Here is a 144,179-nt window from a genome sequence, read left to right as displayed (position 1 = left end):
ATTGAAGATGCCTTAGCTCAATTCATTCATGTGTCAACTTCAAATTAGAATACCATAGAGGCATCCATGAGAAGCCTTGATGTGCATATTGGCCAGATTGCAAAGCAACTAGCAAACTAGTAGGAGACTCAAATTTCAGCCAATACTAGAATTAATCAAAAGGAACAATGTAAGTCCATCATAACTAGACCAAGCACAATGATGGGTAAGGAGATTGGTGATAATTTGAGAGAACAACCCCCTTTTGGGGAATAAAATTTCCCTTTTAGGGAACCTCCCCTTTCGGGAGAGAAAGAGAAAGAAAAATAATTCTTATAGGAAGAAGGATACTTGACCTAAAAGTAGAGAAGGTAGATACACATTATAATGGTTGGAGGCATTCATATTTATTCTTTTTCTAGTGTTGAAAATGTAAAGGAGTAGCTAACTACCTTATTCATGGGATTGGATGTAATATATTCTTAACTCTTTGTGAATTCCACTATTCAATATAATTCTTTTCCATCATTCTTGTGTGCTATTCTTGGTTTAATTGCGCGATAATTATTAATTGCATATTTGTGGGTATCTAATCATTGGACACGATATTAAAACCTAGACTAAAACTGACACCTAATTGATTGCGCATATAGACATAAAGTACATTAGCATTTTTACTATTCAAGTTTAGACTTATCGCTAAAACATAAGGGCTTGTTACATAAAGTGTGAATGCTAGAGTAGGAATTAGAAGAATATTGTTTGGTGTTTTTGCTTTGAATTAGATCATAAAACTCAATCCTAGTGAAGCGTTTATCATATATTGTTGCACACCATATGTTTAATAAAAATACAAAAAAAGTTTTATTTTTGTTTTTGTGAAATTTGTTGTCTAATTGAGTTGTGAATTACAAGAGTTGTCAAATGTTGCAAAAGTCTCTTTGGAAACGATATGTGGACTTATCCACTTTATTACTTATGCGATTTCGTACATTTGCCAATTTTGTAACAGAGGATAACTATAAACTTGTAGCTCAACCACAAAGGAAGTTGTAAGGAAGGAAGTGGTCAAATTGATTGGGTAAGCCCCATGCAAGTGGTACCTAAGAAAGGTACAACGAGTTGGAAATTGTGCATGGACTACAGAAAACTCAATCAAGCAATAACAAAGGATCATTTTCCATTTCCATTTTCGTGGATCAAATGTAGAAAGATTAACTGGTCAAGCATTTTATTGTTTCCTTGATTGATACTTTGGCTATAATCAAATAGTTCTAGATCCTCAAGATTAAGAGAAGATAACATTCACTTATCCTTTTTTATTTTGGCTTATAGGAAGATTCATTTTGGACTATGTAATGCGCCAACAACCTTCCAAAGATGTATGCTAGCCATCTTTTCAAGCCTAATTGAGAAGAGCATTGAGGTATTTATGAATGATTTTTCTGTCCATGGTGATTCTTTTGTTATGTGCCTAGAAAATCTCAATACTTAAAGAAATGTGTGATGACTAATTTAGTGCTTAATTGGGAGAAATGACATTTCATGGTGAAGGAATGTATTATGTTAGGCCACAAAATATATGAGAAGGGAATTGAAGTAGATCCAATAAAGGTGGAAGTATTTCCAAACTTCCTCAACCTACTGATGTGAAGAGGGTCAGAAGCTTTGTAGGTCACACTAGTGCAAAAATCACTTTTTATAGCAACCTTTTGTACAGGTTATAATCCACCTGGTATAAAAGTGGCTAGGTGAAATGTAAATATTATAAGACTTTTTATATCGATTCTAGTTATAACATGTATACAAAGTGGGGTAGTGACATTTTTGTAATAAAAATAAATTTCTAGCGGTTATAATTATAACCGATATAGAAAGTAGTTTCTTATTTTTTTTTTCTATTTGTAGACACACAAACAAGGGGCTCTCAAAGTGTACTCTTTAAGGGTTTTCCTTTTCTATCCTTCACCCATATGCGGGCCACCCAAACGAAACACCCATGTCCATTTCCATCGTTTGTCTTTCGTGCCAATGTCGTCACCACTATAACACCAATGGTCGAGATGGTCGTCAATGATATTGTCGGCACCGTTGGCATAAACGTTGATGGGAATCACGATGCTAACAGTGATAGCATATTTCTTCCTGGTGTTTTGCTCCACGCCTTTGTTGTAGTCAATTCTGGCGTGTGCGGTCGGGCCGTTGCTAATTTTGGATAGAGTATTGACGATGAGGTCGTGGTGGAGATGTATTGGGAGGACATGAGGGAGGCAAAACCAACGTTCGTGGTTTTAGGGTATATGGTTCTCTATGGTACAAATTTTATTATCATGCCCTTATGTGGATACTTTTCATTATTATTCTATGTCCTAGTCATTGTTTCCATGTTTTGTGCCTCATATACGACTAAGTGTATTAAGCGCGAAGATGGAGGGCAAATATAAATGATGCAGATAGGAACAAAATGAAGCAAAATGGAGAGGAGGATGAAACCTTTTTATACTGGTTGTGGGCTTAATCAGTATAAAAAGTAGCACGTTTTGTACTAGTTTTAGAACTGGTATAAAAAGTGGTTTTTTTTTATATCGTCTACACCTATACTTGTTTTGGAACTAATATGAAAAGCCTTTTTTAACCAGTATAAAAAGGCTTTTGTGCACTAGTGTCATGCATTAATGTTTGTACAAGATTTCTTAAAGATTGCAAAGCCTTTGAGCAATTTACTAGTTAAGGATGTTAAATTCATGTTTCCAACTTCCTATTCTAAAAGAAGATGTTAAGCTTCTTAAACAAAAAGAAGAAAGGTTATAAGAAAGAATGAAACTAGGACTCCCTTTAGAAGCTCGAAGACTTCTACACTTGTCAACATTATGAGGAGGATAATAGATTAGTAGAAACATTTCATCCTCAATAACACAAAAAAGTCCGATAACGTCACCCATATAATGTCTGCTGAGAAAAAGTCCCACGTTAAAAATGACTGGTGGTATTTTTGTATATTATTTGACTTTTTTAACGTCGACGTTAAAAAAGTCAAATAATTTTACATCTGACCCATGATACCCCGCCGTTATGTAAAAATTAACGTTTGAGCTCTCTACCCCCAACTTAATTTAATGTATGACCCATTCTGCCCCGACTTAATTTAACGTTTGACCCTCTCTGCACCGACGTTAAGTAACGTCTGACCATGCAGCCCTGGCGTCAATTTTTGGGTTTTCTCTGCGCGAAACGCAGAAGCCCTAATTTTTTCGTCACGCCACCAATTTTTCGCGAAGGTTCTCCGTCGGCAACCACTATTCCAAGCTTCTCTAGGTAATTTTTGAACGTTTTTCACCATCAAACTTGTTGGGATTTGATAGTGGATTGATTTTAGGCGTTTTGAACCGCATATTTTCCGTTTTCATTCCCATTTGCAGTGTTTCGGAATCCTTCCCGTCAGCAACCATTATTCCGACCTCCTCTAGGTGAATTTCGAACATTTTTCACCACCAAACTAGTTAGGATTTGATTATGGATAGATTTAGGCGTTTTCAACCGAATATTATGTGTTTTCATCCCCATTTGCATCGTTTTGAGATTATTTGCTTGTTATCTCTTTTTCATTGTATATATATAATTGCTTGTATTATTTTATTTGCAATTATAATTTTTATCTTAGACTATTTTTTTAGTTTTTTTGGCCTATTTCTTTTTTTAATTGAATTTTTATAATAATATTTGCAAAATTACGAAATAAAATTATATTTATTATTATTTGTAAAATTGGACTAATTGTATTTGATTTTTTAATGTTATTGTTGCATTAATTTTTATTTTATGTATGTAGATTTATTATGGATTCATTGTGGATTAAGGTCGATCTTTCGTCTATGAATTCATTGAACCTTAAATCATTCAACCTACGGGAAACTCACATGACCACATCAAACTTTATTTGCAAACATAGATGGTTGAGTCAAATAGAGAGATTTACTTTGTGCCATACATTGATGCCTAGGTGTTTTTGCTAGTAATATTTTATGAAGTATTATTAATTATTTCTGCTAAGTACTTGTGATTGATGGTAGGTATCATTGCAACTATGTGTCATCATTCCAAGACAATGCACGATTGTATGGTTTTATTTATGCCATGGGAAGATTCCACCTGTTTTAAAAACATGTTACAAGAGTAATTGTTACTTTTTTTCAATCCTAACCTATGTATCTACTTAGTTATAAAAACTAACATATGTTTTATGTTTCCAAAATTTCATTAAAATTGTGGGTAAGCCTAGAGGCCAATAACTTCAAGTATTATATCCAAATGTTAGAACTCATTCAGTTTAAAGTTATTAATTTCTGTATATCAACTTCTGACTTTGATATATGTTTATTTTATTTGTAATGTTTAGAGTAACAAACAAGAAGATTCATGGGAATGTGGATATTATGTCATGTCTTGGATAAGAACAATCATTCGAACTGCAATTAAATATAAATGGATAGAGGTAATAATATATATATATATATATATATATATATATATATATATATATCTTTCACATGTTATAAATCATATCAAACTTTAAAGAATGATATTCATACATAATGAAATTAAATTACTCTTTCAGCGGTACAAGAATCCATCACCTCTACCATATGACATTGTCCACACACTAAGATAGGAGTGGGCAACATATCTATTGGAAAGATGGAGTTGATATCACAAGAATTAGAACTCCTTTCAAAAACTTTGTTGTATAAAAATATCATGTTGAAACTTTTAGTTTGGTGTTATTTATATTAGTTTAGAATATATGTTGAAACTTAAGTGTTATTAGATATAACTATAACTCCATAATTGTGCTGAAATTATTATGAAACTCTTCTGGAATTTGTTGATTTTCAGGTGTGGGAATGTTGTAAAAATAGCCAAATTGTAAAAAAAAAACATAGCAGTTTGACATCTGGTGGTGCTTTGACAGACATTATTTAACGTCTGACCTTACCATGGTCGACGTTATTTAACATCTATTAGAGCCCAGCAGAAGTCAAATTGCTTTATTTTTTGGCTCCATTTAGCACGAAAATTGACGTCTACTACTTTTGGTCCCGATGTTGGATAATGTGGAACCCCTATTGCCCTGACTTTAAGTGACGTCTGCTTTGTTTTCCGATGTTATTTTGACATCACCAGTACGACGTTGGTGTTTGGGCAAACGTCAAAGGTCAAAAATATCGGAGGTTAAAAGGCTTTTTTGTGTTAGTGTCGACTAGCACAGGGAGCTTATGGATAAGCTCCAAAGACTTGATCAAAATAACATGAAAAGTTGAGGAATATAGGCAAAAGACAGAGTTATACATGACGAGATTTGGGATTAGGGAGCATGAGGATACCATAATTTTTAGGTTCCTTAGTGGTCTAAGTTAATATGAACATGTATTGTGCCTTGCTCTGGATAGTTTCTGTGTTGGCTTGCGCAAACAGTGGTGGAAATCTGATAATCTCGCCCAAGCAAGTGGATCTCGCCTAAGCAAGAGTATCAGAAAACCCACCCAGGTGTTCACGAGCTGTCGCTCAAGCTACGAGTTGCTGTTTTGAGCGAGAGCCCATCTCGCTTAGGCGAGGAAGTCTCGCCTAAGTGAGAGAACGCGACATCATCATTGTTTCCTTTTTCGAGCTCTCTCCTAGGCGAAAGGAGCTCGCCTGAGCGAGAGAACCCTCTCACCTAATTGAGAGAACCCTATCGCCTGAACGAGGTCTTTTAGCCTGAGTGAGAACTAGGCGAGAATGCACCTAGGTTCTTTTTTCCTTCTCTATTCTTGGACGTTTGTCACCTGTTTGGTTGGATGTATCATATCAAAGAATGAAATGAGTGATTTTGCATGTATTGGATGGTTTATGGACTGACATTGATAAGTATGACATGATCATGGCATGTAACATGAATGAGGTTATTGGTTATAAATGTGAACATGGAATTGGTATGAGCAATATTGTTATATTGATTAATGGGACATGATGATTGGTGTGGTCAGGGCGTAATTCCATGATAGTTTCGTGGTGGTGCCTCATTAGTCAGGACGTAATTCCATGACCCCTGTTAGTGGGAGTTTGGTGGTGGTGCCTCATTATATAATTTAGTAAGGATTCAAAGTAACTCTAAAGAGTCAGTTAGTCTAACGTAGAGTGTACTGACTCAAGTGGTGAGATTAGCAAGAGGCTTGTAACACTTTAAGGCTAACCTTGTGAGTGGTGGGATGAGACACTTTGACATTTAGCTCGGTAGAGCAGAAAAGGCCACCACAAATGCAAGCATCCGGTGAATCCGACTAATTATAAGTATCTGGATAAGTCGTGTCTTGAGTCTTAGTGTACTGTTTGTCAGTCATCACATGATTTGGTTGAGGTATGTATCTTTGATTATGGAAATGTATGAAATCGTATGGTAATGTCACTAGTGCAGATTTCACATTTTAACTCGCCTTATATGCCTCAGTTATCCAGGAACCGAAGCATATAATGGCACGATGGCATTTTTGTAATTTCACGCAACTTTTATGCCTCGGTTCAGAAAAAACACGAAGCAAAACATATTTATAGGCTTCGGTTGATAAAATACTCGATGCCAAAAGCTAGAATATACCTCGATTGCGGAGACCCAAAGCAAAAAACTTGCATATTTGGCCTCGAGTGACAAATGACTGGTGCCAAAACCACTAATATGCCTTAGTTATTAATTGAACCGAGGCCATATAGCTTATTTAGGGTTCAAAACGCAAACCTCTTTTTCTTCTCAATTGCGACCCAAACGACCTCCGCGTGAGCACCCAAGGCCACTGCCGATGATGTTGATCAACCCCGAGTCGCGCTCGAACCACCATGACGAATGGCAACCTTTCCCCAAGCTATTGCTCAATGGTTCTCTCCCATATGCGTTTCTAGGAAATTCTTGGTGGTTCACGATTGAACGCTGATGATTCAGATCTGCGATGGTGCGTGCTGCAATGGTGGAAATGTGATGGAAGTGGAACTCCCATGGCATTTGAAAGTCCCTGCATGTTCGAGAATGGTGGTGCTTCTCGTGACGTGGGTGTGGATGGTGAAGAAGTCGCATATGCAGTTTCAGATCTAGTGTTTGGATGTAGGTTGATGAAGTGTGGTGGATGATATTTGATGCAAGAATGGAGCTCGTGTTTCTATAATGGTGGAGCTCCATTTCTACAGCAAAGGAGGTTTTTGGTTGTTGTTATTGTATGACTTCGATTCAAGCTTGACCCGAGGTAGAAAAGCGCTTTATGGCTTTGGTTAACACACTCGAAACCAATCATATCCCCTTTTTACCTCGCCCCTATATGTCTCGGTTCTAAAATTGAGACAGAATAGCAAAAACAACTAGGGCCAAAAGCCCATACTGCACTTGTGTGTGTTTTTCCTACTCTAGCTTACTCTTTCTGCTTGTTGTATGTTCTCTGTGTGTGGTTTTCTCTCTTTGCGATGATCATCAATTTATTGATGGGAGCAGACGCGAGAACTCTTCGTGGTCAACAGGGTAATGGAGATTCTGCTACATAGTCTATCTGGGTTGGATTCGACTGATTTGATTTTTCTTTTAGGGCTAAGACCCATGTATTTTCTTGCCTCTAGGCTTTATTTTGAATACTATTGATCCCTTACTCTATTTTGTTACTGGCATCATGGTGTGCCTTAGTTCATTTCTAGTTTATTTTGGATAACTGTAAGGCGTAATGTCTTTACTCCATTACTTTGTTTTGTATATTATTCTGTGTAACATTTCATTTAAATCAAGGTTATTATTTAAATGAGGTTTTATAATAAAGTTCTCGTTTATCCGTTGTTGTCATTTAATATAATTACATATAGCGTTGATTCAATGTTTATTATATTTCCTAGTTATATGTAATATCTCTTTCCGATGTTAAATTTTTATGCATGTTTTAGATTAACGCTAACAAATTCATATGTGAATAATCAATTGATAGTTGTTTGGGTAAGGGTGAAAATGACACATCTCCAAATGATCAATTGTCTGTACTATCCTCATCCTATGATAAAAGATCTAATATGGGATATATATATATATATATATATATATATATATATATATATATATATATATATATATATATATATATATATATATATATATATATATATATGATGTATTTGGTGGTAAAGTCTAAGACAAAGGATTCCATGAAATGTGAAGTATGTTGATTTTTCAATGAGTGAATTCAAATACTGGATATTGGCTGGTTGATATTTCACATATGGTTGTTTGTTGTGTGCTATATTTCAGTCCCTTAACAATCAAAAGGAGTATCTGCTAACATGGTTTTATGGTATTGATTGTTAGATGATACTCACATTGATGTCATTAAATAGCGTTATTCATGTCACTTCATGTGTTGGACTTCATGTGCCGGACGCGTACTAAATATCATGGTAGCAAACTGTATATTGTGAAAAATCCAAACTTTACTGAGGATTCTACTGTAACAAAGCTATAGCAATTCCAAAGATGGAAAACCTTTTCTTTATCTTTCAAAGACAAAAATATAGAGTCCACGGAATTCTTAAGTTAGTCTTGTTAGCTATAAAAAGAAAGTCTGTATGAAAATATTTTTAATACTTTTCCTACAAAAGCATTAAATCTTGGTAAAAGTAATTTTTTCATTGAGTCTGTTGACCAATTTGTAAATAAAGAAAATGTTGGGATTGTGAATTGGGTGGAATGTGGTCGTCCAAGAAAGTAAGATGCTATAGATTTATGTTTTTTTAAGTATAATGATGTCAAGGACTTTACTGGCATAGGAGTATTAGTTATAAAAAAATATTTTTTGAATTGTGTTATAAAATATTAATAAATTATTGGCACTCAGGATAGTGGTTTAGAGTTATAAACGCTGAAACTATCACTTTGCTTAATTTTATAAACCCAATTTTATTGAAAATTAATTATTAGAGTGGATAGTGCCTTCAATTAATTATTACTGATTGTTGATTATTAAATCATCATTATCAGTGTATGGTCTATAAGATTTTCTGAGTTCTTTCTAACTAATCATGTGTGATAAGAATGCATTACCCATGCTAATTATCCTGAAATCAAATCAATCATTTGTTCACAAAGGAAGAACAATAGTACTAGTCATTTACACCTCTCACACATCACCTTACATACTTATAATATACCAACTAACGTACCTATTTAACCAAATTCATAACATGGAATACGCACCTTTAGGACTGAGTCATCTAAAATTTGATCCTTCACTGCCTCCATTCTTATCCAAATTAATTTTGTTCTAGAACAGGTATGTCCAACAGTTTAATTGGCAATCATGACTTTATAGTACACAAGTGCAGTAAAGGCTTTTTGCCCCAATCGTTTTTGTTATTCTGCCTCAGTTTTAGAATCGAGACATATTAGGACAAGGCCAAAAGGGGATGACTTTTAGCCTCGGGTGCCAACCGAAGCCATAATGCGCTTTTCTGCCTCGGTTCTACACGGATCGAAGCCATAGAGACGCTTTTCTGCCTCGAGTATTGCGTGAACTAAAGCCATAGGTTCACAAATTTTTTAATTAATTTAGAAATTTGCAGAGCATTTGGCCTCAGTTATTGTAAGAATTGAGACCATAGACCACCTTTTTGCTCCGGTTATGGTAAGAACTGAGGCCTAGTATACTTTTTTTTAAATACATTTTTTGTTTGATTATCATTCCCACATTTAAACCTGCATAATTTTTTTCAAAAACCAGCACAGACCAAAAAAAATATTTTATGAAACATCCACAATCCAAATACATTTAAAAGACAATTGGAATATCCACAATCCAAATACATATCCTAATCAATACTATTGTACATCTGAATTATAAATTTTGCACATTCTATCCTACCTAATCAATACTCTTGAATGTTTGCAAAATAAGACATTAACTTAAGTTAGTATATAGAAAGACAATATTGCAAAGTATTCGTTTTAATTCAAATATGTTACCATTTTCCAATTAGTTGGAATACGAGCATGCACAATGGTTGTCATCCATTGCATTATATAGTAACCGCACTCATATGAGTCGGTTTGTCTATTACATTACATTATATCAACAACATTACAATTAATTAAGGAAGAAAATAAAATCAAACAATTATAAATATATGGATAGAAATATCAAACTTGGAGGGAACACCATGCAAGACATTTTGCCTTAGCTGTTGATCACCCTAACAATATGTTTTGTCCAACAATTGAACTATGATAAAGGGAATAAGTTAAGATACTTTTATATAATATGTCATATTCATAAGATTAACATTGAGGTTCTTACCAATCTATCACTTGTCTAAGATGATTGGGGGAGGGCAGTGCAAAAAGCAAAACCACACAGCAAGGTTCTCCCTTAGGGAAACCACAAGTAACTGCCAATGATGCTTGAGAAGAAAATAAATTCATTGTTATGCACTAAAATGACATATTATATTCAAAAGTTAACAAAAATGACCCACCCAGCAACAAAAGGGACAAAATAAATTTCTTTTCTGCGTTGAAAGCATTTGGTCACATATGCTTGGATGTCCTCAAACTTGTTGCCTTCATGAGTGAGTTGGGGGTCTACAAACCCATATAGATCATTCAGCCCCATAGTTTCAGTGACACCAGATAGATACCTAAACATAAAATTGATTTGATATAAGTAAATAGATAAATATATCAAATAAATATATATAATGACTAAAGCACTTACATAATCCATAACTGAATAATGGTAATATTCAGTTCCTCTTGTCCACGTGCAAGCTCCAAGACATCTTGGGAATGCAAGTAAAGTGGGATCTCAAAGTCTCTCCTAAAAATGTTAGAATCCCATGGAATCTGCATCGGCTTATCATCTATGATTTCAGCAAGTTGGAGTAATGCACCAAGAGGATCGTCAAAAGAGAGAGGAATCTTCTTTGGTTGAGGTTTTTCCTATATCGATGCAATTTCAATTAAAATGGAATATAATTTAAGTTTGAATATAATAAACATTTAAACTTAAAAATTTAGTATATGGTGGGTTTGAGAGTCTGTACCGAGGGGTCAGAATCAACCAAATCTCTAGGCCAAGCGAGGAAACATTGGAATGCCTGTGCCACAATATATACCTTATTTGTTGGCACATGAACTAAAGCAAACGACACAAGAACCTCCTCTACCGTGACCTTAACCTCATCCTCTGATAACTCCATGCCATGAAAAACTATGGCTGCCTCAAATACTTTTCCACAAGCCACTAGTGTCTTCTCTGTACCATCCCAAATATATAGCTGACATGGATGAGTGTCGTCCATGGCATCCCTAGGTGAAGTTGAACAACTCCCCTTTCCACTTCTACATGTTAGAGTTAATGATTTATTAATGTTATTCAATTATTTTATTAAATATCATTTTTTCAAAACATCATATATTATTAATAAGCAATTGCAGTAGCAAGTATGTATGTCATGACGTCTAGGGTGCTCAGGCCGTCCAATTGCAGTAGCAAGTATGTCATAACGACCTTCTGGAGTGAATCCTCCTTGGGAGCTCTGCTCAACCAACGAATCCTGCAATGTAACAAAAAAAGTTATAAAACATCATATATTATAAAACACGAACGAGTTATTTATAGAAGAATTGTATCTTGCAATTTTCTCAAAGATTTCTTGTGCAGATTCAGAAGTGTAGTTGTCTGATGTGCGTAGACGGGCTAACTTCCACTTTTGATGACGTGATGGTGGTGAAGGAGGATCAATATCTTCACCCTCAGAAGGGTGGGGGCCTAGTTTTTACTTTTATGACATTTTCTTCTCTTTAAGTTTTCTATACCCACCACGAGACAATATGTGCAGGTTTTTATTTTGAGCACTTATGCTTTGAGTCTTTTTTCTCTTTTCATGTAACATATAAAACCCACTTTATGAATTAGTTAAATTGTACAGAATTATCAATTGAGCAATTGATGATTTCAAATAAACATACTTGTTATCCCTTAGATGTCCGATGCTCAAGAAACTGATGCGATGTGTCTTCATCAATCCATGTGTATTTCAACAATGGATTTTCATTCTTTTTAAATTCAAACACATACCTAGACATAAACTTGGTCTTAAAACCACAAAATTTCTCAGCCGCCGATGACAAACATTTGTGTTTAAGTGTCGCCACATTTATGTTTAAGCGTCGTCACATTTGGAATATCAAATGTTAGCTGCAATATAGAAAATGTCATCAATAATATTTAACATATTATCAACAAAATCAAACTATAAGGTTAATAACATTAATATTAGTTACTGATAAATCCTGCCATATCATGTCTCGATCAAAATCAATGACATGATCAAAAGCTGGAGTAAGGATTGATATTCTCTCTCGTGCCAACATTCCTAAATAGCTTTTGAAAACATCTGCATAACGAACTTCTAGAAATTCTAGTGTCGACGTCAATATCAACAGGTGTTTTCTGACCATTAGCTCTTCTAATTAAGAGTTGTCTCAACCTAGTGGCTCCTCTAGTGGGTCTCTTAGTGGATGCTTCATCCTCTGATGGACTATGATGTTCAACCATATATATGTGAAATGAAAACATCACAAAATATTAATAAGCAATATATAAAATCACATATAAAACATTATTTAACAAAATAACTAAATTTTAACAAGAACATGAAATTCATACACAAAGTTATTGATTGGTCATATGTATATTCCTTCATCGTGATCTTCTCGAATTGCATGTACATCATCAACTTGAGGGATTTCATCAACATTTATCGTTCTTCTAAATGGGTGGGTGACAACAATATTAAGATCACTAAGATTCTTTTCATTAGGATCAATTTGCTTTTTTCTATGAAAAGCGACAAACTAATGTTCTGACACAGGATCTTTAATATAGAAAACCTGAGATGCTTGTTGTGCCATGATAAATGGCTCATCTCGATAACCCACCTTTCGAAAATCAACTAGAGTTATTCCCGATTCATCCATTTTGACACCACTCTTATTGTTAACCCACTTACATTGAACAATGGAGTAGTAAACATGGTATAATCAACCTCCCATATTTCTTGTATTGCACCATAGTATGTCATTGATCCAAATACAAGATTTTGATATTTAAATGTAGAAAATTGTAGCAACTCAGCTTCAAGACTGACTCCACTATTTTGTATTGTGCTTTTATCATCTAAAGACTTCGTATAGGATGTGCAATTATTAATTTCATAACATGAACAACAGATGAATGTGCAATTATTATATCCAAACGAGCATTTACTCTATCTTTTGTCTTTCCCTGAATGTTAATGGAATTGGTGCTTCGTCATTCTCTTGATATCCATTGAAAGCTTTCTTTAACCTTCGATAAGGATGATTAGCTTGTAAAAACCTTCAATAACGTAGATACACGATCTTCCTTCCGTTTTTCAACTGATGAGATGAAGTGTTTTCTTCACATATAGGACATGCTTTATCACCCTTGACATTGTACCCCAACAAATTACCGTAAGTTGGAAATCATTAATGGTGCAAAATAACATTTCATGCATGATGAAAGTTTCAAAACCAACAACATCAAATACTTCAAACTCATAAACCCAAAACAACTTCAAGTCTTCAACTAATGCATTGAGATATACATCGATGTCATTTCCAAGCTTCTTTGAACCAGATATCATCATAGACAACATCATGTATCTTTTCTTCATGCACCATCTAGGAGATAAGTTGTAAATGAATAATATAACGGGCCAACAACTATGGTTTATACTAAAATTAGTTTGTTGAACGATCAAATCTCTCGTTGGGAAAAATTAGTTTTGTGAAAATTTTAGGAGCTAAATAAGTCAAGTCTTATTTGGTGAGCCATCCTATTGTTGAACAAAATTCAATCCCTGAAAGGCTAGAGCTTAGACAACATTTCTCATTGGTGAGAAAAAACTCCTTAAGCCAACCCTTAAATAGGATTTTCGGTTTTATTATTCACTAGATGAGACAATTTCTTGTTGGATGAAATTAGTTTTCTGAAAAAAAAAAAACCTATAACTCGGAATGATTGGTCATTGACGAGTCAAGTCTCGTTGGGCGAGCAACCCTATGAAACTGATTTTTTTTCTTTTAAATCTTCAATGGTCATTTGTTGGGTGAGAAAAAATTTAGTTAGGTGAATTAAAATTCACTTGTTATGATAACACCTTTGATTAACCAAGAGAAATTTTGATAGAGTAAATTTCAACATCTTAATTCTTTGAGAGAACCGGATGCTACCTATGCGAAAAAATATTTTATGAACTTTAAATAGATAAGTTTTTAAATAAAGAAACAAAAACTAAAAACATTAAATTAAGGTGACTTTCCATTCTATTATTTTATTCTTGTTTATATATATATATATATATATATATATATATATATATATATATATATATATATATATGGATTTTCCGTTATTGTAAATTAAATTATACATAAGTGTTGTCATGCTTGTATGTACTCATTTTTACACTACAAAAAAATTGTCTATTATCTGAGAAATTAACCACGAAATTTTTTTCGCAAATAATTTTGTTTTATCTATGAATAAATTTCATAGATAACATTAATGTTCGTAGATAACTGCAAAATAAAATTACATACAAAAATTTCGTAGAGAAATATAATAGGCTTTAACGAAATTTTTTCGTACGAAATATCACCTACTAAAAGGATTATAGAAAATAAATACTATAAAATATATATAAATTATTTAAAAAAAAAGGTAGATACAAAATAAAGGTTCGTAGGTAAAAACTATAATTTTTTTAATTAAATAATATGTTATTGATAGGTGACTCGTCATTCACCCAAAATGCATTACACATAGTCATCAGATTCAAGCAACTCGCCATCCTTCCATTTCGTCATTCCCAAATCACCACCAATTAGACCCATTTGATTCATCAACCACGTGTTCCTCCACTCACAAGCATCGATCCTAAAACAATCAACTGCCTAACATCCTTGAAATCAAAAACCTTTTCGCAACCTTAATCCTTGCATAACCAAACACTTCTTGTCAAAGCCAACACATTTCTCCTTAGCCGTTGCAAAACAATCTGCCATCTCCCGCACTTCACACTTCTTTCGTTCCTTCAGATCTGAAAGTATGAGGCCCTTTAGAGCCTTCCACCACGCACGCTTGCAGTTCCTTAAAGCGACTCTCACGACACATTCATGCACTACTTAACGATTTTGCGCTCAAACGACGATGACGCCACTGTCAAGGAGCTCTACGAGATGAAGAGCCGATTTAAAGAAATGGAAGAGAAAGCGGCAGCGCTTCGCGAGATGCAAGACAAGGTCGAGAAGGAAACCACTAATTTCTACTCCAGTTGCGAAGTATATATTTTATTTTATCCTTATTTCTTGCTATTAACTATTAGATAAGTGTGTGTGTGTGCTGCTTAATATTTTTTTCTTCTTGTTTGTTGCATTGTTTCTTTTTGTGTTTTATTTTATCTAAATTTGTTGATGTTGGCTCAGACTTTATTAAATTATTTCAGTGTTTTATGTTGTCTTTGTTTAGTGTTTATAGTTTTTCTTTATGTTTTCAATAAGGTGGATTCAAGAAGTTTCTTCTGGTATTAGGTAAGTGGATAAACGATTTTTTTTTCTTTCTTTCTTATTTTTCTATTATAGTCAATTGGAATTTATCCTCAAGCTTTGGTTTCTAACGTGTTTTTTTTGCCATGTTAGTTAGAGTTGTGTGATCCATGTAGTCTGAATTTATTCCATCTACTAGGATTAAACTTTTCTTTTGTTATTCAATAAGAAAATAGTCTGAAGTGAACAAACTTAACATGTTGGTCTCTAGCTTAAAAGGAAGTGCTATTTTTTGTCTTCTATGTAATTCAGAGGATATTCTTTCTAAGTTAATAATCATCTTATAGCTACTTTGGTTGTTCCATAACTTTTCTTCGATGTTTTGGTTGGATGTCTGTAATTTTTGGTTTTGGTATATGATTGGGATTTCACTTCCCTAAATATCATTTTCTATTCTTCTTGTTACTGAAAAAAATTCACTCTAGACACGAGAATACATATCTGAACTTCGTATATATTCCTTTGTTAAATTGGTGACTATCATTGTGTAATTTGTTGTTATTTTGAATAAGGGCGCAAGTTATGGGATGGCCACCAATCTGTTCTTTAAGGAAGAATTCAATGGCTTCTAAAACCTCAACCTTTTCATTATCATCAATTCAATTTAATGGCCTTATTTATGTGTAAGTTTGCATTCAACTACTCTTTTAAGTTGGATACAAAATTGTTTAATTTTAATCAATTTAAATGATAGGACTTGTGTTGGTTAATACAAACTATATTTAGTACACATTTATTAGTCAAATATTTATCTTAAGTTTAGTAAGTTGAAACAGTCTGAATGGATTGATTAGTTGGACGAAAAACTGATCTTCCAAGAAGTTAGGTCCAGCCTTTGAACTGATAACTTATATATTAGCTATTAACCCACCTAACTAAGTATGAATCTGTTAGAAGAACTGAAGGAACCATTTACATTTTGCTTATAACTGGTCTATGGTCTTTATGCATTGCTGCAAAAGAATATTAGTTTATTTGGGTACACTCATTTATTGCCATCATTTAAAAAGAAAAGCTAAAGAATAAATATATTTAAAAAAAGTAAAAACATTTATATATATATATATATATATATATATATATATATATATATATATATTTTGTTGGGAAATAACGCACTAAAAATAATAATCTCTTCAAGCGGAAGCACATCCACAAATAAGAGCAGAGAAATAAATAAAAGCACATTGGAAATTTAACGTGGTTCAACACCTCAAGGCCTACATCCAGTGGCGGAACTTGGACAAAATCTTTAGGGGTGCCAAATTAGATTTGTTATATATAATTTTTTTTAGTTAGAAAAAAAAGTTTTTCATTTTTTCTTTTTATTTTTCCTGTTTGAAACAAACACATAAAATAGTAGAATTTAAAAAAATTCACTATTATATCATGCTATTAAATCATGATATCAAATCATGAATATCATTTTAGATAAGTCATTTGTACCTTATGAATTTGATTTGGTGGGTATTGTCAAATTTGAGGACGCTTTTCCGGACCGCGTCCTAATGAATTTTTAAATTCATTATATATAACTCTACAAACTTTAGAGATTTGTTTTTCATTATCTTAAATTCTTGGTTCTCATGAAATTTCTCATGAAAAGTGTAATTAACGTATATGCATTTTTTTCATCTTTATCACAAACCTTCTTTAAAAAGAAAGAATCAATTTTTTTACTCTTTATCATAATCTTTCTAATATAAATTTATCACATCTCAACTATTTAGAAAAAGATAAAATTTATATTCACAAATCACAATTATCATAATGCAAAACATAACAAAACTCATACCACTTTAATTAAATAAGCAACACGGCATAAATTCAAAACTTAAAAAAAATTACGAATAGGCAGCGGAAAACACAAAATCCCTAAATTCATAATTAAGGGTTATAATAATTTGGAAAAAAGTATAATTACGATTCATATCAATTTCATAACAGAATCCCTAAAATTATAATTAGGTTTATACTAATTTCGAATAAACTTAATTTGGAGAAACATTCTAAAGAATTATAAATCTAACATACATAAATCATAATAAGATATCAACATTTATATGTGGGAGATCATGCGAGAAGTATACTTCAATTTCAATCTGTGTTTCCCAATCTTTGTTTTCCAATCTATCTCTTTGTATTTATTTTATTTCTCTTCACACACTTTTACGATAATTTACACGGTGAAAAAATCCTATAGCCAAAAAAAATCCTAATCTCTTTTATAAATCAATGTCTCTATTAAATTTTTTATTTTATCTTTTATTATAATTTTCATAATATAAATTTAATATAAATAATTTTAAAAATCCTAATATTTTATTATAATTTAAATATATATATATATATATATATATATATATATATATATATATATATATATAATAAATTTCAAAAAAAAAATTTGGGGGAGCCGTGGCTCCCCTCTGTCATGGCGTAGGTCCGCCACTGCCTAATCCACAAACACTTAACAAGAAGTATTATCACCCAAGTACAATTTTTCGGACAAAAATTGCAAACCTTCATACAATTTTTTATTGACCAAAACTGTAGACTCTTCATAGTGCAGTTTTTGTGATGATGAAATTAAAATATAAAATGTTGAACACCGATCGTGATGATGAAATTAGAAGCATAACAATCGAAATAAAAAAAAGTTGAATTATATGGTGCATGAGGATCTAAAATTGGATTCAACATATCCAACATATTATGAATTTGTTAGAAAGTGGCAATAATTTGATAACCATAAGAATTTTGTCTCGACAGAAATTATCTTTAATCTATTAAATCAAATACTAATGTTATACTTACAATATATGATTAAGCTATGTGAAAAATTGAATTTTATTCAAAAAGGTGTTTTAGAAAATAATATTAAAGAGTGTATTATATTAGACTTTGATGGTGAGGGTTTTTTATAAACACTGTAATATTTAGTGGCATTAAGGCTAAACTTTGATGGTGGCACTAGCCATATAAGTGGTTAGTGCAGGTTTTTATGATGGAATCAAGACTGAAGTTGAAGAAGTGTACAAACATAAAAGTGAGAAGTAGTGAGCATGAAGATTTTAAAACAAGGCAGAAACTTAAAACTGATATGATCCCATGAGAGACGGAGAAATAGATGAGAAAAATGGAGGGGGAAGTTGAAGATGAAGGAATCTCACTATTTTTAGAGTATGATGGTAAGTAGAGATGGCAAATAAACCCGTCCCCGTTTTGACGGGGAATCCCCGCATTGACTGGGTATGGGTATGGGTATGGGGAATCCCCGACTTTTTCAGTTGGGTATGGGGATGGGTATGGGGATGTACATATACCCGCCATAATACCCGTCCCCGCCATATCTCCATTCTCGTTTAAATTATTAAAATATTCACAATTAATCAAGTAACCCCTATATATATATATATATTTTTTTTTTTCTATTTTTTTTTTCTTTTAATTATTTCATTTGTCATGAAACTCATTCTCATCTCCAATATATTTTTTATCTTATCATAACCTTTATGTAATTATGTTAAAATGATGTATGTTAATTAAAAAAAATTATGCCTCACATTTGAATATTTATATTATTTTTTAATATTTTTATTTATTATAAATTTTTCTTTCACATGAGAATGTTTATACTCTCAATTTAAGATAATATAAAAAAAATTCTTTACTTATTATTATTATTAATTTTTGTTTAATTTGAAGAACTCTTTTGTTTCATTAAAATAATTTTCGTTATTTTTCAACCATTAATTATATGTTAATATTTGAAAAGTTTTCTTAATTCTCTAAGATATTTTTCGTCTTATCATACCTTAGTTATACATTTGATTTCCTTTGTGTGATTTTTTTCGATAGTCTCTCAAATTATTTCTAAAACACACATTTGTTAGTTTTTTAATATTTTTATTTATTTTTTTTATTTTCATCATGTAGAATAATATTTCGATATATTCTATCTAATTATTTTTTATTTTATAACTCATTATTAATCATAATGTAATTTTTTCACTTTAAATTCTGTTTGAAGTGGTTAAAATTTTATATATATATATATATATATATATATATATATATATATAATGATATTTAGGAATAGTATATGATAATTCACTACAAGAAAAACATGAAATGGTGACTGATTTAGTCAGTAACCCATATCAGTCACTATTTTTCGTCATTGGTGGTAGTAGTTGATTTATTGTCTGAATCAATGACTAAATTAGTGACCGATTCAATGATCGAATTTGTACTTGATTTAGTGACCAATTTAATTACTAATCTATATGTAATTTAATGACAAATTTTTTGGTCACTAATGATATTTCTATTTAATTTTAACCACTTCAAACATAATTTAATAATTAGTTCTGTAAGGTATTTTTCATTTTATCATACCTTAATTATACATTTGATTTCCTTTGTGCGATTTCTTTCGATAGTCTCTCAAATTATTTCTAAAACACACATTTGTTAGTCTTTTAATATTTTTATTTATTGTTTATTTTCATCATGTAGAATAATATTTCGATATATTCTATCTAATTATTTGTTATTTTATAACTCGCTATTAATCATATGTAATTTTTTCCACTTTAATTGTATAAATAACTTTTATTTACTACAATATAAAAATTTAATGTAATTGCTATGAATATTTTTTTGTCACTATCCAACATATATTGAAGTTCAAAAGATACAAAATCTATGTCAAAATTTTATTATTATGTTTATTATTTGTTCTTTGTGTCATTTTGATCAAGTGATGTATTATAACTTTTATTAGTGTATAAAAAAGAGATTCATTATAATTTAAAAAATTGAAGTAAACAAACATTTAAAATATATTTTAATTTGAATATTTGTTTTCCTTTTATTATTATGTTTATTATTTATTCTTTGTGTCATTTTGATCAAGTGATATATTATAACTTTTATTAGTGTATAAAAAAGATATTCATTAGAATTTAAAAAATTGAAGTAAACAAACATTTAAAATATATTTTAATTTAAATATTTGTTTTCCTTTTATATTTTTTTGAAATATTTTTTAATTTTATCAACTAAGTTCATCAATGTTGTAGTTTGCAAATTTAACAAATGTTTTGGTTCACATGAAATTTTATTTGGTATTCTAATATAAAATGTAAACAATTATAATTTATTTTAAGGTATTTGGCATCGAAGAAAATCCTCCTAATATTGAATATTTCATAATATTATGTTTTCTTTACCGTAATTTTTTTTCTTTTATAAAAATTAATATTGAAGTAGTTAGAACACGGGTACGGGTATGGGTACGAGATTATACCCGTTACCCGGTGGGGATGGGGATGGGAAAAAAGTTTGATACCCGTTGGGTTTAGGTATGGGGATGGGGATGAATTTTTTATGCGGGGATGGGTATGGGATAGCGAAACCCGTCCCCGCCCCGCCGCGTTGCCATCCCTAATGGTAAGTTGATCCATTTGGTATTGTTATGAGGTTGGGCTCTTGCACATTATTTAATGGATGTGTGGTGGTTGCTAAAGTGTGCCATAAATGCATGCATTTATTTATTGTTATTTATTCTCTGAGAGGAATTAAACCACTAAGCTTCTCTGATTTACTTGTATTTTTAGTCAAATTCTTATTTTATGTAATTTTTTGTTATACAGTTGTTGAACGAAAATTGGTTGAAGAGGAAAGCAATTAATGATCAGGTAACTATTAACTGAATTAAATTTAAAGCTTGATAATTGATAAAACTGGTTCAATATATATATTCTTGACTTTAACTTGTCTTTTTGTTGTTAATTAATTAGGATCCTGAAGAAGAGGCAAAGAAGGGCCTAAGGAGTAGAGAGGGTTGTGTTCCGTTCCTATGTCATGTATGTTGCCAGTTTTGGACAACAACTTTTGGAAGGGGTTTCCATATATGTAGTTAATTTATTGTATTGGGTTAATTAGTATAAATTAATATATTTGGTAGCACATTGAGCAATGAATTCATTGAGATTGTATAAGAAATGGAACTTTTGAGCTTATGAATATCTAGAACGTGTTTCATTTTATATATATATATATATATATATATATATATATATATATATATATATATATATATATATATAAAAGTTATTTACGAAAATGTTCATAGGTAAGTTATCTAAATATTTTCGTAAATAATGTTCGTAGATGAAATTACATACGAATACAATTCTTGTAGATAATGTTACCTACGAATCTATTACCTATGAAATAGCCTTCGTAGATAATACTGAATTACCTACGAAAATATGTCATTATCTACGAATTCTAGACATAGATAATGATCAAATTTCTTGTAATGTTAAATATTTTATTATTGTAATTTTCTAAAATCAATTAATTTGATTCATAAGCGGTAAAATAAGTCGTTGCACATGTCCAAAAATAATGAATAACTAATTAAATTATTAAAAATAAATACAATTTTTTGGAGCTCCAAAATTATGAGCACATAAAATAGAAAGTGTATGTTAAAAGTTTTAAATTAGTAAAGTAATAAAGGTATAAAAATGTGAGTTACGAAAGTATTACGAAATAAAATATAACTATTTTTTAGTAAAAATTTAATTCAAATTTGAAAGTACAATAAATAGCAAAGAATTAGAACATAAAATATAAATAATTTTTAGTAAAAATTTTAATCCAAATTTTAAAGTTGAACATTTTTTTCATAACCGCCTTCTGTCTTTTGGCTATGGATCTTACGATAGTTCCTTCACACTTAACTTTTAAACTATCATTCATCTTAGCAATTCTTGGTACTTGTTCACTGCTATTTAATTTCACTGAAGTTTAATTTCATTTTACTTATGTGAACAATAGTGAATAATGAAATTAAAAAAAAGTGATAACTTGAAAAAAAAAATACAATGAAAGTAAGAAGTATCTGTAAGTGAGCCTTGAAACCAATAAATAAATGGAAAAGAAAAATCAGTGATAGTTTTATACAATTATCTTTAACAAATAAATTAAAAATTATATTAAGGGTAAAATAAAAAAAGTAAAAATATACACCAAATTTGGTGTATACTTTTATGTATCTCTTTATATAATGACTAGTAAAAACACATTGTTATGCGCTTGAGTCTTTACCTTTCTTTATGATTTTTTATGATATTAAAAAATTTAAAACTATTATTATTACAGATATGAAATTAAATATAAATATTTTTTATAAATTTATTGTAAATATTTTTTATTTATTTTATAGATAGTTTTATAATTAAAAATAATAATAAAATTGATAAAAAAAGTTATTTCACTTTTTCAAAACTTGTATTTAGAGGATAAATTCGAAAAATAGTAAACATCAAAGAGAAGAATCCTTTATATACAGGTATAAATAAAATCGGCAACAAAACTAAAAAAAAATTAAAGTGGTTGACCCATGATTTTTTTTGTTTTTTATTTTAGAAAAATAATATAATTGATATTATATTTATTGAAATAAATTTAAAAAATATATATTTATGTATTAAAAATCTTAATAACAATATTAATAAAAATTATAAATTTTTTAAAAGATTAAAATTTTATTTAATAAAAATATTTAGTACAACGTTTTTTTTTTTAAGAAAAAACAGTTATAATAAAAAAAATATAAAAAATAATAACAACAACAATAATAAAAATAATAATTATATATTAATATTCTTAAAAATAACAACAATATCAATAATATTAATACATTATATATTAATATTTTTAATAATAATAATTATTATTTTGCAACTTTTAATAATATTAATAAATTTAATAATAACAATAACAATATTAACAAATTTTACTAATAATTCTAACGATAATTAGTAAAATTACGTGATAATAATAATAATATATTATATATTAGTTTTACTAATAATTCTAATTATAAAAATATTAATTATTTTACTAATAATAATATTACTAAATTTAATAATATATATATATATATATATATATTATATTATATAATAGTAATAATAATAGTAATATTAATAAATATTATAATAATAATATCTAATAATAATAATAATTCTAAAATTAGTTTTAATAAAAGTTATAATAATAATATTAGTAATAATTATAAATAATAATAAAAATTATAATAATATCAAATATAATAATATTACTTATAATTTATATTATAGTTGAAATCATAAATAATAAATAAAAAATAAAACAAAAATGCTAGTATCTTCTTTTCTTAATATATAATAGACTAGTGTAAACACAAAATATATATATATATATATATATATATATATATATATATATATATATATATATATATATATATATATATATATATATAGATATGATATTATATTAATAGATAATGATATTATAATATTATTGAGTTAATATGCAATGTAAATTTATATTTATTAAGAACAAAGAGAAATAAATGGAAAGAAGAGAAAATAACTGTTAATGAATGAATTAAATTGAATCAAACAATAATAAGGGATTAAAATGAACCAAACCAAAAATTAGAAGACTAAATTAGTAGTTGTACTAATAATTTTATATAAAAATATGAAAAAATAACTATTAGTTTTTAAAAATTAAATAAAGAATTATATTATGAAAGATAAATTAAAAATAAGTAATTATGGACAGAAAAGAAAGACTTCTTTTTATATATAATTATAGATATAGATATATAGGTATAGATTATGAATATTATTTTGACTTACATTAAAAAATGCATTTTTTAAGCCAAATAAACCCAAGATAAAAAGAAACGATATATTCATGCTTTTTTTTATCAATATAAAACTGAATTATGAAAAATAATAGGTTTAATAACATAAATGTGAATATTCATAATACCAACATTTACATATAATGATGAATGCGAACCAAAATCCTATATATTCTTATAATCTATATGTATTAATTCTAAATAAATAAAAAAACTAATGTTAAACCCTATTTTTTAGTTTACATGCATACATCTCTGGATATATGTGTGTTTCACAGAAAACATCTCCACAACGACATTGAAACCCTATTAACCCAATCTTCTTATTGCAACTCTTCATCTCTATCTCTCCTTCTCACTTGTTGCTTTAGAATTTGTGGCAGAAAGAGAAGTTATGTCAACAATGGTAATGGTAGAACTTTCACTCTCAGAAGTACATGATGATGATATCTCCAAATAAAAACTCTTGCTTCTCATTTCATATTCTAGACTCACAACCCTTTGATTTGGCGAGATAATCTTTATAACACTTTGAACAAAGGTTATTGCTAGCAGCATAACCATAAAAGCCAAAACCATTAGCACAAGTGATGTAACCATGTTGTTTGCTTTAAGAAAAATACTTTGAAGATATATTGATATCACCACACAAATATGAAGTCAAGAGAATGAAAAAAAGTGTGCAACAATATGGAGAAACTTGAATGGTATTTATAACTCAAGAATGGTGACAACTTTATCAATAAATCTTATATGAATCATCATATCTTAATCAAATATAACTTTTATTAAATCAAATATTTTATTAACAACTTCGTAAGATTTATTTTTTTTAATTGTTTTTAATATTTAATAAGATTCAATTTTTAATTTACTAAAAGTAGTATCTGGTATATTTAATTAAATTTAATAATTTATTATATTTAATATTTAATTCAGAAGGTTAAATATCTAATCGAAAACTGTTAATTGTTATTTTATCAACTAAGAAGTGTAGACATTTATTATGTAACTAAACATAACAAACCTTGCATAAATATAATAAAAATATTAACAATATAGAATAGATTGAAAATAAAAATTGTTCTTACACTATCGAGATAATAGTTCGTAAATGTTTTAGGACTTATAAGGAATTTCTCATTTGAAGGTAGTAGTCATCTTGTGAGTTTTCATCCTACTTAAGGTAAAAAATGAGGATGTACTTGCAAAAGATACTTCAATTTTCAAGTTAACATAGAACTTTTCTTCAATAGCCAAATCTGCATAATTAGCAATTAGTGAAAAAGTGAGTGAATTACCTTGGTCCAAATGTATTTATACTAATATTCTAATGATTATTACTTGGCATCTTGTGTGGTTTTGACTTTATCGTGGGTTTGAACCAAGTTATGGGCTTTGTGGACCTGATTCTTAAAGACCCAATTGTTAGGTGATCCTATTGAGTTTTAAACTTACTTTTACTAAGTTTTGTTAGGTTATCCTATATGAGGCCAAATACTTTTCAGTCTGTCGGTAAGTACCCTGCCACAAGATATTCTATTACCCTAGGTTTATCCTAACGGAGTAGGTATGCACTTTTTTTAGGATTTTGTATAGAACTAACTAGCAATAGACCTCGAGGGTATGTCAAAAAGACCTTCTTGTATGACTATTTTGTTGCAGTCTTGGGATTGACTTTGCTTGAAAGGGGTTGATAGATACTCAGCCTAAAGTCCTGCTAAGGGTAATCATGGATTGGATTTTTAATGATCCAATTCACATCCATTTTGGCCAAATATGGTCACATTTGAGCAAGGGCTTGATCAGTCAAATTTTGGTCAAGGTTGACTCCACTAAATTCGTCAGTCGGGACCGACTCGGCTAAATGTGAACAATTTTCGATCACAACCAACTTAGTTGAATACAATCAAATTTTGTTCGAGACTTACTCGACTGAATATGGCTAAATTTGGCCTAGGACGACTCGACCAAATTTTGGTCACGGCCAACTCGACTGAATTCGACAAAATTTAGGTCGGGATTGACTCACCTAAATAAAACCAAATTTCGGTCGCGAACGACTCTGTCAATTACGACCAAATTCAGGCTAGAACCAACTCGGCCAAATTTCAGTCGAGGCCAACACAATCGAATTTTGACCGGAGCCAACTCGACTGAATTCGGCCGAATTTCGATCGTGGACGACTCAGTTGAATATGACCAAATTTTGATCGTGATCGACTCATTTGAATACGCCAAATTTCATCCTATGCCTTCTAAGGTTAAATACGACCAAATTTGGGCAAGGGCTGACTCAGCCAATTCTCAATTATGGCCAACTCGATTGAATTCGATTGAGTTTTTATCGGAGCCAACTAGGCTAAATACTGCCAAATTTTGGTCGTGGTCGTCTCGGTCGAATACGGTCAAATTTTGTCCGGGTCGAGTCAGCCCAATGTAGTCAAATTTGGGTCGGGGTCAACTCGACCGAATACTTCCAAATTTTATCCAGAACCGGCTGGGCGAAATTTTGATCGGGACCGACTTGACTAAATTCGAACGAATTCAACCAAATTTTGTATAGGGTCACGCCAACTCAGTCAAATACGACTAAATTTGGACTAACTTGTCTCGACCTTTAGCGTAACCTAACCAAAAATATAAAATGAAAATTTGGATTGAATATTTTGGATTATCCATTTTGAAAATCTAGATTTAGAAAATGCATATCCAATCCATAAAATATATAAAATGTAGATCAGATTGAAATCTAAATCTAATAAAATAGATTTTAAATAAATTTAATTTTTAATAAAATAGATATTAAATAGATTGGATCAGAGAAAAAGTGAATTGGATCATGAAAATTGAATTTTTTGTCCACCCCTAAGTCTTGCCAAAGGCTAAGACCTAAGCGAGTACAAAAAAATAAATTAATGTTTAGAAATATATTTAAAATTAGACATAAAGTTAGTTAAATAGTATAAGTCTATATAAAATAAAGTAAATTAGAGAATACTTTAGTATTTTGATTATTTATTATATAACTTTATATGTTTTTTTATTATGATTTTCACTATATGTTTGACATATTTAATTTGTACGATTTCACATGTGAAAAGTATAATATGTTTCTTTGATATAGGTATAAAAGTAAATAAAAAACATTGAAGGTAAATTATTGATACAACATCCTTTATATGGAAAAGGAATTCTTGAACTTGTTGAATTTATATTTAATAGTTTTGAGGAAAGAAAATTACATGTCCACGGAGAAAATGTTATATTATATATACGAAAGTAGCCATATATACGAAAGCATCACCTTTGAGAAAAAAATTATATTATATATAATCTCCACGAAGAATAACAGAGGAATATAATAAAAATGATAATAGACAAACTTCTAATTATGGGATTCATAATATGTCATATAATCTTGGAGATGCTGTTAAACAAAAATAAGAAAACAAGTTATTAGTCCACAAATAAAGTAAATGAAAAATAAAAACCAAATTTTATAATCTATTGGAGGAATATATTATGGTTGTGAAAATTTCTAACTTATCATTTATTATTCAATTATTAAATATAAAATGTTTATTTAGTTTCAATGGAAAAATTCAATTCATACTTTATTAACAAAACATATGCACAAGGAAATGAAGTTCCTTGATCTTATTCTGAAACTTAATAAATTATTTGTGAACTTAAACTTGATTAAACAAAACAAATGTTTGTGTAAATGATTTGATTCTTTTCGAGGTAATTATTTGAAATCAATATTATATATAACTTATTATATATAACTTGTAATTTTTCTTGATATAAAGATCTACATAACAAGTTGTCCAAAGAAAGTTGTGTTATCTTCTTTAGCTTCAAGGTTTAAAACAATTATATGTATAATCTAATATTTCCGAAGAAATGAGGTGATACAAGTATAGGACTTTTGATGAAGATGAAAAAATGAGACATCTAGTTGATTTTACTGCCTCAAAGAATTTTGATTCGAAATATTTCACTTTTTTGTGGTAGATTCATGCAATGTTGGACTTGATCTAACAAGTGGCGATTTTAATCCATTTAGAAAAATGAGGAATTTAGGTAGTGTGTGACTAGTTGTTTTAAGTTGTTTCAACTTGTCACATTGGATGTGCATGAAAGATCCTTCATGATGTCAACATTTATTCTAGATCCTAAAGCTTTTGGAAATGTACAACCTTTGATTGATGAATTGAAAAAACTATGGGAGAACGATGTAGAAACATATGATGTGTCAATGGAAGAAACATTTATATTAAATGATCTATTTTGTGGACTATTATATGCATCTATAGGGATGGAGTACTAGAAGAAATTTTGCTTGTCCTTGGTGTAATGAGGATACATAACCCTTAAGTTTACTCATACTAGTTTGAGTAAATTTTAAGATAATTTTGACACTTATCTTGATTTGATTTTGGTAAGTTTTTCTGCAGCAGAATTAAGGCTGAGCCACAAAGAGCAAACCCCTTAGGAGAAGAAACCTCAAGATCTAAACTTGCACTTGAGACATAAAGACTCATTTTCAAAGAAGTTATCTCAAGAGCTAGGCATAAGAGGATGAGCCTAAGCCTGAGCCATTAAAGCAAACCCACACATAGAAAGGAAACCTCTACACCTGAACCACATGTGCACTATTAAGTACAACCCTAGACAGTCTATAAAAATAGAGTTGAATCTCTACTTTATAGAGACATTGGGGAGATACTTTTTAGAGAGATTTTTAGGAACACATTCTCTGTACTTCTTGAATAACTTTAGAGAGCATAAGAGAGATGGCTATTCAAAGCATTGTAATGTTTCCATCTATCATGAGGAGCTAAATCTCTCTTGTGTGGTGGTCATGATGTAACCTTTTGAAGCTCTCTTTAATTGGTATTATTGTATTTATTAAAGTATGATTTTGTTTAGATGTTTGTAGATTAGTTTATACTCATTGTTGGATGAAAAAATCACTTATCTTATTTCATCGACTTGGGATTGAGTAGGAATTGATTCCAAGTTGTGGTCCAACTAATTCTCCTCATGCTTTTATATGCTAGGAATATATCTAAGGCTCTAATTGGTTATAAAGTCCTAATCCTAATGCAAGTAACTCATTCATACAGTCACAGAGGAATATATCTAAGGCTCTAGTTGGAATGGACCTAAAGTTACATTTAAGAGTACTCCCAAGATATGAATAATTGCATCTTTATAAATAATATTGGATTGGTACAAGAGAAGGACAAGGTGGTAAAATCTAATCTCAACACGTCTTCATCGTATTAAAATCAATGCTTTTACTTAAATCTATCTCAACACATCTTTATTATATCCATGAGCAGATAGTATCCATTGGACAGATATAGATTCAATCAAAATTTGTTTCTTCAGAGTACCAAAAGAAATAAAATATGTTGTAATATAAGAGAATTTATTCTCTTTCTTTGTCGGTTTTTAATTATCTTGGACATTTCATAATGCTTACTCTAAAACTTTTTGTTTATAAGGTTGTAATCTTTTTCATTTCTGTTTCATCTTTGAATTTGATTCTCTCTTAAATGTGTTTAGGCGCAACATTTGACTAGACATCTAGGGGTAAAGCACTGTTTCAGTGTGGGCCGCAAGAGCAATACCAAATCGAGGAAAACTCTGAATACTTGATATGACCTCAAAATAACCTAATTCAATACAATAATAACAATAGGTATTCTTTTTACCAAAGGTTTTGCTACTTCGAGTCTTTTAACTGAAATGCATGAATCGTTAAAATTAGTGTTTGCTTTACAGTCCCATTGGTTAATGATACACATAAATATGGTGATATTGGGTTTAGATTGATTTCAGTAATAAAAGAAATTAGATTTTGAATTTCTATCAAAAAATTAAAAATTAGTGTCATTATAATTACTGATCAATAAAAATATCTATAAAAATCGAGGAGAAGGAAAAACTTGTATTTTTATGTTAAAAAAGTCATTTATACATGTTATTTCACAAAAAAAAAGGAATAAAAAATCGGGATGGTATTAACAATCGAAAAATGATCAAAAGAAAGAAAAATCCTTATTTGACCCGATTTGGAATTGGATTTAGAATCTAAATTTTTTGAGTATTATTAAAGGATCTATGGAGAGAAATATACAAAATTTCTTTCTAATCGACTCTTTTTCAAATACAAAAATATTAATATAAAATTTATATACAAGATAAGATTCAATTATGAATTTAGGATACTTACATTATATATTAGGATATTTACATTATATATTTAATAGATTCTAATAGAATTCTTTAAAATTATTTTATTTTGATGTTTAGATATTGAAATCACTTCTTTTTTAATACAAATCCATTTTGATGCATTTCTCACAAAATACAAACACTTTTCCAAATCTTTATGGATATGACATTTATTGTTCTACATCTACCTAGTATACTTGTTGGAAAATTGATTACCTCTAGGCATCAACAAGTTAAGAAATCTAGTGTTATAATTAGTTTGATTTCTATTTAGTGTTTGTTGCATGTTTTCATTGCTCACCACTATTTGAAGTTGTTTTGTATGCAAAGAAGAAAACAAAAATAGGTTATGTTCTTTGATCTTGTAATTGAATGGACAATAAGGAAAAATAATAGCATGGATAGGAAGCACAACCAACTCGTGAAAAAATAGTGACAATAGTAAGAAGAAGTAGTTGACTCAAACTTAGATTTGCACTTTCTTACACTAGATAAAATAGTTGTAGAAAACTATCAAATGAGGCTGCTAGGTGACTACACATAACAGAAGGGATCATGTTACTTCTCTTGTATTGTGAAACCTACTAAAGGCATGGTGATGAAGCCAACGTTGTTATCTTTATGAACTATGTGGAACTCTTGGAATTGATATTAACAATGAGAAAGCCATTTATCTTAAGTTATTCCCATTTTCACTCTTTGGGAAGGCTAAAACATAGTTACAATCTCACGTTAACCAAGGCTAATCAACTAGGAAGATTTGGAGAAGAAGTTTTTATTTAGAGTTTTCCCTCCAGCAAAATACATCAACGTGAAATCTACAATTGCAACCTTCTCATAAGGAATTGATGAACCATTCTGTGAAGCATGTGAGAGGTATAAATCTCAGCTAAGAAAATGTTGCAATCATGGATTTGATGATATATCACAATTGAACATGTTTTACAATGGATTGAGAACTCAAACCAGAATGCTATTAAATGCTTTTACAGGAGGAACTATAATTCTCAAAGATGCTAAGGAAGAAAACTATAATCATTAAATCATTGGCAATCAATACCAAACTCAACATGATAGGAGTCAACCATCTAAAACAGGAATTTTGGAGCTGGGAACTTAAGATGCTATCTTTGCTTAAAATAAAATCATTTCACAACAAATGGAAGAGTTGAAAAAGTAGATGACAAAGTTGAAACTTGAGCCACGACCTCAAAGCTTAGCTTAACATGTGGCAAAATGTGATTTCTGTTCAAGTAATCATGAAAATGGTCACTACTTTATATCCAAAACTCAAAGAGAGAGAGAAGAAGGTGAACTATATGAATAACAACAAAAGCTCAGATAATTATTCCAACACTTAGAGATAATCAACAACCAAATTGGAGACAAGAAGTTAGACCTTTAAATAGACAATATGCATAACAACCTTACAAAGGACAAGGAAATCACCAACATGACAAAGTTTATAAAATTGAAGATGCCTTAGCTCAATTCATACATGTGTCAACTTCAAACTAGGATACCATAGAGGCATCCATGAGAAGCCTTGAGGTGCATATTGGCCAAATTACAAAGCAACTAGCAAACTAGTAGGAAACTCAAATTTCAGCCAATACCAGAATTAATCAAAAGGAACAATGTAAGTCCATCATAACTAGACCAAGCACAATGATAGGTAATGGGATTGGTGATAATTTGAGACAACAACCCCCTTTTGGGGAATAAAATTTCCCTTTTAGGGAACCTCCCCTTTCGGGAGAGAAAGAGAGAGAAAAATAATTATTATAAGAAAAAGGACACTTGACCTAAAATTAGAGAAAGTAGATACACATTCTAAAGGTTGGAGGCATTCATATTTATTCTTTTTCTAGTGTTGAAAATGTTAAGGAGTAGCTAACTCCCTTATTCATGGGATTGGATGTAATGTATTCTTAACTCTTTGTGAATTCCACTATTCAATATAATTCTTTTCCATCATTTTTGTGTGCTATTCTTGGTTTAATTGCACGATAATTATTAATTGCATATTTGTGGGTATCTAATCATTGGACACGATATTAAAACCTAGACTAAAATAGAAAACTAATTGATTGTGCATATAGATATAGAGTACATTAGGGTTTTTACTATTCAAGTTTAGACTTGTCACTAGAACATTAGGGCTTGGTACATAAAGTGTGAATGTCAGAGTAGCAATTATAAGAATATTGTTTGGTGTTTTTTCTTTGAATTTGATCACGAAACTCAATCCTAGTGAAGTATTTATCATATATTGTTGCACACCATATGTTTGATAAAAATACAAAAAGAGTTTTATTTTTGTTTTTGTGAAATTTGTTGTCTAATTGAGTTGTGAATTACAAGAGTTGTCAAGTGTTGCAAAAGTATCTTTGAAAATGATATGTGGTTATCCACTTTATTACTTGTGCGATTTGGTACATTTGCCAATTTCGTAATAGAGGACAACTACAAACTTGTAGCTCAACCACAAAGGAACTTTAAGGAAGGAAGTGGTCAAATTGCTTGGGTAAGCCCCATGCAAGTGGTACCTAAGAAAGGTAGAATGATTGTGATTTGCAATGAAAATAATGAATTAATTCCTTCTAGAATTCTCACGAGTTGGAAAATGTGCATGGACTACAGAAAACTCAATCAAGCAATAAGAAAGGATCATTTTCCACTTCCATTTTCGTGGATCAAATGTAGAGAGATTAATTGGTCAATCATTTTATTGTTTCCTTGATTGATACTTTGGCTATAATCAAATAGCTTTAGATCCTCAAGATTAAGAGAAGACAACATTCAATTGTCCTTTTTTTTGGCTTATAGGAAGATTCCTTTTGGACTATGTAATGCACCAACAACCTTCCAAAGATGTATGCTAGCCATCTTCTCAAGCCTAATTGAGAAGAGCATTGAGGTATTTACGAATGATTTATCTGTCCATGGTGATTCTTTTGTTATGTGCTTAGAAAACCTCAATACTTAAAGAGATGTGTGATGACTAATTTAGTGCTTAATTGGGAGAATTGACATTTCATGGTGAAGGAATGTATTGTGTTAAGCCAAAAAATATATGAGAAGGGAATTGAAGTAGATCCAATAAAGGTGGAAGTATTTCCAAACTTCCTCAACCTACTAATGTGAAGGGGGTTATAAGCTTTTTAGGTCACACTATTGCAAAAATCGCTTTTTATAGCGACCTTTTGTACTAGTTATAATCCACCTGGTATAAAAGTGGCGCGGTGATGTGTAAATATTATAAGATTTTTTGTACCAGTTCTAGTTATAACATGTATAGAAAGTGGGGCGATGACATTTTTGTAATGAAAAAAAATTTCTATATCGGTTATAATTATAACCAATATAGAAAGTAGTTCTTACTTTTTTTTAATTTGTAAACACACAGACAAAGGGCTCTCAAAGCGTACTCTTTAAGGTTTTTCTTTTTCTATACTTCACCCATGTGCGGGCCACCTAAACGAAGCACCCATGTTCATTTCCATCGTTTGTCTTTCGTGCCAAGGTCGTCACCGCTATAACACCAATGGTCGAGACGGTTGTCAATGATATCGTCGACACCGATAACGCAAACGTTGATGGGAATCACGATGCTAACGGTGGTAGCATATTTCTTCATGGCATTCTGCTCCACGTCGTTGTTGTGGTCAATTCTGGCATGTGTAGTCGGACCGCTTCTAATTTTGGATAGAGTATTGATGATGAGGTCGTGGTGGAGATGTATTCGGAGGACATGAGGGAGGCAAAACCAATGTTCGTGGTTTTAGGGTATGTGGTTCTTTGTGGTACCAATTTTATTATCAAGCCATTATGTGGATACTTTTCATTATTATTCTATGTCCTAGTCATTGTTTTCATGTTTTGTGCCTTATATACGACTAAGTGCATTAAGCGCGAAAATGGATGGCGAACATGAATGATGTATATAGGAATGAAATTTTTTTATACTAATTGTGGGCTTAATCAATATAAAAAGTAGCACTTTTTGTACCAGTTTTAGAACTGGTATAAAAAGTGAAATTTTTTTTATATCATCTGCATCTATACTTATTTTGGAACTAGTATAAAAAGCCACTAGTATAAAAATGCTTTTGTGCACTAGTGTCATGCATTAATGTTTGTACAAGATTTCTTAAAGATTGCAAAGCCTTTGAGCAATTTACTAGTTAAGGATGTCAAATTCATGTTTCCAACTTGCTATTCTAAAATAAGAGCTTAAGCTTCTTAAAGAAAAAGAAGAAAGGTTATAAGAAAGAATGAAACTAGGACTCCCTCTAGAAGCTTCAAGACTTGTACACTTGTCAACACTATGAGGAGGATAATAGATTAGTTGAAACATTCCCTCCTACTAGCATAGGGAGCTTATGGGTAAGCTCCAAAGACTTGATCAAAATAACATGAAAAGTTGAGAATATAGGCAAAAGATGGAGTTATACATGATGAGATTTGGGATTAGGGAGCATGAGGATACCATAATTTCTAGGTTCCTTAGTGGTCTAAGTTTTGAAATAAGAGATAGAGTGGAGTTGTTGCCCTACCAAGATCTAAATAAATAGTACAAATTTGTATAAAGGTAGAGCAACAAATTTTGAGAAAAAGTTTTAAAAATAACCACTCTAGTTCTTATGAGAAGAAGGACTATAAGGGGGAGGGGAAACAAGTTAAAGAAGAATATGAACCCTCTAGGAACCTAGGCAAAGAGAAAGCAAAACCATGGGAAGAGTCATCATCACATACTCATAGTAGTGGTATTAAGTGTTTTAAATGTCTTGATAGAGGCACATTGAATCACAATGTACCATAAAAAGATCATGATCTTAAGGGGCATTGACATTTATAGTAGCCGAGATGAAAAAATTCTAGTGAGAGTGAAGAATCATTTGAGGATACCAACCCTTGTGATGGAGAACTTCTTATGACTAGAAGGATTCTCAATGATCAACCTAGTCCACAACAATTTTCCCAAAGAGAGAACATCTTTCATAGAAGTGTAAAGTTCAAGAAAACACATGTTTTCTCATTATAGAGAATGGGTCTGGTTGCAACTGTTGTAGTACTAGGTTGGTTAACAAGTTGGAATTGACTATTATACCCCATCCCAAACCTTATAAACTTCATTAGCTTAAAGAAGATATGTATATGAGAGTTAACCAACAAGTGAAGGTCAAGTTCTCCATTGGGAAAAATGAAGATATTGTGTTTTGTGATATAGTCCCATTGGAAGCTTGTCATATTTTATTGGGGAGGCCTTGGAATATTAAAAAGAAATCCATGCATTGTGTAGGATTTTCATTTGGGCCATGTTTTGGGCTTGTGCCTAACAAGGTTGTTTAGGCCTAAAAGGAGATATGCCAAGTTTTGGGTCTTGAAGAAAGGTGCCTAAAAATAAGACTTTTCTACTGTAGAATGTGCGAACTTGAAAAGCAAGGTAGCTTTAGAGCTCTCTTTATGAGCACCATGGCAAGGAACATGTGACTTGCTTAGGTGGCAAGTCACACCTTGAGCATGCTCTCTTCTAGCTCCAAAATTAAAATTTCTAGACTAGTTTGAATTGTTTTGGCCCTCCTTTTTGGAGACCATTTTGTGGGTTTCTTGGCCAATAAATTACAATTTTTACCATTGTAAAATTAAGCTTGAACTTGAGTAATGAAATTTTGCCCAATTGTGTGTACATGACTCTTGTTTGAACTCACCTTAGATTAGAAACTCTCTAGATTACTTTAGTTTCATTCCCTAAGAGTTGGCCTCACCTCTCTAAGGAAATCCTCACCAAACTCGAACCAAAACACTTCTTTTTCTTCTTCATTTCATAGCTTCCATATCACTATTCATCAATGGAGTCTCCATTCATCAAGCAAGTGTTCAAGGATCATGGAGGAAGGTCATCATAACACAATCTAAACATGAAGCCCATGCATAAAAGAGAACAAAGCTTGTTGTCCCATTTGTACGAAGTAAGGTTATTGTACAATAACAACAAGTACAAGAGATGTTGACGCTACATGCATTGGCCAATGTGAGCAATGTTCAACGTCCTCTAAAAACATTGTTGTCCAAAATTCTACCCATTATAACCCAATGTGGAGGTTTATGGTGTGATTATCTGTGCAAAACATATGAAACAACTCTAGGCTTCACATCTTGAGATAGTTTAGAGACTAGTACAAAAAATACTTTTTAAGTTGGTTATTTTGAGTTTTTTAAGTTTATTTCTAAACAAACTTAGATTTGGCATACTTAACAAACTTAAAATTGAAGTTTGTTGTTTCGCAACACAATTAAATTTCATATACTTTTTTAAAATTAATTTTGTTTTAGAACGAAACCAAAATCTTTAATATAGAAAATCTCCCAAAGTAAAATATATAATTGAAATTATTCATTTCTAGTACATAATAAATAGTTCCAAAAACAAAATAAACAATTAGATGTCTAACTTAAAATTCATAGTCTAAAACTTAAAACAAGACCTAAACAAAACTTAATCAAAACCTAATTTGCATGTTGGATGAGATAATTTGCTCATTGATGTGTTCTTTAGGCAATGTCCTCCTTTCATATAGGTGACGAATCATCAAACACCTACAACAAACAATGTTGTTATATAGTGGAGTACCTCAAACCGTAGAATTCATGCATTAGCTATAAGTGTTTACCATTGTCCAATTTTCATACGACTTTTATACAAAAGTATTAATTTAAAAATAAATATCTCACCTTAAGATATATAATTTAAACTTGTTTTTTTTTTCTAACATAAAATGTCTTTGCCACCCTCCTAGGTTCAAGGAGTCGAGTCCAAATTGGGCCAAGTTCTACAGCATTTGCAGGAATGTTATCCTTCATCCACTCCAATCGTTCTAGGTGAATTGATTCATGGCTCCTGAATTAAATTATTTTGTATAGGGGGGCTAGTGTACAAAGGAGCTGGTGTACAGAGGAACTATTACATGGGGCCTGGTGTATAGAGGAGCTGGTGTACAGAGGAGCTAGCATATAGGGGCTGGTATATAGAGGAGCTGGTGTACAGATGAGCTGGTACAGACAAGCTGGTGTATAGAGGAATTGGGAGGCTGGGAACGTGGGAGCACAGGGGCCAAGTATATCTCGGCCCAGCTAGGCAAAGGAGAAAGCCAAGTATATCTCGACCCAAGCAAGGAGGTGTGAGTGTCCCGGTGCGGGCAATGTATAGGTGTACTAGCAATGATGGTTCCAGGTTGAGTGAGAAAATGTAAAGAGGTGCTAGACACTATCGGCAGTTGTGATGCAACATTGATGAAGAGTTATTAGTGTTTATGAAAGATAATAAAGTTAGGGTTAATGACAAGTAATATAAAGTAAGGGTTTGTGTCTGCAGAAGGAGACTTCACTACATGGTTAAACAAATTTAAAGCTACCATGTTAGATGCATTGAATGCATTAACTGAATTCAGTTCTTCACAAGTAGTTTAGTTACATACTTCACTGTTTTGAAGTTGGAAAGAATTCAATTTAATTAGCATATTCTATATTTTTTAAGTAAAAATAAGCATAATTGTAATTTTAAACTTTTAAATGTAATTAAGTTTAAATCAATTTCATTCTCGTGTAAATTTTTATCTACAGATTTGTGGAGTATAAATTTGAAGAATGCCTCTAATAGCTAGTCTCAAATGTCTTTCTATATAAATTACCATTTCTACCTGATGTGCCAATGACAATAAAAATAATCCAAGTTAATTCTCACATGCCTCCATAGCTTAGTTGACCTTGCTTATGTACTTAATTATATTATGTTAGGCTATAGTCAAAGCTTTCCCCAAACCCTATTTAATTTTAAACGTTAAACTCAACATCTATATGTAAGTCATATAATAATACGTAAGTCATAACGGATCTTCACTAATTTTGAGAAGTTAAAATAATATATTTAAAATTTATATATTTTATCATTATTACTTACAAAAAATAATAATATATAATTTAGTAGAATTATAATTATAATAGAAATTTCACATATTTAGTAGATTTTTCTATGTATTCTTAAATTATTGAAGCTATCAATGAATAAGTCAAAACTAAAATTTTCAGTTATATTTTTTTTAATATAAATAATTATATTATAGGCAAAACAATTATCTTCTATTTTATTTTATAATCTTATATTTCTTAGTCAAAATTTGATATAGTTCAAAAATAATTAATAGACTTTTCAAATTTCAATAATTAAGAATATTAACTATAAAATATTGTTGTTAAAATTTTAAATTGATTTTCTATTCAGTATAATATTAACAATTTAGTAACAAAATCATTAACTAATAGTAAGTGAGTAAGTAAAATGATGATAATAAATATTATTATCTTTTATAAATTCAATAAATAATTAAATTTTATTTATAATTACATTAATTTTTTTTTAAAAACTATAAATATATTCTAATAATAATAAAGAAAATTGCATTAACATTTACCATGATATAATTTTCAAACAATTTAAATCTTAAAAGCTTTGATTAAAGTTTTAATTTAGATCATTTATTTACAATTTGTTAAAAGAATTTGCAAGAAAAGACTTTTTCCTGCTATTTTTTCTAGAATTTTAATTGGCAGGTTCGTGGGTAATTATTTCCTATAAAATTATAAAATTCACAAGTATTTTCTACAAAATTTGTTACGAAAAGTGTTTTATACAAAATATTTTGCAAAAAAAAAGGCAGCAATTTCTTGCAATTCTTTTTTCATAACAAAATTTATAAGTATTTCCTAAAAAGAAATTCAAAACAAAATTGACCGGAAATATGAATTTTTTTAGTGAAATTTAAATATTTTTAATAGAATAATTATTAAAAATTGTTTTATTATAATGTATCCATACTGCCCTCCTCGAATCACAAAATCCAACGTAGTTACATTTTCTAATCCATATTACCAATTCAAAGGTTCCATTCATAATTCTTGCTCTGTTTATTCAGGAAGGTGAATTGAGCAACATATTCTTTCACAAATGATGAAGAGAATCTAGATGGAAAATTATTAATATAATGGTATGTAAGTTTTTATGGGTTCTTAATATTCTAATAAAGATATTTCATAAATGATAATATAAAGTTCTCGTTTATCCGTTGTTGTCATTTAATATAATTACATATAGTGTTGATTCAATGTTTATTATATTTCCTGGTTATATGTAATATCTCTTTCCGATGTTAAATTTTTATGCATGTTTTAGATTAATGCTAACAAATTCATATGTGAATAATCAATTGATAGTTGTTTGGGCAAGGGTCAAAATGACACATCTCCAAATGATCAATTGATCTGTACTGTCCTCATCCTATGATACAAGATCTAATATGGGATATATATATATATATATATATATATATATATATATATATATATATATATATATATATATATATATATATGATATGATATGATGTATTTGGTGGTAAAGTTTAAGACAAAGGATTCTATGAAATGTGAAGTATGTTGATTTTTCAATGAGTGAATTCATATATTGGATATTGGTTGGTTGATATTTCACATATGATTGTTTGTTGTGTTCTATCTTTCAGTCCCTTAACAATCAAAAGGAGTATTTGCTAAAATGGTTTTATGGTATTTATTGTTAGATGATACCCACATTGTTGTCATTAAATAGCGTTATCATGATCAGTATGTGGTTTATAAGATTTCCTAAATTCTTTCTAACTAATCATGTGTGATAAGAATGCATTACCCATGCTAATTATCCTGAAATCAAATCAATCATTTACAAAGGAAGAAGAATAGTTCACAAAGGAAGAAGAATAGTACTAGTCATTTACACCTCTCACACATCACCTTATATACTTATAATATACCAACTAACGTACCTATTTAACCAAATTCATAACATGGAATATACACCTTTAGGACAGAGTCATCTAAAATTTTATCCTTCACTGCCTCATCCTTATCCAAATTAATTTTGTTCTTGAACAAGTATATCCAACATTTTAATTGGCAATGATAAAGTTTCATGTTGAACAGAAAGAATTTCGTAATCCTTATGATGTGCTATCACTAGCATTGAATATTTATATACCATTAATGCCAGCAAAATTAGACTATAGAAAACCAATAGTTTTCCTCTTTTTTAGTTGTGATAATAATAGTGATCATCAAATCCATATGTTCATATTGTATTAAATTTTTAAAATAGTTTTATATTATATCAATTGACAAAATCTTTAAAAAACATTTATGGGAACCTTTTTCTGATTGGCATTTTGATTCCTGATTTCCAGGTCCTTTTTGCACTCAACATGGCAGCTATGGGAATCTATCAATCTCGCTCTTTGGTCCTTGATTCTGCTAAATCAAAAAGTGCTGCAGCTTCTGTATTTTCTATTCTTGATCGAAAGTTGCAAATTGACCCAAGTGATGACTCTGGATTCACATGGGAAGAAGTGAAGGGAGAGATTGAATTTAAAAATGTTAGTTTCAAGTATCCTACCAGACCTGATGTTCAAATATTTAGAGATCTTTGCTGGACTATTCGTAGTGGCACGGTAACTCTCTAACTGTACATCCTGTCCTGTCTGATAGACTAGGTTGATTGTTCTTTTGAAACTATTAGCTGGATTGACTAATTGATAAAATAAACAGACAGTTGCACTGGTTGGGGAAAGTGGAAGTGGGAATCAACAGTGATCTCATTATTGCCGAGATTTTATGATCTAGACTGAGGTCACATGACACTGGATGGTAAAGAAATCCAAAGCATGCAAGTTAAATGGATAAGACAACAGATGGATCTGGTGAGCCAAGAGTCTGCGCTTAATGACACCATTCGAGCCAATATTGCACATGGCAAAGGTGAGGATGCAACAGAGGGAGAAGTTATAGATGCAGCAGAACTGGAAAATGCTAACAACTTCATCAATAGTTTGCAGGAGGTAAATTACAGTGTCCTATAAGTGCACTTCTCAAAAAGACTAATGCAACAATATGCACAAAATTTTGAATTTGTACTATTTTTTTAAGACACCATGCGGGTGTTATGAACAATGTATGAATTGGTCAGAGTAATATTTCATATTGTTAAATTATTATTTCTATGTAGTATCATTATCCTATAGGGTGTAGAGTGTAGAAAACCTCCTACTACTGTATCTAGTTCTACATCTGGGATCCTAGTGTAGTTTCTTAGTCTTCTATGTAATCTTGTATCAGTTTTTTATTATCAATAGAAGAAAGTGAGAGGGGTCATATTAGCCCTCTAATCATATATTTTTCAGTTTCAGTCTTAAGTTGGAATTAGAGTGGGTCGATCCCGTTCTGGTTTCTGTATCATCCTGTCCACCACCATTAGTCATCGTTGTGCGCAACAATCCACCACTAGTCATAGCTGCCCGTGGCTATCTAGCTTGGTTCATCACTATATGAAGTTATCCACTGTTGTTTTGAACTGTCCAACACTATCCACCACTGTTTTTTGCCAGTCCGCCACCATCCGCCATCATCCACCACCGTCCGCTGCCGCTATTTCGTCCGACGACCATTAGATCTGGATTGCCTCTCTGAGCGAGGGCAAACCCCGCCGCTTCATAGTCTGTTGTAGTCAGGTGCATGTGCTTCACGTGCCGCCTTCCTGTCGCCGAAATTTCATCATGACACCACTGCAAGGATTGTCGGAGCTTGCTCTCTCTGTTCAACCCCCTTGAAGCCTATTTGGGTGAGATCCCGAAGCCTCCCTTGTGGAAATCACCCTAGGATTTAGGGTTTCTCTTGCTGTTTTTTAAATTTGGTCACTGTACTTCGTCTCCCTGATCCGAAATGGTCACTACAATGTGAAAGATGGAAGCCACGTACCTACTGAAAAAGCTTAATAGTGGAAACAAACAGATTTCATACTATGTGCTCTACTGTGGCAGTCAGATTTCATACTCCGCAGTATACATCCAAACTTTAGTCATATCAGAGATCTTTTTTGACCTCTCCTGAGGTCCCTTCCATGGACATTTTGATCTCATACATGATTTGTGTCCCAACACCTCAACTCCGAAGACTCTTGCTCTCGTAGAACCATTTATCATGGTTGCCACCCGAGGAAGAGGAGGACGAGGCATCAAAGGTAGAGGATGTGGAGGTCGAGGGAGTTCTCAATGCACCTACTATAAAAGAATGGGTCACACTCAATGCTACTCCCTCCATGGATTTCCTACCAAAACGACCAATGTCTCTAAGGCTGAAACTGCTGAATTCAAGTTCACCGAGGACAAGTATTAAAAGTATCTACGACTCAAGTCCAACAACTTGTCACAATCATCTCAAGCTCTAAGTACATCAACAACTTGTGTCTCTCAATCCATTGAATGTCAAAATTCATGGGTAATTGATTCAGGTGCTTCTGACCACATATCTGGTAATACTTTCTTGTTTTAAACCATTTCATTTCAAGAAAAACATCATTTTATAACCCTTGCAAATGGTCTTCAAACTTCCTCAAAGGGAGTCGATTAAGTCATCATGTCTCCCTCTATAAATCTAAAATCTATCCTTTTTGTCCCTAATTGTCCACTCAATTTAATTTCCTTAAGCCAGTTAACCAAAATGTTAAATTGTTCAGTAACCTTCGTTCACAAATCTTTTGTTACGCAGGAGCGTAGTCCGGGGAGACAAATTGGAGAAGGATATGAAGCGGGTGGATTATACCATTTTGGATTTCGTCCACGAGTGTCATTTGTTGTAGCTGTAACATCCCTGTAAGAATCGGGGAAATTAATTAATTAATTAATTAATAAATGCGGGTAGTTGGTGCATTGATGTAACAATTAAAAATTAAAAATTATTTACCTGAATAACCATCACATGGTAGGATAGGATACTCAGTTTATTAATTTTCTTTTAGAAGTAACAATTGAAGGGGATGATCTTGTAGATGCATTGATGAAAAAACTATTGCTTGAGAGACATTTCTTTCTTGAATGGTTCAAGATTTCAAGATCTCATCTAAAAGGAAATTAGGTACAAATATACTTTCTAGAATAATGTCATAGCCATAATCCTTAGCCAAGCACTTCACTTTAATCAAAAAGAGAAAGAAAGACACTTGTTTTTCTAAAAGTTTAACACGAAGGCTTCTTTAAAGAAAATTACGGACACTAAGCTAGGTTCAGGAGAAAAAATATAAAACATATATGGGTCAGTCATAACGCACTTCGAGATTATATAACAAATATTAATCTTGCAGACTAACCTGGTTTCTTTAAATATAGGTTAAATTATACTTTTGGTCCTTATTTTCGTACCAAAATATCAATTTGATCCCTTTATTTTGTTTTATCTCAATTTGGTCTCTATTTTGGAAAATTTGATGCAATCAAGTCCTTTCCGTTAGTGGTGTAATGACGGTGTTAAATGGGATATCATGTGTCAGTTCCTGGATTTTTTTGATTTTTTAAATTTTTTTAAAAATTTTAAAAATTTGTCACGTGTTAAGCTTAAATTGTGCCACGTGGCAATGACAATGCCACATATGGTAACTGTATCAGCGGCCGGGGCCGGCGCTCCGCGTTCTATCTAGGTTCCGCTCTTACGTACGCCCCACCTCACATAGAAGAAGGGGAACCCCTTCCATAGAAGAACCCGTGTGGGTGAGAGGGGATTGAATCATTCATCAGATACGTCTTCTTCCGTGATCCATTTCATGTCAACTCTTATTAGTTATCAAAAGGCCTACTTTACAAACAAAGGGAAGGTCGTTTCCCGGGAACCTTGCGGTTCCCGGTAACCGGCCGCATCGGCCCGGTTACCATTATGCTAGGTGTCATTTCCCTATTATTAAGTTGGTCCTAGTATTTTAATTTTTGTCTCTCTCCAAATTGAAACCAAATTTGTGCAAATTTGTGCAATTTTGTCTCTCTCCAAATTGAAATCAAATTTAATTTCTATATAAATGTACACAAATATTTCTATCAAAATTGATATTTCAAGTAAATATTTTTAACAAGATTAAGTTTATTTTAATTTATATTTTACATTAAACTTTATTTAATTTTTTTTAAAGTTGTTAATAGAAAATAATGCTAATAACAAAAAAAAATCATAAATTATATTGATATTTTATTACCTCATACTTTAATAATTTTTTATTTGAATTTATATTTTAAATAATTGCATATTTTTAAAATATGTAAAATTCAATAATTTCTATACAAATGTTTTAGTTGATGTAAAAATAACAATTATATAAATTTTTAAAAAAATTAATTAGTTTATGTAACAATCAAAAACAAATAAATTAAAAATTGAAAAATAATTTTAAGTAAAATTGAATGTGAAACAAATTTAAATAAACTTAGTTTTGTTGAAAATATATAATAAAAATATCAATTTGAATAAAAAATCAAATTTAATAAAAATATTTGTATAACATTTATATAAAAGTTAATTTTTGTTTCAATTTGGATGGCGACGAAATTACACAATTTTAACAAAAATTAGGACTAAATTGAGAAAAAATTAAAATACAAGGACCAAATTGAGAAAGAGAAAATGACACCTGGTATAATAGTGACATGTGGCACTATCACTGCCACGTGGCACAACATCAACTTGGCACTTTGTAACGCCCCATTTAATTTAATATGGAAAATTAAAAGAAACGTCACACAGAGATAAAAATGTAGCGTAGTCTTGGGGTTCTTAACACAACCCCTACAAACCGGGCATATCACGATGCCAAAGGAAAACTAAATAAAAGTCTAACAATAGAGAGTAGATCAAGAAGGCATGAAACAATACATGGGCCATAGCCCTAAGGAATCCATGAAGAGAATAAAATCCAGCCTAGATGGCTAAGCAGCGGAATCGCCATTTCCTTGCTGACCACGAGAACCTCGCCAATCTGCTCCCATCAATCGAATTGATTATCATCGCAAGAAAGAATAGCCACATACAAGACAACATTACAACTAACAGGGTTAGCTAGAGCCAAACAACATTTGCATCACACAGTCAAAATACTATCACCATCCAACATTCGTACGATAACCAAGCATGTTATGACTCTTCAATCAATACACAACGACTCGACTCGACTCATTCGGATACGTATAACCTGGTCGGATTCAGCAGATGCTTGCACTTGTGGTGGATACCTCTGCTCACCCCCGAGCTATGTGTTACAAGTGTTTTAATGAATCGATTTCCCTCACCACAAGGTTAGCCCTTAATGAATTTCAGGCCTCCTGCTACTCTCACCACAGGGGTCAGTCCGCTCTAAGTGAGACTAACTGACTTCTTAGAGTGTCAGGATGCAATCCTTACCTTGAATCCTTACTTAGTTATACAGATGGGGCACCACCATGGACACCCACTAACAGGGACCATGGAATTACGTCCCGACCATTGAAGCGCGACCTTGAAATCCCACATAGGGATTTCCAAGGAATTACGCACTGACACGGACCAAGCATACCAGACCACACAATAGAGGTTTATTACGCATACATATACATCACACACCATCTCTTGATAGTTCATCTTTTTCATTTCTTTCTAAATGGTTCCATACCCGTCCATTTCTCTCAAACCATAGATAAAGGGTTTTAGTTCATGCCAATACCATGCAACTTTAACATCAACCATCTCATTTAGTTTGCATGTCCAATTCATACCATACCCATCATTCACCATTCATGAATCATATCACTCATACATTGCAGTTCATTATATATTTTTCATCACATCAATCATACCCAAGCAATTTCCAATTACCCAAGAGTAACCAAACACTCAAACCACTTACTATCTCGCCTAGCCCCTCGCTCAGGCGAGACAGTCTTGCTCAGGTGAGCCCCCTTCGCCTAGGCGAGGGCTTAAAAATAAAAAAAGGACCCAACGCGGGATCTCGCTTAGGCGAGACCCCTCTCGCCTGGGCGAGATGCTCGCTCGCTCAAAAATTACAATGGGTCGCTTAGGCGACCCTTTGTGGCAAAAATCTTAGGTGAGCCCCTGTTAACCTCACTTAGGCGAGTTTAACAGTTCCCGCCACTATTTGTTCCTGCAGCGGACAACATACCATACCAAACAGCAATCCAATCATTTTATTCATTCACAACAATGCTCAAAACACAATCAAATGCAAGGCTGACACCGACAACCACAAAAGAGAACAACAGGGTTGGCAAGCAGCGTAGAGCACAACAGCTCCGAACAGAGACTTAGGAGTTGGAAAATAGTGACATAGAAGTACAATAGGTTACTATGTGGGCTTCACTGAACCCATGAAAGACAGCTCGGGGGGAAAATAAGGTTCAAGACCAACTTACGTGAAATGAAAAGGACTTTTGAGCTGGTACGAGTGAGCGGGAGCTAAACCCTAGCAGAGCTAAACCTTGGCGCACGGGGAAGATGACAACTACGTTTCTGAAAGTGAGTGGAAATGTGAAATTAGGGCAACACGAAGGGCTTTTATCCTATGGGCCAGCCTTTAGGCCCACTATTGTAGGGTAGCCCTTAAAAGAGAAGCAGAATAAAAAAAATGGCCTTACATTCTCCCCAACAAGAAAATTTTCGACCTCGAAAATAAAGACTAACCAGACAAACAAATATGGATGTGATTTTCTCATGTCCTCCTCTAACTCCCAATTCGAGTCACCTGTCCTCCGGTCCCAAATGACTTTAACCAGGATAACAGCTTTTCCTCGGCGCTCCTCAACCTTGCTGTCCTCCAAGGCGATGGGGGGTACTTCCACGGTGAAGTCTTCCCTGATCTGTATATCTTCGGCTTCTAACACATGAGCTGGGTCAAACACATACTTCCTCAGCTGTGAGACATGGAACACTGGGTGAAGGTTCACCAACTGCGGGGGTAAGGCTATCTCGTAAGCCACCGGCCCAATCCTCCTCGTGATCTGATAGGAGCCAAGGAACTTGGGCGAAAGCTTCCTTGAGCGGAGAGCCCTTCCCACGCCCGTGGTTCAGGTCACCCTCAAGAATACATGATCTCCCGCTGCAAACTCTAAAGGCCTCCTCCTGCGGTTCGCTTAGGCCTTCTATCTACTCTGAAAGGCCTGCATCCTATCTCTCACCATCCTCACCTTCTTAGTGGTTTGCTCTAACCATTCTGGTCCAACCAACACCGCCTCTCCATCCTGATACCAACAAAGAGGAGTCCTACACCTCTTGCCATAAAGAGCCTTGTATGGCGCCATGCCAATGCTCGCATGAAAACTATTGTTGTAGGTGAACTCTATCAAAGATAATACCTCATCCTAAGCTCCCAGGTGGTCCAATATGTATGTCCTTAACAAATCCTCTAACGATTGGATCGTCCTCTCAGACTGCCATCGGTCTGAGGGTCATAAGCTGAACTCATAGTGAGCTTGCTACCCATCGCACCCTGTAGTGTCTGCCAAAACCGAGACGTGAACCGTGGGTCTCTATCGGAAACTATGCTCAAAGGCACCCCATGAAGCCTCACTATCTCTTTAATGTACAGTTGGGCCAACTTGGCCATTGACATTCTTAAGTTCATCGCCAAGAAGTGGGCACTCTTGGTCAACCGATCCACTATAACCCAGATGGTGTCATGTCCTCTAAAAGTCCGTGGCAAATGGGTTACAAAATCCATGGAGATGTTGTCCCATTTCCATACTGGTATTTCCAAGGGTTGTAGAATCTCACCGGGTCTCTGATGTTCCACCTTCGCTTTTTGACATGTTAAAGAAGCTGATACGAACTAGGCAACATCCCTCTTCATTCCCTGCCACCAGAAGGTCTCCTTGAGGTCTTGGTACATCTTAGTCATGCCAGGATGCAAGCTAAGACGACTTTTGTGTCCTTCCTCAAGGACCAACATCTTCACCTCTACATCATTAGATACACAGATTCTGCCCTAAAATCTCAGTATACCATCATCACCCAAGGCAAAGTCTCTAACCTCATCTGATCTAAGTTGTCCTCTGACTTTTTTAAACTGGCATCCAACAACTGCCTCTCTCTCACTGAGCCCAAGAAGTCACTAGATATAGTAAGGGTACTACACCTAATGGACTCGGACCCCAACTCAACCTGTAGTCTCATGTCTCAGAATTTCTCTAGCAGCTCCACTTCCTTAATCATAAGGTGTGCAGTATGCACTGTCTTCCTACTCAAGGCATCCGCCACTACATTCGCCTTCCCCGGATGATATAGAAGCTCAAAGTCATAATCCTTCAGGAATTCCATCCATCTTCTATGTCTCATGTTCAACTCCTTCTGGTCAAACAAATACTTGAGGCTCTTATGATCGCTGAACACGCGGAACTGAGCACCATACAAATAATGCCTCCAAATCTTCAAAGCAAACACTATCGCCGCCAACTCCAAGTCATGAGTGGGGTAGTTACGCTCATACACCTTAAGCTGTCTCGAAGCATACGCCACCGCTTTCTTTTCTTGCATCAAAACACAACCCAGTCCAAGATGAGATGCGTCACAATAGACCTCAAAAGGCTTCCCTACGTCTGGGATCACTAGTATCGGAACGCTAGTCAATCTTCTCTTAAGCTCCTGGAAACTTTCCTCACACTTATCTGTCCAAGTGAAGGGTTAGTCCTTCCGAGTAAGCAAGGTCATAGGCGCCACTATCTTGGAGAATCCCTCTATGAACCTCCTATAGTAGCCTGCTAGTCCCACGAAGCTCCTGATCTCTATGGCCGACTTAGGACTTTCCCATTGAACCACCGCCTCAACCTTCGTTGGATCCACCGCAATGCCTTGTGCAGATATCACATGACCCAAAAACTGAACCTCACTCATCCGGAACTCACACTTGGACAACTTGGCATACAACTGCTTCTCTCTCAAAACACCAAGCACCAACCTCAAGTGTTCTGTATGCTCTTCTTGAGTTCTGGAATAGATAAGGATGTCGTCTATGAAGACTACGACAAACTTATCTAGGAAAGGCTGGAAGATCCTGTTCATGTAGTCCATGAACACCGTCGGAGCGTTGGTCACACCAAACGGCATAACCACATACACATAGTGGCCATATCTGGATCTCAAGGCTGTCTTCTGCACATCATCAGCCTTCACTAAAATCTGGTGGTAACCCGACCTCAGATCTATCTTCGAGAATATCGATGACCCATGTAGCTGATCCATTAAGTCGTCAATTCTCGGAAGCGGATACTTATTCTTGATCTTCATTTTGTTCAGTTGCTTGTAGTCCACACACAAGCGTGAACTCCCATCCTTCTTCTTCACAAACAACACTGGTGCTCCCCAATGTGAAGTGCTAGGTCAGATAAATTGTTTCTCCATCAGCTATTCTATCTGTTTTTTGAGTTCCACTAATTCCGCTGGAGCCATGCGATATGGAGCCATCGATACCGGGCCCATTCCTGGAACCAGGTCAATGGAGAACTCCACCTCTCTGCTGGGAGGCAACCCTGGTACCTCATCCGGAAACACGTCCTCAAACTCATGTACCACAGGTATAACTGATGTTCCTTCTCTCTCCCCCACCTCCATACGGGCGAAGATTATGAAGCATTGCGCGCCACTCTAAATCTCCCTCGCCACCCCCTGAGGAGACACCAACTCAAACTCCTCTGAGTCAGGAAACAACAACCTCTTCTCCCGATAGTCTATTAGAATGCGATTGGCAGAGAGTCAATCCATCCCTAAGATCACCTCTAACTTCTGTAGAGGCAGGCAAATTAGATTTACTTTGTACCTTTGTCCCTCTACCTCTACTAGAAGCCTAGCACACAAGGACGACATACTGACCAGACCTGACGCCGTGGTAGATACTGCATGTTCACACTGCATCTCGCGCACTAGCAAACCCAAACACTCCACACAAGCAATTGACACAAATGAGTGTGTCGCTCCAGAATCAAACAGTACACACAAAGATTCATCCGTTATCATGCATCGACCCATAATAAGATGACCTGAGCCTACACCCTCTGCTCCGGTCATGGCATATACCCTACTTGTCGTTTGAGGCCTGTTGCCTCTATCTCTCCGCTGGTGCTGGTGAGGAGCCTGAACTGGAGGGCGTGTTGCTGTCCTGGCAAGGTTGGGACAGTCCTTCCCAAAGTGGCCTTCCTTGCCACAGTTGTTGCACTTGCGGTAACCCTCCATGCGTGGACAAGCACTCCTCAGGTGAGGACCTCCACAAATGTAGCACTGTAAACGACCCTACTAAGGGGAGAAACTCCTAGACCCCTAAGGCTGATGGTGGGGCCTATCGTATGGTCTCCTCCGCTCCTCGTGTCTGGGCTTGGACCCAGATGGTCCACCAATCCTCTGAGGCTGTTGTGGGCGCTGACCTTCCACCTCACGCTTCATTTTCTCCATCATCTTAGCCTTCTCCACCAGAGCGGCAAAATCCTTGATGGACAAAGGAGCCACCATCAAGCGAATATCACCGCGAAGACCGTTCTCGAACTTACAGCATCTCCACTCCTCATCAAGTGGTAGTGTATAGAAGTGGTTGAGGTGCTTGAACCTCTCAGCGTACTCTATCACAATCTTCCCTCACTGGGTCAACTGGAGGAACTCCACCTCCTTGGCATATTGGATGCTGTCTGGGAAGTACTTTGAGAGGAATCTCTCTCTGAAAGCCTCCCATGTCACTAGCTCATCCCTCTCCTCCAGGATGGATTTGGTGCTGATCCACCAATGCTCCGCCTCCCCCGTGAGCATGTACACAGAGAACGCCAACCGGTTCTCCGCAGGGCACATCTTCACATCATAAATGTGCTCCAGGTCCTTCAGCCATTGGTCTACGGCGTCAGGACTAGTCTTCCCATCAAACTTTGTCGGGTGGTGCTTCAGAAAATCCTCTAAGCTCCACTCCCTGACTACAGGTCGTGGTTCAGGACCAAACACAGGGGCAACCGCCCTGTTCTCCTCCAGTTGGCGAAGGGCCTCCATATGCTACCGATGAGCATCCTCAGCAGCTACTCTCGCAGCTTCCATCTGCTGCATCACCACCTACTGCTGCTCAAGCGACGCCGCCTGTAGCTACATAGATGCCTCATGTTGCTGCATCATAGCTGTACTTTGCTATGTCATGGCAGCTACCATCGCCTCGATAGCCCTGGCGATATCGGGCACGTCACCCTGGGACGATTACGAAGTCCTACGAGGAGGTGCCATAGTTCACTGGCACACAGAAAATCACCTGGTTAGGCTTGATAAAGTCAAGAATTTTAACTAAGCACTCAAAGACACACAGAGAAAGCTAAGCGGACAACCCAAGTCCAAAAACCTAAGGAATGACCACTCTGATACCATAAATGTAACACCCCATTTAATTTAATACGCAAAATTAAAAGAAACGTCACACAGAGATAAAAATGTAGCGTAGCCCGGGGTTCTTAACACAACCCCTACAAACCGGGCATACCAAGATGCCAAAGGAAAACTAAATAAAAGTCTAACAATAGAGAGTAGATCAAGAAGGCATGAAACAATACATGGGCCATAGCTCTAAGGAATCCATGAAGAGAATAAAATCCAGCCTAGATGTCTAAGCAGCGGAATCGCCATTTCCTTGCTGACCACGAGAACCTTGCCCATCTGCTTCCATCAATCGAATTGATGATCATCGCGAGAAAGAAGAGCCACACAAGATATCATTACAACAAACAGGGTAAGTTAGAGCCAAACAACATTTGCATCATACAGTCAAAATACTATCACCATCCAACATTCGTACGATAACCAAGCATGTTATGACTCTTCAATCAATACACTACGACTCGACTCGACTCATCTGGATACGTATAACCTGGTCGGATTCAGCGGATGCTTGCACTTGTGGTGAATACCTTTGCTCACCCCCGAGCTATGTGTTACAAGTGTTTCAATGAATCGATTTCCCTCACCACAAGGTTAGCCCTTAATGAATTTCAGGCCTCCTACTACTCTCACCACAGGGGTCAGTCCGCTCTAAGTGAGATTAACTGACTCCTTAGAGTGTCCGGATGCAATCCTTAACTTGAATCCTTACCTAGTTATACAGATGGGGCACCACCATGGACACCCACTAACAGGGGCCATGGATCTACGTCCCGACCACTAAAGCGCGACCCTGAATTCCCACCTAGGGATTTCCAAGGAATTACGCAGTGACATGGACCAAGCATGCCAGACCACACAATAGAGGTTTATTACGCATACATATACATCACATACCATCTCTTGATAGTTCACCTTTTTCATTTCTTTCTCAGTGGTTCTATACCCGTCCATTTCTCTCAAACCATAGATAAGGGGTTTTAGTTCATGCCAATACCATGCCACTTTAACATCAACCATCTCATTTAGTTTGCATGTCCAATTCATACCATACCCATCATTCACCATTCATGAATCATATCACTCATACATTGCAGTTCATTATATATTTTTCATCACAACAATCATACCTAAGCAATTTCCAATTTCCCAAGAGCAACCAAACACTCAAACCACGCACTGTCTCGCCCAGCCCCTCGCTCAGGTTAAAAGGGTCTCGCTCAGGCGAGACAGTCTCACTCAGACGAGCCTCCTTCGCCTTGGCGAGGGCTCAAAAATAGAAATAGGACCAACGCGGGATATCGCTTAGGCGAGACCCCTCTCGCCTGGGCGAGATGCTCGCTCGCTCAAAAATTACAGTGGGTCACCTGGGCGACCCTTCGTGGCAAAAATCTTAGGAGAGCCCCTGTTAACCTCGCCTAGGCGAGATGTGCCCGCTTAGGCGATTTTAACAGTTCCCGCCACTGTTTGTTCCTGCAGCGGACAACATAGCACACCAAACAGCAATCCAATCATTTTATTCATTCACAACAATGCTCAAAACACAATCAAACGCAAGGCCGACACCGACAACCACAAATATCTCAGACATTTTGGAGAGTTCTAGCTTCCCTTACCTGGAAGGGTCTAACACAGGGTTGGCAAGCAGCATAGAGCACAACAGCTCCGAGCAGAGACTTAGGAGCTGGAAAACAGTGACATAGAAGTACAACAGGTTACTATGTGGGCTTTACTGAACCCATGAAGGACAGCTCGGGGGGAAAACAAGGTTCAAGACCAACTTACGTGAAATGAAAAGGATCTTGAGCTGGTACGAGTGAGTGGGAGCTAAACCCTAGCAGAGCTAAACCTTGGCGCACGGGGAAGATGACGGTTACGTTTCTGAAAGTGAGTGGAAGTGTGAAATTAGGGCAACACGAAGGGCTTTTATCCTATGGGCCAACCTTTAGGCCCACTGCTGTAGGGCAGCCCTTAAAAGAGAAGAAGAATAAAAAAAAAAAGACCTTACACACTTGGCAAATTTTTAAATTTTTTTAAAAATTAAAAAAAATTAAAAAAAATAAAAATTCAATAAACAATAAATAAAAATTTTAAAAAATCTAGAAACTGACATGTGGTACACCATTTAATGTCGTTATTACACCACTAACAAAAAAGACTTGATTGTATTAAATTTCTCAAAATAAAGACTAAATTGAGATAAAAGAAAATAGAGGGACCAAAATAATATTTTGTTATAAAAATATACACCGAAGTATAATTTAACCTTAAATATAATACACAATCTATTACTTTTTCGCCAACTATTCTTTGATCTTTAAAAACATTCCGCGATATTTTCTATAAAAAAGTCTTTTGAATTGAATTCTGAAATCCAATTGATCGATAATGCACGCTGAGCTGGGTTCACGAGCAAAATTATAAAACTTATATGGGTCTGTCATAACCGACCTCGAGATTACATGTAAAAAATATTAATCTTTGCAGCAGTAACCTGGATTTTTGAATATAATATTTATTTTACATTATCCTATAAATTTTCACGTATAAACTTTTATATAATATATGTATTTCGTCTTAAAATTTCTTATGATACTCTTCGAAATGATGATAAGTCCATAAAGACTGTTTTACTCACTTCAATTATTTGATGGAGTTGGCTTCTTCATCATCTTCATCCTTCCTAAAATCGGAACCCCATTTCATATACGATGTGTTCATCAACTTTTGGGGAGAAGACATCCGGAGAAAATTCGTTTCTCATCTTCATTCTGTTCTTTTACAAGCTCAAGTCAAAACATTGATTAACGAGGAGAACCTGCAGGAGGGAATTACGCTGGAAGAGAACATGCGAGCAATAGCAGCCTCTAAGATTGCAATAATCGTTTTCTCCAAAACATACACTGAATCTACCTGTTGTCTTCGTGAGCTTGAAAAAATCATCGAATGCCGGGAAACTTTTGGCCAAATAGTTCTGCCAGTATTTTACGAGCTTTATCCATTCGATGTACGTTATCAACAAGATGACTTTGGAAAATCGTTGGAAGAAACTGGACACAAAAGCTATTCAGGAGAACAACTAGAACATGCATTATCCAGTTGGAGCCGTGCACTCAACATAGCTGCAAGTATCACTGGTTGGGATGTCAAAGATTTCAGGTTTGAGAAATGAATCCTTCGTTCTTTCATTCGTTCTTGAGATTGAATGAAGTATATGTTAAGGTTTGATTTAATTGTCGTAATACATTGACATTCATTTTGAAGGCATGATGCTGAACTTGTGGAGGAAATTGTTAGCCGCGTTCAGGCATTATTGGACTATAAAGACTTGTTTATTACCCAATTTCCTGTTGGATTAGAGTCCCATGTGGAAAAGGTGATTGGATGTATTGAAAATCATTCCACCAAAGTGTGCATGATAGGGATATGGGGAATGGGAGGATCAGGTAAAACTACCTTAGCCAAAGCCATCTACAATCAAATTTATCATCCATTTATTGGTAAGAGTTTTATTGAAAATGTTAGAGAAGTTAGGGATCAAGTAAATAGGCATGTTGATTTGCAAGAAAAATTTCTTTATGAGGTTCTTAAATCCAAGTTTGAGGTTAAAACCATTGGGATGGGAAGAAGTATCATCGAGAATGAACTTTCTAAAAAAAGGTTGCTCATTGTGCTTGATGATGCGAATGAGTTTTGCCATTTAGAAAACCTATGCGGGAATCGTGGATGGTTTGGTCAAGGAACTGTGATAATCATTACCACTAGAGATGTTCGAGTACTGAACCAACTCAAAGTTGATTTTGTTTATAAGATGGATGTGATGAACGAAAATGATTCCCTTGAGCTTTTATGTTGGCATGCCTTTAGAGATGCAAAACCAAGTGAAGACTTCAATGAACTTGCCAGAAACATAGTTACTTATTGTGGAGGACTACCACTAGCTCTTGTGGTCCTTGGTTCCCATTTATATGATAAGACATTGGAAATGTGGGAAAGTGTAACTTTAAAGCTACAAATATTTCCTGATGAACGCATTCTACGAAATTTGGAAAAAGGTTTTGAAGCTTTGTGTGATGACATGGAAAAGGATATATTTCTTGATGTATGTTGTTTCTTTATTGGTAAAGATAGAGGCTATGTCACAGAGATACTAAATGGCTGTGGACTACATGCTGATATTGGAATGACAATTCTCATAGAACGTGGTCTTATAAAAGTTGAAAGGAACAATAAACTTGAAATGCATCCTTTGTTACGGGATATGGGAAGAGATATTATTCGTCGAAGATGGCCAAAGGAACCGGGGAAAAGGAGTCGATTATGGTTTCATGAGGATGTAAAACATGTACTGCAAAATAAAACTGTAAGAACACTCTTTATATATATGATTTATAAACTTCTTTGGAAAGTGTTTTCTTTTTCAATGCAACGCATGTGTTGTTAACTTGTTAGACTCAGGACCAAGTATGATTGATCAACAAATATTGAGAGATTTCCCAATTTTACAGGGGTCAAAAGCTACTGAAGGATTGTCCCTGAAATTGCATTCAACCAACAGAGATTGCTTCAAAGCTCATGCTTTCAAGCAAATGAAGAGGTTGAGACTGCTACAACTGGATCATGTTCAACTTGTTGGAGACTATGGGTACCTTTCTAAACAACTGAGATGGATTTGTTGGCAAGGGTTTCCTTCACAATACATTCCAAACAACTTTCATATGGAAAATGTAATTGCAATTGATTTAAAGCATAGTCATCTTCAACTCGTCTGGAGACAACCCCGGGTATTTATTACATGGTTTTTTCGTTTAGAACTCATGGGTTAATCCACATAGATATAGTGTAATTGGTTCTTGTTATACATAGTGCATTTTTCTCTTTTTGTTTCTCTAATCTTTTGTCAAAAAACCATCTTTGTAGGTTTTAGAGGGGTTAAAATTCCTTAATCTTAGTCACTCCAAGTACTTGAGAGAAACACCTGATTTTTCAGGACTACCAAGTCTTGAACAACTTATTCTAAAAGATTGTACAAGTTTGTGCAAGGTACACCCATCCATTGGAGATCTCTGTAATCTACTACTGATAAATTTGAGGGACTGCACAAGTCTAACCAGTCTCCCCAAAGAGGTATATAAGTTGAAATCTTTAAAAACTTTCAACCTCTCTGGTTGTTTCAAGATTGACATATTGAAGGAAGATATAATGCAGATGGAATCCTTGATAACACTAATTTCTGAAAATACTGTTGTGAAACAAGTGCCTTGTTCAATTGTGAGCTCTAAACACATGGCATATATATCCCTGCATGGATTTGAAGGATTGTCACATAATTTTTTTTCTTCTACCATTCGGTCTTGGATGTCCCCAACAATGAATTCCCAATCTTATATCAGTCCATTGTGCCTTGATACGAACAATGATAATTGGGGAGAACTTGCGCCATTGCATAGCTGCCTCACAAATCTTCGAAGTATGTTGGTTCAATGTGACACGGAGTTTCAACTATCTATGCAACTAAACACAATTCTTGTCGAATACGGTGCAAATTTTATAGAATCAAGAATTTCAAATCATCGTTTGAGGTTTTCTTTGATAGGTGTTGGAAGTTGCAATGAATTCTTCAACACTCTCAGCGATAATGTTTCTAAGGTTCCTTCTCTACCTCTGACCTTTGTGTGCATACCTTCATCATTCATTACTTTGGAGTATCTAAAGAAACTACAGTACTCTCCTTTTAGCACTTGTGGTTTCTATAGTCTGAAAGCTTCATTTAAAAGTATCTAATTTTAATGATAGACAACCCAAACGATGATGTTGTAATTGGTTCGTTTTGTTGGATTCCCGTTGATAGTTAAGATATAAATTGAAAGACCTCTAAACAGAGATGCACAACAAAACCATTCACAATTTGGTTTTATATTTGATCTGTGTATTACATTATAAATTGAACTAAAAATGCCCATACATTACTAAGACTTTGATCTGCTGGCACAGGGATTCGCAAGGAGTAAGTGTTGTGATGTTCCTCTTCCAGGTGACAACCATCCTTATTGGCTGAGCCATATTGGTGATGGAAATTCTGTTTCTTTCACTATGCCTAAGGATTGTGACATGAAGGGAATAGCTTTGTGTGTTGCTTATTTATCAACCCCTGAAATGGTGGCAACTGAATGTTTTAGAAGTGTGTTAATTGTTAATTACACAAAGTGCACATGCCATATACACAACCATGGCACAGTAATGTCCTTTAATGATGAAGATTGGCATGGCATAATGTCAAATTTAGAGTCTGGAGACAAGGTGGAGTTTTTTGTGAGTTGTGGTCATGGATTGGTGTTCAAGAACACAGCAGTCTATTTGATATACGGTGACTAAAAATGACTTGGAAAGAGAACATTGGAGAAAAAATAAAAACAGATTCATTCATATTCATAAATAAAATTGTAATGCGAATTCTGGTAAGGCATTATCTTCTTTGGAACAGCAGGATCCCTTTAGTTATGGAATTAATCCTTGTGTCCTTGATTGCTATTTATAGTTAAGAAATTAAATGTCTATATTGCTCTGTCTCTCACTTTTTATATTATATCTTGTTGGGGGTGGTTGAGTTTTTTATTGTAATTCCATTGTAGTTGCTCATTCTCTTATTTTAATGTGTAATAATGTTAATGATAAGTAAATTATGGTTATTATTTGTGGTTGTAATAAAATCCGGTGTACAAGACCAACTTCTTTCATATATGTACTAAACAAGATTATATACTAACTCCACGTAAAAAAAAATGGAGTTTGTTGTGATAAATTTAGTTTCTAATTTTCTAAACAAAGTCTTTCATCACTTTTAAGCTTGATTGTGTGGAGTTGATAAATTGATGGGGATATAATTTCTATAACTTGCCAATATTTTATAATGATGGAGCTGATACTTGAACTTGAGTATTTTATATCAAATGTTTTAATTGTATACGATTTTGACAAAACTCTCCTAATTTGCAGTTTTTAAAGTTGATATTATGTTTTAAAGAGTTGAAAAGAAATGATAAAGGGGAGTTGGAAAGAAAGGGAAGATGGATTTTTCATTACTACATGTATAATCTTTAGTAACAATTATAAAATGCACATGTCTTTCTAAAAATTAACGTGATAACTTCTTAAAAGAAAATTATGCACACAAAGCTAGGTTCAGGGAAAAAGTATAAAACATGTATGGGTCGGTCATATATAACAAATATTAATCTTGCAGACTAACCTGGTTTCTTTAAATATAATACAGAATCTATTACCTTTTCACCAACTATTCTTCGTTCTTAAAAACATTCCGCGATATTTTCTATAAAAAAAGTCTTCTGAATTGAATTCTGAAATCCAATTGATCAATGCACCCTTAAAGTGACTTTCTAAAGGTTTAACGTGGAGGTGACAGAAAAACAAAAGTATGCACGCTGAGCTGGATTCACGAGGAAAAATATAAAACTTATATGGGTCTGTCTGTCATAACCGACTTTGAGATTACATATAAAAAATATTAATCTTTGCAGCAGCTGCATGGTTGAATATAGTATTTGTTTTACATTATCCTATAATTTGTCACGTGAATGTTTATATAATATATATATATATATATATATTTCATAAAATTTCTTATTAGACTATTCGAAATCTTGATAAGTCCATAAAGAGGGTAATTTTAACATTTATCATTACTGTTTCACTCACTTCAATTCCTTTGATCGAGTTGGCTGCTTCTTCATCATCATCTTTAAATTTCTTCATCATCATCTTTCAATATCAGGGATTACAGTTAAAAATAAAATTATGAAGTAACACGTAATAGATATTTGAGACTTGGTGTACTGATATTCTTTTGAGTTTTGGTTTATGAGATTAAGATTATAATTGAAATAGTTGAGAAATATTTTTTAAGTGTATAACTCTATCGATACTTAAATTATGCACATATCTTACACAGTATGCATCTACTTAAATTAGGTGATATGCGATGTGTTCTTTTAGTTTTATTGAAAACGAAAACTCTGAACGGTTTACTGAGTGTGATGACTTTTTGCGTAAAAATTTTAAGAGATTGTTTATGCGTAGGTCTTAGCGCACTTCGAGACTACATATAAAAGATATTAGTCTTTCCACCACTAACCTCCTTCCCTTTAATATAATATAGTCTATTACCCTTTCACCAACCATTTTTTCGTTATTCGTAAACAAATGGAACGTGCTGGTATTTCAAATTTTTCTGGTTACCTACGTTTTTTGTTTTATGACAACTTACATTCTGCGATGACATTTTATATTTTGATACATTAATAACATATAGTGTTTTATTCTGAAATTTCTTAGATGAGATGATAAAGTTTATGAACAATTGTTATAATTACATCTTTTAATTGATTAATAATATATTGCAGAGAGTAGCATGGCAAACTTCAAAGACTAAACTCTTTAAAAGTAATTGTTAAAAATTAAAACCAATTTAAAAAAGTTTAAGATAATAGAACTTGAACAACTTACCTAATAAGTCGTAACAAGAAGGTACTAGCACTATCTGTATTTCCCATTATTGCTTTACTTTGGAAAAGACTTGACTTTAATTCCTTTGATGGAGATCGCTACTTCTTCTTCATCTTCATCGTTCTTAAAATCTGAACCCCACTTCATAAACGACGTGTTCATCAACTTTCGGGAAGAGGAAATCAGTAGAAAGTTTGTTTGGCATCTAAAAAATGTTCTTTTACAAGCTCAAGTCAAAACTTTGGTTGAAGAGGAGAATCTGCAGGAGAGAATGAAGCTAGAAGAACACATGGGAGCAATAGCTTGCTCTAAGATTGCAATAATTGTTTTCTCCGAAACGTACTCTGAATCTGCCCTGTGTCTTCGAGAGCTTGAAAAAATCATTGAATGCCACGAAACTTTCGGCCAAATAGTTATGCCCGTATTTTACCAAGTTAACCCATTCGATGTATGTACTAAATGTGATTTTGGAAAAGCGTTGGAAGAAGCTGCAGAGGAAAGCTATTCAGAAGAACAGCTGAAACATGCATTATCCAGGTGGAGCCATGCACTCACCAAAGCTGCACTTATCACTGGTTGGGATGTCAAAGATTTCAGGTAAACAAATGAATCCTTGTTCTTTCTTTCGTTTGAGAGTGAATGAAGAATATGTTAAGGTTGTGATTTAATTTTGGTAATACATTGGCATTCATCTTGAAGGCATGATGGTGAACTTGTGGAGGTAATTGTTAGCCGCATTCAAACATTACTGGACTATAAAGACTTGTTTATTACCCAATTTCCTGTTGGATTAGAGTCCCGTGTGGAAAAGGTGATTGGATGTATTGAAAATCATTCCACCAAAGTGTGCATGATAGGGATATGGGGAATGGGAGGATCGGGTAAAACTACCATAGCCAAAGCCATATACAATCGAATTTATCGTATATTCATTGGTAAGAGTTTCATTGAAAATATCAGAGAAGTTTATGATGGAGTAAGTAGAAGCAACATTCATTTGCAAGAACATCTTCTTTATGATGTCCTAAAATCCAAGTTGCAGCTGGAAAGCATTTCCTTGGGAAGAACTAAGATCGAGAATGAACTTTCTCGAAAAAGGTTGCTCATTGTGCTTGATGATGTAAATGAATTTGACCAATTAGACAGCCTATTTGGAAAAGATGAATGGTTTGGTCAGGGAAGTGTAATAATCATTACAACTAGAGATGTACGACATCTTAGGAGAAATAACGTAGATTATGTTTATAAGACAGAGGAAATGAACGAAACTGAGTCCCTCGAGCTTTTTAGTTGGCACGCTTTTGGAGAAGAAAAACCAATAGAGGACTTCAATGATGTTGCAAGAAATGTAGTTGGTTATTGTGGAGGACTACCTCTAGCTCTAGAGGTTCTTGGTTCTTACTTAAGTGAGAGGACAAAGAAGGAGTGGAAAAGTGTGTTTTCAAAACTAAAAATAATTCCAAATACAAAAGTTCAAGAAAAATTGAGAATAAGTTTTGACGATTTACGTGATGAGGTGGAACAGGAAATATTTCTTGATATATGTTGTTTCTTTATTGGTAAAGAAAGAGGCTATGTTACAGAGATACTAAATGGTTGTGGACTACGAGGTGATATTGAAATAAGAGTTCTCATAGAGCGGGCTCTCATTAGCGTTGAAAGGAACAACAAACTTGGAATGCATCCTTTGCTACGAGACATGGGAAGAGAAATTATTCGTGAAAGATGGCCAGTGGAAACAGAGAACAGGAGTCGATTATGGTTTGATGATGATGTAAAACATATACTGACAAACAATACTGTAAGAACATTCTTTATATCATTTTGAAATTTCTCATGAAAATGTTCTCTTTCATATGTGCAATGCATGTGTTCTTAGCTTCTTTGACTAAACATTAAGTATTAATGATCAACAGATATTTAGGTATTTCTCAATTGTTTCTATTTGTTATTTTCGTCACAGGGGACAGAAGCTACCGAGGGATTATCCCTGAAACTGCATTCAACCAGCACAGATTGCTTCAAAACTCGTGCTTTCAAGGAAATGAAGAGATTGAGATTTCTACAATTGGATAATGTACAACTTGCTGGAGAATATGGTTATCTTTCTAAACAGTTGAGATGGATTTGTTGGCAAGGGTTTCCTTTTAAATACATTCCAAACAACTTTCATATGAAAAGTGTAATTGCAATTGATTTAAAACATAGTTATCTTCACCTCGTCTGGAAAAAAGCCCAGGTATTTATTTTATTCTTGTTTCTTTTAAAACTCAATATGTTCATTAAACTAGAATAGTATAATGTGTTTTGGTTATAACCATCGAAGTTTTTTTTTTTCCTTCTCTAATGTTCTATCAATAAACTTATCTCTGTAGATTTTAGAGTGGCTAAAAATCCTTGATCTTAGTCACTCTATGTACTTGAGAGAAACACCTGACTTTTCCAGATTACCAAGTCTTGAACAACTCATTCTAGAAGATTGCCCAAGTTTGTGCAAGGTACACCCATCCATTGGAGATCTCGGCAATCTGCAATTGATAAATTTAAAGGACTGTACAAGTCTAAGCAATCTCCCCAGAGAGGTATACAAGCTAAAATCTTTAACAACTTTTGTCCTTTCTGGTTGTTTGAAGATTGACATATTGGAAGAAGATATAGCGCAAATGGAATCCTTGATAATACTAGTTGCAGAAAATACTGCTGTAAAACAAATTCCATTTTCAATTGTAAGCTCACAAAGCACAGGATATATATTCCCAGAAGGATTTGAATCTGAAATTTCTCACTTTATCATTCAATCTTGGATGTCACCAACATTGAATCCCCACTCTTCTTGCCTGTATTGGATGGAAATAGAGGATTATAATTGGCATGTGCATGGGCCATTGCATACCGGCCTTGCAAATCTTCGAAGTATTTTGGTTAAATGTGACACTGAGTTTAAACTATCTTTTCTAGTGAAATCAATTGTTGTCGAATATGGTGTAAATTTTACAGAATCAAGAATTTCAAACCAGCGCTTGAGGAGGTTTTCTTTGATTGGTGTCGGAAGATATAATGAATTCCTCAATACACTCAGCACTAGAGTTTCTGAGGTTCCTTCTCTATCTCTGTACCTTTGTTTACATACCTTCACCATTCATTTCGGCCATTAGTTAAGACATCATGAAATGATCCATATACAGTATCTTAAAAAACTACAATACTCAATGTTTTGCATTTGTCGTTTCTATAGTTGCAATGCTTCATTTAAAAGTACCTGGTTTTAATGATTGACAAGCTAAACGGTCATGCTACACTTGGTTCAAAGACCTGTAATAATTAACAAAAATGAACAGAAAAAACTATTAACAGTTTGGTTAACCTTGACCTGTGTATTACATTGTAGTTTAACTAAAAAGCTTATTTTTTGTGAATACATTGTAATTTGAATTAAAAATGCCCATATTTGTGAACTGGAATGATCAAATAATGAATAGCAAAGTTACATACATGACTAACCCTTTGATTTCATGGTACAGGAATTGGCAAGCAGTGAGTCTTGTGAATTCTCTGTTCCAGGAGACAACCATCCTTATTGGTTTGCCCATATGGGTAATGGATATTCTGTTTCTTTCACCGTGCCTCAGGATTGTGACATCAAGGGAATGATTTTGTGTTTTGTTTATTTATCAACCCCTGTAATCATAGCAACCGAATGTGTTACAAGTGTCTTAATAGTTAATTACACAAAGTGCACACTACACATGCACAACCATGACACAGTAAATTCCCTTAATGATGAAGATTGGCGTGGCATAATATCAAATTTAGGACCTGGAGACAAGGTGGAGATTTTTTTGACTTTTGGTCATGGATTGGTGGTCAAGAACACAGCTGTGTATCTTATATATGGTGAATCAAATGACATGGAAATAGAGCCTTGCCGAGCCAAAGGAAAATGCTCTGCATAAATTCATTACGAATATGGGAAGGTGTTATTTCTTCTAAGTTGTTTTTCTTCATTGACAACAGGACATGATCCCTAGAGTTATAGAACTAAATCCTATCCATGCTTATAATTTATTTCTTTGAATCGTTTTCTTGTTTCTGTTGAGTAGAAGTTTATATTGTTATGAAATTCAATGTTTATTTTACCTTGTTTCTTAGTTTTATGCTGTATTTTGGAATTCAATTTGAGTGGATCATATTTCCTTAGCCACTGTATACACATTTGAAGCTTTTAATTCTTTCTTTGTTTTCCTTTTAATGCTGCATGTGGCTAAAAATCGGGGGATACTAGTTTAAAAATACACACGTCTAGCTGGTGTGCAATAAGAGTAAGCCAGTGTAAACAAATGCAAGTGATTGTAATTATAAAAGTAACATAGGAAAACTGTTGTCGTAAGAACAGTAAGTATAGTAAGGTTGTAGATTTTTTTTATAATTGTTTTGTTTTATAACTATCATTAACATACATTTAGTCAAATATTAAACAAGATTAATGACTAACTAGAAGTGATTTGTATATTATTATAAATAGTAATTAATTATCTACTCACTTGTAATCACTGATCTATTTGTAGAACCTTTTAAGAAATTATCTCTTTGTAAAGGATTTTGGTGATAACAAATATAAACGTGCATTATATGTAGTGCTTATGAACCTTCTAATGTGTATTTTATGAAGTAGAAGTTGTTAATGATAAATATTTTTTACACATAAACTCAATCATAGATGATAACTTTTAATTTGTTCAAATTAACTCAAACATATATTGCTCTTATAAAAGGATTTTTTTTTATATATATATAAATGCAGAAACAACTTCTTTGAACAATGTTAAAAAAAACCATATATAAAGAATCATTAATTCCAAGAAACGTGGAGCAATCAATATTTGTACCATATCATAAACATATTATTGCTAATGTTCTTTTCATACTTCCTTAACTATTTATAAGGAAGTGGAACATGATATGCAAACAAAGTTATATCAAATATATATTTATGCAAATGATTATTATCAAGTATAAAAGGTTAATCGGATAATATCTCTAAAGATTGTGCAAGTAAAGAATTATATTTATGACTCATAGAAAGGACAAAGTTGTTACATGATCAATTCAAATAAAGAATTATAAGAAACTTTATTGTGTGTTTGGATGGGGCAATTTAAGAGAGTAATTCATTTATTTGGAGAATTTGAATTTTTTTAAAGTAAAATGACTTGTTTGGAAGAGAAAATTAAGAGAAAATTGAAATTGAAGAATTTTAAGAAGGTATTTCAAATAACTAAAATAGTAGAATTTGAAATTCTCTTAAAAAAGAAGGAAAATGAAATTCCACAATTTGTGGAAATCCTCATTGTTAAAGAAGAAAAAAGGTGGGGGTCGACTTGGCCTCCAATCGACTAAGACTGACTCGGCCGAATTTGGTCAAATTTTAGTTAATGCGAACTTGACAGAAATTCAATTAAGACTGACTCGACCGAGTTCGGCCAAATATTTGGCTAGGGTCAACTCAACCGAATTCGGTCTAGGCCAACTTGACCGAATTCGGTCGGGATCGACTCGATCGAAGTTTGGTCGGGACTAACTCAACCGAATTCAGTTGAGACCGTCTTGGCCAGGTACGACTAGGGGCCGACTCGACCTAATCAACCTCGAGATAAATTGGGCCGAGACGACTCCATCTGAAATTCGGCCAAATTTGTCCGGATTGACCCCTACCAAAATTTGGCAAATTTTGGTTGAGTCAACACCGACCTAAACTTGGTCAAATTGGATTGAGTTTACGCCAGCCAAAATATGGTCAATTTTTAGTCGGTTCAATCAAAATTTGACTAAATTTAAATATTTTAAGTTGACTATTGCATTTCAATTTCTTAGAATTGTTGAAATGACTCATCCAAGCACAAGGCTATACTTTTCAAATATCCTCTCTTTTATTATATATTTCTTTAGTTTTATTTATAACAACTTACAGATTTTTGTAATTTTGTTTATGATAGCATACACAGTGAAAGAATTTCTATATTGACTTTTGAACAAACATTTATTAAGTTATCATTGTCATCAAATATCAAAAGATACATAAATTCTAAACTAATCGCCACCTAAAAATATTGTAATGTAATAAGGTTAAATATGTTTTTAATCCCTAAACTTAGACACGAAATTATAATTTATCTCTATCCGAAATTTTGATATATGTTGGTCTCCCAACTTAAAAAATGCATGGATATAGTCTTTATAACCCAATTATGTTAATCTTTTTTTAAATGTTAAACGGTCTTCCAGACTGACATTTGAGCTAGAATGTGTCTAACGGTGTAAACAATCCCAAACCCGAAACATCGCTTGACATGTCAAAAAGAATTAACGTTATTAGGTTAGAAGAACTATATCCATGGAATTTCAAAGTTTGAGATCAAATTGTATCAAAGTTTGAGTTAGGGGTAAATTCCAATTTCACGTTAAAGTTTAGAGACTAAAAACATATTTAACCTTTCATAATATAATACACAATCAAGGAAGTAGGCTATATTCAGAAAAACAAGGAAAGGATAAGAAAAAATAAATTGCAAACAAGAACACCACATGATTAAGAGTTCCCTACTATTCTCAAAGAAGATATATAACATACTAGAAGTCACATTATAATTTTCTTTGTTGTGGGGTTCTTTTTCTAAGTCATTTGAATCACCACATATCAGATAGACAAGTGTCTTATTGGATTCTAATCCATGAAAAGTGTCTAAAACTAATCTCCACCTTGTCTCCTGATTAAAACAACTCTGGTTAATAATTTTGTTTTGTACACCATCATTTTCTTTACCTTGTGTTTGGATGGAGCATTTCAACAATGCTTAGAAATTGAAATACCTTGAATTTGAATTGCTTGCAATTAAATTCCATTCATTTTTTAAATAATTTGTTTGGATAAGGAAATTAAAATACCTTACATTTCAATTTCTTATTTGGAAAAAAAATTGAATTTATTGTGAGCTAAAATTTAATTTTAACAATATTTATTTTAGGCTTAATTATGTTTTGAGTTCATGATAAATTTGGAAACTCGATGATCAAGAAGGGCCTAACGACACGGACGGGTCCGACGACTTAGATAGGCCGACGACTAGAACGGGCCTTCCAAACCGTCGGGCCTGTCTAGGTCGTCGGGCTCGTCCGGATAGTTTGACCCGTTTGAGTCGTCGGGCCCGTCTGTGTCGTTGGGAGCGTCCATGTCGTCGGGCCCGTCTGGATCATCGGGCTTGACGGTTTGGAAGGGTCTATCTGGGTTGTGGGGCCCATCCAGGTTGTCGAACCCGTCCAGGTTGTCAGGCCCGTCCAGGTCTTTAGGCCCGATGGTTTGGAAGGGCCCGATTGGGTCGTCGGGAAGTCCGTGTCGTAGGGCCCGTCTGGGTCGTCAAGCTCATCCGGATCGTCGGGACCTTCTAGATCGTCGGGCACGTTCCGGTCGTCAGACCCGTCTGGATTGTTGGGTTCGTCAGATCATTGGTCTTGTCCGGATAGTCTGCCTCGTTCGAGTCATTGGGCCATTCTGGATTGTTGGGCTCGTTCTGATCGTAAGGCCCATTCGGGTCGTCGGGCCCTTTCGGGTCGATGAACGGGCTCGTCTGGATCATCAAGCCCATTCAGGTTGTCGGACCCGTTTGAGTCGTCAGGCCCGTCTGGGTCATCGGGCATGTCTAGGTCATCGGGTCTATTTGGGTTGTTGGACCCGTCTAGATTATCGAGCCCATCCGGATCGTTGGACCCGTCTGGGTCGTCGGACCCGTCTGAATCGTTAACCCCGTTTGTGTCATCGGCGGGCCTACCAAAGAATCTAGAATGTGAGGTTGAGTGAGAAGAATTTCAAATTCCACCTATTTTGAGGGTATTTGAATTTCTACTAATTTAGGTAATTGAAATCCCTCAAAAAAAATGTTTACATTTGAAATGCTTTTTAATTTCTGTATCCAAACAAAGTATTTCATTACAAAGAAATCTAAATTCTTTAAAAAAATGAATTACTTCATTAAAATACTCTATCCAAACACACTCTTAAGGATTTGTTCGAAATGTAGTTTTGTATTTGTCTCTTTTAGTTTATATTTTTACCATTGGGAATAATGTTGGATAATTTTTAATTTTGTTAGATAATCTTTAGATTAGTTATAGATTTTGGAGTTGTTTTTATTTAACAAAGTGATAGAGTATTTTATATTTGATGAATTAGATTTAAGTTAGTTATTATTTTAGTTAGTTGGAGTATCTAAGATTTAGTTTGTTAAAATGGCATATTATATTAGATTAGACTAGACTAGATTAGATTAAGATTTAGTTTGGTTTATTAATATTTGGTTTGTAAGTGGCTATATAATAACTTATTCTCCATCAATGAAAAACACCACACAATGAGTTCCATTACATATTTTTTTAGTGTGTGTGAGTTTTTTCAAACAAATAATACAATCATGGAGCTTGTAAAGCAAGAAAGTGGAAATCAATTTGCTAGTACTTCGTATAAGCAAAATCACTTGGTTAGTTGATTTTTATTATTAGATACATTTCGATGACGTTCTGTGGTTGTAGAGGCATAGGGTGGCTGCTAAAATTTAAAATTGTAGTTTCTGCTAGATACTTCATTAGGATTATATTTGTTCTCTTAATCAATAGCTAAAAATAATGGTGAAGGTAATGAAAAAAAGGGGAAGCTAGGGAAGAACCTCAGAAACATAATCGCTGACAGCATTGAAGAATTATTTGCATCAACCAACACCAATTCAGGAAGACCTGTTGTTTTGAAGTTCCTGATTTTGTAATATTTACACCATATTCCACTTGAATATAAGCAATGGTGCAATATCATCCAAGCAATTATCCTCTATATCCATGCAAAACGAATGAATATAAGATAGGGGTGACATCCATGACAGAATGATAGAAGGAAAAAGATTATGTGATAATCCCTTAAGTCCACGTAGGGATGATATATATTCAATGACTTTTTAGCTTACAAATTTTTTTATTGGCGACAATATTAGTTGTTAGTACTTTTTTAGTAAGGGAGTTGAATCCACACCCTTTCTTATTCTTCCTTCCAAACTCATCACATAAACCTTGTTTCTCCCAAGTATTAGTGGGGAGTTGAACTCATTAAATCAACCTTATATTTTTTATTTCTACATTATCAAGGGTTTCCATCCATATATCATTTTCATTAGCAGTAACTAAAGATGGAAGATGTGTGGAAACGAAATTAATCATCTCAGAAAGAAAACAACTCCTATGATTATTTTCAGAATATAGATCTGTGTAAAAGGCTAAAACATGTTCCTCTATTTGTTTCGTATATTAAAGAATTCGTTCATTAACAACCAGTTTGTGTATACTACTAGCATTATGTCTCTTTTACACAAAGAAAACAGTGCTTTTGTTCCCATCCTGAAACCAATTCATCTTAACCTTTTCTTTTCGAAAAAAACCTGACAATCTAAAGCAAAATTAAGGTTTTCATGAGCCTGAGTATCCTTAACTAGCAAAGAATCCAACTCATAAACATTAGCAGCCTCAATCTGACTTTGAATAGAAGGGAGGATTTGTTGCTTCTCCACGACCATATTATCAACATTGCCAAAAGCCGTTTTATTCCAACTTTTTTTAGTTACTTTAAGCGACTGCATCTTTCTATGAAAAATCAGCATTGGACAATTGTTGTGGTTGAGTATTTCATCTTCCTTTGAAGGTGTGCCTCACTCTCCCTGCTTAATGTCTTTATCCAAGTGCCATTTCAAAACAAGATCACTTGTGTACTTGCTAACATACCAGCCACAAAGTGCGACCACAATATTTTCCTCTGTTTTCCATGACACCCTCTATGAATGTTATATCTTTGTCTACATCTTTAAAGGTCACACCAATACTCCTACACCTAATCTTCATTCGCATCATATTGTTGTAAGGTTTAAGTTATTCCTCCAAATGTTGCTGCATCATAAACTCTTAACACCAACTTTCCTCAACATTAATTAGCCCAACCACCGTATATAGAGCACATTTGAAACCTATGTTACCCGAATCCTACTAGACAACTCTATCATATAGGCATAGTTAAACCATAAGAAAGGCATAAATCTGAGGGCTGCAAATAAGATTGTACCTAGTCTAACCTCAAAAGACTCTGCTCATGCTCGTGATTTGGATATAATGCACACAAGTTGCCTTGGAAGAGAGGACACAAATGGTATCCAACTACTATTATATGCTGAGACCACACAACCAAATTTGTTATATTCATAATCTCAAACATATGAAACCCTGTAAAGGAGGACACAAATTCTCAAACTTTGCCAATGAATCAACATAAAGCACCATATCCAGCCAATATAAAGGAGGACACAAATTCTCAAACATTATCTTATATGAGAGGCTTTTCATAGATAGTTCTCTTATCGAGAAAGTGGCCATGTGTCATTATCTTATATAAGAGGCTTTTCATAAAATAGCTTTCCACTTACCAACATATTAATGGTTTGTTTTGTGAGAGTGATGATGATCACATGTCAAGCTCTCCTTCACCCCTTAATGGAGAGTTCTCTTACAAAGGTAGTGACCATGTGTTATTGTCCTTTAGGAGAGACTTTTAATAAAGTAGCTTTCCACATGGCAACACATGAGTGGTTCATTTTGTGAGAGTGAGAATTGCCACATGTCAAGCTCTCCTTCACCTAGTATTTTTTGGGTTTTGATACATGTTAGCATTTTAGTGTTTGGACCATTTTGTAGACACCTTAGTCTATAAATAGAAGTGCACCCCTCATGTATTTCTCAGTTTGAAAATATTAATATTATGCTGCCAAATTCAAATTTAAATCATACTTCTTATCTTAGTCATTTGCTAGAGCATCCCAAGAGGTCTCTCTAGCACCCCTTTCTCTAGAGTTTGTCTAACATTTCTTAGTACCACAAACAACCTTGATCCCATCATAAATCACCAAAACCGATATCCATTTTCTCTCAACACCAAGCTTTCACACATCCACCATCCACCATAATCACCATTTCAAGCTTTAGCCCAACCTAACTTGAGGAGGAGGCTATCACCTAGTCTCCATATCCACTTGCCTAGAAATTATTAAATATTCCCAAGTCTTTTATTCCTAATCATCCCTTTTCCTTGGGCTTAGATATAGATTTCCATTTTACCCATGCAACCTTTCTACCCTCATGGCTCCATCCCCATAAAAAGTCTATGTATTTTAACTATTTATTTCCTTACCGGAGATGACATTTTGAAAAGTGATATGAAGAATAAAGACATGGCGGATAACACTAATTTACTTAAAGTCACTCTTCCTATGAATGAGATGTGTCTTCCTTTGGAGAGGTATCTTTGAATGATTTGGGTTTAAATGGCATCAACAACATTTCACCCATCTGGCATTCAAATTCCTTCCCCTTCACCTATCCGCTCAATCTTGTATCACTCTAGAGACCCCATTTTCTTTAACTAAAAAAATCCCAAATTCACATATTCATACCCAATTTATGTTCTTGAAAAAATCCTAAATATAAAATTAGGTTTAATTATTAAAATCTAATTTTCCACGACAGTAATTTGTTTTAGTAAATTCTTTGTCATTATTCACGCAGACATAAACATGTCAAGTCCCTGTTCTCTTAACGTTGTTTAGACCAACTTAATGAAAATGAACATGAATGATACTATTTTTCGAAAATGAGACATAATTGATACATATAAAAAGTAAAGAAACTAAATCGATATTTTTGAGAAAAAAAATTGAAATCAAAAGCATAATTAAACATTAAAATTAAATACAGGAGTTATATAACTACAATACAAATATAAACAATAGCGACGATGGCAACACGTTAAAACTAGATTTAAACTCAAAAACAACAATTCAAAAAGAAAAAAAAAATCAAATCGGCCTTACAACATTAGAAAGCAAATTAAAATTGAACAAGTGTAAAATACTAAAATTGAGAACAAAAATCTTCTGCCAGACCATCACTGCGTAATAATTACTAGTACGTAAAAACCAAGCTACAAATCCAGAACATGAAGGGATAAAAAGAGAAATTAATGGTGTCGCATTGAGCACCTTTACAGGTCTTTAACTTAACAAAGCGTGTACAAATACTTGGAGCATCAAACCTTGAACTTAAGAACATCTCTGCCCCTCTCGATTTTCATCAACGTTGCATCATTCCTCCGTGCTATCAGAAATCCTTAATCTCGTGGATCTTCTTAGGCATCGTAGCTTGCATGTTGCATGTTCGCCTCCTCCCAATGATGACAAACTTCAGCCCCGATGCAGAAACCTTCAATGAACAAGAGGGTTTCTCAAATTACGAGAGATACGTAAGGGTTATGCTAGATTGCTTACATTATTGATACATTGGACCTCACACCTCAGCAGCGACAAGGTGCATGCTAGATGGTAGCACAAATTAAAAAAGGGCATGGAGGATGGAAGCGGAACTTTTGAAAAGGGAAAGTGATATCGAAGAGGGAAAGCTCAAAGTCGAAAAGGTAAAGTGAAATTGAAGAGAGACTGTAAAAATATATATGTGGTACATTGTTTTCCTTTTACTCGCACTTTTTTAAATAGATGGATTCGAAGGAAACTGTAAAGTTGGATTTGAGTAGATGTTACTTGATGAATTTGTACGTTCTTTTGAAATGATTTTGGAGGTTAAGGAGAGTATATGTGAAAATGAATTTTCTGAAAATTTTTGAATGATTTGATTAATGTAAGAGAAAAAAATTAAAAGTTAATAGATATAATACGAAGATTACTACATCATTTTTCATGGTAAAAATAATAAGATTTTATTTTTGGATTAGTTAAAAATAAGTTTAATTAGTGATTTAGTCCTTTAATTTAATTTGTTGGTTTGATTCATTTTGGTTCTCTTATTATTTTTTGGTTCAATTTAGTTCATAATTTTTCAAAAAATGTTCAATCAAGGCATTTCTGTTAAGTTGATATTATCGTTGTGTCCAATGGCGGATCTTGACAAAAATTTTGGAGGGGCTAGAATAATATAATTTTTTGATCATTTGATTGAGCCATTAATATAACACTTTAAAAAATGACTCTTCTATAAAACAATTGGATCGTTAAATTGGATTATTAGTATAATGCTTTAAATACTTTAAAAGATGTGAAGAAATATAATTTAACTGGTTTTCATCTTCACGTGTAGCTTCCCTTTTAATACTCCTACAAAATAAATTCATTATTTTATTCTTCATCGATATGCTTTTTTTTTTTAAATATACTACAAAATAATTTATCATAGTCTAATAAAATATTGAGAGACATAAGTATTAGAAGAAAAATATATTATAATCAAGTCACAATTAAAAATCGGTTATAAAAAACATATAATACATGTTTTGTTTTCTTCTATTATCATAAAAAGTAAGTATACAAAAGGCTCATGAGATAAAAAATAATTTTAATAACTATTAAAGTAATATTTCATTATCAAGTAAGACAAGAGAGAGTTACATTTTCTTTCTTCAAGAAATGAAGGAAACAGATGAGAAATGAGAGCAAACATAATGAGTACGTGTCTAACTCCATTTTTTCTTCACCAAAAAAACATATGATAGTGAGAGATGAATACAATTTTGTTAAAATTTTAAAAGGCAATGACAGAAGAAAATAAAATTATTTTAATAAATGTTTGATTTAATTACTCTTTTAGTTATTGTTTCCAAAAATGTAAGTTGATATTCCTGTTCTTTTACTTTCAATTTAGTGGCAATTTCATATTTTTAGACGAAAACAGATACTAGAAGACTAATTAAACCTAAATATTTTTTTATTTTTTATTATTTATTAACAATAAATATTGTATTTTATAAAATAAATAAAGAGACACAATTTAATTATCATCAATTTTTAAAATATACTATTTATAATTTTAAAATTTTCAACTCCTACGAGGCTTCGCCTCTGGTTGTGTCCATAGATGCCACGTGTTATTTTGTGGGATTATTTATTTATTTTTTAAGAAAATAAAAACAGTCACATGTTAATTCATGGTCGTGTCACATTTTAGCATAACAATGGTTGTTTTTGTTATGAAATTTATAGTTGTCCATTGAGTTGTTAGTCGTTACCTATGATTGATTGCTATAAATGATTATCATTAGTATTGTAACCATTAGCAGTTACCTATGATTGATTGCTATTGATGTTATCATTAGTATTGTAACTATTAGTTGTATCCCTTTGGGTTAGTTTTTGTATCTATTAAATAGGGACTTCTCCTATTAATAATGATACACAAAAAATCAGTCTTTACTCTCTATTCTCTCCCTCTCCCCTCTATTTTATAACACGTTATCAACACGAGGTTCTAATCAATTGAGTCAACTCACTCACTCTTAGCGGTTCTTTTGCATAACATTTCTTTGACTCTAGGTTTCAATTCCTTGCTTATCTCGTCATTCATTTCAATTTATTTTTGAAATCATATTTGTTTTCCCTTTGAAGTTTTACATATATAGATTTTATATAAAGATGCCAGAAATAATCCGAAAAAGAAAATAAAACATGAAAGTTGTATGTAAAATAATTCATTTCATTACCGCTGGGATGCTCTTAATTTGGAGACGCTTGTGTGTTGCATTTTTTTTATATGCATGTTTAGGTACATATAAATGTATGTATAATAACTTTCTGAATGCTTAATATTGTTAATATTTGTTTAAAATGTAAACTCAAGTTTTAACTTCTACATTTTTTTTTCATCAGAATAGCATTTAAAATCATTAAAATTTAAGTTATTAAAACTCTTTCTGTTGTGAATTGTTTCAATGATGATAAAATAAATAAAAATAATGCTACAAAACAACCTTTTAAGCCATATGTTTAACAAACTTTTATGAAAATATAAAATAATAATATTTTATATTTTAAATAGAAATTTAAATTCTTATTATTTAAAATTAAGAAATCCTAATTTACACTTTTTGTGGTGTTTTTTTTTAGAATTAAATTTTTTTTTTCTCGATGTACCAAATCATATGATAAATTTCATTCAAAATATATCGAATGATTTTATACCTAATAAAATTAAAATTAATAAATTGAATTATCATTCTAAAATAAATAAATAAATTAGACGTGCTACTTATAAATATTTGTTTTTGTGGTGGAAATTTTAATTTTTAATAACAAAACCAATGGATGTTATTACGCACAGGTAATAATGAAAATAATTAAAATGTAATATTACAAAATAAAACACAATACAATTTATTACACAAAAGAATAATTTTAGAGCATTTTTACACACAATAAACATTTTTCTTACATATATTGATTGAATTATAATTTTCTTTTCACATTTTATGTTTACATTATATAATATAAATTAATATTGTTTCATCAATTCTATATTTTCATACACGAAAAATGATGATTATTATTATTAATATTTTTTTTGTATGAGATAGATCTAATCATGTCCAACCTTGCAAAACTTGAGTTTGTAGCTCTTGATATTACGGGAAAAAAAATATTTATCTTGGATATTGGATGCTGAAATTCATTTAGATGCGATGGGTCTTGGTGATACCATTAAAGAAAAAAATAAAGCATCTGACCAAGATAAGACTAAGGCAACCGAAGCCATAATGCGCTTTTCTGCCTCGGTTGTACATGGATCGAAGCCATAGAGGCGCTTTTTTGCCTCCGGTCTTGCCTGAACTAAAGCCATAGGTTCACAAAATTTTTAATTAATTTAGAAATTTGCAGAGCATTTGGCCTCGGTTATTGTAAGAACTAAGACCATAGACCACCTTTTTGCTCCGGTTATGGTAAGAACTGAGGCCTAATATACTTTTTTTTAAATACATTTTTTGTTTTATTATCATTCCCACATTTAAACCTGCATAATTTTTTAAAAAAATCAGCACAGACCAAAAAAAATATTTTATGAAACATCCACAATCCAAATACATTTAAAAGACAATTGGAATATCCACAATCCAAATACATATCCTAATCAATACTATTGTATATCTGAATTATAAATTTTGCACATTCTATCCTACCTAATCAATACTCTTGAATGTTTGCAAAATAAGACATTAACTTAAGTTAATATATAGAAAGACAATATTGCAAAGTATTCGTTTGAGTAAATGTCAGTGGATGAATTTAATTGTTCTTTCGAAATGATTTGGAGGTTAAGAAGACCAGATGCAAAAATAAATTGTCTGAAAATCTTTGAAAGATTTGATTGATGTAATAGATAAAATTAAAAGTTAATAAATATAATATGAAGATTATTACATCATCTTTCATGGTAAAAGTAATAAGATTTTATTTTTGGATTAGTTAAAAATAATTTTAATTAGTGATTTAGTCCTTTAATTTAATTTGTTGGTTTGATTCATTTTGGTTCTTTTATTATTTTTTTGTTCAATTTAGTTTACAATTTTTCAAAAAATGTTTAATTTGGCAATTTTTGTTAAGTTGATATTATTGTTGTGTTCGTAGATGCCACTTATTATTTTGTGGGATTTTTTATTTTTAAATTAAGAAAATAAAAATTGTCACATATCAATTCACGGTCGTGTCACATTTTAGCATAACAATGGTTGTTTTCAATTTAATCCCTCTATTTACAAATTCACGATCGTGTCACATTTTAGCATAACAATGATTGTTTTCAATTTAATTCCTCTATTTACAATTTTAATATATATATATATATATATATATATGTTACAATAACTTTTTAGAATTTATACATCAAATTACTCAACCTAAATAAATATAAATACTAAAATTAAATAAGGGTAAGGGATGCAACGGGGCGGGGCAGGGACGAGTTTCGCTATCCCATACTCATCCCCGTTAAAAAAATTCATCCTCATCTCCATCCCCAAATCTAACGGGTATCAAACTTTTGTCCCATCCCCATTCCCACGGGTAACGAGTATAATCTCGTACCCATACCCGTACCCATTTTCTTACTATTCTAATATTAATTTTAATTACTTTTTATAAAATAATAAAAAATTATGGTAAAGGAAACATAATATTATCAAATATTCAATATTATAGGATGGTTGTTTCTTCGATATCAAATACTTTGAAATAAATTATAATTGCTTACATTTTATATTAGAATACCAAATAAAATTTTATGAGAATCAAAACATTTATTAAATTTGCAAACTACAAACATTAATGAAACCTAATTGATAAAATTTAAAAATATAAAAGGAAAAAAAATATTCAAATTAAAATATATTTTAAATGTTTGTTTACCTCAATTTTTAAAATTCTAATGAATCTATTTTTTATACACTAATAAAAGTTATAATACATCACTTGATCAAAATGATTGCAAAGAACAAATAATAAACATAATAATAAATCTTTTACATAGATCTTGTATCTTTTGAACTTCAATGTATGTTGGATGGTGATAAAAAAAATTCATGGTAATTACATTAAAGTTTTATATTGTAATAAATAAAAGTTATTTATACAATTATAGTGAAAAATTACAATATGATTGATAAAGAGTTAGAAAATAAAAAATAATTAGATAAAATACATCGAAATAATATTATACATGATGAAAATAAACAACAAATAAAAATGTTAAAAAATTAACAAATGTGTGTCTTAGAAATAATTTGAGAGACTATTGAAAGAAATCACACAAAGGAAAACAAATGTACAATTTAATTTAGATTATGATAAGATGAAAAATACCTTGTAGATCTAAGAAAACTTTTCAAATATCAACAAACATACTCAATGGTTGAGAAATAATGAAAATTGTTTTGGAGAAACAAAAGTTCTTCAAATAAAACAAAAATTATTAATAATAAGTAAGTAAAGATTTTTTTTATATTACCTAGTAAATGAAAGGTTTATGCTATTAAACACTTAAATTGAGAGTATTAAACATTCTTATGTGAAAGGAAAATATACAATATATAAAAATATTAACAATAATAAAACTATACAAATGTGAGACATAATTTTTTTTAATTCACATACATCATATTAACATAATTACATAAATGTTATGATAAGATAAAAAATATATTGGAGATGCGAATGTGTTTGATGACAAGCCAAATAATTAGAAGAAATAAAAAATGGAAAGTACATATGCATATATATAAATATATATATATATATATATATGGTTACTTAATTAATTATGAATATTTTCATAATTTAAACGGAGATAGAGATATGTTGGTGACGGATAGGGATGTCAACGGGGCGGGTAGGGTACGGGTAGTAGCTCCCCCGTACCCTACCCGCTGGATAAATATTTGCCCCGTACCCATATCTATATCCGTCGGGTATCCGTTATGCGAGTACCCGTCTATTTTTTTCATATCCGCGGGTATCCACGGGTATCCGCGGGTATTTACAAAAATATTTTAAAAAATAAATATTTAATCATAATTAATGCTTAGATCAACAAGTACTCTTTCTCTGATTGATTCTTGAAAAACAAACAAATAAAAAATCACTACCAATTTATATTGTAGTTTATTTTTGAATAAAATATTAAAGAAATTACTAACTTCATCAATGTCCACCTCTTGCAACATTGTATAAAGTTTCATGTTGTCCAATTTTAATCTAGAAGAGCCTTAAAACATAAGAAGTTCAGTAAAAATTTCTAACAATCACTTAATTAAAATATCTAAATAAAAGTGTTAATTTCATTACCTTCCATGTTGGTCCATAACCAGTCTTAGAGACACATCAATACATCCACAGTATATGGAAGTAATTTACTCATTTGTAGGGTAAGAATCTGACCACCATTATTGGATGAAGACTCATAATGTTGTTTACTAATATATATATATATATATATATATATATATATATATATATATATATATATATATATATATATATATATATATATATATAAGGTAAAGTTTAGCGGGTACGGGTATCCACGGGTACGGATACTATGATACCCGTACCCGCCCCGTTAACATGCGGGTATCAAAAATATCCATACCCGCGGGTAGCGGGTATCCATTTTTAATATCTATTTCCTATCCGTTGCGGGTTTTATCCGCGGATACCTGCGGGTACGGATTTTTTTGACATCCCTAGTGACGGATATTATGGCGGGATATGTACATCCCCATACCCATCCCCATACCCAATTGAAAAAGTCGGGGATTTTCCATACTCATACCCATACCCAGTCAAAGCAGATACCCTGTCAAAACGGGGACGTGTTCGGGCAATACCCACGGGTACAAGTTTATTTGCCATCTCTAGGTACAGTCGATCATATTGACATTAACATTTTTTATTTTTAATATTTATTTTTTACCTTTTAAAAAATTTAAAATTAATCGACATCATCTTAGTGTTGACTAATTTTTTGTTTTGATCGTCATTGTTAAACGTTAGTTTTTTATTAGTGTAAGAAGTTGAACTCATAACTTCTTTCACCTTCTTTTCTAATTTTATTACTAAGGATGTGTTTGTTGGGAAGTGAATTTGAAGGAGAATGACCGGATGAATTTGAGGAGACAGAGAGAATTGTGTTGTTATTTGTATTAAGGGATATATTATGTGATTTAAGTAGATTTGAGATGAAAGTCTGTGAAAGTTAGTATATGATGTGATGTGTATGATAGATTATTTTTTTTAATAAATAAAAGTAAGTGATTACCATTTGCTAAAAAATATGGTATAATTTTAAATTAAATAATGAAAATGATATGAAAATTAAATGGATATTCATATTTTTAATTAAAAATAAAGTTAAATTTGGGAAGATAAAATTTAAATTTGTTGAGAATTGTAGGAATACATTTTAATTACATGTTTTTAACCACAACTAAATAAAAGCACAGGAAATATGAACCCCACATTAACCACATGCATTCTCCATTTCTTAGCACTTCCAGGTGGAAAGTCTTGAAAAAGATGGATTTTCTTACCTCAAGATGAAATTTGGACTAGAATCCCACTATTTTAAAATAAAGGGCAATTAGAATTGACTAGATAGATATTGGTTCTATTAGTGTCCAAGAGTATAGTAGTGAACACTAATTCCATACTAACATAAATATTCAATTACTAAAAACAATTAATAATAGTTAATGTCCACCTAGATACTAGTGTTTAACATTATACGAACAAGGTTTTTTTTAACTTTTTAACATTTCTTTTTGCAAATTAAGCTTTTATGTCACATTATAGTTAGTTTAGTATATTCTAATAACGTTGCAAATTAACTAACAGTAATATTTAGAAGTTAATTTGACATTTTGTTATAGTAAAATTGTTTTACATCAATTAAAATAAAGTATAATGTCAAAACCTAAAATATAGATAAAATTATATACAAATAAACCTAGGAAATATAAATTAAAATAAGGTATTAAAACCTAAAATTTAGATAAAATTATGTATATGAACTGAGAAAATATAAAATACAACATACATACATATTTAAACCGTCAATGTCAATATTTAGTGACACACTTCATCAATTCATCGTTTTAGACGGTCATAGCCGTATAACACTTACGATCCCAAATAGTATATGCAATAGAAGAATGTATTTCATCATCATTAATTAAGTGGAACATACAGACGTTTTAGAATGTGACACACTTTTTATTTGTTGAACATACAGACATGCGTAGGAAAACAGAGGCATATTCATCTTCATATCTTCATGCCTTCAATCTCCTCTTTATTACTGCAAATATTGGAATCGGCAACTCATATTCAACCTAGAAAAATTATAAAAACAACTATTTTACTTTTATAACAGTAGTTAAGAAAAACAAATTATAAATTTAATTATAGAAGGAGTAAAAGTAGCATAATGGCTAATATGACTATATTGGATTGAACTCCAAACTATTTTTGTAAAAAGTTCAAATTAGTTAAGTTCATTTTGCCTCACTTAACCTAATGGTCCTTTTTCCCACACCTTCATAGTTTTTCCCTACAACTCTATAGGCAAAGTGAAAAGACCATTTTTCCTTATCTTATTCTCATCATCTTCTTCCTCCTCCGTATTGATAATGTTTATTTTTACCATGATCTTAGCTATCTTTTGCTAATAAATTCAACTTCTCTTGAGCTGTTAACCCATTTAATCCTCACTTTTACTTTGCTTTTGTGAATAAATACAATATGGGTTACATAGATATAATTATACCACTAATTTCCATTTTTCAATTTAATGATAGGAAGCTTTTGTCTCAAGCCAAAGAAGTTGTCAACCAGAGAAGAAAGAAGAAAAAAACCAAAATTGAACATATGAACATAGCATTTCAAGGCTGAGCACCAAGGCTAAACACCACTCTTCTCGTATTTTCCAACGCTGAGCTCCAGAATCAGCGTTGAGCGTCAGTTGATTCGCATTTCTAGATGCTCAACGCCAACGCTCAGCGCCATTTGGTTCGCATTTTTGGGCACTGAGCGCTGATTGGTTCGCATTTTTTTACGCTGAGCAATGCGGGGACAATGCTAAGCGACACCTGTGTTGATGTGAAAAAATTAAACCTATTTCTTCTGGATTATCGAGGGGAACATCTTTGGCAGTGTGGAGGCACGAAGAACACATTTTGGAGAGCTTGAAGGTGTGTTAGGGCTTGTGGGAACGACTCCTTCTTTCTCTTTGTATTTCCTTTCTCTTCCATTTCTTCCATTTGTAAGCTTAAGCTCTCCATGACATTGGAGAGCTAAACCCATTTTTGTTGGGGTTAGATGTAGTCACTGCACTCTCTTGTAATTGCAATGTTTTGAATATATAAATGCCTCTTTCATTGAATGCTAGTCTTCTTGTTTCTTCACTTAATGCTTGCATTGATTTGGTCATCCATTGCATGATATTTGGTTCATTGGGTGTGGAAATATCTTTTAAAACCTTTATTTGGAACAAGAAAACTCAATGGAGCTTGTATCTAGGAATGGAGCTTGTATCTAGGAATGGAGCTTGACTCATTGGTTGTCTTAAACCCTAGTGCATAAAGCAAATTTGCTTATTAAGAGTTCAAGGGATTGACTCTTAATAAGGAAATTTAGGCTCAATCCATTAAGGAATTAGGATTTGAGTAGAATTATGGGTTAACATTAGCATATTAATGTAGAAGATGTAAAATTGTAGTTTCATGAGAGCATAGTTGGTGAATTCTAACCCCGACAATATCAATTCATATCATTTTTAATCTTTTTCATTCAATAAGTGCATTTAACTTCCAAAGTTCAATTTGAATCATTTATGCAAAATTTAATTTCTTACATTAAACTTAAAATATGGATTCATTCTTTAGTTTAAATTAGTTATTAATTGCATGATTATTTAGTATACACGAGCCTCTTGGGAAACGATATCCTAGTCTCACCAATTACTACCTGCGCGACCTGGTACACTTGTCAGAGGCTTAACACCCTTCTTCTCCACACCATTTTCTTCCTCCCTTTGGCAAAAACTTTAGTGTAAACCCTATGTAGTACGAGTAAGGGTGATCATGGATTGAATTTTTAATGATCCAATCTACATCCATTTTGAATCTAGATAATTGGATTAGATTTTCGATCCAAATCCATTCTTTTAGAAAAAGTAGATTGAATTTTTTTAAAAATCCAGATCAAAATATTTGGATCGAGTTTAAATCTAGATCAAAATATTTGGATCAAGTTCAAAATCCAAAATTCAATTTTTATAAAATAAATTTAAATTGAATTTTCTAAAACTTGGGTCCACTGGGTCGACATCATAAAATTCAGCAGATTTTTTGTCGAGGCCAACGAGGCCAAATTTTAGCATGGGACGAACTCGATTGACTTTCGGTTAGGGTTGACCGAATTTTGGTCGAGCACAACTTGGTCGAATTTAGCCGAATTTTGGTCAGGGACGATGTGACCAAATTTGGGCCAGGATTGACTCGACAAAATTTCAGTCGGGATCAACTTGACTAGATTTGGTCAAATTTCGAGTAAGGCCGATTTTGCATAATACAACCAAATTTTTGCCGGAGTTGACTTGGCCAAATATGGCCACATTTGGGTCAAGGCTTGATCAGTCAAATTTCGATCAGGGTTGATTCCACTAAATTCGTCGGTCCAGCTGAATATGGCCAATTTTTAATCAGACCGACTCAACTGAATGTAGTCAAATTTTGTCCGAAGCTTACTCAATCAAATACGACTAAAAATGGGTTAGGGCCAACTCAACCAAATTTTGCTCATGGCCAATTCGACTGAATTTGGCCAAATTTAGGTTGAGACCGAATCACTTGAATACGACCAAATTTTGGTCGCGATCGACTTTGTCAAATACGACTAAACTCGGGATAGGACAAACTCACCAAAATTTTTGGTCGAGGCCAACACTACTAAATTTTAATCGAAACGAACTCAATGGAATTCGGCCGAATTTTGATCGTGGCCGACTCAGTTGAATACTACCTAATTTTGATCGTGACCGACTCGTTCGAATACGACCAAATTTCGTCCTAGGTCATCTCAACTTAATACGGCCAAATTTGGGTCATGGCCTACTCGGCCAAATTCGGGTCAAGGCCTACTTGGCCAAATCTCGATCGGGGCCAACTCGATTGAATTCAACCAAATTTTGACCGAAGCCAACTAGGCTGAATACGACTAAATCGTGGTCGCGACAGTCTTCGCCAAATACGGTCAAATTTTGTCTAGGTCGACTCAGCCCAATGTAGTCAAATTGGGGCCCGGGTCAACTTGACCAAATACTTCGAAATTTTGTCTAAGATCGGCTAGGCCAAATTTTGATCGGGACCGACTTAACTGAATCCAACCGAATTCAGCCATATTTCATATAGGGTCATACCGACCTAGTCAAGTACAACTAAATTTGGGCTAGTCAGTCTCGACCTTAACCTAACCAAAAATATAAATTGATAATTTGGATTATCCATTTTGAAAATCTAGATTTAGAGAATGGATATCCAATTCATAAAATATATAAAATGTAGATTATATTGAAATCTAGATCCAATAAAATAGATTTTAAATGGATTAGAGTTTTAATAAAATGGATATTAAATGGATTGGATCAGAGAAAAAGTGGATTGGATCATGAAAATTGGATTTTTTGCCCACCCTTATCTGGCAACACTAACCTGCTACACCTCGCCCCTTCTCCATCGCTCTCGCACAACCTTCTTCCTTCTAAACCACCCACCTCTTTAACAAAAACTTTGCCATTAATATTGGGCATCGTGGACACTGACCTCTTCCCCCCAGGACCTCTCCCCCACTCTTGCATAACTCTTCCATTACACACACAATCTTCCATCATATATGGATGTGTTAGCAAAAACTATGAAGTCGAATTCGATGTTTGGTGAAGAATGGGATTTTGAGCACCAACAGTGTGTGATTTTACATAGCAATACATATAAGATCATGTTTATAATCATTTTGTCAATGAGCACATGCTAGAACTTTGTGAGAGAATTTTGAGTCTTAGTATGCTTCTATGTTAGGCAATAATAAATTATATTTGTTGAATTACTTGACGAATTTGTAGTATAAGAAGAGTTCTTCCATTTCAAATCATTTAAATAAGTTTCAAGGGCTTCTAGACTAGCTATCATGAATGGGTATGCATTTTTATGAAGTTTTAAGACTTTGACTATTGAATGCTCTACCTAAGTCTTGGGAGATATTTTGAGTTTCAATTAGAAACTTAGTCCCTAATGACATTGTTTCTTTTCAATTGGTAGAGAGTGGTAATCTTAATGAAGAGATAAGAAGGAAGGCACACGATTCTTCATCTTAGTTTCATATGCTTGTAACAAAAAAAGAGAGAGAGAGTGGTTAGATAAAGGAACTGAAAGTTGGTAAGGAGAAAAATAAGATCAAGTCCAACTTAAGATACAAAAATGTGGATTGTAATTATTATAATAAACATGGGCACATTTAAAGATACTGTTTTAAGTGGAAAATGGATAACAAAGATGAAAAGATCAAGTAGAGAGAGAATGATCACAATTATGATGATGATAATACTACTACTACTACATGTAGCGATCTTGATCTTTTTTGTGACTATAAGTCTATTAATCTTGTATCTAATGTGAGGATATAGATAATTGATAACGGTGCTACACTGCATGTTACACTAAGGAATGATTTCTATACATCTTTCACTTTTGGTGATTTTGGAGTTTTGAAGACAAATAATGATGTTGTTTCAAAGGTTATTGGTGTTTGTAATGTTTGATTGCAAACGAACATTGAAGTGCAATTATTACTTTAAGGAGATAAACAAGCTTCATATGTTCGCTTTAACTTTATCTCTGTATTTTCGTTATGATAGTGGTTATGACAATTAGGGCTGAGCAACAATTGGATTAGGCTAGATTCGGGTCTAATATGACCAATCCAACCCAACCCAAATTTAATAATTAAAATTCGTATCCAACTTTTTTAACTTTTAGATTAAGTGGGTTTGGGTTAGTTCAGATTTGGTTAAATGCGGATGAATGATGGTTTACCCGAATGAAATGTAAAAAATGTGACGAATAGAGAGGAAGATGATTTCCAACCATAGTTTTTCCACTATCCTTGGTTCTCTTTATTACTATGTCATTGCACAAATTGTGTAAATGCCACTACACTACCACCTACGACACAAATTGGAGCAAATCAGAGCAGATCAAGGTAGATCAAAGTAGTTAAATGCGGATTGGAGCAGATTAAGGTAGATCGAAGTTGATCGAGGTAGATCAGAGCATATCGATTCATAACTACCTACCACACACTTTCCTAAGACGCTACAAGCTTGGTAGGCAATTCCACTATCTTCTTTGTCACCCCTCCTCCAAAGCAAAATCATTTCTTAGAGTTAGGGGAGCTACTTGCAAGTTGAGATGCAAGAAAGGAGCACACGAAAGATATGAGACATTTGTATTGTCTATTGTTCTTGTAAAACTATAGAAGGTTTTGGCAGATCGTTGCTTTAGCTTTCAAAGGTTATTGGCAGGTGCGGTTGAGGAGATCAACAAATTTGGGTTTAAGAAAATGTTTTAGTAGTTCCGGATCGGGTTGGGTATCCACATAAATTTAATTTGGTATCTGAACCCGACCGTTTATATCTGCATTGTTTTATCCATTTGAACCTAATTCAAACATAGCCAATTGAGTCCTTATTTTCTTTTTTGGGTTTAACGGTTTCAGGTGGTTTGAATATTCTTGCTCACCCTTAATGACAATCACTTTCATTCTAGTAAATGGAAGTTCACTAAAGGTAACTTGGTTGTGGCTAGAAGGGAGAAAAATTGTAAGTTAAATTGGACTAAATTTTTGGTTGCTAAAAGACAATGTAAATGCTATGTGTATGAAGGCATCTTTCTGACACCAAAGGCTCGGTTATATCAATGAAAAGAAAAGCTTAGTTGCTTAGCTAAAAATATGTGTTTTGGGATTGGAGAAAGGTTCTTGTACATGGTTGGTAAATAGATCAAATATCATTGAAGAAGGATCCTCCCTTAAGGAAAAGTTGTTTGAATTGTTGCATTTTGACTTTTTGCTCCATTAAAGGTAAAGTGGTTTAGTGGTGTACTTTACTTTGTTACTTTTATTGATGATTATTCCAATAAGCTATAAGTTTATGTATTTTAGAGAAAGGATCAAGTACTTGAAAATTTCAAAGAAAATCATGCTTTGGTCGAGAGATAATCAAGCTAGAAGTTAAAATGTATTCAAAATGATAACAGTGGTGAGTACCAAGGACCCTTTGATGTTTATTGGATGTAGTAGGGTATCAAACATAAGAAAACTCATCCCAAAACTTCTTTGTTGAATGGTTTAGCAAAGAGGATGAACATGACTTTTTTTATAGAGTTAGGTTGTGCTTTTTGAAGCAATGTTACGTAATAATTTTTTGGGAGAGGAATCACTTGAACTCGTGCATGGTATTACACCAATGCAGAAAGGGTATTTGACAACAATTATTTTTACTATTCTGCCCTAGTTCTAGAATTGAGACATATAAGGTCGAGACAAAAAAGGATAAGCTTTTGGCTTCAGGTGTTACCCGAGGCAGCAAAACCCTATTTCTGCCTCGGTTTTATAGAGAACTGAGGCCATATACTATCTCTTTTTGCCTCAATTATGTAGAGAAACAAGGCCATATACTGCCTTTTTTCGTTACCATAATGCCACCATAACAACCACCACCATAGAGGCGGTGCCGAAGGCCAAGCCAGTCCTTTATTATGGTCCAAAACCAAGTCAATGGGCTCGACAATCATAGAACCAACCTCCCTCAAAGTGACGTGCGCCGGTCAGATCAAGGTCCGGCCCAAAAGTGTAAAAGTTGGCAATTAGTGATGGAAGAAATACAAAAGTGGAACGCGTTTTCAAAACGAAAACAAAGCGGGAAAACATTTTAAACTTACCCCTTGCGAGAAATGGTGGCACGATGGTGGTTAGAAGTGGGGAAGAAGACGTTGTAGAGGTTCGTCAAAGTAGTGGCTACGTTCGTCGGAGTAGAATGGTGGCACTGTGGTGGATGCTGGTTTCCAAGAGAGAGAGAGAGAAAGAGAAGAGAGAATGGAGGTTAGAGGCGTGGGGAAGAAGAAGAAGAGTGAAATGGGTTCACGATTTGAACCCTAACTAAAGGATATGGCCTCAGTTCAATTTTTAACTGAGGCATAAAAGCTTTTTGGCATCGGTTCAATTTCACCCGAGGTTAAATATCACCCTAGTGGCATTTTTGAAATACTGGCCAACTTTTTTACCTCGGTTCAACTTTTAACCAAGGTAGAAACTCCTTTTTGGCACTGGTTCAATTTCACCCGAGGCCAAATATCACCATAGTGGCATTTTGGAAATACTGGCCAACTTTTTGGCACCGATTTTCTTATAACTGAAGAAGAAAGATGTTTTCTGCTTCGGGTATATGCTAAATTGATGCATAAAACTTGGAAAAAATTGCAAAAATGCCACCACGCCATTTTGAAAAATTGATGCAATTTGGTCATTTTCTTTAAATTTATTGAAGAGGATTTTTGCCAAAATTGACAGTAGGATTATGTTAATTATACCAACAAAGTAAGTCATCTTTATTTACAACTTCAATTTTAATGAAAAAGCATTGATCCGTTTCGCACCAACAAAACAAGTCATCTTTATTTTCAACTTCAATTTTAAGGAAAAACATTGATTCTTTTTAAGAAATTTAATGAAAATGACCAACTTGCATCAGTTTTTTCAAAATTCAAAACCAAAATGAGACAAAAAAAACTAGAGAACCAACTTAATATTTTTTAACAAAAGTAATAACCAAAAGATTAATTAAAAAATATTTATTAAGATATTTTGATTTCCTTTCTTATTGTCTTGTTAGTTTTATACAAATTGTACTCATTTGTCACTTTCATATATTTTTTTTTTGTTTTTGTAGAAAAAAGGGAATTAGATATAAACTCATTATTTTTCTCTCATCTCTCCTATTTCTTTTTTGAAGAAAAATAAGTAACTCTCTTTTATCTTACTTGATAATGAAATATTAATTTAATAGTTAATTTTTTTTATATATCTAATGAATCTTTGGTATATTCATTTTTTATGAGCCTTTGATGATTTATGTGTTTTTTCATAACTGATCTTTAACTATGAGTTAACTATAATATATTTTTCCTTTAATAATTACGCCTCTCAATTCTTTGTTAGATTATTATAAACTATTTTTAATATTATTTTTTTAAAAAAAGTTAAATATGTTTTTTGTCCTTTAACTTTTAGTGAAAATTGAAATTGGTCCATTTTGGAAACCTTGAACCAATTTAGTCCCTCATATTTTGAAATGTGTGGATTTAGTTCTTTAAACCAAATTTTTTAAGTTTATTTGACGTTTGAAATGCGTTTCTCAACTAACGTTGAAGCAAAAATGTATCAAAAGTGTAAACAAACTAAAAATACTATAATGAAATGTGTTTCAAACGTCAAATAAACTTAATAAAATTTGATTAAAATGACTAAATCCATGCATTTAGAGAGTTGAGGGACTAAATTGGTTCAAGGTTTCCAAGAGGGACTAATTCAAATTTTCACTTAAAGTTGAAGGACCAAAAACATATAAAACTCTTAAAAAATAGGTATATTGATGAAGAATAAAAGAATATATTGATTATTTAAAAGTTATAAAAGTGAAGCTATTTGGGAAGATGGCAACAAGATAGATTATACTTCTTCACAACATTATACTAATGATCAAATTGTTCAGTTAAACCATTTTTTGAAACATTATACTAATGATCCAACAATCTAATGATCAAAGAATTATATAATTTTGGCCCCTCCAAAACTTTTGGTTAAGATCCGCCACTAAATGAATGTTAGCTATGATTATTTTTGTGTCTTTGGTTCCATGACATTTGTTTATGTTCCAAAGGATCAAAAATCCATATTAGATGCAAAGACAACATTGTATATATCTTTATTGGTTATGGTTAGATTGATTTTTTGGCTACATGTTGTATGATCCTATTGAGAAAAAGCTAGTAAAAAATCGTGATGTGTAGTTTATGGAAGACCAAATCATTGAATACATTAACAAGGTGGAGAAGACTACATCGAGAAAGATAGTAATCTCATTGATGGTATAGTTGCATGTTCACAATTTGCATAATGTTGAGACTGATGCTCAAAATGATGAGCAATGTTGATGATCAATAGGTTGGAAGAGGTTCTGATTGATGAAGCTCAAGACTAACATAATGTTACATGATGATGATCTTGGAGATACACCTAAATTACCATAGTCCCTACCAAACTAATAAAACCAAATTGCAAGTATCCTTTTGACGAGTATGTAACATTGATTGATGATGGAGAATATGAGTGTTTTGAAGAAGTGTTAGAAAATGAAGAAAACAATCATAATAGTGGAATGCAATGCAAGATGAGATGAAATCTTTGCATGGTACAATTGCCTAACAACAAAAGGGCATTATATGGAGCAAGAGGATTTTGAGGGTGAAGGTAGAAGTTAATTCTACATTTCTAAGGTAAATGTCATAAAAAGGTTGTTGATTTCAATGAGGCAAGACAAAAGTTTGAAGTTCGTTGTGAGATCGCTAAATTAATGGTCACTTCCACATCATTGTGAGAGAAAGATGTGTTATGAGATGTTTTTGTACCTTAAAAGTATTAGAGTTTTGCTATTTTCTATTGTTGTTACTCCTCGTGTACTTTTGCAAATTTAGGAGAGTCATTTCTCTAAATAGTTAAATAATTGTTGTTGTTTTGTTGGGTTTCTCCCATTAGATTCTATGCAGAAGTCTCATAACTAAAACATCACAAAGAATCATCCACTTAAATAAATATCAACAAAACATAAAATGACACTAATATAAAATTGCTTACAGTAATCAGACTGATAATCATGGTATGCTGTCATAAACTGAATCACCTGCAAGTGGTATAAAGCGCATAAGATAATATAAGTGACCATAAATAAATTAACAATTTGTCACTGCATTAGTTAACATTAGATGTACCATCTTTATATCCATCACTATATGAACTTAGACTTGAGAAACTCCAATGATCAAGACCCTAGTTAAAACAAAAGAATAATACAAGTTAATTTCAAGGATGATGCACATCAATACTTTTGTGAATGAATTGAATTATACTTTTCAAAGGAGAAAAGATGTTTAGTATTTTTTACGAAAATGATAAATTCAATTCTACATACCACTCTGTTAAAAGAAATCAAGAAGAAGGTTACATAGTAGCAGGCCCATATACTTCTAATTCTATCATTCTCTATCGAACGATGATTAAGACGTAAAAGTATGCGTACCTCTTCTTCAAGAGTTCTGTGCACAACAGTATTAAGATCACCTTCTTCTGGTGGTATCACCTCTTCTTCATGAGTTCTATGCACAGCAGAATTAAGATCAGTTTCCTCGAAGGGTATCGCATATTCTGCATTATACCACTGTGTGAAATGATCTATTTCGTTGAATGCACTGAAAGTTTTCATGGAGCTGCAGTTGATGACGTGGATTCTCTCCAAGGATGGAAAACTTAAAGTAAAATTGCCAGGGTAAAAGCACCTCAGTTCATCTAAGCTTTTAAGATACAAAACCTGCAACTTCTCAAATATTATTTCTTTATCCTCACACCATTCTTCTCCCTCCTTGGATACTATCTCTTCAATTGATTTACACCTTTTTATCACCATCTCTTTGAGTTCACGCAAACTTTTAGCTGTTGAGGATGTGAATAAATATGACAAGTTATCACAACTTTCAATTTTTAAATATGTCAGATTGGAGAGAAACACTTTGCTTGCAACCAAGTTTTTTAAACTTGAACAGCTAATGACTTCAAAGGTTTCTAGATTTCTTACAAAGGGTTCAGTCCAAGAGTTCTCGAACCCAATGGAAATCAATTCTCCAAGTGATTCAAACAGTAATCCTTTCAACTGTAAGGGAAGTCCACTGTAATCAACATTATTAGAACTTTGAGAGCAGAAAATCTCCTTCAAGGATCCACCGTACACTATAAGGTTCTCTACATTTGGTACCAATTGTAGAAATTCAAGAAATACACCGGACTCAGTAAGAAAGCACAGAGTAAGAATTTTTAACTTGTTAAAGTGATTTTCCTGAAATTCTCCATCCACAATCATCTTCAATTCATCTTCACCCACTGATAGACGCTGTAAGTTGGGTGTAATTAGCTACACATAGAAAACAATAACGAAGTAAAAGAAAGTTAGGATAGTCGTAGATTCAGCTCTCTATGAAATTGAAATTATGTGAACTTTCATGCTAAAAGAAGCCTATGTAATTGACTTGGAAAAAATGTCCAAACCTCAAATGTTGGTGTTGAATCATGAATGCAATATATACTATTACGCTTCAACTTCGGCAAATCCCATAGTGTGAGTGAGGTCACACTGGGGAACGTAAGCTTAAGATTTGTATGTTTTGGATGAGCTGGATTAACAATTTCAGCAGGATCTTCATTCCAAACAGTTTCCAGATTTGGCAGCTTCCATAAAACCAATTTCCTTAGAGGAGGAAAAGTAATTAATGCGGCTTGTGTCGTGCATTTGACATCAAATATGGTTTTGACAGAATAACAGTATTGAACTTCCAATGTTTTCAATCCAGGTAATAAAGGAAGCAAACTGAAGGGTAGGACATCTGATAAAAATTGGCATCCATCCACAACCAAGATGCTCAAGCCTCTGAAGCAGAAGTATGGGATCTGCAGTGAGACACGCCATATTTCGTGTAGGTCTGCCCTATCTCTGAACTCAAGGCTCTGTTGCCATCCATTCTTTCGAAATCACCACATGTAAACGAATAAATAAAAAAATATGAAATTAATCTCTAACAAGAGTTCAGATTTCTTTTTTTTAACAGTTTTTCCACAAATCACCAACTATAACTAATTTTTCAGAAATGTGGAGATCAATTTTAATAGTTTTTCTTTTCAAATCACACCTTTATCACAAAATTCTATATGGAGACTTTGAAAGCAAGGTAACGTTCGACTTAAATTTAAAATTCAATTTAATTTTCTTAAAATTGAAAGTTGTTTCCACTGTCAACTTTCAGTAAGAAAATATTACTTGCCTATGCAATATAAGCATTGATGTTATAAAAGAATCTCTCTAACTATTTTTTAATTTAATTTAATTTTGCGATTAATTGAATTCTATTACTTTTAAGACCATCATAAATTTTAATTTTTTTATTAGTTCTAAGAAGCGAATTTCTTTTTCTAGTTTAGGAATATAAATAAATAGGACAATGATACTTTAACCTACTTTTTTTGACCCACTTTTAACTCACCACTTCAATCACCATTAGATCATCACATCACATCACTAAAAAGAATAAAAAAAGATGATCTAATGGTGATTAAAGCAATGGGTTAAAAGTGGGTCAAAAAAAGTGGGTTAAAATATCATTTTCCAAATAAATAAGTTATTTTTAAATTCAAGTCAAGCTTGGCTGAGTGAGACTAAATTAATGGGCAAGGATTTACTTATTTTTCAATTGATTTTATTTTTCCATCACATTAAATTATGTCTTATTATTTCTTTACGAACTCTGTGGGGATGTATTTCTAATATTCAGTAAAACTGCTTTTTAGTAATTAGCAGAACTTTCTGAAACGTTATTAGAAGTAACATTATTAAAGGAAAATTATCTTTTTTACAAATTTGACAAAATTTCCATAAATAAAATTAAATAGATTTTTTTTTATTTTTTAGCTAAAATAAAATAATAAAGTAATATTTTTTCACCTAAATAAATAGTTTGTAAGAAAAAAACTTTATTTTATTTTGAACATTTAAAATATTGTTTCTTATTACCGTGTATCTATATTTTAGCTGTACTATCTTATTTCTATATATAAAAATAAAATATTTTAAATTTTAACATAAATATTATAACATATAGTATTTTAATTTTTAACTTTTCAAACTTTAATATTTTTTATAGTTTTATTAAATTTTTAATCAATGTTATTTTCAAATAAAAAATAAAGACCACAATTGTTATTTTATAGAATATTGTTTCATTCATTAAAAATAAGAAATATGTAAATATCTGTTTAAAAACTAGTAATCATCCGTGTTAGTTTATTAAAAATATAAAATTAAAATTTATTTTAAAAGTAGAGAAAATGTAAGTGTCATTTAAAATCACCTTTAGATAAATAAATACAATTGTTCAGTAAAAATAATAGCTTAACATTTATCAAAGTCTTGTTTAATAATTTTTATCCTCATTTTAGAAAATAAGAACATTTAACATACAGCTGATTACAATTAAAGACCTATTGGGACAAAATTTTCTTTACAAATTCTCACAAATAAAAATATATAAATTTCTACATAATTTAAAGTAACCAAGTACAAATGAAAAAAAAACATATAAAAAACATGTAAATTTAGCACATAACCTTATCAAAATAATTTATATATAAATTAATATTAAGTTATTTTACTATAAGAAAGTTGTCTAGGATCAGGAGTAAGACTCATAAACATAAATGACCTCTACTCGTAAAAAGTTGTTTCTTTCCTATGATTGGTAGTTAAAATAATCAACCATTTCCATCATGTTGAGGGAGGACAAGAATCACAAAAAATTAAGAAATGTTGAATAAAAAAGTATTAAACACATACCTTTCTCAGAAATTTCTTTCGCATGGTAAGGTGGAGATCAGTTTGCAATGGAATAGTCTCTGAGATATCAACTGTAACCTGTGATAACTTATCTGCTTCTAGCGTTCCTGTGCATAGGGTTATCATCTTGTCACATTCTGTTACTGACAGTTCCTGTAAGGACGGGAAACTTAAGCTCCCTCTATAGAACCTTCTCAGATTTGTTAAATATTCAATATTCAAACAATTAAGATGCGGAAATATTATCTTATCCTCGTCTGCTTCATCCGCCTCCATAAACAGTACTATCTCTTCAATTGATTCACACTGTTTTATCACCATTCTTTTGAGTTGAAGCAAACTTTTGGCTGTTAAGGATGTGAACAAATATGATAAGCTATTGCAACTTTCCACGTTCAAATATGTAAGATTGGAGAAAGCTACTTTGCAAGCTACCAAGGTTTCTAAACTTGAACATTTAATGACTTCAAAGGTTTCTAGAGTTCTGACAAAGGGATGAGTCCAAGAGTTATCTAACCCAATGGAAACCAACTCTTTAAGGGAATCCAATCGTAATTCTTTCAGTTGTGATAGAACTCCACTATATTCCACATTATAATTAGGATTTTGAGAGCAGAACATCTCCTTGAAGGAACCATCACGCACCACAAGCTTCTTTATATTGGGAACCTGTTCTATAATTTCATATCGAAATACATCCGACTGAAAATAGAGGGTAAGGACTTTTAAGTTGTAAAGGAGGCTTTTCTGAAACTCTCCGTATAAAATCATCTCCATTCCCTTTTCCCCCAGTGACAGGCACTGAAGTAACCAACAAAACAAAAGCAAAAGCTGGTTAGGACAATTAAAGACACAACTCCTTTTAATTCCAAATCATAATCAGTAACTATTTCAACCAAAAGAGGTGCAAATAGGTCAAGTTTAAAAAGAAAACAGTTTGGCACCAACCGAAAAAAAAAGTTGAAGAAGAAACACAATAGTAATAGAAGTTGTGAAATCTAATTAATTATATATTCAATTTGCAGACACCGATCCAGATTATGAAACAAGGAGAAAGTGCTAAAACAATAATACCTTTTCAGTTGCGACTCGATCCTCATTGTGTGATCCTAGATGCGTATAAACGTCAGATTTGAGTGAGCAGTAGTAGAAATACTTGAACCTGGGCAAACGTCGTAATTTCAATGATCTAACAGAAGGACAGGGAAACTTAACCTCCACATTTGTTCCTTTCATATCTGCAACAATTGTCATCAATTCCTTACAACGTTTCACAGTTAGCTTTTTAAGTTTCACAATACCTTTGGCTACTGAGGCCGGAAACACACTTGTAAGGCCCTTACATTTCTTAATATATACATTTTGTAATTGATGCATGGTTAGAATTTCATGAGGATCTTCATTCCAAACATTCTTCAGATTTTGCAGTTCCCATAAAACCATTTTCTTCAGAGGAAAAGTCACTATTTCTTGTGCACATTTTACATCAAATATGGCTTTAACGTAATGACAGTTTTGAACTCGCAATGTTTCCAATTTGGGTAGTGAAGGAAGTAGATGGAAGGGTAGCACTACATCAGATAAAAACTGGCAATTGTACACAATCAATGTGGTCAACTCACTGAAACACAAGTCGGGGATATACACCAAGTCATGCCATATCTTTTGTAGTTTTGGACTGCTTTCCAGATCAAGTTGCTCAAGCTCTGAAATCTGCAAATGCAAAAGAATAAATAAAAGTATAACATATTCACTAATTTTGTTAATAATTACTTTCTATAAAAAAAATTCAGTTGAGTATATTTAAAAGAATTTTTCTACCGAATTTACTTTTCTTGAATGACTTCAAAACCTTGCAACCATGTTAAAAATTGAGATTTGAGACCGTTCGTTTTGAGAGAATAGGTATAGTTTTTTTTAAACGTCACTTTATGAATATGAAAATATATAATTTATGATTATTTTTTATATTAAACGTCTTACATATTTTTTATATGAAAGTTAATTTTGGTTGAGTGTGTCCACCCGAACCCCAGTAAAAATAGAGCAAGACAATAAAAGTTATATATCCCTTGTCACATAGACATGAATCAAAGGATGACTTAGTAACATTTGACATCGTTAAAAAAATGTTCGATGTGATGATTGCTAGCAAATATAGAAGCAAATATAGAATCTACATCTTCCATCATATTGAAGTTCCGAGACAGAGTATTACAAGAAGAATCACAACAATGTGCAACAACAAAATATTAAACACATACCTCAGCGAGAAATGTCTTCCGCATAATAGTGTTGAGATCACTTTTTAATGGAAAAATAATCTCTTTGGAATCAATTGTAACATGAGACAACTTGTGTACTTCTAGCGTACCTGTACTTAAAGTTATCAGCTGGTGGCAATCTGTTACTGAAAATTCTTCTAAGGATGGGAAACTTAAGTTGCCTTGGTAGAATATTCTCAGATTTTCTAAATATTCAAAATTCAAACAATTGAGCTGTGGAAATATTATCTCATCCTCATTTGACGAGTCCTCCACCTCCTTAGACACTATCTCTTCAATTGATTCACACCATTTTATTTCCATTCTTTTGAGTTGACCTAAATTTTTGGCCGCTGAGGATGTAAACAAATATCGTAGGTTATTACAACCTTTTACGTTTAAATATGTCAAATTGGAAAAAGTGAGTTTGCATGCTGCAATGGAAATGAGATTTCCGAGGGACTCCAAGTGTAATACTTTCAGTTGTAATAGAAGTCCATTATAATCCACATTATTAGAACTTTCACAACAAAACATCTCCCTGAAGGAACCACCACACAGCAAAAGCTTCTCTATATTGGGCACCTGTTCTAGAATTTCATGTGGAAATACATCCCTCTCAAACCAGAGAGCAAGAACTTTTAAGTTGTATAAAAGATCTCTCTGAAATTCTCCACTTAAAATCATCTCCAGACCTTTTTCTCCCAGTGATAAGCACTGTAATAACCGTGCAAAAGCACAAGCAAAAACAGGTCATGGCAAATAGAGATCAAGCAATTTTGTATACAATGAAATAAATAACCTTTCATGAGGAAGTCGTAAGAGAGTAGAACAAACCTTTTCTACGTAGACTTCATTCTCAGTGGCAAAATTATCGCACTGCAGCGAGCTGTAGTAAAAATATTTGAACTTGGGCAAACCCCTCAGTAGCAATGACCATACAGGGGGACAGGGGAGCTCTTGCTTTGTTCCGCTTGGATCTGTATTATCCTCTGCAACAATAGTCATCAATCCCTCACAGTCTTTCACTTCTAGATGTTCAAGTTCCACAAAATCTTTGGCTACCGATGCCGGAAACAGGCTTGTAAGACATTTACAATTATCAACCAACACTTGTTTTAGATGGTGCATACTTAAAATTCTATGAGGATCTTCATTCCAAACATTCTCCAGATTCGGTAGCATGGATAAAGTCAGTTTCTTCAGGGAAAAAGGAAGGGTTTGTCCCACAGAAGTCACATCTCTGTTTTGTGTTGTACATTTAACATCGAAAATGGTTTTGACAAAATCACTGTTTCGAACTTCTAATGTTTCCAAATTAGTTAGGGAAATGAGTAAATTGAATGGTAGAAGTACATTTGATAAAAACTGACAACCATCCACCGTCAGAGATTCTAAGAGACCGAAGCAGGAGTTTGGGATGGGTCGTGAGCCAAGACATAACTCTTCTATATCTCTTTCACTCAAATTTGATATAATCTCCTGCAAAAGAAAATAGATTCATGAATTTCGTCATTTCGTTTTTCCATGTTTACGCTTCTCACGTTAATGAATAGCTAATCCCAAACTCTCTTATACATTTGATTATGTATGTATGTATGTATAAACTAATTTTAGTTGGAGGCAAAGTTGTGAAATTACCTCTTCTTTGGAGCAGCGGATAGAGTATTTGAAGCCTGGCAGTTGTTTTAGCGTCAATGAGGTGAGACGAGCAAACACAAACTGTGGTGTTGTTCCTTCTCCTTCTTCACCCTTTTCATCCTTCCAAAATATTTCTGCCAATTCCTCACACTCTGTTACCTCAAGCACCTCAAGTCTGGTAAGATCTTTGGCCACCGATGCTGGAAATAAACTTTTAAGACACTCACATCTTGAAACACGAACTTCCTTTAGCACTTTAAGGCCAATAATTCCCTTCGGATCCTTGTCCCATACATGCTCCAGTTTTGGTAGATTAAATAAATACAAACTTTTCAAACGGAATATTCCCGAAGGTTTTCTCACCCTGTTCTCATTGATATTAAATATGAACTGTGTTGCACTGCAACTCCGTATATCTAACTCTTCCAAATTCTCAAAGCAAGAAAGTAAATGAGATGGAATAACACGTAGTAGATTCACTTTGTATGCCGACAACCTTTTCAAAGAGCGAAAGCTACTTTGGTGCACCGAATGACTGTCATGCCATATTTGCTGTATAAATTCAGTATAACTGAAACGACCCAGAGCTAGTTGCTCAGTGTATGCGTAAGTGACCTGTAAAATCAGCCAAAAAGGAGGTGATATTATAATTTTCAATCATGCATCTCTATCTCTCAAAAGAATAAGAAAACATAACAATATGAGGAGAAATTGTATTAAATAAATGAAAAAATGAGTACGTACCTTATCATTGAAAACCTTCTGTATGGTGGCGTTCAAGTCACCTTCCCATTGCCATTTGGTTTTTTCATCTCCTTCCACACCAAACACATTCTTTAACTTTGGTGTTATTGATTTTCTTTCACTGAATCTCTCCATCTTTGGACATTCTCTTACAATCAATATTTCGAGTGATGGGAATTCAAATTCAAACTCCTTGGAACGACAAAAACTTGTCATGTTCTTTAGCCCCACAAGTCCTATAGAAATCAATTTGGGGAATACAATTTTCATCTCATTGACTTCTTCGCTTCCTTCATTACTAACTATTTGGTCCACGCCATCACAATCGATTACCTTCATGGTCTTGAGTTGAACCATGCTTTTAGCTGTGGAGGATGCCATTAAATTTCTTAATCCTTGACAGGACTTCAGTTCCAAATGTGTCAAGTAAGTCAATGATACAGAGGAAGGACCTAAATTCTTCAATTCGTCGCAATGTTCTAAGCTTAAAAACTCTAGCTTTCGTAGCACCGGAAGTTGTCCTAATCCTAGATCTTTTATCCCTAAAAATTGCATAACCAATTCCTTCAGCTCTAATACGATTCCCAATCCATTTTGTGGCACAGAGTTTGCACTTGCCACTAAATCTTCACCATAAGAGGAAAACAATTTTAGCTTTTGTAGATTCGGCATTGCATACGGAAATTGGTGGAGAAGATTTACACTTTTTACTGAAATCAAACTAAGTTCTTTTAGACGGTGCATTTGGAACTTGGGTAACAATTTTTGTGCTTGGTAGAAGTCAATTTCCATACACTCCAAGTTGGAGAATACCTAAATAATAAAAGAATATAAGTAAATACTATGTACAATGAAGTAAATTTTGTTTTTGTTTTCACTTCACTTATCTGTGTGTATCTTTTTATTATCTGCCAAACATATCATAATTTACCAAATATCTTTTTATCAAAGATGAAGGATAACATACCTCTTGAGCTGAAAAAACAAAATTTTCCTCTTCATTTGTTTTACTGGTTTCTTTGATAAATTTGTTCACATAGTTGTCTATGCTAAACTCCTTCAACTTTGGACACTTTATAGGACGTCTCCCCTTGTAGAAATGTTTGATGTTTCGTAGCCAATATAATCTCATATATGTTAGTTCAGGAAACACTAATGGATCTTTGTCATCTTCTGATGCATCTTCACTTGCAATAATTTCTACCATATTCTCACAATACAATGCTGACATGCGTTCAAGCTTAGGAACATCGTTGGCAATAGAAGCTGGAAACAAATTCCTAAGTTCACCACAACTATATACTTCTATGGTCCGCAACTTTTTGAAGTTAAGAATTCCATCTGGATCTATACTCCACAATTGTTTCAACTTTGGTAGGTCGTTAAGAAGAATTACTTGCAAACTTGTGTCTATCCCTCCAGATGCATCTATTTCTTGAGAATCATTGATTTCAAAAGTCACTTCCACCGACTCACATCTAGAAACTCTCAAGTTCTCCAAACTTTCAAACCATCCTTCCATGTGACTTGGAAAAATCTTGTCAAGTTTATTGCATTCTTCAATGGTCACAGAAATGAGACTAGAAAAAGAATCCACACTCGCGTTGGTTTGCCACACATCTGTTAATGCATTCATTTTGGTAAGGTGAATTTCCTCTAACTTTGGGAAAACACAAACCTACATTTTGACAAAAATAAATTATTGGTTACATATAGAAGCTGAACAAAAATACACAAGGTAGACTGTGATCAAGAACCATAAAAGTAATGTTGAGTCAACTACTAAGATTACTTGTTTGCATTAATACACACCTTTTCTAGAATGTTTCCTTTCGTCTCAATAATCTTCTCCATAATTGCACACTCAATTATGACGAGGCTCTTTAGCTTCTTCAAACTGTGAGCCACAGATAATGAACATAGATATGTCAATTTATCACATTCTTTCACAACTAATTTTATCAAGTTTTGAAAGCAAAAGCTTGACGAGGGTTGGTCACTCCATATCTTATGAATGTTGAGTGCAGATAAATTCAAGCTCTCTAAGTTTGGAATTTCAACCTGCAAATGCACAACATAATTAATATATTTACAAAACCAAAAAAAGTATTTAAAATTATAGGAAATATTATACCAGTTCACCAAAAACAGTAGGTGTCTTGACACTTTGTTCATCTTCACTGGTAATTTCTCTATTACCATAACTTGTAGTTTGAGGCTCTGCCGGATGTGGTGAGCAAGACGTCTTCACTTCGGTATAAAAAGATGTAAATGATGGTAACGATTGGAGTGTCAAAGTGTGCAACTTAAGAAACTCAACCTTACCATAATCCATTGGTATTTGAAGAATCTCCTTTAAAGATCCACATTCACAAACCTCAATTATTTCTACACTAGCACGAAATTGATCCATGAAATTACATTCAGAAATCTCACATATTTTCCCACTAGTAGAAAATTTAAAATTGTATACGGAGTAGAGATTCTTCAATTGATAACACATCTTGACGTTAATGGCTTTCAATTTAGCGAATGACGCAACTGTAATAGGACCATAAGATATCATCTCTAAGTTCCCCAGACCGTAGAGGCATAGAGATTCCAAATTTGGAAAAACATCCGCACTATTAAAGAATTTTGATGAACTAACACATTTGATGTGATTGTTATTTATGATGGATAAGTGCTTTAGATCTGGAAATCCATCTATATTCAAATCACTAACAACATTTTGAACACCATTGACTTTTCCCAACAACAAACTTTGTACTGTTTTAAACAATGATTTTATGTCTTCCTGGGAGTGAATGTTAGTGTTATCATGCAATTGCAATGCCAAAACTCTGAATGTTTCATACTTATCAGGCATGATAAAGTCTCCAAACATTTCCAAGTCTCCAATCACAATTTTGTAATCTTTTAACTTGTCAAAGAACAAGTGATTGGGCAAAACTGTAGCACATGGGATGCTTAAGTCCACCACTTTCAACTCACACAAATTCTTTAGCTCAGAAAAAAATAATTTTTGATATTGGCTTGTCTCTCCTTCTGCCAACATTTTGATCAAGCTCTTTCTTATATACAGCTCTTCTAAATGTTTCAAACTTGATAGAAGATTAAGTGGAATATTAGTCTCTATGGAACAATCACTGATGTCTAGCAGTTGTAACTTATCCAAGCACCCTAACTCAATTGGAAAATTTTGAAGTTGAGATCCAGAGAAGCTGAGAATTCTTAATTTTTTCAGCTCTCCAATAGATAAGTTGTCATCTACATAGCATCGCTCCAAACAAAGCATTCTAAGCTTTAATAGGCATTTAATTGAAGATGGTAGTCTTGATAGACGAAAACCTGTCAATATTAGAACTTTGAGATCTTTCATTCCTTCAAAGAAATTCTCAGGTATTATTAAGGATGTATCTTTAGTTTCTATTTGGAAAAATTTAAGTTGAGGAGAGTTTATGACTTCAGGAAGCCCATCAATGATATCACAATTACATATAGAAATTGAAGTGCAACTCTCAAATTCAGGCCAATCGTCTAGTTTGGCATTTCGTAGAGTAAAAACATTTCTATCCTTGCTGGCTATGGACAAAGCAGCATCTCGAACCATGTCATGCATATTGAAATGATTATTAGAACTTCCATCCAACAACAAGCCTGAGTCTTTTAGCTTTTGAATTGATGTTTTAATTCTATCCCGAGCTTCCCAGAGTGAAGAGACACCTTCAAGTAAACCCAAACCAAAACAATACCTCACTAAGTCCATAACTAGTGGCTGATGACCCATTTGAGCACAAAGTAAGAAAATTGACTTGATTTCTTCATTTTCTAGATGGTCATAACTCATCTTCACTGAAATATCCATAGATATCTGCACTCCCACCAATTCTTGCTTTTTAAGTTTTTCTAGTGTAGCTTCCCATACTGACTCGCTCTTACTTTTGAGTGCCCTTGCAACTGTAACTATTGCCATGGGTAATCCTGCACAATACTTCTTCACAATTTCTTGTTTAGAATCAGATATTTCATTATGTATTCCAACCAACTTTTGGAACAACATCAAAGCATCCTTGTCATCTAATTCTTTTACACAAAAAGTCGACTTTACATCCATTTCATCACACAATACTTTTTTGTCACGTGAAGTTAGTAAAATTTTGCACCCCTTGACCCCACCAAGGATTTTTTCTTTTTTTAACACTTTACGATTGGGATCCTTGTTATTATCGTCTTTTTCCAACACTTTATCATTACTTAAATCATCGTCATCATCATCATCAAGTGGAACCCCTAACTTGCTTAGGTCTAATTTGTCCCAAAGGTCATCCAAGATTAAAAGGGTGCTCCCTTTTTTTATCTTTAACCTCCTTCGTAGACAATCAGCTCTCACATTTTCACCTTCCCCTTCAAGTCTTAATCCTAACACGTAGGCAATTTCTTCTTGGATTTTCTGTACATTCGGATTGACTGTTATTTCAACCTTAACCACCACGTCAAACAACTTCTCGTCTTTAGCTTTCCTTGCAATTTCTTTGACTAAAGTGCTCTTACCCACACCCCCTGGCCCATACAATCCAATCATTCTAACACTCGAATCTTCAAGTTGTCTCATTACTTTTTCCATTGTAGATTTTGTAGAACCAAATTCAACAAAGCCATAATTATATAGTGTGGCATCATTAGATGTTATATTTTGCCTATAGGAAACTTCATCAAACTCAGGGGACTCATCAATTAATTTTTTAACATCCACTTCCATCTTCTTTGCTTTTCTTCCTAACTTGTGTCTATTCCACAAGTATGGAAAAACATAACAATTAGGCGATCGGGCCCTTTTGTGGCCATCGTCATTCTCAAACTCATCGATTACGGTCTCAATTTCACTCACTTTTCGAACCCATTCCGTAACCTTACCTTCAATGTTGTTTAAATTTTTCTCAGCCTCATCACGTTGATGATTTATCCTCTCTTTTTCAAATCCAAGATCCTTAGCACTATCATTTAGTTCAAGGACATTTTGCTTGTAATTGATAATGTAAGTCACATGTCGAACACCATGTTTCCATACAATATCAATCGCTCCTTCAGCAGCTTTGCCAAAAGGCCCCAAACAATCCATCCTTGGAACCTGATTATCTAGCAAAAAAGTTGGCTACATCTCTTTCCCAACAAAACGTCAAGTAGAAACTTATTAGTCTAGGTCAATAAAAAATTTAATCAATAAAAATGATCATAAGTACACATGAAAAAATCAAATCATTATTTTGTTAAAATTTATAAATGCATGGTGATTATGTTAAATAATATATTACAAAGTCATTTTAAACTTATAATAAGTATCCAAAATCATTTATAATTATTATTTTTATTTTTCTATGAGATAAATAGCATAAAATATTCTTTCCTACAAAACTATTTACTTTTTTAAGTATTTTTTTTAAAAGTTACTTTTTCTACAACAAAAAGTTATTTACAGACTTACAAATATAACTAACGTAATTAATATGATAGGAACCTATGCAAATAATAACTCCCGTTTGAATGCAACTAATTATATTTTTTTGGTTCAATACACTCTATTTGTTAATTATCCACGGTTTTATTACCATGAAGTTATGATTTGAAATTCAATCTAAGTCCATATTCAAATTATATTACTTACCATATCTAATGGCTAGAAATATTTGATTTTAAATATTTAATGGTGTAAGAAGGATATTAAATACATTACTAGAAATTGATAGAATATTAAATATATTACGAAGCTAATTAGAAGTTAATAGAAGATTCTAAAAATATTTTTTTAATTATTTTAGAGTTCTATATATAAAGACTAATGTAGTGTTTCAAATCAATCAATTGAACATCAATCTTCTGGCTTTTTTATTAATTATTTCTAGTTTTAATAATTCTAAAACTTCACATTTCCTGGTTTTTTCTCTTTCCTCTCCTTTCTTAATTTATTTAAAATTTGTATGATAATATTTGTATTTTATGTTGAACCTTAATTTTCCATTTGAGAAAAAAATTTGAATTGTATATTTATTTAACATTAAAATAAGAGAAGACATTATTGATAATGAATATATTGAATCTTCAATTGTTCGATTCAATTGTCTTATGGGAGGAGTATAAAAGGACATGTATGTCCTAATGGTTGTCTATTATTTAGGAAAACAAATTGAATGGTTGAAAAAATGTCTTAAGTGTGACTTATCATGATACAAGTAGAATGACAACAATAAAGATACACTACTAAAAAAACTCATATTTCATGCGAATTTTATTTTGAAAATATTGTCGTAGGAAATACATACAAATTTTGTTGTGAAAAAAAGTTTGCAAGAAATTGCTACCAATTTTCTTACAAAATATTTTGTATGAAACACTTTTCGTAACAAATTTTGTAGAAAAAACTTGCAAATTTTATAATTTTTTAGGAAATGATTATCCATGAAGGAATTACCTGCCAATTAAAATTCTTAGAAAAAATGACATAAGAAAGTATTTTCTTGCAAATTTTCTTAACAAATTTACAAGAAAAATCCCATGTAATATGAAAATTTCTAATAGTGATAGTAAATTTAGATGACAAAAACAAGTCCTCTATGAAGGTTTTTCGGTGCCTTCTAATCCTTCCAAGGCTTAAGCGTTTGTTTACAAATCCAAAGACACCAAAACCTTAGTTTAGTTATAAATGGAGCAAATTTATTTGGTAATTTAAGTGTCAACCACAATTGCTGGCTTGTTTTATTTGTTGTCTATAGCTTACACTTAGATTGTCCATGAAAAGAAAGTACATAATGTTGTTTATGATCCGTGGTTGACCAATAATTATGGGGGAGCCAAATTAATATATTCAAAATTTTAAAGTTCTATTTGATATGAACATCATTTTAGATACGCTCTTCTAAGTTCATCCTTTTTACTTATTGGATATTCTCATATTTGAATATGTTTTCCGTTATAATAATGTTCTAAAGAATTAATATCAAACTATCATCACATGTAATTTTTTTAACCTTAAGAAATGACTCCTCCAATTGAACAATTGGATTATAAGTACGATATTCTAGTTTGTGTAAAGAGTTTGAATTTGTTTTCATTTTCATCTTCGTGGTTATTTTCCTTTTATTATTTTAAAAAAATAAATATAAATTCTTTTACTCTTCATCAATTGACCTATTTTCTTTTAAGTTTGAAATCCAAAAATAGTTTATCATGACAAATTGAGACAATGAAAAATTTGATGACCAAAATGAAATTTCATGACAAATAGAGGGACCAAAAGACTAATTTAACCTTTAATATTTATTAACATTAAACGTTATGCTTCATAAAATCAAGACTTAATTATATTTTAAATGTCACTTACTCATTGCTTAATTGACCATATGTCATCTTATTATTTTAAAATTTTATAATATAATTTATAACTTTATAATTATTTGATTTAATATTTTTATAATTTAATAATTTTTATATTTTAATTCAAAATTATATAAAATTATGATTTTATAAAATATAAAATTATGATATATTTTTAATTTTTATTCAAATAATAAAATTTTAGTTTATTAATCATACAATTTTGAATTAAACTAATAAAAATATATAATTATAAATTTATAAAATTGAAAAAATCATAAATTATAAAATTATAAAATTATAAATTACAACATTTTAAAATAATAAAATAATAAAATGATATAGGTGACAAGTCAGCAAAATGACATGGAAAGATAATAATTACGTCAGCTCTCAGAGCAACATCATCCCATTAAGAAAAAAAGTTAACATCAGATACTTAATTAGTACTCAATGGATCACAAAAATTTCTCACGACTCAATTGAAAGTTATCAAGTTTATCAAGAACCTAAAACATAATTAAGCCAAAAAAATAAAAAATACATAATTTAATTTTTATTCATTTTTAATATATACTTTTAATTTAAATTTTTATAAAAATATTAAAAATTCAATATACAAATTTTAAAAAATTAAAAAAAAAATTGGGGGGTCATGGCCCTCCTGTTTATAAAAGCTCTGCCACTGTTTATGATGATCTCAGCTCCAAGAAAACTAGGAATGATATAGATGTTCATTTATGTCCACTAGTTGAAGATTTAAAGTTGTTGTTGATGAAGGGTGATAATTGACATTATCATATTTTTTATTATTATGTTTATTTTTATCTTTTATTGCTATTTTAATTATTATATTTTTAAATAATTAAGGGTTTATTAAATAATTTTAAAAGAGATAAATATTTAATCTTTTATTAGATAATTAATATTTTATTAAATAACTTTACAAAAGGTAAACATTTTATCTTTTATTAGATAATAAATATTTTATTTGATAATTTTTGGAAAGATAAGTATTTGGATTTTATTTGTGAAATATTGTGTAGATTAGTTAAAATCCCATAAGAGTGAAGAATATATCAAGGATTATCATTTGGTTACATTTCATTCAAGTACATCACGAAGTTAGGTATTTAAACATCTTTTCACAAGGGTTTCATCATCTTCCATATTTTCACAGCTAGAAATTTCTTTGGGTGTTGGAAGGAGGCTCTTAAATGTTTTCTAGGCTACTTGGAAGCTCTCATTTCTTCTCCTTAGGTTTTCATCTTCATCTATGGAGGTTTTGTCCCTTTTAGGTTGAGAAGGAAGATGAGTCACAAAATTGGAGATGAAGAATAGCGAATGAGAGGTGTCATTGGGGTGTGGACAACTACCAAGAACCTCGGGAGAGGCCTTGAATTTGATCTATGGCTTCAATTTCTTATGTACTCTTCAAATTTTATAAACTTTGGGTTCTCAACCATGGAGAGCTAAACCTATTTCTTGATATTAAATGTAATAAATTAATCTCTTGGATATTTTTGTGAGGTTAATACATATGATTTTGTAACACAATGTTAGTATTTGATTTCTATGCTTAATGCTTGTTGTGACTTGAACAACCATAACTTAATTGTGATTCTTGAGGTATTGGAAAATGTCTCTTAAACCTAGAATTAAAATTAAGTACCTAATGAAAATTGTATCTATGGAGAAAAATTTATTCATTAGTAATCTTAAGATTCTTGAACTTAATACATGATTTCACTTCTTGATGATCCAAGGAAGACTTTGGTGAGTTAACATAGGCCCAAAGTCTCTAGGGATAGGATTTAAGTATGTGTGAGTTTATTTTAACATGAAATCGGAATTGTGATGTTTGTAAATGCATGAGAATCTACTAAAAACAAATCTAGTATTCACACTTTTTGGCACTTTAGAGAAAGAGAGGTAGTATAATGGTAGGGCATATATCACTGATTTTATTAAACAAACCCGACCAGCCATGGATATTACTTTGCCTTTCCAACTTGATAGCCTGCTTTTGACTTTAACAACCACAGGCTACCAAAAATGCTTATTCCTTGGGTTTCCACCAATTGACATTCTGAGATACACAAATGGGATTTTCATATGTTTGCAGTTTATGATGTTGGAGAAATCTCTTAACATTGTTGCATCCATACCCAACCCCCTAATTTTGGTTTTGAAGAAATTTACTCTAACCCCGATACCATTTCAAAACTTCTTAATATAGCCTTTATGACCCTTGCATTTTGAACTTTTACATCCCACACAAAGAGAGCATCATCTACAAACAATAATAACCCTTCTTTGGTTCCGTTAGAACCTACTTTTACACCATAGTACAAGTCTTTCTTAACAGCTTGTCTAATAGCCCTGCTAGGCCTTCTGCTACTAGAAGGAATAGGAAAGGTTCCATAGGATCCCCTTACCTAAGCCCCTTGTAGGGACGAACTCCTTGGTAGGGCTTCCATTAACCAGTATCAATATAAACGATGATTTCAAGCATTCTTTAATCCACCGAACCCACCTAGCACAAAACCCCAATCTAGATATCATGTAATATAGAAAATCCCAACTTACTAAGTCATAGGCTTTTTCATAATCTACCTTAACTTGCTAGCCTCTTCTTTTTAAGCTTGCATTCTTCCACAACCTCGTTGGCTACCATGATACTATTCATGAGTCCTCTTCCTTTAATAAATGCTAATTGAGAGCAATATATAATTGTAGGTAACACACTTTTAAAAGTATGAAAGTATTTAAAGTTTATGTCCCATTATTCAAGCCATTTTACCCTTGCCTTTTTGGTTTAGCAATAAACTTTCCTTTTCTAAAAGTAGTTTTATCTCACTTGAACAACTTGTTGGACTTGTTAGACCTATTTTTGACCTCCCAATAAAACTTTCTTAGCTTGTGCTATTATATTTTTAAGTTTTCATGTTTTGAAGTTGAAACTTACTTAAGTTGTTTTCCACGTGTCAATAACATCATCACAAATAAAGTCCTTAGATAAAGAAATTATGTTTAGTTACTAACAATCCTATACCTAGATTATAAGAGATTGTTGGCACCATAACGACAAATCCAGCGAAGATTTTATGGGATGCTTCTGTATTTGGTAATGGCGATGAAATGTTGTTTTACATATACACATGTTAGATATATTAGAATTTGCAGTAGGGGACCGAATATTTTGGTTATATGATGCATGTTTATGAATAAATATAGACGACAATCTAAATCATCATCAACAATCATATTTTTAGACGATGATAATCATAAAATGATTTCTTATGGTCGATTAAATTTTCAAATAACTATCATCTAAACTATTTATTTTGTATCTTCCGTAACTAAATTGTACACTAACCGAAACTTATTATTTCAGCAATGGATCCATTGAAAGACCTAATATGGACGAGGCAATTTAATAGAGTAATTCATTTATTTAGAGGATTTGAAATTCTTTGAAATAAAATGACTTGACTAGATGAGAAAATTACAAATAAATTGAAATTGAGGAATTTCAAGAAGGTATTTCAAATAACAAAAATATAAAAATTTGAAATTCACTCAAAAGAGGAGGAAATTGAAATTCCACTTCTTTCACTCCACTCACGAATGTTGGGCTGAGTCGATCTGGAGCAAAGTTTGAGCCGAAGGTTGAGTCGTGTTGGCCCAGGCTAAAGTTGAGCCGAGTCGGCCTGAGTCAAAGTTCAAACCGAAACGGCCCAATTCAAAGGTCAAATTGAGTTAGTCTAGGTCAAAGGTCGAGCCATGTCAACAAATCCAAGTCGATGGCAATCCGAGTTGGCCTAGACTGAAGATTAAGCAAAGTCGGCCTAGGCCAAAGGTCGAGTCGAGTCGGCCTGATCAAATCGAGCCGAGTTAACCTAGGTCGAAGGTCGTGTGGTGTCATGCACGAGGTGAGGGTTTAGCTAAGTTGGCTTGTGCCAAAGGCCGAGCCGAGTCACCACATGCTGAAGGTCAAACCTAATGAGCCCAAGTTGAATCTTCGTGAGTTGACACGAACCAAAAATCGAGACGAGTCATCCCAAATTGAAAGTCTAGCTAACTCAACTCAGACTCAATGATAGATTTGATTTTGCCTTAAAATAAAAATTAAATTGCTTTATCCAAAAAAAAAATTGAAATTTAAGATATTTAAATTATTCCATCCAAATAAACTACTTAAAATATGAAGGAAATTCAATAAGTAATTCAAATACTATCTAAATAAACTACTTAAAAAAAATAAAGAAATTCAATAAAGAAATTCAATAAGGAAATTCAATAAATAATTCAAATAAGTAATTCAAATACCATCTATTTTAATTTCTTGAAATTTTTAAAATTCCTCGTGAAAACATAAGGTAAAGTAACTCGTAACCTAAGGCATTGTTAAGGATCTTACCTTGAATGTGAGACAACCTAAGAATAAGAAATCTCCTATTCATAACCATCAAGCGCTCCCTTTGCCATTTCTTTTCTCCTTTTCCGTTCTCTTTCCCTTTCTGAATATTCCCCTCGTTGAAGAACTGCCGCTGCTGCTGTGTAAAACTTCAAATTATTATTGTTTGTTAACTTCATAATATTTGTATATACGTAATATCCATCTTTGTATGAGTCAAATTTCTTAAAAAAACGAACTAAAAAGATTAGCCGATACACAGATTGATAGACTGATATTTATATGAGCTACGAAACACACCTGTTATTGGAAATGGATAACCTTAATTAAGTTGTGATTCGCATTTACTTGCCATTGTTCCCAAGCGTAACACCGAGCAACACTGTAAGAGAATACCGAGAGCATATGAGAAAGAGGAGAGTACTAACAGAAATGATTCCCACCAGCGCTCTCGATTGAGTTAAAGGATATATATTTCACACACTTTTGTTTGAGAAAGTTTCACTCATGTGTAATGCAGCTCAGAGAATGACTTTCAGCGGCTGAGAGAATAACTTTCAGGTTATAATAAAACATACATCCCTTAAAGATTAGCTGGATATCTATTCATTAATTATTTTCCCCTTGTGGTGTTCACGTGCTACTGTCTGGTAACTGTCAACCAAGAATGATTAAATTTTGGGTTAATAAAAAAATATGTTTTCTTACTTAAACATTGTTAGATCTATCATGGTCCTGTATTCAGTTTATTTTATTATTTTTTACATGGCTACTTTGAACGACTTCTGCTGAAGTCCTTTTAAATATTGTTTCATCAGGCAACGTTCCACCTACTTAATAAAGTAATCAACGATTAAATGTCCAATTTATTCTAGGATGGTTGTTACAGTAAGAAATATACCACACCAAGGTATCTCATTATAACATCATAAATAGTAGAAAATAGCATTCCAATAGTGTAAAAGATACATCAATAATTACAAAGTATTTTACTCCTAGTGCATATGCATAATCGCCAATTCTGCAATTAGGATATAGCCATCACAGTCGTACTTTAGAACCATGTAACTAACTAATTAATCCTAATTACAGAGGCTTACTGGAAACAAGAGAAATATTATCTGAATGAGAAAGGTTAGAAAGATATTTTACAGCACATTCTTTTTAGTGTCTGAATTTTATGAAAAATTATAAATACGTGGAAGTAAACAACTGCTGTTCTATTATTTTGGTCAAAAAGAAATTTGGAAGATCACTACGAACAAATTTTTTGTTAGTAACCAATTTTGGTGATAAAAAATAATTAATTATTATAGTTACTAATTTATATATTAATTTATAAATTAAAAATTATTGGTAACTAAAATAGTTTTTAAATTAGTCACTATAGTGAATTGGTCTCTAAATTTGTATCTAAATTGGTCACTAATTGGATAAATCTTGAATCAATTTTTATGGTAACTGATATTAGAAACCAATTTAGAGACAAATTTACTATATTGACCAATTTAAAAATTATTTTAATTATCTATAATTTTAGTTTATAGATTGGTATCTAAAATTGTTTACTATAATAACTAATTATTTTTAATCCCTAAAATTGATCATTAGTAAAAAAATTTCTTGTAGTGGATGACCATAGAGCTTTGACTAAGTTGCAATAACCAATGAATTTTTTATTCTAGTTATAGAGGAGTTATTAGATAAAATTCTGGAAGCTACTATATTTTCCAAATTGGATCTTAATTTAGGAAGGCATCAAATAAGAATGTCTGAGGAAGATATTGAAAAAACAACTTTAAGGACACATGGAGAACCTTTTGGATTATCAAACACTCCTTCCACGTTCCAATCTTAATTGAATGAGGTATTGAAACATTTTTATCTGAAAATGTGTGTTGGTTTTCTTTGATGACATTCTATTTCTAGCATCAATCAAGAAGAAAATTTGAAACACATAAAGGCAGAGTTCTTGAGATATTAGTCGAACATGACTCTAGAGTAAATAAGACCAAATGCATTTGTTCCTGCAGAGAACAAATAAGATGAGTTAGGCACAAGTGTCACCTTACTAGGTAGTCCGCTATCTCCTCGGTTGGCTTCCTCCTGGTCTGTACATATCGGTTTGGACCCAGAAGGGGTTACCTGCAGAAGAGACTCTGAAGCTCAAGTGAGTCAAAACTCTCAAAAAGGTCAAATCTATGATTAATGAATGCGTACCTTTAATCACTGGGGTCCACGCGTATTTATAGAGCATTAATGATGTCTGATTATCCCATGGGTCAGGCCTTGACTTGGGCTCTAGCTTGGGCTGTGAGTGGGCCTAGGCCCTAACCCAGGCCCTTAAAACCTATTGAACGCGGGGGCTTATATTTTTACTAAGTCTTTAAGAGCGGTCTGATCCGTTTACTTCTCCGCTTGTCGGATGTCGTCCTTGGCCGCACACTGTCCTAGGTTGGCCGTTTTGTTGTTACTTTTGCTTTCATTCAATTATGAGTCTGATTCCATGCCGGCCCAAGTCATGTACTTGGGTTGTTTCCGACATATATGTGAGGGTTGTCATTTATATGGTTAAGTTGACCAGGTCCGGTACACTAGTCCCCCAGCCTTTGCCGATACGATGTGTCGGTGAAGGATGATATGTATTGATGTGCTAGTCGAGATCAGCTAGGTGTGATACACTAGTCCCCCAGCCTTTAAGTGTGATGAACAGTGTTAAGGCTAGAAGAGGTTTGGTAGGTGAATAGGTTTGTGGCAGGTGAATAGGTTTGTGGCAGGTGAAAAGGTGTCAGAAGGCTGACTTAGGGGGGTTTGGCGCCGCCATTTTGGTAGTTTGTGATGATTGAAAAGTGTTATGTTTTTTAGCGGGAAAGGGTTATGACGTTTGAAATTCGTGTGTATAAATGAAGATGGTGTTGCATTTCATTCACTCTGTTTCATTTGCAAAAAATTTGTTCACGTGCGTTTAGAGCTGTCTGATATCTTCTCTTCCTCCTCCGTCATCTTTCCTAAAGAAATCAGGTATGTCTAGTAGTAGCGATAGGTTTTCGTTGTCAGACTCGGGTAGCGAGCGGTCTAGGGATAGCGGGAGTCGAGATGATAGTAGTGATAGGGAAGAAGTTGGTAGTGTAAGGAGAATTCCAGTGGAGAGGGTGGTTGAAATTAGGGAGGATCCGCCTGAGGAGTTGGCTGAAAGTAATTGGCCAGCGAAGACCGGATATGAATGGGTAGAGGCAGATGTGCAGACTCAGCGGTCGTTGTTCCAGTGGTCGCGTTTGCTAAAATCGTGGTTGAATTGTACACCTATTTTTGAAAAGGGTGCGCAAAGGGACATAATTGCTTCAGAGCGGGTTATTGCTGTTGAATGCGCGTGCCATGGCCGAGAAGGAGCAGCCGAAGAATTCTTCTATATGTATATGTGCCACTTTTCATAGCTACACATCCGCCTACCTTTTTACGAATTCACTATGGGAGTGCTGCGATTGTTGAATGTTGCCCTTACTCAGCTTCATCCGAACAGTTGGGCGTACTTGCAAGCTTTCAGATTACTATGCATGGCGTTGTACTTGGAACCGTCTCTCCAAGCATTCCTATACTTTTTTGTCACAAGGCCGAAGATTCCGATAACATGGTTATCGTTAATCAGTCGGCCCGGTCTCAACAAATTGGAGGCCTTCACTCAATCGTTCAAGCATTTCAAAGATGGGTTCTTCAAGGTTGTAGTAAAGTCGGCTGGTCGGTCGCATTTCTATACCACTGATGGTAATACTAAGTTTCCGTTCTTCTGGACCGGCAACCCTTGGAGATATAAGGTGATTTCGAGGGAAGATCTATCGGTAGGAGAGAAGGAGGTGGTGGATACTTTGATGCAATTTAGCGATAAGATGCCCACTAAGGGCTTAGTTAGGTGTATAATTCGGTTCACCCTATTATAGATATTGAAGGTATTTTTTTTTTTGTAACTTTGAGCATTGTTATTGATTGGAGTATTTTGACGATTTGTGTGTTGTGTACTTCAGGGCATATGGCGCAACTTGGCAAGAATAACTTGACACTTTTTCAAGCCCTTCGTAAGGAGAAGGCGGTGAAGGCTAATGCTGCCAGGAACACTGTGGTTCCCAACTTGCATAATTCGCTAGTAGACGTCCACGTGCATGGCGGCACAAAAAGGAAAGCGGAGTTGCCCATTAGGGTGGGCAAGGGCAAGGACATGAAGAAAGTGCGAGCTGCCGTGATGGGGGCAGGCTCGGCCAGTGGGGTGAAGGGGCTGGAAGCTGGGTTGATTGAGCTTCCGGAAACTACTGTGAGGAAAGACATTGAGATCAATGTGCCAGAATCGTTGATAAATTCAATTGACAATATGGAGCCGAGAGCTTTGGTGAAGGCCATGGTTGAATTTAGCAGCAAGACCTTGCTGCTTAGTCGGCGTGTGGGTTCTTTATACGAACGAGAGGTGAAAGAAGGAAATCGAACCAAGGTGGAGGAGTTGCAGGAGAAAGTTGATAAGCATGATGAAGAAAAGGAAGCTTGGAAAAAGGAGAAGGAGGAGTGGGAATTGGAAAGGAAGAGGCTTCTTTATAGATGGATAATTTGTGGGATGCCACTAGAGGGTCCACTCCTGGGAGATTGGCGGCTGACCAGGCGAAAGGTCTGTGTTGTTGGTGAGGATGGGTGTGATGATGGCACGCTCGTCAGAGTTCAAACTGGTGCCTAGGTTGATAGAATGACCGTTGGGAAGCTCTAGAGGGGAGGTCTCCTCAACTAGTTCAAGACGAACATCCCGGCCTACTCTAGGATCTAGATCCTCGCCGGAGAGGGCGATGCCGGAGCAAGGAGGTCGCTCAATGTGGTTGGTTTGTTGAATTGGGAGCTGTGGTCGTAGGCTGGCCATGTAGCATTCGCGTGCCAAGCGTTGGTCACAGTGGATGGTGAGGATGTCACCAGAAGGGGAAGGGAACTTCATGGCTAAGTGGGGGTGGAGACGACAGCGCCAAAGGTGTTCAAGGAAGGGCGGCGTAGGAGGGTGTTGTAGGATGTTGGCGCGTCGACGATGAGGAAGCGGATTGGGATGGTTTTGGTTTGGGTCCCTTCACGAAAAACGGTGTGGAGGTCGATGTAGCCACGGGTGGATACTTGTTCGCCAGAGAAGCCATAGATCGGCTCGTCATATGGGACCATGGCGGTGTCCGGAAGTTGAAGTTTTTGGTAGGTGGCCCAATATAGGATGTCAACGGAGCTTCCCTGATCAACAATGACTTTCTTAACGGCGTAGTTTTCGACTTCCACAGTGATGACCATGGAGTCATCTTGTTGATGGTCTAGGCCATGAAAGTCGTCATCTATGAAGATGATAGGAGGCATGCGACGTCTGTGGTGGGAAAGGGTGATATGGTTGATGGATTGGATATGGCGGAGGTGTCTTTTTCTGGCAGAAGAGGTGGATCCTCCACTAGCGAAGCCACCAGAGATGGTGTTGATGGTGCCACGTAGGGGAGGGTCAAGGGGGTGATGTCGGTGCGTGCCGGTTCGGGTTCTTGGTTGGTGGGATGGGCAGGGCATTTGTCGTGACGGGAATCATGTGGAGGGCGTCTGTGGTCAGATCGAGGGGGGTGGCGGGATCAAGAGGAAGAGGAATGGTCATCTCTACGGATGAAACAGCGAAAGTAGCCAGCGCGGACCAGTTCTTCTATTTTATCCTAGAGTGCTTTGCATTCTTCTGTAGTGTGGTCGTGGTTGCGGTGATAGCGACAATATTTGGTCATGTCCGCGTTAGGAGGGGTGGTTGTCTTGCGTGGTCGAGGGATTAAGTCAGCTTGTAGGGCCTCATCGAGGATGCGGGAGCGAGCTACGGTAAGGGGGGCATATCTGGTGTGGAGGGTTTGCATTTCCTCCATGCGGACATAATCGGCTGCACGTAGTTTGAGTTCGTGCATAGAGGCAGATGGGTGGAGATAAATGTTGTTGGCGAAAGGGCCGGGTTGCAGGGTAAGTACCATGAACTGGAGTATCATCTCCTGGTTGAGGTGTGGGGTGCGAAGAGCTGCCTTACTGAAGCGATCTATGAACGCTCTGAGTGGTTCGCCCTGTTCCTGTCTAATGCCCAGGAGATTGTGGTAGTTTGGTGTGGACGGTTGCCAGCGAAATGGATGGAGAACATGTGGGAAAGAACGTCGAAACTGTCAATGGAGTAGGGCTGGAGGGTTGTGAACCATTCTAGGGCAGGACCCTTGAGGGTGGTGGGGAAGGCTTTGCAGAAGACTACGTCTTGGGACGTGTACAGGGCGACATGGGTGATGTAGACTTTGAGGTGTTCGTCAGGGTCGGTTTCGCCAGTATAGCGGTCCAGGGTGAAAAGTTCCCATTGGGCAGGAAGAGGGGTGTTGGCGATAAAGTCGGTGAAGGAGTGACGGCGTCTGGGTTGGTGGGGAGGGAGCAGGTGGGGTGGGATGGGTTGAGTGATCATAGTGGGGAAGGTGGAAGTAAGGTTGTGAGGGGGGATGTGGCTTGTTGGGAGGTATTGCGAGTTGTACGGTGGAACCTGTGTGGTGTGGAGGGTGGTGGGTATATTGTAGGGAATCTGGGTGGTAGGGAGGGTAGCGGCAGGGGTTGGGGCTGTGGTATGCCCTGGTTGATTGGATGGGAGGTGAGTGAGGTGGGTAGAAGGGATGGGTGTTTGTTGGGTGGTGGTGAAGGTGTGAGGGGTAGGGTTGTATTCGCTTTCCTCCTCTGTGGGCTGGAAGGCCGGGGACCTTGCGGCTTCAGAGGCTTCTTTGTCCTTTCCCTTCAGGGTGGGATCAGCCTCGATCTTCCGCCTAAGGCGGGAGATCTCTTGTCGCAGCGCCTCCATCTCATCTGTGCTGCGTTTCTTCAGATCTGCCAACTCTTGTTGCATCTTCGCTTGGCCGTCCAGGATGGCGGTGAGGTCAGGGGTGATGCCAGCAGGTTCAGAGGGACCAGCATCTGCCTGCTTGTTCACTCCAGCTTTGCTGCGGGTGGAAACCATCTTTGGAGAAAAACGGGTACTAAAGGTGTTCGTCTCGTGGCCCACGGTGGGCGCCAATTATTCCTACAGAGAACAAATAAGATGAGTTAGGTACAAGCGTCACCTTACTAGGTAGTCCGCTATCTCCTCGGTTGGATTCCTCCCAGTCTATACATATCGGTTTGGACCTAGAAGGGGTTACCTGCAGAAGAGACTCCAAAGCTCAAGTGATTCAAAACTCTCAAAAAGGTCAAATCTGTGATTAATGAATGCGTATCTTTAATCACTGGGGTCCACGCGTATTTATAGAGCATTAATGATGTCTGATTATCTCATGGGTCGGGCCTTGACTTGGGCTCTGGCTTGGGCTGTGAATGGGCCTAGGCCCTAACCCAGGCCCTTAAGACCTATTGAACGCAAAGGCTTCTATTTTTACTTCTCCGCTTGTTGGATGTCGTCCTTGGCCGCACACTGTCCTAGGTTGGTCGTTTTGTTGTTACTTTTGCTTTCGTTCAATTATGAGTCTGATTCCATGCCGGCCCAAGTTGTGTACTTGGGTTGTTTCCGGCATATATGTGAGGGTTGTCATTTATATGGTTAAGTTGACCAGGTCCGGTACAATATTTTTATAATATTTTATTTCATATCGTTTAGTTTTAGTATTTATTGAATATTTTGCTTGAGTTCGTTCTCTGTTTATTTTCTTACTCTACTTGTTTCAGAATTATTTCTCTTATTATATGCATGGGCTTTATTTATTGATATTAAATTACTTTAAAATTAGAAAAGAAAATATTTCTCTTATTTGAATGACTTTTAAAAGCAATATCTCCAAGAAATAATATTTTTTTTGGAATATTTTGAGTTAAATTTAAAAGAAACACTTTCACAAGTTGAAAATTCAGCTTTTCTAAATTATAAAAAATATTACTTATAAAACATAATTTTATTCTTATTAAATATGCTTAATTATTAGTAATAAATTAATGATTTTGTAGTAATAATGTTTGGTTTACTGTTGGAATGATATTCAAATAAAAGTTTATGGGAGAAGATTTTGTTGAGTTTCCTAAAAGCACATGTTCGAGAAAGTTGAAATCTAACTTCCTGATAAAATAAATAATTTATTGAACAATATCATATTATATTTTTATTGTTGTTATTAAATTATCTTATATGGTAATTAATGAAAATGAAAATAACATTGGATTACATGATAGTTAATCACTACAAAAATATATTTTTACAAGTCATTATCTTGTAGCGGTGAAATAAAGCGATAATAATATATTTATTTCTCTCAATTATTTGTAACAATCACATTTTTTTATAATTATAACTTTTATTATACCTTTAATCAAACCGTAAGTACTTCAATCCGTTAATAATCTTTCTTATACAGCTCCATTTCATTGCGGAGTGAGAATTGTGGTTTTGCTGAATGTTGTTCTGACTACGAATCGGACAATGCAATGAGCACCGCAAAGCCGTGTGGTTGTCGGCATGGGATCTGAATCTAACTGTAACTGCACCTGAATCCTGTGGACGTGTTGAAGGTGTACCACATAATCAAGAGGGAGGAGAGAGGTCAGGAACCCTAAGAGAGTGATTGTGGTGATGGCAACATATGTCAAGTTCTAGATACTACACTTGGCAAGTGTGATCATGTGTTGTTGATATTGGTGCTATAAGATCCGGTGTGAATCATGGTGGAGGCTGTCAGAATCACCAACAAATTTTACTTTTGTTTATTTTCTTTAACATATTGTAGATAGGATAATTGATTGACGTTGAATTTATACAGTGCATTATCTTGGCTTTGTATCTCTTCGTATGATTTTGTACAATGATCCAGCCATCCATCTTCTTTTTTTTTGCAGTATTTGCCATTTGGAAATAAATCCGTTTGTGGCTTTCTGTTCCCAATAACATGTAACTTCAATTTCTTTTCATTATTTTCTTTTCAGAACTATGGAAAACCGTCCTTGTTCATTATCGGGAAACACAAGAGGTAGTGTTTAGCTGTTTAGCATTTCCTCCGTTTCTTTTGCCTTTTAAAAGTTCTATTTAAAAGTTGTTTAAATTATTCTTATGATCCCTATTTTTTAGCAAAAAATTAATTTGGTTTTTCAATTTTTTTATCTTAATTTGATTTTTATTTTGAAAAATTTGATACAATCAAGTCTTTTTCGTTAGTGGTACAGTAAACTGTTAAATGGGATACCACGTGTCAGTTTATGAATTTTTTGAATTTTTTTTTTTGATTATTTATTTATTTTTTAAAAAAATTTAAAAAAACTAAAAATTTGTCACGTGGCCATGTGAGTGCCACGTGTCACAATTATGCCAGGTGTCATTTTTCCATTCTTAATTTGGTCCTTGTATTTTAATTTTTGTTTCAATTTAGTCTTAGTTTTTGTAAAAATTGTGTAATTTCGTCCCCTTACAAATTGAAACAAAAATTAACTTTTATATAAATGTTATACAAATATTTTTATTAAATTTGATTTCTTTATTCAAATTGATATTTTTATTATATATTTTCAACAAAACTAAGTTTATTTAAATTTGTTTCACATTCAATTTTACTTAAAATTGTTTTGAAATTTTAATTTTTTTTATTGTTACATAAACTAGTTAATTTTTCTTAAATTTATATAATTATTCTTTTTACAGCAACTAAAATATTTATATAGAAATTATTGAATTTTACACATTTTTAAAATATGCAATTATTTAAAATATAAATTCAAATAAAAGACAATATTAAAGTATGATGTAATAAAATATCAATATAATTTATGATTTTTTTTGTTATTAGCATTATTTTCTATTAACAACTTTAAAATAATTTTAAATAAAGTTTAATGTAAAATATAAATTAAAATAAACTTAATCTTGTTAAAAATATTTACTTGAAATATCAATTTTGATAGAAATATTTGTGCACATTTATACAAAAATTAAATTTTGTTTAAATTTGGAAAGGTACAAAATTGCACAAGTTTTACAAAAATTGGAACTAAATTGAGAATAGGAAAATGACACATGGCATAATAGGGACATGTGGCACTATCACTACCACGTGACACAATGTCATCTTGACACGTGGCAAATTTTTAATCTTTTTTAAAATTTAAAAAAAAATTCAAAAAATTCAAAAATTGATACGTGGTACCCCATTTAACACCGTTATTACACTACTAATGGAAAGGACTTGATTGCATCAAATTTCCCAAAATAGGGACCAAATTGAGATAAAAAACATTGAGGGCTAAATTGATATTTTGCTACGAAAATAGGGAACAAAGGAATAAGAATGGACTATACCTTCCCTTTCCACTCCACTAGAGAAGTCAACAAGGCGGATATAGTACGGGTGACTTTTTTGTATTTTAGGGTCTTTTATAGTTAATTTTTTTACAAGTGAAGTCGTCATGTATCCTACCAGTTTCCATCTTTTTTTACCAAAGTCAGTCTGGTAGAGGCCGGTTTCATTTGAATATAAATAGTGAAGTCGTCCGGTTGAATGACGACTTCACTTTAGCTTTTTTATTTTTATTTTTTACATTAAACCATTTTTCATTATTAAACCATCTTTCTTAAATCATATCACTCGTCTTTCTTTCTAAGTAGCAAAAAGTATGAATTGTAATTTAATTACGACTTTTAAAAAAGTAAGTTTATGTAGTGATCGAATGGACTTCTTTTTTACTTAAAAAAATTAGTCATAATAAAATTAAAATTACTTTACATGTTTTTTTTTTATTTCAAAGGATTTCTAATTTTATTAATTTGTGTCACCCTTGTTACATACCACTTTTTCTTTAATTAGTGGAATGGTTTAATGCAAAAGAACAAAAACATGAAGGGAAGTCGTCATTCAACCAGACGACTTCACTTTTTACATTCAACTGAAACCAGTCTCTATCAGATCGACTTTGCTTTTTGAAAAAAAAATCGACAGGTTACAAGACGACTTTACCTGTAATGTTGTCTTGTATCCTGACGACTTGATCTTGTGTTGCAAAAAAAAAAAAAACAACAGACCCATTTTTATAAATTTAACTACAAAGGGACCCTAAAATACAAAAGGGCCAGGTACGGGTAGTAACTCTCGCGTACCCTACCCGCTAGATAAATATTTTTCTTGTACTTGTATCCATATTCGTATGGGTATCTGTTGTAAGACCTGTGAAAATTAATTAATTAAATAATTAATTAATTAATAAATGCGGGTAGTAGGAGCCTGTATGGCATTAAATATTGTTTGATGTGATGTGGAAAAGTACTAGCTCAAGTGGTTGAGTGTACTTTGATTTAGTGAGAGGACTTGAATTCAAGTCCTATGTATGCTAATTGTGTGTATTTGATTTATTATTATTTTGATAATATATTTGTGACTAATGAGTGATATTATAATTATAGGATTATAATAGTTATCACTAAATATGAATTGACAAAATGGTTGTGCTTTAGCCTTATGAGTGGAGAGTCACGGGTTCAAACCTTGTTAGATATGAAATAGACTTTCTTTTTGGCTAAATGTAGTTTTGGAGGGAATGTGAAAGGGCAAAGGTAAACCTAGCTGAGGGGCTGTCATTGGGTTTTGGAAAGGGGAACGAAATTTAGAGAGTGAGAGGTGAATTTGGGTGCTGATTGGGAGGAAGTCTGAAGCAAAACAGTGGTGAACAAAGGGACATCCATCTTTTTCCCAATTTGAATCAAGAAGTCCAGGTTAGGGGAAGCTGTCTCTATGTGTGTATGAAATTATGTGTTGTGATTATGCGTTTTCTATTCTCAGTTGATTGTTGTATATTGTGAATTTTGTGTATGTGATCAAATTGAGAATTGGTTGGCTGAATGTTGCATGCAAAGGTTTTTCTTTTGCCTTATATGCTTTGGAGGAGGGTTTATGGTATTGGATGGTTAGGGTTGATTGAATCTCGAGTCTAGAATTATAAATTGATATAAAAATATGTCCATGTGGGTTGCTTGCGATATGGAATGTTTGATATTGATGCCATTACGTGTTGGGTGTAACATCCCTAAGGAATATTACTAATATTTAATAAATAAATTCCGAAATAAAACAATTACCGCATTTAATATAAAACCATTTCCCAAAAACACGGGAAAATTAAAACCTTAAAGGTACGTCTCATAAAACCAGGAGTCCATAATTTATAAAATGAAAACAATATTTACATGGCTCCCAAAGAGTTACATATTTATCTCAAAATCAAAATAATAATGTATAAACAATATTCCCAACTATCCCTCGCTCCGAGTCTATGCATCTCCTGGCCCACCTGTCAAATCATCTGCTACCGGATAACGAATCATTCGATCATCGCCACACACACAGAAAGGGTGAGCTATGCACAACATATAAACATAATACATGAAAATAAATATGCCACCCATCCCAATATGACATGACTAATCTTTCATGATTTTCAAATAACCCAACCATGACCTCATAGTCCTTCATGAGTCATATGCATGAACTAGGTCTTGGAACTCCACTGTGCTCCCACGAAACTAACTCATTTGTGGTCCAACCCTATGAGCCTATCTCGCTCATAGTCCTTCCCTACAGACTCCTCGTATGTAGTAAAACATCCAAGTCTCAACCTTGGACCCTGGCACACACGCAATCACCATACTATGGACTCCTCGCCCAATAGTAGCTGAAGGGAACATAACAGTTCCTTGCCCATCGTGCGCCCGACACATGTAATCACCATACTAAGGACTCCTCGTCCATTAGTAGCCGACGGAAACTCAACTAGTTCCATGCCCATCATGTGTCCAACCACCAAGCACATCCCATACCCCTATTGGACTTAGTCCTTCAAGCCCAAACACCACACACATGCACATACATCCTATACATAGGATAAAGAAACCAAATCGCACATACAAGCACACACAAACATGGAATTTTGCATAAACTCGCTTAAGCTAGGGACTCTCGCCCAAGCTAGACCCTCAGTCTCGCTTAGGCTAATCCACCTCGCCTGAGCGAGCTTAAAATAGCAACACCGTCACGTTATGTCGCTTAGGCGAGATCCTCTCGCCTGGGCGAGTCACACCTTCGCCCAAAACAACACACAAACCTCGCCTAGACAAGGTTTCGATAAAAACATCACCACTACACTTCGAGAACTCACTTAGGCGAGCCACTCTTGCCTAGGCGAGAGTGTCCATCGCTCAAACTCAAAACCTCTTGCCTGGGCGAGATATCGCGCTCAAAATTCCCCAAGTCACTTCGCGACCTCGCTTAGGCGAGTGTCTCTCGCCTGAGCGAGAAGCAAGTCGCTCAACACTGATGTCGGGTCGCCTAGGCGAGAAAGGCGAACCAACACCCAACACGAGACCCTGCAACTCTCGCCTAGGCGAGAAGGAGTCGCTTGGGCGAAACATGCAGAGTTTCGCCACTACTAGTGCCTCAGAAACACCCAACCAATACCAATTTGTGATACATTCATATTCTTTATCTCTAATTCATCAATCAAACCATAAAACACATTGCAAACACAATTTGGACCCTCAAGACGCAATGTGAGTATAACCCAAATTAACAGTACCCAAAACCCTCGTCTAATTCATACAACTGCATAGCATGACTTTACCTACAATCTCAATCAACCAAATTCTGGACCACAGCACATACCACACGAATTTCTCAATCAAACAGAAACCAATTGGGGCAAAACACGCAACATACAGTATTGAAAAACGCACAAGTTTAGCACCCGTAACCTGGAATCAGTGATTAAAAATTGAGAAAGATAGGACCCTTGATTCACAATTTCCTTCTTGCTTTAGCCCTTTCACATCCAACTCAACCTCTCACTCTCCAATTTCGCTCTCCTCTCAAGTTGCCACAGAACAATTGCAGAAACCTTTCTTTTTACCTAAAATTTTCCTTTTATAGATGTCTTAAAAATGGGTTTTAAAAATAAAACGAAATTGGGCTTTATTGTGGTTTTCCCAACCCCTCATTCTGTTAGGTTTTCTCTACCTTTCCACATTTATACCACAATTAATAGTTAGCAAAAATAAAGCTTACTTTATGCCCATCAAGGTTTGAACCCATGACCTTCCACTCATAAGGCCAACGCACAACCACTATGCCAAATCACATCTAGTGATAACCATTATAATCTTATGATTATACTATCACTCACCATTCACAATTGCATTACCAAAACAAAATAATAAACCATACAACACATAATTGGCATACATAAGACTCGAACCCAAGTCCTCTCACACAAATAAAGTATTCTCAACCATTTGAGCTAGTACTTTTCCACATCACACCAAACAATAATTAATGTCATAAAGGCTCTTTCTACTCGCATTTATTTATTAATTAATTAATTTCACGAGTCTTACATTGGGTATGGCTTTGGTGGTTTTTTCGTGTTGAACAGGGAGAACTTCTGCAATTTTCGCCCAAGCGAGACACACTCGCCCAAGCGAGATTCACAGAGTCTCGTCCTTGATTTTATTTTGTGGGTGTTGCCCAGGCGACCAAGTTTAGGGGTTGAGCAACATGTTCTCTCGCTCAGGCGAGATTGGCTCGCCTAAGCGAGGTCGCGAGGAAACCTGGACGTTTTGAGTGCGACTTCTCGCCTAGGCGAGAAGTTTTGGTTTTGAGCGACAGATGCTCTCGCCTAGGCGAGAGTAGCTCGCTTAAGCGAGGTTGCGACGAAAAATGTTGCACTTTACGTGGAATCCTCGTCTAGCCGAGGGTTTGGGTGTTTTTGAGTGAAGGCATGACTCGCTCAGGCGAGAAGAGCTCACCTAAGCGAGGTGATATGTTGAAGCCATTATTTCATACTTGCTCAGGCAAGGTGGGCTAGCTTAAGCGAGGATGAAGGACTAGTCTAGGTGAAGCAATTGGCTTAAGCGAGAATGCAGTGTTGTTATATGCTTGTGTGTATGTTGTTGAGCTATTGGCTTGTATTTGTGGTGTTGGGCTTAAAGGACTAAGTCCATAGGATTTGGGATGTGCTTAGATTGAGTCGCGAGCAAGGAGTTCGTTATGGGTGGACCGCATGTGGAATGTGAACTATTTAGTTGACCGGAGGTACTCTTGTTGGGATGAGTGAGCGAGGGAGTTCATTTCATGCTCAACTTGAGAATGCTATGAGCGAGGGAGTTCATAGTAGGAAAGGCGGGTATGCGGGTTCGGGTCCGAGCAAGGAGTTTGGATGAACGGGCGTTAGGGTCCGTGAAGCAGCACTACAAGTGGGATAGGCTTTTAGGTTGGACCACGAGCGAGGAGGGTCGTGGCGGCACATGAAATTCTAGATTTAGAGTACATGCATGAACTCATATTGTTTATGATTGTGGGAAAGGGGGTGTTTTGTAAACAAATAAATAATTATGAATGGGCTGGGGTTATTTCATATTTATTTACGTATATGTGCATAGCTCACCCTATCTATTTGTGTATGGCGATGATCGGGTAACTTGTTATCCGGGAGCAGATGATGTTTCAGGTGGGCCAAGAGATGCTTAGTGGCAGAGAGTGGGCTTAGAGTACGAGGGGAAATTATAAATGTTTTATTTAATTTCTATGTAATTTGATTACAACTTTCATGGATTTAGATTTTAATTGTAAAGGCGAATGTTTATGTTATTTTGACTATTAATATTTTATTGTGAATGTTTAAAGTTTAAAATTTTTCCGCGCTTTTGGGAAATGGTTTAATAAATAAATGAGAAATTTATTTTATTTCATTTTAGTCTATTGTATTTTATTTTACTTTAAGTAATATCCTACGGGGATGTTACATCTGTTATGCGGGTACCCACATAATATTTTAATATTCACGGATATCCACGGGTACGCGAGTATTAACAAAAAAAATGAAAATAAATATTTAACAATATATTTTAATCGTAAATTCAAATAAAATACAATACATAATATTCATAAATTTCAAACAAAGTCCAAATAACCATTTAAATAATGTTGAATGACAATCTACAAAGAAATGAATTTTTTTGAAACTAATTGATAAAAAAATAACCCATTCAAAATCAATATATTAATATTTTAATCATATATTTTTATTTTTTTAATTTAAATTAGAGCATAGCGGGTACGAATATCCACGGGTACGGATACTATGTACCCTACTTGCCCCGTTAAAATGCGGGTATAAAATAATATCCGTACTCATTACCTACGGATATCCATTTATAATATTCATTTACTAGCCGTTGCAGATTTTATCTACAAATACCCGTGGGTACAAATTTTTTTGACATCCCTACACACCACCTAATCAAGTCAACATACTCACCTTCTCGTAGTTTATTCTTTTGACCTTTTTTCAATTAATTAGTATCTATATCCGTTAAACACACGATCGAATTTTAAAAATTAAAAATTATAATATATTTATTAAATTAATTGGAAATTATAAAAGAATAATTAAAATTAATATAAATATTTTATTTTATAAAATTCAATAATAATATTTTTAATTGATTTTACGATAAAATGTTTTTAAGTTATTTATATTTTTTTTAATAAAACATATTATATATAATTATTTTAAATAATATATTAAGATTTAGTTAATTAAAATTAAGAAACTAAATTAAATTTTAAATAGAATATTGAGTAAAAAATGTAGAAAAATGTAATAGTAGATCCTATAAAAATAGAAAAAGTGAGGTACAAAAAATGTGAAGAGTTGATGATATAAAGCTACAAATGATAGACCATGTATATAAATATAAATAGTAGATTCTAAAAAAATACAAATGTTAGGCGATGCAAACAAAATAGAAATACGAAACAATCGAAAACTCCAAAATGTAGACCATGCAGAAAAATATAGAGTGGATACTCTGAAAGAATACAAAGGTTAGATGTCTGGTAGACCTTTCTATTGCAGTTAGTTTTTCAAAATTTTTGGATTTCGAATTTCAAAATTTAAACTTTGCTTCCATATTTTTATAACTTTTACAATTTAGAATTTTAAATTCAAACTTTATAGCTAAATATTTTGAATTTCAAACTTGACGATATGTATTCTAATTGAAAATGAAATCATTAGTAATTTTTATATCTTTAAAAGTTTTAAAAATTTATAATTTTCACTTTAAAAATTTTATATCTATGTTATAAAAATTATTTTTTAAATTATTATTTAAGCTTGTGTGAAATGTTGTGAAACTTGTTAAAAAATATTTAAAATTTATATTTAAATTTTACAATTATTTATTTATTGTTTTACACCATATTTTAATTATTGTTACTAATATTATTATATCAGGGTTAATATGTTAATATATTATTATATTATTAAGAACCACAAAGTTTTTGTTCTCAAATATTATATTACTTATTTATTTTTTATATCATATTTTTAATTTTTATTATTTTTCATTGTAATTATTAATGTATTTTTTGATTAAATTTTTTCAAAATTTTCATTTTCAGATTTTGATAATATCTTAAATACGAATCTCGTAAGGTTTTTTTTGGAATTTGAATTTCCAATTCAAACTTCATTAGTATATTTTTTAAGTTTTTTGAAATTTTGAATTTAAAAAAAAAAAAAGTTGTTATCGTATTTATTTCGAGTTTCAATTTTGACGATATGAATCTTAATCTTTGAATAAGATTGAAATTTAAATAGTTAATTATTTCCATATCTTTAAAAGTTTAAAATATTTATAATTTTTATCTTTTACCTTATCTTTTAATTATTTTTATTATATTAATATTATTATATTTTATATTTACATTGTTATTAAATATTATTTATATTTTATAATATATCATTATATTATTATGAGTCATCAAACTTTTTTAATATTTGAACTTATATATTTTTTATCAGAAACATTAAAGTATTTGTTAAAAAAAGTTAACTTTTTGTATATAATATGTTACCTAATATTATTATCTACTACTTGATGTTTGAAAAAATCGACTATAAGATGAAAAGTTTGGTTTCCAAGGATATTAAATTAAAAAAAAAATAGTTTTCAATGTAAATTGTAAGACCCACTTTTATTCTGACCCTAAAGTTTAAGGGCCTAGCCTCATCTGATGGGCCTAAGGGCTAGTCTTTAGGGTGCTCAAAGACCCTCTTTCAGTTTCTTCGTTTTCCATTCTTCTCACTTTGCAAAAAACAACTCTTTTCTCACTCTCATTTCTCCTCCAACAGAGTTCTGCTAAAGTTTGCTCCTGTTCGTTGGCAAGCTAGCTAAAACCCTATTTCTACTCCACGTAAGTTGGCCTTCAACCCATATCTTCTCCTCTTGAGTTTTATATTTGTGGTTCCAACTGAGGTTCACTTTGATAACCTCGTTTTTAGGTCAGTATTTTCAGCTCACGAATATGCTCCTAGAGTTGTAGTACTCATCTGTTTGAGTGCCTGTGTCTTTCGCTAGCATCTGTCCAGGTAAAGGAAGCTAGGTTTCACTATTTTTACGTTATTTTGCCTAATTGGATATGTTTATGTTATGGGTGCCTCATATTGGCTGTTGATTGCGTGATAATGTACTGTATGTACTCATGGTGTGGCTGGAATCTGGTTTGGCACGCATGAGAGTAGTTGAGTTCTGTTGAACTCACCCAGGCGAGCTGGGTGCTCGCCCAAAATGAAAGCTCTCGTTTAAGCGAGGACCTCTCGCTTGAGCGAGAACAACAACATCTCACCCATCTCTCTGTTTCGAGGACTCGCCTAAGCGAAGGCCTCTCGCCTGAGTAAGAGCAATCTCGCCTGAGCGAGATTGGTTAGCTTGAGTGAGACCTCGACGTGTCCACAATCTCGCCCAGGCGAGATTTGGTAGCTTGAGCGAAGGGTTCCTCTTGCCTAAGCAAGAGATCCTTCGTTAGAGCGAGATTGACAGTGTCGATTGGATAAGTGTAGGGAAGCTGTTAGCACCCTACAGCGCCCGCCCAAGGGCGGTACCTTTAATTAAAAATGCAAAGCCGATGTGATTTTCAAAATGTTAATTTTCCCCAAAAATAATAAGACAACGATGCTAAAAAGAAACAAAAATATTTTTTAAATTTTTTGGGCTCGACAAGGATTGACCTTGGTCCTACGTATTCTCATTTTTTTACTTGAAAAATACGTGTCACGCGACGCGAGCGGTCGGACAGACACCAAAAGGAAAGAAAATTATTTTGGTATTTTTGAAAATGAGTGTCACGCGGTGCGAACGACCGGACAGACACAATAGAGTGAAAGAAAATATTTTTCATTCTTTAGATTTTCTATTTTTTTTGTAATTTTTAATAATTTTCAAATATTTGGTTTTCTAGGAATAATAAAAAATAAAAAAACATAAAAATAATAATAAAAATAAAATAAAATAAAATAAAATAAAATAAATAAATAAATAAATAAAATAATAATAAAATAAAATAAATAAATAAATGAGCGAAAATAAATAAATAATAATAAAGAAAACAAAATAAAAGGAAAAAATGAATAAAATAAAAAAAAAGGAATAATTTAATTAAGAAGGGCGAAAGTGGAAAACAAAATGCGGGGGTGTGCGAGTGATTAGTAGGAGGTATATATGAAGTAAATGGGGTGTATTTATTAAAGGTGGTGGTGCGGCTAGCAAAATATAAAATAAATTCAAAATAGGAGTTCAAAGTGTGTGAAGGGGTGCGGGATTAATAATTGTGGAGATGCGCGAGGAAGTAAAAAATGCAATAAAAACCCAGCAAGCAAAACAAGACGGGGGTGCGGGGTTAACATAAATGGAGGTGTACGAAGAAAATAAAAATAAAAAAACGTGGAGGTGTATGAGGTAACAAAGGGGGTGCATGTGATAACAGAGGGGTGCGAAGAATGAAAAGGGAGGTGCAGCAAGCAGAAGAAGTGGGCTGATCACTTTGTTTGAAATAAGGAATGAGAACCCTAATTCTGTCTCAATCCCCCTTCTCTTCACTCCACCACCGACGGCACCCTTCTCTCGAGCTACCAACAACACGACTCCAGCCGTCCTCGAATGCCGACGACGACAGCGGCCACCGTCGACGGAGCTGCCGGCGCTCCTCATCGTCTCGACCTCACTTCTTCCTTTCTTCTCCAACGCGCGCGAGATAGGGGCTGCACTCATCCTCTCCGTGGCCGCGTGGTCTCGCTTGCCGGACGCCGTCGTCAGCGGGTTCAGCAACCTCAAGATCGTCGTCGGTCTCGCCGTCACCGTCGAGGGAAACGCGACGCCGCTGGTGCGTGAGGACTCCGCGGCTCGTCACCACGCGACCATCCCTCCTCCGCTCTCGCGACCGCACGCGGCCAGGTTTGAGAACGTCACGCGGCCACACTCCACCGTCGACGGGCTTCGAATCGCCGGCGGCGAGGCCAGGTTGTGCCAGGTTGATGATGAGAAATGTGAAGGTTTGTGTGCTGTTTGGGATTGGAGTTGGGGGTTTGCTCTTTGATTTTTCGCAGGTGAAGGATTCATATGAGGGTGGTTCATGTGGGTTTGAGCGTAAGAAACGATGATGAAGAAATGCAAATGGGATTAGGTGATGGGTTGAGATGGGAATTCTAGTGGCTGAATGCAGTGTTCTGGGAAGGGTTAAAGATTGAAGCCTAATGGTGATGGAAACAATTCTCGAGGGACGACGGTTTTAAGATTCTTACGTTTCCTGTTTTTTTCCCTTTTTTTTTTGTGCAGGTTTGCTAACGAAGAAAGATGAAGAAGATGGCTATGAACGCACGGTGATGCAGTGTTGTTTTTTTTTTTGTTTATCAAAGTTGTGTTGTAATAGGTGAAATACAGTTAATGCATTTTTTTTAGCACTAAAGTAACGACATTGCACAGGATCATCACCACAAACCAGCAAGAAATCAAGCATGGCAAGCACAACACAAAATCGTTCATACACAGTTTCACATTCATGCAAACGTTGCGTACCTCTTGTAGTCTCTTTATCTTGGCATCCTCCGGTGAAATCGGGTGAAATTGCGAAACTGTTTATTCGCTGCTCCGAGCGTTTTTCCCCTTTACTTGCTCTTCCCTTCTCTTTTCATGTGCTAGGAAGTTCTCCCTATTAGTTGATCTGAGGGTTCTTTCCTCCCCTGCCAGTTTGCTTCCTTCTTCTTTTTCGTTCCCTGGTTACCCCCTTGCTGTTCCGTGGTCTTGTGAAAACTCCTCCTTTTTTTTCAATTCGTTCCCCCCTTTTGCTTATGTGTGGAGTTGCCTTTTAGCCATGGCTGCACTGCTATGCTCAGACTGCCTCCCCTGGTTGCTGCCACAGTGACCACCAATACCCAACATTCATTCTTTTTTGTCCAAACCCCCCCCCCCCCCCCCCCCCCGAATTACCAGATAACGTATAAATCTGGCTATATTTTGCATGGCAGAGTCAAATGACTTTCTTTATTATTATTATTTTTTTATTTTATATATTTTTATTTTTTTTATTTTTTTTAAAAAGCAAAAAATAAAATGGTGTGAAATGAAATAAATAAACAAGAAAAGTAAGATAGGATAAAGTAAGAAAAAAATAACATAAAATTAAAATAAAACAAAACAAAATAAATAAAAGTAAGACAAATAAAAATAGAGTACATATATACACGTCCAATTAATTATCTTTTTATAATATTTTTTTTCTTTTTTTTTTTAAATTGATTTTTTAGTTAATTGCTTTTATTAATCGGACAAAATTGAGTGTTGACAACAACAACAATAAAAGATTGAATATAAAACTTGAAATTATAATAAGAAAAAGTAAGATAGGATAAAGTAAGAAAAAAAATAACATAAAATTAAAATAAAACAAAACAAAATAAATAAATAAAAGTAAGACAAAATAAAAAGAATAGGAGTACATATATACACGTCCAAATTAATGTTATCTTTTTTATAATATTTTTTTTTCTTTTTTTTTTTAAATTGATTTCTTAGTTAATTGCTTTTATTAATCGGACAAAATTGAGTGTTGACAACAACAACAATAAAAGATTGAATATTAATGATTAATGATAAATAAGCGACAAGTAACATCTCCAAAGAACAACATAATGATATAAAATTTTTCTATTTTTTATATACTTAAATTGATAAATAATACTTTTTGGAATGTTTTAAACTCTAATTATATGTTTGATTGATGTTTTATGGTCCATTGAGCTCCATAAATCATAATTGTTGTTGTTCTTAACAAATGGAGTCATAATTCAAAAAGAAGTAATGTTGGAAGAGGCAAATTTGTTTCATTTCGTGTGAATTTTCGTTATTGTATGCTGGCAGTTAATTGAGATAGAAAAATATTGAAATTCTTTTGGTCATTATTAATATTCTTTGAAGTCCAATGATGCAAAATTCTTAGACGAAAAGTTGTTGGAATTAGACAACGTAAATGTTGAAAGACAAAAAGAATATGAGAAATTTTTCATTGATAGTGTGACCAAAAGTTTTATAGATGTTTTAAATAGACCTTTGCATCTTCAACAAATACGTTTTGGCTACCTCGCTTTTGTCAATCACCCACCGTTTTCATCCCTCTAGAAAAAATAAAACAAACAACACATAATTGGCATACATAGGACTTGAACCCAAGTCCTCTCACCATCATATAGTACTCTCAATCATTTGAGCTAGTACTTTTCCACGTCACATCAAACAATATTTAATGCCATAAAGGCTCCCACTACCCGAATTTATTAATTAATTAATTATTTAATTAATTAATTTTCACGGGTCTTACATCGCCTATCGGTAGTTCATTCCTGCAGAAGAAACCAGAAACTGAGTTTGATCAGCATGAGTCGCCTGATGGCTTTGAAGGCCCACTAGACGATTTTTGGAAAATTTCCAGAAACACAAAACACAAAATTAAAATACATAACAATCATCCCAACTTCTCATACAATCCACATTTACGTAATCAAATTTAAATACGAGGTATTATTTCCCTAACCTGGATTTCTTGCTCGATTTGAAAAATTCTTGAGTTCTTGGTCCCAAATTCGCCATAGCCCTTGCTTTCCATTCCAAAATTATGTTCATCTCTCAACTCACTCATTTTTTGTGTACTCAAATCTTTTTCTCAAACCTCAGTTGTATTCCTTTTGTTTGCCCATTCAAAAGTATTACCCACATGCACTTGTCAGTCCCAAATTAAGTGAATGAATTTAAAAAACGATGATCCTTCTCATTCATGCCAAAAAGAAATTTTGCAAAAAGGATTCTATTTAGTGTCAACCAAAGTTTGAACACACAACCACACAATTTCAAAGCAAGTGCAAAACCAAATCAACCAATTCATGTTTCGTGATAATTCCTATACATCTAGGATTATATTATCACACACCATGATCACAGAGATTCCCAAAAGAAATAAAACAATTAATCTAGGTTATTGACCTATTTTGGACATATCCTGATTCCGAAATTGTTGAATGCATTTAATATTTTTTTTTCTTGATGGATAAGACCTACGAAACCAACAAATATTGATTGTCAATACTTGAGATAGTTGGAGTGACATCTACAGGGTTGACTTTCTTTGCTCGGTTTGCATTCACATCTAGTGAACGACAATCTAATTTCGCTTGGCTTTTGGCTCTGGAAAGGCTTAGAAGATTATTCATGACATCTAAGAGTGGTCAACAAGTAATTATGAGTGACAAAGGTCTTACTTTGATGAATGATATTTCCATTGTATTTCATGAATGTTATCATCTCCTATGTTGATTCCACATTCAGAAAATTTTCCAAACGAAGTGCAAAATGTTAGTCAATTATGTTGAGGCTTGGGATGTTGTGATGGAAGCATGGGAAAATGTAAAGATGAGTCCACCTTCCCTGATTATGTTGAGCGCCTTCGTCATGTTTGTATTTCATGGCCATTATTCTATGAATACGTCAATGAAATTTAGATCATTTCTTACAAAAAATTCTATGTAAAGACATGGACAAATCAAGTAGTGCATTTAGGAAACATAACATCAACCAGCTATGTTTCATAGTCATTTTGTTTAATTATTTTTTGTTAGTTGAGTTATGATATTGTTTATCTTAATTGTAATAGGGTTGAGTCTGCCCACTGAAGCCTCAAGAAAGTTTTAAGAAGCAATATAGGAGACATATGCTCGTGTTGGGATGCAATTCCTAACGTCATCATCCTACAACATAATCAAATCAAGGCTAGTTTTCAAAAAATTATAAATTTGATCAATGACACTTTAATAGAAGCATGTATAAAGCATTGGTTGGATATGTATCAAGACATGCTTTAGGACTCATTGTTGATGAGGTTGAGCGAGTAAAGCATATAGGATTTGACAGTGAGAGTTGTGGTTGCGTGTTGATAGCAACATATAGTCTACCATATACTTGTGAATTAGCACGAAATCAACATGAGGTGATTCCTTCGACTGTTCTTCATATAATGTGGACTACATTAAACTTTTCAAATATTTCATTAAATGAATCGTAGCCAAAGTTATGCATTGACAAGGAAATTGATCAGGTGGTCAATCGTTTTAGCGAAGCGGACATTGTAGGAAAACTTACAATCAAACAAAAGTTACTTGAAATTGCGCATCCTGCTATGACATCAATGGTACCTCCACTGCAAAAAGTTAAAACCAAAGCTGCATAAAATAAAAAAGTTCATCGGTCTGAACGGTCTATTAAGCATGATCCCTCCTAATTTGAGCATGTCCACGCCTTCATTTCCACATAAGGTAGTCATTCATTGAAGAATCACATGAAATATAAGGGAAAATATAATGAAATTTTTTATCTATGCAACAAAGTTGAATTCTCATGTTAGATCACTTTCATCTTATTTGTCACCCTTACATTCACAACATTGTTAATGTGGTTGCTGATGGTCATTGTGGGTACAATGCATTGTTGCCTTGTTAGGGATGGGGGAAAAATTGTGTGTTGGCAAAAGAAATACAAGTCTAAACGTTGAAGCAAGATTTTGATGATGATAAAAGAAGCCTAAAAGCCATCTGGAAGTCAATATGAAGAACATGTGTTGTTGTGTTTAAAGCTATCTTGTAAAGTGTAATTAGAAAAGTTAGAATCAATATTGTACAAGGAAATTCTGGTATTTCTCAAAAAATCAAAGTGATAATCGATTATCACTTAGGATAATCGATTATCCTGAGCTGAACCATTTTTTTCAAGAATGCACTAGAATAATCGATTATCACCTCTGATAATCGATTATCCGTTCATAAAATTGTTTTTCATAAACCACACTGGAATAATCGATTATCACTAGTGATAATCGATTATCCTGGTCAGTTGGGCGCGACTGTTCAGCTTTTTGACCTAATTTTTGGAACCCATATTTAAACAACCTTAGAGTTACTTTTCACTTACCTTTTTGAGAAACTAGAGTGCTAGTGTTGTGACTGCAAGAGAGTTATCTGAGTCTTCTCAATAGAAGCTTTGAAAAACCTAGTGTGGGTAGAGCGATAACTTTTCCTGAGAGGTGTTCTAGGAGATTGAGTGTTGCTGTTGTTGCTAGGAAAGCTAAGGTCAAGGTTCTCTGTGTGATTCAGAGAAAGGTGTTCATCTCTTGTGTGTTCAAGAGAGGTGTTTTCTTTCCTTATACTCTTAATATCTGATTGTAAATTTGTTATTTGTTAGTGATTTAGTTAATCTCGTTTTTGAGAGATTAACAACTAGACGTAGGGTCTTTTGATCCGAACCAGTATAAATATTTGTGTTCAAATCTTCTTGTCTATCTCTTTAGTTCATCTATTATTGTGTTTAAAGAAATTAATATTTGATTTAATCGATAAATTTTGTAAAATTTTAAAGTATTAAGTTTATTACTTAAAACCAATTCACCCCCTCTTGGTTTTGTCCAAACGCTTAAACATTCCGTTGCGCGATACCAACAATTGGTATCAGAGCTTGCTTTGATAGTTATTCAAATTTTTCAAAAATGGTTGGACAAAATCAAACATTTGTTGAGGGTGCGTTTATCAACAGACCTTCTCTATTTACTGGTAAAAATTATCCCTTATGGAAAGTTAGGATGCAAATTTTTCTATAATCTATTGATAGAGGTATTTGGGATGCTGTTGTAAATGGTCCATTTGTTCCTGTTAATGTGTTAAATGATGTGCAGGAACCAAAGCCATTCTCGCAATGGACAGTAGATGAAAATAGACGTGCTCAGTATGATGTAAAAGCTAGAAATATAATTTCATCTGCCTTAACCCTAGATGAGTCTTACAGGATCTCAGTCTGCACCAGTGCAAAAGATATGTGGGAAATATTGCGTGTGACCCATGAAGGAACAAACGATGTGAAAAGGGCACGCAAAAACTCCTTGATCCAAGAATACGAAATGTTTCGGATGCAACAAGGAGAAACTATCTAAGTAATTCTATTTCTCCCATATCTTCTCTCCTACTCTCATCAAAAGATCTAACCACCATAGCACTCTGTCGCATGTGAGTCTTATCATAAGGTAACTTGTCCAACATAGATTTTGGCATTGCATTCAATGATGAGCCATTATCAATAAGCACGTGTGCTATAACATAATTCATACAACTTGTAAGGCCCGTGGAATTTAATTAACTAAATAAATAAATAATTAATAAATGCGGGTGGGAAAATCAATTATGACATTAAATTATGGTTGGTATAATGTGGAAAAGTACTAGCTCAAGTGGTTGAGAGTACTTTGATTGTGTGAGAGGACTTGGGTTCGAGTCCTATATATACTAATTTTTGTGTTATTGTTTTTATTATTTAAATCTATGTTAATCATGTTCTGGAATGATATGATGTCTGAATTGGATTTGTTAAGCATGAAATATGATTAGTTGAATTGGTTGTACTCTGAAATTGTGATTGATTGGTTATGGATTCAAACCTTGGAGATCCCAAACTAAAACCTTAATTTTTTTGGTATTATGGCTTTGAATTGAATATGAAAGGTTGGGGGGAAAACCCTAGAGTGGGCAGAGAGGTGACTAGAAAATGGCCATAAGGAGGTGGTAAATGCCATTAACAACTCAATTAAAGACTTAATTTTCGTGTAGGTAATTAACCTAGTTTTTAGACATCCTTTAAAAAGAAGGATTAGGCTTATAGTTAGAGTTTTGCAAAACTGAGGTTATACCAGAAAGCTAGGCACGAAAATCAGAGAGATTGGTGAGGTTTGAGTGAGGTTCTGAAGTCAAAGTGAGAGCACACCAGAAAGGGGGAACGTTGGTGATCATTGGAGTCCTTCAAGCAAACCAATTTAAAGCAAAAGGATCCAGGTTAGGGGAGCTGAACCCGCTTCTTTGCATGTATTTATTTATTCTGTATGAAAGCATGAACCATTGGAGGTGTATATCTGTTAAATTTTGTGAAATTGCGAGTTTTTGGACAATTTCCAAAAACTGCCTGGCCTGGCAGTTTAGTGTATTTCTGGGTTCCCTGAGGAACCGCTTGGCGGTGAATCCCTTTACCGCCAGGCGCCAACAACCTACAACCCAGTTTTTGGGTTTTGTGATGAACTGCCTGGCGGTGATGAATACCCGCCAGGCAACGCGAGTCGAATTGATTCGATTTTGGTGTTCTGTGTGTTCTTAAGTGATTCTGATTGGGGAAAAATGTGGTCCCATTGAATGGTTGATGATTTAAGTCGTTATATTGTAGAAATCCATAGGGTCGAGTGCCAATGTGATAAAGTGCTATGAAATCCTTTTATAGTTGAATGTTGTGGTATCATGTGGTATGATTTAATACTGAATGTTATGAATTGCAGTACAAATTGATGATTAATGTGACTAGGTTTTGGGTTACTTTGAATGTGTTTGAATCTGAATGGAGAATGATGGAGATTAGCAAAGAAGGATAAGTGGAGTTTGGCAGATGGTGTGTACCACCTGGCGGCACGCAACTTGCCGCTAGGCGCCGACGCAGAAGTTACAATGCTACGTTGACGGGATGAATGTTGAGGGGCTAGGTAGTTGATCTGGAAAGAATTAGTTAATTATGAGTAAATTGGGGTCGTGAAATTAAGAGGTCATGAGTTGTTCTACTTAAATTGTGGTCAACTATGTTGGGTTAGGTTATGTGAATATTAGAACGCAAGAATTGTCAATACCCTAGGGAAAAGCTTAAATCTGGTTTAATCAGATGGTATGGTTTTGATAGGGTGAGTTGATTGTCATAGTGAGTATAAGAATTTAATATGATAGGGGCATAGGAGGATGCGCTGGTTTAGCATATATGTAAGCCTTAAAAAGAGAACATGAGAGCAAGCTATTAATCAGAGAACTGTTAGTGCTTAGAGTGATGAACAAAATACTTTAATTGGAATTAGCAACTCTGTTAAGCTTGGGGTTTCAAGTACTGCTCATAATACAGTTTTAGAATAGGGATTGTTGGAATTGGGAACATAAATGGTTAGAGTACATTATTGTTGGCTGAATTCTTAAGAAATAATATGGTATGATCATATGGTAAGTTTTACATTTGGTACCAGAAACTTATTAGTATTGAGAAAAATCTGAGATAGAGAACATAAACCAGAAGAGATTGTTGTACTGATACAGCGCCCGATGGCAGTGAATGGTTCCGCCAGACGATAGAGAGGAAATCAGAGAATGCCTGATAGCGCAGCGCCTGGCGGTTGGGTCTGTGGCGCCAGGCGATATCTATCCAACAGGGAGTCACTGTCACGTGGGCGCTTGGCGGTGAGGGTAATACCGCTAGGCGGAACCTGCAGTGAGGAGGATTTTTTAGGCGCTGTGCGCCTGGTGGTACGCGACACCCGCTAGGCGGTCTGGGAGCTGGCAACGCCTGGCGGCACGTGTCCCCTGCCAGGCGGTTTGTACTACTGCAGCTTGGAATTTTGATTTCATATGCGTTATCTACAAGGCCTCTAGTGGTGCTTTAAAGGTTGGATTGTTGGTGTTCCTTGAGTTGTGGCTCGGAACGTATCCCTTGAGTTGTGGCTCGGGATAGGGGTTAAGCACGTTGTGAATTATGTTCGCATTTGGGAACTCTACCTGGCGTTACAGTGTATGATCCGTAGCAATGGTACCTGCACGTGCTCTATCGGTTGTGGTCGATAGGTATGGCAGCAAGTCATCTTGAAGTATTCACTATAAGATGTAGAACACGAATAATCTGATTGAGGTCAGGTAGCATGAATTAAAAGATGGAACAATGTGGGATGTTTATGTTATTCATAGTGATGTGTGTATATGTATATATATCTGTAAAATTATATATGTTTTATCTGTTAAGCTCACCCTATCTGCGTGTGTTTGGCGATGATCGTGTACGCGGTACACGGGAACAAATGTTTTTGATGCAGGTGGCTCAGGTGAAGCTTAGTCGCGGAGAGGGGATAGATTCGTGGAAATCTTATGTTTTATTTTCTTTGGTTTTGAGATCAGTTGTAAACCTGGATGGGTGCTATTATAACATTTGATTTTTTTTGTTTTGGTGACTGATGGTTATGAACGTTTTTTACTTATTTAATAAATTTTAAATTTTCCCGCATTTTGGGAAAATGATGTATTATTAAAGACTGTGTTATTAATTTACTTCTTTATTTTATTTATAAATTCGTAATATCCTAACGGGATGTTACACAACTCACAGAGACGTGCAAAACTTTGTTATGCCCCCTTCCTTCGGTTGGGATCTCCTCATCAGTAAAAACAAGGTGATCATTAATAGTAATGTGGTTGATAATCCTTTCAAATTTTTCTAGTGATATGCCATATTCCACGTGTGCGCCGCTCAATATCTTCATCAACAACTTTCTGTGAGTGCCCGAATACATTAGTAACTCTAACAAAGAAACCCTAACCGACATGCGATTCAGCTGATCTACCACCTTATACTCACTTTGTTGAATAAATTTCAAAAATTCACTGGCTTTTTCATCAATTATCTTTTTCTTTTCTTTGTGTTCTTTCTTTTCATTCTTCTTTGGCTCTTCTTCGATTTGCACAGCCTTTTCTTTCAAAAATTCTTTTGCTTTTTCACTAATTACCCCTTCATTTCTTTGTCTTTCTTGGTAATCTTGTCTCCTTCTTAGGTCTCTTGGTGCGAATATACAACCACTCCTCGTCGTACCTCTAATCCCAACAACATTATTTATTGTAGATGCAATTGCCCCAATATATTGTTTACCTCCCTTCATAACCTGAACACCATATCTCCAGGGCACCACTTTCTCATTCTTATATGGGAAAGTGGAAGGAGCTTGTATTACAACATGTTATCTTCCTTTTGGCATACGTGAAGTTTTGGTAAAGTGGACCACCAAGGATTTGGGTCCAGTTATATTTTGCTCCTCTCCCTCTAGATCTTGCTGACTCACCTACATTATTCGTCTGTCCATTAGCTCTTGAAGTATTTGCTTGAACTCTAAGCAATCCTCAATAGAAGGCTCATCAACCGGATGGATACCACACTTATCATTGGACTCTATTTCATACTCCAACAGTCCAATCTTACACAAAGTTTAAAAGACGAATTTCATTGAGCTTTGAACTTTTCTAGCATCTTTCAACAGACTATGCTCCTCCCACTACATGATCGCATTACTTGAAGCATTCCCATGTCCGGATAAAGGATTATTTTCAATGTTGGGCTTATCCTCTTGAAAAGTCAACCATCCGGAATCCAACAATGAATGCACCTTGAATTTAAAAGTCAAACATGTCTTTGTTGAATGACCCATTTCTCCTCCATGATAATCGCATTTAGTATCAGGATCATAGTTCTTAGGATAAGGAGGTTGCAATGGCTTCATAAGACATATTGTTACCAACTTATGGTGAAGAAGATCTGGTAATAGCTCTGCGTACGTTACTGGGAGCAAAGTAAAGTGAACAAAATTTCTCTTTGCACTTTGACCCTAGCCCACGTCATTTTTCCAACCTTGCATGAGTTGATTACTTTGAACAGGTTGTTTCTGATACGAATCGCGGGTTGGATAACAACTTTGTTGATGATTTGGTGGGTGATAAGCTGGCCCCATATTAGCAATATATGGCCCCTGAGTGGAGCATTGTTGATGGTTCTTATAAAGAGGTTGGACATGAGTCTCCCATGAAGGCGTAAAGGACGTTGCATTAGTCTCTCTCTCCCTCTTCTTCCCAGTATTAAACCTTGTTTTCTTCACATGTGAGCATCCCGTCGAACTATGAGTAATCTTACCACTTTTCAAACCCACTCCAACCCTCTCACCAATTACAACAATATCTACAAAATTCGAGGATATGTTTCCTATCACGTGGTCATAGAAAGGAGACTACAAAGTGCCTATAAACATAGCCACCATTTCCTTATCATACAAAGGTGGTTCTACCTAAGCAACCACCTCTCTCGATCTTTGTGCATATTCCTTAAAAGTCTCATTCTCTCGTTTTGCCATATTCTGTAACTGCAATCTGTTAGGATCCATATCGAGATTAAATTGGTGTTACTTTATAAATGCATCCATTCATATCCTTCTAAGAGTGAATATGGGCAGGCTCAAGGTGCATGTACCAGTTACAAGCCATTCTCGCCAAACTATCCTGAAAGAAGTGGATTAACATTTTATCATCATGAGCATGTGTCGCCATCTTCCTGCAATACATGGTTAAATGACTTTTGGGACAAGTAGTCCCTCTATATTTCTCAAACTCTGGCACCTTGAATTTTGTTGGTATTACCACATTTGGTACTAGGCATAATCCTGCAGCATCACCTAAGCCATAATTCCCTACTCCTTCAATAGCCCTTAATCTTTCTTCCAGGATATCTAGCTTATCCCTTTCTTTAACATCTTCCACTATTGCTTCTGAGTCCACGAGACCCTACCACCTTTCCATGATCTTTATTAATATTTGTGCGCGGCGCAACATTGTTCATGTGCCCAATACTAGGCATAACTTGAACTCCTTCTGAATATTCTGCCATTGGGGTAACATAGCCTAAGGGAAGGTCATATTGTGGAAAGACTTGTGCCCTCGTGTTTCCCTGTGTATTGACATTTTGGGCTTGCACTTCATCTTGGTGAGTAACCCGTAGATAGGAAGAAACCCCTTCTTCAGTCAAGGAGTTCGAACTTTCCAACTTGCTTTTAATCACGTTTAGAGCTTCCATCATTATAGCCATTTGCTCTTTCTTAGAATTCACATTTGTTCTTAGAGTCTCGTGAGATTGTTCAAGATTCTCCATTTTCTTTACTGTGGCTCGAGTCCTTTAAGGGTGTCGTGAAACAAGTGTTTTTTATTAAGTCATTATTTTTAAATCACCAACTGCTATATGTGAATGATATAAGTATGCGAGAAACCATAAGAAAAACATAATCTTCATTTATTATTATTATTATTTTTAGAAACATCATAAGTCACACATGCGCAATAAGAAAACCAAAATGGGATCAAATCATATTTTATTAACTAAGAATCATATCTTTGCAAAATAATATTGTCAATAAGATTGTAACTCCTACATCACGAGCGTTGAGCCATCTCCTTCATCAATTTTATCATATTATTACAATATGTAAATAATTGATGTATCTCGGAAGGAGTAGAAAAAACGTCAGCAATGTTCTTAGCTCGAGCTAAAAGGAATGGAAGATCTTGTGCTCCTTTCACCATTGTAGCAAATCTTTCTTTCTAGACATGACATTCCTCCTGTGTAGTCCCAATGATTTGCTCTAATTCCTTCAGCTCACGATCTTTACATAGTAGTTTTCCTTACTCTTCCCTGAGATCCTCTTGATACATGCCTGCCAACTTTTGCTTTTCTTTCATGATTCTTTCTTCGTGTTCACGAATCAACTCATTAATGTGTAGTTTTACCCCTTCCAATTGTTTCCCCAGACTTTGTTAGACCATCCTAGCATTATTCAATGATTCTTTTAGATGTTGATTTTCTTCCCATGCTTGGTTTCGCTCAGTTTCTTTTTGCTCTACCTCCATCTTTTTATTCTTTAGAGCACCCCACACTATCTGATTACACTTTCTTTTGACTCTCACTTTCTTCAACGCCCTTTCTTTAATTTGCTTCTCTTCATGATTTTCTCTTCGCGACTTTTCATTTTCCTTTTCAGTTTCTTGCAACCTTTCTTG

General features: G+C 33.7%; 4 protein-coding genes and 1 long non-coding RNA gene across 8 annotated transcripts; 3 read left to right on the top strand and 2 right to left on the bottom strand.

Annotated features, from left to right (window-relative positions):
• Window positions 1-41,371: 41,371 nt before the first annotated feature.
• Window positions 41,372-43,388, top strand: LOC114165454 (multidrug resistance protein 1-like). Its single transcript, XM_028050075.1, has 2 exons — window positions 41,372-41,575; window positions 43,281-43,388. Exons 1-2 carry the CDS (start codon window positions 41,372-41,374, stop codon window positions 43,386-43,388), a joined length of 312 nt encoding a protein of 103 aa, XP_027905876.1.
• Window positions 43,389-54,516: 11,128 nt separating this feature from the next.
• On the top strand, window positions 54,517-58,495 carry LOC114165099 (TMV resistance protein N-like). The gene is made up of 5 exons (XM_028049755.1): window positions 54,517-55,085; window positions 55,191-56,289; window positions 56,435-56,710; window positions 56,847-57,575; window positions 57,921-58,495. The coding sequence occupies exons 1-5, from the start codon at window positions 54,577-54,579 to the stop codon at window positions 58,299-58,301; spliced, it is 2,994 nt and encodes a 997-aa protein (XP_027905556.1). The 5' UTR covers window positions 54,517-54,576; the 3' UTR covers window positions 58,302-58,495.
• A 1,974-nt stretch (window positions 58,496-60,469) lies between these two features.
• On the top strand, window positions 60,470-64,669 carry LOC114166335 (TMV resistance protein N-like). The gene is made up of 5 exons (XM_028051048.1): window positions 60,470-61,046; window positions 61,149-62,250; window positions 62,413-62,688; window positions 62,825-63,544; window positions 63,971-64,669. The coding sequence occupies exons 1-5, from the start codon at window positions 60,538-60,540 to the stop codon at window positions 64,400-64,402; spliced, it is 3,039 nt and encodes a 1,012-aa protein (XP_027906849.1). The 5' UTR covers window positions 60,470-60,537; the 3' UTR covers window positions 64,403-64,669.
• A 7,771-nt stretch (window positions 64,670-72,440) lies between these two features.
• On the bottom strand, window positions 72,441-73,106 carry LOC114167469. The gene is made up of 2 exons (XR_003600229.1): window positions 72,848-73,106; window positions 72,441-72,782 (listed from the first exon to the last, which is right to left on the bottom strand). It is a non-coding gene; the product is annotated as an uncharacterized LOC114167469 (long non-coding RNA).
• A 7,822-nt stretch (window positions 73,107-80,928) lies between these two features.
• LOC114167022 lies at window positions 80,929-111,653 on the bottom strand. Of its 4 annotated transcripts, none has more exons than XM_028051926.1 (16): window positions 111,411-111,653; window positions 111,114-111,259; window positions 101,454-104,450; window positions 101,132-101,380; window positions 100,287-100,997; window positions 99,320-100,132; window positions 98,576-99,190; window positions 97,772-98,416; window positions 96,935-97,651; window positions 95,745-96,383; window positions 94,671-95,471; window positions 92,336-92,806; window positions 91,317-92,201; window positions 91,009-91,066; window positions 90,875-90,920; window positions 80,929-81,240 (listed from the first exon to the last, which is right to left on the bottom strand). In XM_028051926.1, exons 3-15 carry the CDS (start codon window positions 104,439-104,441, stop codon window positions 90,892-90,894), a joined length of 9,621 nt encoding a protein of 3,206 aa, XP_027907727.1. In that variant the 5' UTR covers window positions 104,442-104,450; window positions 111,114-111,259; window positions 111,411-111,653; the 3' UTR covers window positions 80,929-81,240; window positions 90,875-90,891. The 4 variants fall into 4 exon arrangements, with proteins under 4 accessions (XP_027907727.1, XP_027907728.1, XP_027907726.1 ...); XM_028051927.1 differs by having other exon boundaries at window positions 111,114-111,249; XM_028051925.1 differs by having other exon boundaries at window positions 111,114-111,246.
• Window positions 111,654-144,179: the final 32,526 nt, after the last annotated feature.

Source organism: Vigna unguiculata, chromosome 10 (assembly GCF_004118075.2).
Source record: "Vigna unguiculata cultivar IT97K-499-35 chromosome 10, ASM411807v1, whole genome shotgun sequence".
NCBI lineage: Eukaryota > Viridiplantae > Streptophyta > Magnoliopsida > Fabales > Fabaceae > Vigna > Vigna unguiculata.
This window is presented reverse-complemented; position numbering and strand designations above follow the sequence as displayed.

Coding starts and splice junctions, on each gene's coding strand:
- LOC114166335 (XM_028051048.1), top strand. CDS start 60,538: ATGGAGATCGCTACTTCTTCTTCATCTTCATCGTTCTTAAAATCTGAA. Junction 61,047..61,148: donor TGGGATGTCAAAGATTTCAG/GTAAACAAATGA, acceptor TTCATCTTGAAG/GCATGATGGTGAACTTGTGG. Junction 62,251..62,412: donor ATATACTGACAAACAATACT/GTAAGAACATTC, acceptor TTTTCGTCACAG/GGGACAGAAGCTACCGAGGG.
- LOC114165099 (XM_028049755.1), top strand. CDS start 54,577: ATGGAGTTGGCTTCTTCATCATCTTCATCCTTCCTAAAATCGGAACCC. Junction 55,086..55,190: donor TGGGATGTCAAAGATTTCAG/GTTTGAGAAATG, acceptor TTCATTTTGAAG/GCATGATGCTGAACTTGTGG. Junction 56,290..56,434: donor ATGTACTGCAAAATAAAACT/GTAAGAACACTC, acceptor CCAATTTTACAG/GGGTCAAAAGCTACTGAAGG.
- LOC114165454 (XM_028050075.1), top strand. CDS start 41,372: ATGACACTGGATGGTAAAGAAATCCAAAGCATGCAAGTTAAATGGATA. Junction 41,576..43,280: donor TCATCAATAGTTTGCAGGAG/GTAAATTACAGT, acceptor TTTGTTACGCAG/GAGCGTAGTCCGGGGAGACA.
- LOC114167022 (XM_028051926.1), bottom strand. CDS start 104,441: ATGGATTGTTTGGGGCCTTTTGGCAAAGCTGCTGAAGGAGCGATTGAT. Junction 95,472..95,744: donor ATCGAGTCGCAACTGAAAAG/GTATTATTGTTT, acceptor TGGTTACTTCAG/TGCCTGTCACTGGGGGAAAA. Junction 90,921..91,008: donor TAGTGATGGATATAAAGATG/GTACATCTAATG, acceptor TACCACTTGCAG/GTGATTCAGTTTATGACAGC.